The 113,452-nt window shown below is 42.8% G+C and overlaps 4 protein-coding genes and 1 long non-coding RNA gene across 16 annotated transcripts in view; 2 read left to right on the forward strand and 3 right to left on the reverse strand.

Moving 5' to 3' along the window:
- HNRNPD (heterogeneous nuclear ribonucleoprotein D) overlaps positions 1-24,201 on the reverse strand; it is a 27,831-nt gene extending 3,630 nt beyond the window's left edge. For 2 of the 3 annotated variants that reach the window (XR_005292503.2, XM_038399042.2), the window contains exons 1-7: positions 23,835-24,201; positions 21,435-21,491; positions 7,799-7,967; positions 5,888-6,049; positions 4,262-4,393; positions 2,690-2,789; positions 2,451-2,597 (exon numbers count right to left, since the gene is read on the reverse strand). Coding sequence is in view for 2 of the 3 variants with exons in the window: in XM_038399042.2 (XP_038254970.1) it covers positions 2,451-2,597; positions 2,690-2,789; positions 4,262-4,393; positions 5,888-6,049; positions 7,799-7,967; positions 21,435-21,491; positions 23,835-24,046 (979 nt within the window). In the remaining variant the exon portion in view is untranslated. The remainder of the gene's footprint in view (positions 1-2,450; positions 2,598-2,689; positions 2,790-4,261; positions 4,394-5,887; positions 6,050-7,798; positions 7,968-21,434; positions 21,492-23,834) is intronic. The other variant, XM_038399043.2, reaches the window with a different exon arrangement.
- Positions 24,202-24,362: 161 nt separating this feature from the next.
- Positions 24,363-29,125, forward strand: LOC122459988. The gene is made up of 2 exons (XR_006280992.1): positions 24,363-25,014; positions 27,883-29,125. It is a non-coding gene; the product is annotated as an uncharacterized LOC122459988 (long non-coding RNA).
- On the reverse strand, positions 29,022-34,283 carry HNRNPDL (heterogeneous nuclear ribonucleoprotein D like). Of its 4 annotated transcripts, XR_005292380.2 has the most exons (9): positions 34,067-34,267; positions 33,097-33,265; positions 32,838-32,999; positions 32,241-32,372; positions 31,949-32,066; positions 30,814-30,981; positions 30,458-30,557; positions 29,970-30,074; positions 29,022-29,289 (listed from the first exon to the last, which is right to left on the reverse strand). XR_005292380.2 is itself a non-coding variant. In XM_038398082.2 (8 exons), the coding sequence occupies exons 1-7, from the start codon at positions 34,153-34,155 to the stop codon at positions 30,487-30,489; spliced, it is 909 nt and encodes a 302-aa protein (XP_038254010.1). In that variant the 5' UTR covers positions 34,156-34,283; the 3' UTR covers positions 29,022-29,289; positions 30,458-30,486. The 4 variants fall into 4 exon arrangements, 2 of the variants coding, with proteins under 2 accessions (XP_038254010.1, XP_038254011.1); XR_006280991.1 differs by having other exon boundaries at positions 29,970-30,557; positions 34,067-34,265; XM_038398082.2 differs by lacking the exon at positions 29,970-30,074 and having other exon boundaries at positions 34,067-34,283.
- A 1,331-nt stretch (positions 34,284-35,614) lies between these two features.
- On the forward strand, positions 35,615-57,758 carry ENOPH1 (enolase-phosphatase 1). 2 transcript variants are annotated; one of them, XM_038398080.2, is made up of 6 exons: positions 35,615-35,828; positions 47,101-47,202; positions 49,159-49,361; positions 53,772-53,904; positions 54,632-54,755; positions 56,717-57,758. In XM_038398080.2, exons 1-6 carry the CDS (start codon positions 35,745-35,747, stop codon positions 56,854-56,856), a joined length of 786 nt encoding a protein of 261 aa, XP_038254008.1. In that variant the 5' UTR covers positions 35,615-35,744; the 3' UTR covers positions 56,857-57,758. The 2 variants fall into 2 exon arrangements, with proteins under 2 accessions (XP_038254008.1, XP_043369562.1); XM_043513627.1 differs by lacking the exon at positions 54,632-54,755 and having other exon boundaries at positions 35,656-35,828; positions 53,772-53,890.
- Positions 57,759-60,846: 3,088 nt separating this feature from the next.
- On the reverse strand, positions 60,847-96,008 carry TMEM150C (transmembrane protein 150C). Of its 6 annotated transcripts, none has more exons than XM_038398087.2 (10): positions 95,601-96,007; positions 94,174-94,272; positions 86,074-86,162; positions 80,228-80,312; positions 78,454-78,507; positions 78,312-78,344; positions 78,120-78,187; positions 71,305-71,432; positions 65,586-65,763; positions 60,847-62,363 (listed from the first exon to the last, which is right to left on the reverse strand). In XM_038398087.2, exons 4-10 carry the CDS (start codon positions 80,305-80,307, stop codon positions 62,155-62,157), a joined length of 750 nt encoding a protein of 249 aa, XP_038254015.1. In that variant the 5' UTR covers positions 80,308-80,312; positions 86,074-86,162; positions 94,174-94,272; positions 95,601-96,007; the 3' UTR covers positions 60,847-62,154. The 6 variants fall into 6 exon arrangements, with proteins under 6 accessions (XP_038254015.1, XP_043369564.1, XP_043369563.1 ...); XM_043513629.1 differs by lacking the exon at positions 86,074-86,162 and adding an exon at positions 92,709-92,918 and having other exon boundaries at positions 80,228-80,309; XM_043513628.1 differs by lacking the exon at positions 86,074-86,162 and adding an exon at positions 92,709-92,918 and having other exon boundaries at positions 95,601-96,006.
- Positions 96,009-113,452: the final 17,444 nt, after the last annotated feature.

Genomic DNA, 113,452 nt, shown 5'->3' on the forward strand with positions numbered 1-113,452 from the left:
CAGGTAAAAACAGAGCGCACACTCTGCATCTAGGGCATGGCCCCCCCCGGGATGGAAATGTCACAACAAGACCAGCAAGAGGGATATGCATTGAGAGAGATGGAAATCAGAGACCCAAGGCATGAAGCTGGGATGGGGCCTAGCTGAACACAGTACAAGATGGAGAAGCCACCAAAACACTAAGCAGACATTTTTGCTATCGAGAAAGTAGTTTAGATCGATAGATGCTTGAGCAAAAGGAAGGCCCAATAGCTTCATTAGGAAAAGATTTAAGTTCCATGAGGGCAGAGACTTCCTAATGGGGGAGGGAAGAAAGGGTGACATTTACCATTTCCTTAAAGAACCTGGAGATTGTAGGGTTTGTCCTTAATACAAAAGAGGCAGATGACAAAAGCCCACAGGATACGGAAAATTACAATAGGGTCATAGGAACAACAAGAGGGAAATCAGTGAGAGAATCTTCTCATCGTATTAGATATCTATACACAAATGTAAAAAATCAATAAGAAGTATTAGTACATAAGCTAAATTATTCAACTGGCATCAGAGGCTTGGGGGATAAATCTCATGACAGGAATACTGCTATTGTGGGGTATAGCTTGTTCAAGAAGAACAAACAGGGGAAAAGGGAGGCAGTATTGCATTATACATCAGAACATATACACCTGTTCTGAGATGCAAGAGGTTAGAGGCAGACCAGTTGAAAGTCTCTGGGGGAAAAGAAAGGGGGTGGGGAAAGGAAATAGGAATCAACTGAAGACCATCTAATTAGGAAGGGGAGGTGGATTAGGCATTTCAAGAACAGAAATACCCAAAACACGCCTGCTAGTAATGGGGGACTAACTACTCAGACATTTATTGAAAAAATAATACAGCAAAACACAAAATTTCCAGTAAGTTTTTGCAATCTATTGGGGAAAATGTTTTTGTTTCAGAAAGTAGAAGCAGTAACCAGTGAAAGACATTTTAGACTTGATTGTGACCTACAAGGACGAATTGATTGCAAATCTGAAGGTGGAAGGCAACCTGGGTGAAAGTGATGATGAAATGACAAATTTCACGATTCTAAGAAATGGAAGAAATGAATACAGCAGAATAAGGACAACGGAGTCAAAAAGCAGGCTAAAAATTCTGAATTCTGATGAACTCTTCTGATTGGAAACCTTTGTCTAATTACAAGCCTAAACTTATTGATGGCCAGTTTATATCCAGTTGTTCTTTTGTGGGAAAGCAAGCATTAGGGTGGCAAGTAGTGTCAACAAGTGGACCCCACTCCAACAAAGATGGAAGCAATGGGGACTTAAACTGCAAGGAGTCCAAGTTAATTGATGCTGGAGCATCCAGCTCCAGACGAGTGTGCAGAAGAGGTGACAGTGGTGTTCAACAATCTTCAAGCGACTCATGGGTCAGAGTACCAAAGAGAGAGAGAAACTATCTTGGCAATGGTGCCAAGCATGGAACAGGCACGGAGGTTGGCACCTCCTGAGTCAGTGACAATGCTACTGAGGTCTTGGTAGGAGGCACTGATCTTGTCTTCAGTGCCACTTTGAATGTATTCAATGCCAAATGAGGCATTTGCTCCCAGTAGAGCACAGAGGAGAGTACAACCTTGAATCTATGGTAGAAGGTGGCATTAAGGCTGGAGTGGCACAGTGCATCTTGGCTCCAATGTCAGAGGGTCTCAGCACAGAGGCTGGTCTTGGTATCTTTCATTGGCCCATCAAGATAGACTAAATACTTAACAGACCATACTCTGGCTTTACCAAATGAGTTTCACCCATGCACAGGAGGCACCAAAAGTGGTACAAATCTTAAAGCCCCTGTTGGAATTAGGGCCCAACACTGTGGCAATACAGGGTAAGGAAAGGGTCATCTACACTGAACTAACCTATACCACACTTAAAGCTAGTAAAGACAGATTGAGGGTAGGCTAAGTGAAGATTTAGTGTGAGGACACAAAAGCAAGTTCCATTTGCTCTCTGTAATGAGGGATAATTGGGAGGCAATTGGGAGGTTGCACTCCCCATAAAATAGGGCGAGTTCTCTTGTGAATCTTCCAGTGGGCACAGCTTTTCAAGGCAGTTTCACAGCTCAACACCAGAGCTGGCATATACCAGAAGAGGGAATGTACAGAAGCTGTCAAAAAGAAGGGATAATCACTGAAAAAACCTGCAGATCCCATGTGCATACCAGCAACACATATGGTCAACTGCTGCCATGAGCACTAAATGTCCGTAACTCAAGATCAAGCCAAAAAACAGATTTCTATGAGATCAGGGGAGTGAGCACAGGTATGGATACATTTTTGATTCCGGCTTTCAAGAGATTAAACACTAAACATGATTTAAAATACCCCTGTAGGGTACTTTAAGTCATCTGACATCCCTTCTCATTGTACAAGTTTAAAACAGAAGTCAAACAACACTTTATATAGAAAACTCAGTACTTACTGCTATAGTCACCATATCCATAGTAGTTGTTGTAACCAGTGTAGTCATATCCTCCATAGCCACCATATCCTGGGCTGTTGTAGCCATAGTTGCCATATCCCTGATTCCAGTAGTTGCTATATCCCTGGTTCCAGTTTTGACTGGGGCCTAAAGCACAGTAGTAAATTGCCAAAAAATTAGAATACTGAAAGAATATAGCCACCTTTCTAAAATTAGTAAAAAGTTAAGCACAAACTTACCACCACCTCTTCCACGGGCTCTTCCAACAAATCCTCCTCTACTTCCCCATTGCTGTTGCTGCTGATACTGTTCCTTTGACATGGCTACTTTTATTTCACACTAGAAGACCAAAAGTTAAAATCAAACCTAATTGGAAAAAAAGCAGTCTTTAAAGTAATTTATAAGCCAACTGATTGTAAGTTAGTACTTTAGTTAAGAGATGAACGCAGGATAAATAATAGTCACACTGGAGTCTTATGAAAAAGAACAAAACTTCAATCTAAAAACAGTTACCTACTCTATTTCATAACATGTGAAAATTCAGTGACAAACTGTTTCCATCACATCTGGTATAGACACTAATTCTTAAAGGAATTGTTTAGATTAAATTTTATTTCCATACTTCAGTTTTTCATCTGGTTTACAAATTTTATAGCCTTAGAAAGTTTGGACCAGATTGAATTATAAAAGCATCACTAGTTTTACTCAGTTACGTTCTGAAAGCTCAATTCAGCTGTCAGTATGTAAACAGTCACGTAAAACTTAAGCTTTCATTTTTACATTATTTTTGCTATTGGCCATACTTACACAAGTGAGGCGATTTCTGAACTATACAGTCCAGGATCTGATTGCAAGCATGTTTCCATTTTGGTTTAGTACCAGTTTAAGACAATTTTCACTGGTTTATACTCCACTTAAGTATTTTACTAACAAGAAAGCATTTCCAAGCAGTTGAACAGTTAAACCAGGATGCAAGTATGATACTGATTCAAAGAAACAATCCATTTCAAAACTATAGATAAAGTATATGTGGTAGAAGAAGGCAGAGAAGGCTGTGGAGGGGAGAGATTCCAAGGTTCTTAAAGGAGGCTGTAGTGGGCCCAGAAGGAGATGAGAGGTAAGTCTCACCCAGGGGGTGGGAAGGTTGGTGCATTGAGCCCTGCCAGTAGGAATAAGCGAGTGTGCTGTTGCCAGACCGCTGAATGAAAAGGATGATAAATTGTCTACGCCCTGGTCTACACTAGGGACGGGGGTCGACCTTAGATACGCAACTGCAGCTATGCAAATAGCATAACTGAAGGCAGCATATCTTAGGCCGACTTACGTTGCTGCAAGGACGGTGGTGAGTCCACCGCTGCTGCTCCCCCGTCGACTCTGCCTCAGCCTCTCGTGAGCTGGAGTTCCGGAGTCAACGGGGAGCGTGTTGGGGGATCGATTTATTGCATCTAGATGAGACGCGATAAATCGATCCCCGATATATCGATCACTACCCGCTGATCCAGCGGGAAGTGAAGACCTGCCCTTAGGCCACACACTTGTTGGTAGCAAGAGTGGCATAAGGCCCAGAGTCTCTGTTCCAGAGGAAGACACGAACAAGGATTCCCAATATGCATCAAAAAACAAGGCACACACTTGGTGCTTATATAATACAAACACTGATGAGCTAAAATACTTTGTTATAGCTATGCCATACATTTCTAGGATACTACCACAAATAAAATGGAAGCAGCTCAACTTTCCGTGTGTGGAATAGGTTATTTGCTCTGTTACTACAAGCAATTTAAAATTCCTCTAATAAGACTTTAACATACTTTACTAAGACCGACGTTGTGGTATTTTTTTTCCATTATTTTCTTCACTGGTTCCTCATCCTTGAAAGTAATAAAGCAGAATCCACGCCTTTTGTTGGTTTTGTTGTCCATGGGGAGTTCTATAGATTCCACCTGGTGAAAACAAGTTAACATATTTCAATGTCATTCTTACCAAAAACAACCCTCCATACTTTACTATGTTTAAAATCAGATAATCACACAAAGTTACATCTGCATAGCTCATATTAGTTAACTGAACTTATTTAACAGATACATGCAGGTAACAAGCTTCCATGCAGAGGCATTTTGCTCTCACCATACATGGAAACTGAAAGTAATATATACCTATATATTTCATGTTCACATTCAAATTTAAGTTACATGATAAAAAAGTCTTCAATAATTACACCAGCATGATTTGCTTCACAGTATGATGGGATAATGGGATTTTGGTAAGTAATTGATCTTTAAATATTCAGGGTAAATAGGCCAAATCCCCTAAGATGGGATATTAGCTGGATGGGATCTGAGTTACTATAGAAAATTCTTTCCTGGGTATCTGGCTGGTGAATCTTGCCCATATGCTCAGGGTTTAGCTGATTGCCATATTTGGGGTCGGGAAGGAATTTTCCTCCAGGGCAGATTGGAGAGGCCCTGGAGGTTTTTCGCCTTCCTCTGTAGTATGGGGCATGGTTGACTTGAGGGAGGCTTCTCTGCTCCTTGAAGTCTTTGAACCATGATTTAAGGACTTCAATAGCTCAGACATGGGTGAGGTTTTTCATAGGAGTGGGTGGGTGAGATTCTGTGGCCTGCGCTGTGCAGGAGGTCGGACTAGATGATCAGAATGGTCCCTTCTGACCTTAGTATCTATGAATCTATTTTTCAGTCAAGTATTTCTAATTTCCAGGAGATGTAGTTCCAGTGTCATGGCACCTGTATTACCCATCCTGGCACTAAAACCATGTTACAAGAACAATTTTACATCTGGAGTTTAAGAACTTGACTGCAAATATACCAATGTAAATAAGGGAATGTCCAACAAATCTCCTTACCCAAGTTATAAAGTAGATTCCAATTTAACATAGGCCAGTTAAGGTCCACAGTACATTACAAAATGGAACTTCATTTGTAATCAGGGTAGAGCACAACCAGTTGGTGACCAGGTTTCTTGACTGTTGTGTTGACGTGGGCTGAAAGGTTCATGTTAGTAGGATTCGCCAGGTCAGTGGGGAATAGGCAGCCAATTAAGCCAGCTTTATAGAATTTATGGAGATTCACCAGCACAAGCACAAAAGATACTTTTTCCCACATTTACCATTAAGATAATGTTAGAAAATAAAGCAGAAGTATTTTACTCTCCTTTCAAAAAAATGTGTCAGCCCACTGGATGAAGAGAATTTTCAAGGCAAATCTGAACTGCTTTAGAAAGCAAGATTAGATTCCCACTTAGTCTAAAAAATTTCGAACACTCTAGTTAAGTCTAGAGTATACACTGGCCAGGCAAATAATGTTAAGCCTCAACATTTTAAAAACATGCGTTATAGCAGCACCACTGTCAAAATTAGAATGTTTCCATGTCAGAAGGTACTCAAAATAGAAGTGGATTAAACAGCTTTTGTCACATACCTCACCAAAACCTCCAAAATACTCCCTTATTTTCTCTTCAGGTGTATCTGGAGATAGTCCACCAACAAAAATCTTTTTAACAGGTTCTTTTGTTTTCATGGCTTTAGCTCTTTTTGGATCAATCACTTTTCCATTCAGTTTATGTTCTTTTTGGTCCATGACCTATAAAATTTGAAGTTAACAACATTTTGACTTTTCAAACTAACTAAATACTTTACTGCAGTTTTTGGCAAAGTGTAATGCCAAAGATACAGGATTAACTAAAGATGGGCATAAACTGAGCACTTTTACAAGTGCATAACCAAGTAATAGGTCTGCAATATGGGCCAATATACACTGACTATACGTTTCCTCCCTAAACTCTTAATCTAAGCACTTATCACTTTGGAGCCGAGTGCCATAAAAGGAAGTTAAGGACACAGTATTCAAAGAAGGTACTCTAAAAGAAAATTTGAAAAAGATCAAACCACTTTCTTCTCCCTTTACAGTTTGTGAACTACCATCTGTTTAGACCACATAAGGTCCAATATTTTTGCTGAGCAGATGGTTCCACACTACTGGATATCCAAAGCCCTTTGTTTTTTATATTGTTTAAAATTTCCAAGAACTTGATCAGTTTTATTATAAAAATTTAAAAACGGGTGAAAATTGGTGCAAAAAGTTTATTTCCACTTTCTAGGTAAATACGAGGGTAAACATTGTGGGACCAGGCAGGCAACAAATAGAAAAAGATAAGAATATTGAAAGAGTGCAAACACAGTACAATCCTGTGGTTTACTTCAGGAACTGTGCATTAACAGTACATACGCATGTGCGTATATTTGCCACTACATTAAATTACATTGCTTTAACAGAGCCTCGCATTTAGACTTAGACTCATTTATTACCATTTGCAGTGTTGTTGTAGCCATGTTAGTCCCAGGATATTAGAGCGAAGTGCTAATATACAGAGAAGCTCAAAAGCATGTCTTACACCAACAGAAGTTGGCCAAATAGAAGATGTTAACTCACTCACCTTGTCTTTTTAATTTATTAAACACCAAACATCTATCTAACAATGTATTGGATTTTCTTAACAGTCATTTTCAGGTACTTGAATGGTCTAATATTCAAGTGAAAACTGGTATAAACCAAATAGCTTTTGTAAAACCCAGGAATTTTTTGGTAAAAATCAGAAATGAAGGGTGTTACAGATAGCTAAGGTTTTTTTCGACAGCATTTAATACTGTAGTGTCTGAGGTCTTGTCTACACTACGAAATTATGTTAACCTAACTTACATTGGCATACAGCCACCACAGTTATTAAATCGCTTGTGAGCACACACACTCAGCTCCTTGTATCAGCAGTGTTCCCCCTCACCAGGAGCGCTTATAACAATTCTATTGTCAGTGTGGGGCATTGTGGGACAGCTCCTGAAAGCCAGTAACTGTTGAGGTAAGCAATGCAGTGTCTACATTGACACTGCATCAACTTAATTACAATCAACTGACTACACTGGTTGGGGAGGTGGTGTTATTAAATTAGCATAGAGAGGCACTTATGGCGGCGAGCATCAAATGTAAGTAAAGAGACTTCCATAGCTAGGTCGATGTAAAGCAGATTACATCAACCTACCACTGTAGTGTAGACAAGGACTAAGGGCTGACATGCCAAGAGAGATTTCCTTGCAGTGAAGGACATGAGACCTTGCTTCAAGAAATGCTGTTCATTGCCAAGGAGTTGGACAGGTCAGACAGATGGTTGAAGTAAAAGCATTTTAAAAAGCAGCCTCTGGAAAAATATTACTTCTCAAAAGCTGTATCTTTTTAATAGACTATGTAAACAAGATGCACACAAGAGCCTTATTACTGAATTTCTGTACCGTTCATTTAAAGGGTAAATGAATTAATTAGATTAGAGAATAACACTACCTTATCTACACTCTCAGACTCTTTAAAAAGTACAAAGCCAAAACCCCTTGATCTCCCTGTGATAGGATCTAACTTCAGAGTGCAGTCTACGACTTCACCAAATTTGGAGAAGTAGTCCTTCAGATCTTTCTTTGTAGTGTCCCAGCTAAGGCCTCCAATGAACATTTTCCTGTAAAGACAAGATTATTAATTTGTTAATATCTGTGCTAAAATATGATAAACAGGATATATTTTATTTTTTCATAAGAGCTCATTTTTTCAATTAGGGAACTTTGGTAGGATACTATCAGCAATACCCCATTATACATCTGATCATCCCTCTACATTTCAGAAAGTGGTCCTGGTCAAATTTGCCACAACTGAAAAATCTACGTAAAAGTGACATTTTGAGTTCCATATTTGTGTCCGTCATTTATGTAGTTTACAAATAAGACTTATTAAGCTGCCAGCCCTACAAACTCAATGTGGGGGCTGAGAAGACAAGGGGGATTCTTCCTACTTCACACCACCACCACTGAAGATCCTTCCAACCACATTCTGTTCTCAGTTGCACTCACTCAGCCCCACAGGGGATCAAATGTTGATTAAGTTGTCATTATTCCATAGTTACTTTTCAAAATAAATCACAAAGTAAGTGCAGATTACCCATTGAGCTGTATATGCCAGTCTGAGCTGGACAGGCACAAATATGTCTGGTTTGCCACTACTTAAGTTCCTAGACAAAAACTCTACCAAGTTGGGGACAAATTACTCTACTTACATGGAAGAGGATTATGCAGTAATGGAGCATGACTCTAAAGTTATATGCTCAGACCAAGACCAATACTAAATTTATAAAATTATATACTGATGAGGCCATGTGTTTTTTCCAAAATGAGTGCCCAAACAAGTTGTAAATCCATTGTCTTCCCAATCACACTGGCTATGCGACTTAATGTGGGTAGGCTCATCTAAGTTTGATTTTCATTTTAATTGTAAATATGGTGGTACACTAGATAGTTTGGAATCAAGTCACTCTCCCAATGCAAAGAGTTGGGAAATAAGGAGTGAAAAGGCTAAACATCTTACCTCCTCAGAAGGGAGCATTTTATGATTTGTGTCAACTTAAATTAATCAAGTGAAAGTGTGAATGGAATCTTTCCTAAAACTATTAGACAAACGTTATTTGTACCCATTCCAGTGAAGAATCATTTTAAAGTAATTTTGCTTTACACTGGCTCCAAAAATCACAAAAGAAAACAAGATCCAGCCAGATCTGCAAAGAAAATTCCGACAAGACCTAGTTCTCTTTATTGCCCCAACTAAAACTTATTTCTACAAGTTTGTATTCATTCTAGAAATCACTAGAATGTTCCTCTGCACACAACAGAAATCCAAACTCCTCTATGTTAAACATGTGCAGAAAGTTACTTTACAAAATATATACCAGCACATAGCATGAGTTATGTCACATCACTATATGCCGGATGACCTCTTTAAATCGAAGCTGCATATACAGATTGGACTATCAAGGCCACTCACTTCCAGATCTTGCTACGTTAGTCATGGCCTTAGGAATGCATAGTCTTTTGACAGATTTATCTAATCCTTATGCAACTGCAGTGGACAGAGAGAGAGAGAGGCTCCAGCCTACAGATGTTACATGTTTAATACCAGTGACTACAACTTATTCCCCCCCCCCCCCAAAAAACATACATACATTCTGAATTAATCCCCAGCAGACCCACTCCTCTCCATCCCTTCATATATTATTCCAATTGCCTTTGCTCTTTACCAGAGTACTAGAAGCCCTTCCCAGGATTAATGCTTTCAAGACAAGTATGGAGGGGTTAGTTGGGCAACTGAGTGTTGCACCATCACATTAGTGGTGCCAGACACTCAGAAGTGCTCTACGCTCCGGAGATGCTTTAACACACCGATATTCAGACTTCGGTGGTTCAGTAGTCAATTAGCAACCAACATTACCTAAAACAGCCCCAATAGCATGAAAACTGTTTCATTTTCTATTTTTTTTATATTATTATATATATGTATTATTACTCTCACTGCAAAATGACTGACCAAATATAATTTTATCAACTACAACTGGTTAATAACATAGTAGAAGCATCCTTATTGGTTAATAATGAAGTCACACAGTGTTTTAATATCACGTGCTGCAAAGAGCCTCAGGAGACACATTAAAGTGCCACTTGTGGCTCGTGAGCCTCAGTCCGAGTATCACTGATTTAGGAGGATACATTTATGGGAGAATTTCTTCAAGTTTTCAAGGTTTTTATAACAAAAGAAAAGGCTTAGTGTTATATCTATGGCATGTTGGGGAATAAGATTTCCCAACAAACTATTTGGGGAAACTATTTTTTCTGAGTGAAGCAAGAAAAGAAAAAGATGACATGCTTACAGAAGGGCTCAATAAATGAGCAAATTATAGCAATGCAAACTTACCAAAACCTTCCCTCATATCATTATGCCCTTGAAAAGGTTAAACAACAGGGAAGCTTACAGTACAAAAACATTTTTTGTCTACTTCCATAAAATAAGCATAGCAATACTGTTTAGATTAAGATAGGCCATTAGCATGGCCAGCCTTTTTGGCTCTTGCAGATGTTGAAGTACTCCAAAATACTGTAATATCTTTAAACTAGGGCTGTCAAGCGGTTAACCAAATTAATCGCGCGGTTAAACAACAGAATGCCATTTATTTTAAATATTTTTGGATGTTTACTAAATTTTCAAAAATATTAATTTCAATTACAACACAGAATACAAAGTGTACAGTGCTCACTTTATATTTATTACAAATATTTGCACTCTAAAAACAAAATATTGTATTTTTCAATTCACCTCATTCAAGTACTGTAGTGTAATCTCTCTGTCATGAAAGTTGAATTTATAAATGTAGAATTATGTACCAAAAACCTGCATTCAAAAATAAAACAAATGTAAAACTTTAGAGCCTAAAAGTCCACTCAGTCCTCCTCCTTGGTCAGCCAATCACTCAGACAAACAAGGCCACCTACAATTTGCAGGAGATAATGCTGCCTGCTTCTTGTTTACTATGTCACCTGAAAGTGAGAACAGGCATTGATATGGTACTGTTGTAGTTGGCGTTGCAAGATATTTATGTGCCAGATGCGCTAAAGATTCACATGTCCCTTCATGCTTCAACCACCATTCCAGAGGACATGCTTCCATGCAGATGACGGGTTCTCCTGGCTAGTGATCCAAAGCAGTGCAGATTGATGCATGTTCATTTTCATCACCTGAGTCAGATGCCACCAGCAGAAGCTTGATTTTCTTTTTTGGTGGTTTGGGTTCTGTAGTTTGCGCATCAGAGTGTTCATAGAATAGCAGGGTTGGAAGGCACCTCAGGAGGTCATCTAGTCTAACCCCCTCTGCTCAAAGCAGGGTCAATCCCTAATTTTTTCTCCACATCCCTAAATAGCCCCCTCAAGGATTGAACTCACAACCCTGGGTTTAGCAGGCCAATGCTCAAACCACTGAGCTATCCCTCCCCACTCTTAAGATTTCTAAAAGCATGTTCCACACCTCGTCCCTCTCAGATTTTGGAAGACACTTCCAATTCTTAAACCTTGGGTCCAGTGCTGTAGCTATTTTTAGAAATGTCACATCAGTACCTTCTTTGCATTTTGTCAAATCTGCAGTGAAAGTGTTCTTAAAACAAACATGTGCTGGGTCATCATCCGAGACTGCTATAACATGAAATATACGCAGAATGCGGGTAAAACAGAGCAGGGGACATACAGTTCTCCTCCCAAGGAGTATAGTTACAAATTTAATTGATGCATTTTTTTTAATGAGCATCATCAGCATGAAAGCATGTCCTCTGGAATGGTAGCTGAAGCATGAAGGTGCAAACAAATATTTAGCATATCTGGCATGTAAATACCTTGCAACGCCAGCTACAAAAGTGCCCTGCAAACACCTGTTCTCACTTTCAGGTGACATTGTAAATAAGAAGCAGGCAGCAGTATCTCCCATCAATGTAAACCAACTTGTTTGTCTTAGCAATTGGCAGAATAAGGAGTAGGACTGAGTGGATTTGTAGGCTCTCAAGTTTTATACTGTTTTATTTTTGAGTGCAGTTATGTAACCAAAAATAATCTGCATTTGGAAGTTGCACTTTCATGATAAAGAGATTGAACTTCAGTACTTGTATGAGGTGAAATGAAAAATACTATTTGTTTAATCATTTTTACAGTACATATATTTGTAATCAAAAATAGTAATATAAAGTGAGCACAGTGCACTTTGTATTCTGTGTTCCAACTGAAGTCAATATTGAAAATATAGAAAAACATCCACAAATATTTAATAAATTTCAATTAGTATTCTATTGTTATAAGAGCAATTGCAATTTTTTATCACGATTTATTTTTTTGAGTTAATAGCTTTAGTTAACTACGATTAATGACAGCTCTACTTTAAACATTAAAAAGTTGTAAGAAAGGATTGTCTATTTGACAAAATGCATTGTATGACTATTGAAGACTGAAGTTTAACATGGTATTTACTCTTTTATGAAAGAGTAGCAACATGGGTTTTAATTTCCCACTTTCAAAGGAGCGTTTTACTTTTGGATTCCCTAGAATCTGGGCTTTAATATTTAAACACTGAGATAAATACAATGTTTGATGAGCAGAGCGAAAATACCCAGATCTACCTTATTTTTACCATGTGAGGATTCCCTTTGGCTACATGGGATACTAGATGAACACTACACTTTTGTCCCCTTCCTGCTATTTTAATTTTAAAATTAATTTGAAGTTAGATGTTTGAATTTAGAAGATTTTAACTGTGTACACCTCATTTAAAAGTGAATTTCACTTGCGATCCATCTTAAGGACTCCTAACAGTTTACGTTGGTTATTAAAATGATTTTCAAAGTGTTTGAATGGATAATTATGCTGTGCAATACATGTTACTTTTGTAATGAAAAGTTATTGAATTATTGATGTAGAAATACTGTATGAAATGCTTGATTTAAAATAGGTTAAATATGGGAAGCAAGTCCACTAATGACATGAGCTTGATACTGCTAGTACAACCCAGCCTAGTCACTAACGTTACTTGGGTCAGCAAGAGCTCATGTCAATCTACCCAGCAAAATCAACTAACTTCCAACTCAAGTGCTAATAGCCATCTATTGTAGGATTTTATACTGCTGCGTATCACCATAGTATTTAAGAATCTTCCACTTAAAATCAACAGTCACAATAAATCCCCTAGTGGACTTTTGGGGGGGCTACACTCCTTTCCCTTGGTGTAAAAACTCTGTCTGCATTAAGTTTTGGATTATTTTGTTTTTATTTGTAAATATTATTAATTTTCTTTTTAAAATAGGAATTTAGTGGTAGTGCCAGAAGTCTGTGTTGTGTCATAATACTCATGCCCAGACCCAAGTGCCCCATCAAGTTCCTTCTCTTCAAAAGTATGAGGAAACAGAGAGACTTTACAGTGTGCCTCGAAAGCCAGGCTAGCTCTATCGGCCAAACTGGAAGATGAGGAGTACCACAACCAACTTGAGCAACTGAACTGATCTTAACTGTGGTGATTCACAGGTAGCATCTGATAGGAATACAACTTGAACAGTTCACAGGATTTATCTAAAAAAAAAAAAAAAGACAGTACAGGTGAGTCGCATCATACACGCATTTAACTTACGTGAATTCAACTATACGCGCTCGGCAAAAAAAAAAAAAAAAGAAAAAGAAAAAGAAAAAACAAGATACCTGTAAATAGCGTGGGCGATTCTGCCCATCATTCCACTCAATGAGCATATGTCCCGGAGTGAGCGTGAGATGGGAGATGTGAATCTGCTGTTCCCTCAGTCGGTCTCAGTTCCCGCATGCCTCTCATAGCGTGATAGCCGCGCTGAGCGTGATTCTAATGTTTAAAGATACTGTACGTATTTTTTGTACAACATGGCTCAAACACAAGCCAACTACTTAATCTGGTGCTCAACTGAAGAAACAGTGATCTGTTCTAATGATGGAGGAAAAACTGGTTGTTTTGGACTTATTGAGAGACGGCATGTCCGACTCCAACGTGGCGCGTAAATATGGCCGCAACAAATCTAGCATCCGTGCCATCAAGATTCAAGAGAGACAAATTCGTCAAGCCGTGGCATCAAGTGCTCCAATAATGAGCCAGGTGCGTGATAAGACTTTAGTGAAGATTGAAAAGGCATTCAACTTATGGCTGGAAGACATGAACCGTAAATGTGTGCCTATCGATGGCAAAACCTTGTGAGAAAAGGCTCTTAGCTTCTACACGCTTTCAAACCTCTCGCCAAAGAGGGACAACCTTCTGACGAGAAGGAATTCAAAGCCAGCCAAGGTTGGCTTAACAGTTTTAGGAACCACTTCAACCTCAAAAACATGCAGACTACTGATGATGCTGCACCTGCTGATGAAGAGGCAGCAAAAACCTACCCCGAACAATTAAAGAAAAATCAAAGAAGAAATGGGCTATCTTCTGGAACAAGTTTTTAATGCTGACGAGACTGGGCTCTTCTGGAAAAAAATGCCCAACCGCACTTACACTTTGAAATCAGAAAGACAAGCCCCTGACTTCAAAGCAGCTAAAGACCATGTGACTGTTATTTTATGGCAATGCGGCTGTGCATTTAATAAAGCCGGGCTTGCTCTACAGGGCTGCAAATCCCCATGCCCTAAAAGGCAAGAACAAAAATCTCCTGCCTGTGTTCTAGCAATCAAATAAAAAGGCTTGGGTGATGGCAGCATTATTTCTGGATTGGTTCCACAAGAGTTTCATTCCGGAGGTCAAGCGGTACCTTGAAGAGAAAAGACTTGACTTTAAAGCGTTGCTGATCGTAGACAATGCTCCTGGCCACCCTGCAGCACTCCACTTTGTGCATAACGACGTTGAAGTCGTCTACCCCCCCCCCCCCAAATACCACTTCCATCTTCCAACCTCTCGACCATGGCGTGATTCACTGTTTCAAGGCCACGTGCACGAGGCGTATGTTCTCACAGATACGTAGCGCTTTGGATGCTGATCCCAATCTTAATGTGATGGAGTGCTGGAAGTCCTTCAACATTGCCTATTGTATCACTTGTATTAAACAGGCAATGGATGAAATCAAGCCTGAAACAGTCAATGCATGTTGGCGAAACCTATGGAAAGAATGTGTGAATGATTTTAAGGGTTTCCCGACCATTGACAAAGAAGGGAAACACATTGTTCAGGTGGCCAGCTAAATGGGTGGTGATGGCTGTGTCAGCATCCTTGAGGAAGAAATTGAAGAATTAATTGAGAGCCATAGAGAAACAATGACTAACCAAGAGTTACAGGAACTGATAAAATTGTCTACAGAAGACGAAGATGACGACGACTAACAGGAAGAGCCAGCAAGTTAGAATCCTCATAAATTTGCTGAAGTGTTCCAAGAAGCAAAACACCTGAATGATTTAATTTCTGAATACGATCCCTCTATGGAACGAAGCCTCAAAATCACACGTAGTATTATGGACAATTTGAGACCGTAACAAAAAAATGTTTGAGCAGCTCAAGAGACAACAGTGACAGTTGCCAATCACCGTGTTTTTCAAGAAAAAACAACCAGCAGCAGATGAGCCTACGCAATCAACTTCTCGAGCTGAACCAGAGCCAACCCCAGTCTACGACTCGCTCTCCGTCACCTCCATCTCCTAGATCAACATCAAGCCCTGACGACCCCCTGTAATTATCCCCAGTAATTAAAAATACAGTAATGTAAATTTTCCATATGTACTCTATTATATACTGTATACATTATACATATTACTGTACCAGGTTGTATACACAAAACCATGCACAGTATATGTACGTTATGGGCGATTTTCAAGGGTAATTCTGACTGTAAGCAATTTTCGCCTTAAGCGCTGACTTTAGAACCTAACCCCCGCGTAAGATGCAACTCCACTGTACATTATTCCCACCAGCCAAAGTCCAGGAAATTTTGTATTTGTAAAAATTATCCCAGTTATACAACATTGGATTTTAAAAGTGGCAACTTGCATGTTGACCTTTCAGAGAATACGAACAGATTTAAAAAACAAAACAAAACAAAACAAAAACAAAAAACATGCCAAGTACCCACACTACCAACTGAAGTCAATGGGAGCTAAAGGTGTTTAGCATCTCCAGGGGGGAAAATGAGGCCTTTATAAACCTAGCAGTTAAAGTTGAGTGAAATTAGACAGTACCGCAGTTTAAAAGACCTTATGCTAGCTATGGAATGGACTCCTTTATATAACCACCCTGATGTATGGTGGGTATATATAGGTGCCAGTAACGTACATAGTAGCCTGTGATGCAGTAATGTAAGAATGGAACAATTTCATAAAACTAATAAGACAGAAAAGGTCACTGCCAACGAAAGAGCCGCAGGAATAGATTTTATAGGTACAATAAATAAGGCTAAGATTTTGTTATAGTTATTTTTAGTAAAAGCCACGGACATGTCACGGAAACCGTGACCTGTCTGTAACTTTTGCTGCTGTGGCTTCATGGTTTCCCCCACCACTGTGGTGGCTAGGATCTGTGGGGTTCCCCCTCTAGCCACGGCAGCTGGAAGCTGCAAGGGGGCCCTCCTCCATCCACGGCAGCTGGAAGCTGCACGGTGACCATATTTCCCAAAGAGAAAATGGAACACCCACAGCCACTCGCCGGAGGCATCCCCCCTTGTGCGCACATGAAGCTGTTGCCTGTCACTGGAACACTGCAGGGGGCCCCCTGTTGCTGGAACCCTGCCAGGGTCCCGCTGCCTGCCCGCTCCAGAGTCCAATAACCGCTGGGGCTGAAGCAGAGAATGTCATGGTGGTTTCTGGAAATCATGGATTCCCTGACTTCCATGACCTCCGTGATATAAACGTAGCCTCAACAATGAACAATGTTAGCAATATGGCCTCTGGAAAAGTGGAATCTCTTCAGAAGAGTATTGCCTAAGCAAATTACTAGAGAAAAATGCAGTCTCAAACCAACTCACTAATGTACACAACACAAATTCTCTGGATATGCAGAATAAAGCCAAACTGACAATGTCTGACCAATGAACAAGGAAGAATCAAACTCCCTAAAAAAAATCACTTCAAAATACCTTTAGGAAGAATGACCGTATCAACAGTTTCCTCAGTCCAGACGATTTCGTACGTAATCAGTATGGCCCTACCAAATGCACAGTTCATTTCGGTCAATGTCACAGTCATAAGATATTAAAAAATAATAAATGTCATGATTTCAGCTATTTAAATCTGAATTTTCAGTGTTGTAATTGTAGGGGTCTGGAGCCAAAAAGGAGTTGTGGGGTGGTCACAACATTGTTGTGGTGAAGAGTGGTGGCTCCTGGCCGAGAGCCCAGCTCTGAAGGCAGTGCCAACACCAGCAATAGCACAGAAATAAGGGTGGCAATACCATACCATATCTCCCTTACTTCTGCATTGCTGCCTACAGAACTGGGCCCTCAGTCAGCAGCCGCCACTATCAGGCCACCCAGCTCTGAAGGCAGCAGTGCAGGTGGCATGGTATGGTATTGCCACCCTTATTTCTGTGGTGCTGCTGGCAGGGCGCTGCCTTCAGAACTGGGCAGCTAGCCAACAGCCACCGCTTTACAGCCACCCAGCTCTGAAGGCAGCGCAGAAGTAAGGGTAGAAATACAACGACCCGCCTAAAATAACCTTGCAACTCCCTTTTGGGTCAGGACCCCCAATCTGAGAAACGCTGGTCTCCCCCATGAATAGCATAGTATAGGGTAAAAGCACACAAAAGAGCAGATATCATGTGGGAAGACCAGATTTCAGGGGCCATGACGTGTTTTTCATGGTCGTGAATTTGGTAGGGCCCTAGTAATCAGCTTGTGGTTTGGTGTTACCAATCCTCTGTAGAAATCTGGACCATCACCTCTTCCTACATAGTCACTAATTCCCAAGTAATGCACCCTCACAGTGGTGGTTTAGTGGATAACATGAGGCATACTCCTAGACCTTGACTACAAATCAAGACTATACTCTGAATTAAGACTTCAGGAGCTTACTTTCAGTATAAATTGAAATGAGAAATCTATAACAAAGATTTTTGGGCCAGCCAATTCACATGGGTGAGAACCAATGCAGCCAGTCACTGTGGAATGTAAACGCATCCCATAAACTTTCAGATTGCAGAAGCAGCATTTACAGGGCAGAGAGGAAGCCATGTCTCTCCAGCTCTCAGAAGAAGGGTTACAATGTCATGAAACCTTTAAAGAGAAGAAATCCTGGGAACATCCCAGAAAACATAAGAATTAGAGACTCAAAGCTGTACAGAAGTGAAAAAAAGGCAGAAAATATGGAGCAAGTAACTGAAAAAAAGTGGTGGGAGGAAGACGAGACAAAGCTAAGAAGGTGACGAGTCTACCTTTAAAGGCTGAGTTTATGACTTTGTCAATCAGTAGCCAAATAATTCAGAACATACTCAAACTCCAAAACTCCAGGGTAAGAAAAGCATAGTCATTGAGACACTAAGTTTACAAACCAAGCTTTCTAACATATACAGGCAAATAGGTAAGAAGATGGTAAGTTTTCAGGATTGCACTACACAACAAAGTGTAAGCAAGCCTTAATCAAAATATTTCAATATACATAGCAGCCATTGAAAACTGATGTGTACGCTATATTTTTGCCAGGGACTGTTCCTGACCTCTTCTTGAAAGGTGGGTTTTTCTTTTTTAAAGATTAATCACTTCTGACTAGTGGAGACTTATAAATTTAAAGATGCTGGAAGGGAAATCAGTTTTTGATCTCTACTCCCACCTCAACAAGAGGTGTACCTGTACATGGCAGGTTCGGTATCTGCTAATCTAACTTCGCCAACCCCAGCTTTTCCCCTTGGATCATTCTCCCACATGAATATATCCACAATGCTTGCCTCTGCTGTTGCCCCGATCTTGCCCAAGCAGTAATGTGAAGATGACATGCTACTTGAAAGTTTCAGTGCTGTATACAGGGTTTTGAGTATCAGCAGAACTGACTATTCTTGTTAAAGGAACTGTCATCTTGGGGGGAAAAAAAATAGTCTCAAGAAGTCTTTAAACCTACTACAGTTATTTGGAATGCCTAATTGACATTAAAAAGTTAGAGAACACACATTTTCAGGGAGTTTTCATTAAACAACTTGGTGCATCTGACAGTAGTTGTTTATGGACAATTTCTCCTCCACGTGCTCCCTGCTGAAAAAAAAAGTAGCTGTGTAAATGGGGGAGCAGAGGAGCCCTTCTGAAGTTTTATTTTTACTTAAAGAAAGTTCTATCAGGCAGTGAAATTCTGGGAATGTAGTGAATTTCAAAATTTGAAGTTTACAAGCTCCCTTTAATTGTGCCTACAGACTTTGTAAAACAATACTTCATCAGTTTACAACCAGATGACATTTGGAAGGTTACTGTCACAACTGTAAGAACTTAAAACTAATGCCAAATCTATCCTACAAACTTTTCCCAGAACAGCTATGGTGGGTAAGAGATTTGATTTGAGAGTGACACACACAGCTATACTGACAAAAACCCTTAATATACACACAGTTACGCTGGCAAAACTGCACTTTTGGACCTATAACTAATTTTGTTCAGGGGAAGTACGGGATTGGAATAAGTTTACCAGCAAAGCCTTCCATGTGTAGAACTGACTTAGAAGAAAGTTTAAATTCTGCAGAAACTGTTGGTACTTGGGTCCTCCTCCAATAGGCCTGTCAGGAAATTTCCTACTAGACAATGACACGTGGATTTTTTTTTTTCCAAGTCTAGCATTCAAGTTCTGGGAGACTAGATCAACAACATCCTGAGGCTCTTTAGCGGAGGAAATTAATGCAATGTTACAGTGCAAGCATTACCTGGTACGTTCCGACACCATTCAGCAAAGTTACTCTTACAGTCTAGGCTGACAATCACGACCCTCCACAAAACCTCCTCCACAATCTAGTCCCAACCCTCTACTGAGCGTGCATTAAACAGCAAGGACATGGCAGAAACAACAGTTGTGAACTTGTAAGTTATAAAAGGTCAAAGGAAAACAGGAAGATACTGTATGTAAATATTTACCAATGTCAAACAGAGCGTCAGATGCTTTTGTTTTTAAAGAAAAAAATTCTGATTTTTCTCCCTGCTCTCAGTCAAGCCATTGTGTAAGCAGGGAGGGAAATAAGAGGCTTCCAAGCATGTTTGCAGAGGGCAGGAGACAGATCTGCCATACAGAAGTTATCCTCATTCAATGAACCTGTCTTCTACTCTACCATTCAACTGGTGTGTCACCTCCAGGAGGGGAGGAAGCCATTTCAAATTAGAAAACTGAGTTAATTGAAGCCTCTCTGAACTATGCTTTGGTGGTACTTGAGAAAAGTATGTTGCTGCAGAGAGTCTCACTGTACTGGAGATCACAAACATATTTAGGACTACACTTCAATGAATCCTGGTCTATTCTGTTGTGTACAGCAGTGGTTCTCAAACTAGGGCTGCCGCTTGTTCAGGGAAAGCCCCTGGCGGGCCGGGCTGGTTTGTTAACCTGCACGTACGTAGGTTTGGCCGATCGCTGCTCCCACTGGCCGCACTCCAGGCCAATGGGGGCTGCGAGAAGCAGCGCGGGCCCAGGGATGTGCAGCCCCCATTGGCCTGGAACAGCAAACCGCAGCCAGTGGGAGCCGCTATCTGCCAAACCTGCGGACGCGGAAGGTAAACAAACCGGCCAAACGGTGGCCCTAGTTTGAGAACCACTGGTGTACGGAAACAGAAAGAAGACTGACAACTGTAATACTCAGATGAGTACTCAGTGCCTAATCTAAAAAGATCAGCATATTTAACATTTCTGGAAGGTATACTTAAACTGTTTACTTTAAAGGTACTTTGGATGCATTTAATTTCAATTACTAGCTAAAGGTAAACATTAATGAAATACTTAGCATACCTTATATTATGCTAATTACTACTAATTCAAGGCAAGCTTTAAAATGAAATGTTAGTTATAAATTGGCAAATTTGCTCATCTCACACCAAGCATTAGCAGTCGTCTTCAGAAGTTTAAGGGCTGACTTTACTAAGAACTTTTTCACATAAGCAATCTAAGATAACCTTTGGTTACAGCAAATTCAGTAAGATTTTTGCTTCTTCCAAGAGGATGGCTCTTATAATGCAACACTTTTTACTATTTAAAACAAAAGATTTACTTTCAGTAAACCTCACTTCATTTTACTTGGAAATGAAAGAAAGGTAAATGCATTAGGATGAAAATCAGAGGGACATTATATCCATTTAACAACACTCAGTCAATATTTAGATTTTTCTCCATTAATATAAAGGAACACTAATACAATGCATCTTGTTTGACCAAATGGTAGTTACATAATCATAGAATATAAGCCATTTAAGTAACAATTTTTTTAAGCCTATACATTCAACCCTGCACATACAAAATTGTATAGTTTCGCAGATCATATATCCTATTAGATATTTAAGCAATAACCACCGGGAATTTGTCCTGGGGATTAAAAGTTGCCAGTTAGTGGCACAAGCCAGACAGGTGCCCCCCAAAATGCTTTTCAATTTATTGCTATCAGAGCCCTTGAGCATTTAGAAATAAATGTAAAGTTTTACCATTCTTCCCGCTGTGGCGCTGCCGCTTCAGAAAGCCATGGGGAGGAGTTTGAATTGCTAGAGAACAACCAACCAATACAGTAACTGATCAAAATTCAATTTTCAGCATTTGTTAGGATTACAGTTTTAACTTATTTATACTTTTTATAAGATTTAGTGTAATCACTGTAGCTAGCTATCAAGCAGAGATGTTTAAGTGTCTAAACAACTTGAAGATGAGCAAGAGCCCACAGCAGCCATTAAAATGATACCAGCAAAGGGGCCAAAAACATTACAGGGAAAAACAAGCTAAAACAGCAATTAGCACAGTAGCATATCAATAGACTATAGATGGATGTTCACAGCTCAAGACTACATCTCAGTAATAAATTATGCGCATGCCATAGTATTGCATATAGTAATACAACTAAAAATCTTGCACTTCTGTTATGGTTTAGTTTCTTGATGTTTATATCACCTTCCCAAAGACAATTTTTTTGTTCACCAACTAGAATCATTGGCTAAATTTTTCCAACATCAATGCCTACAGTTAGGTACCTAAACAGAAGTGGCCTGATTTTCCAGAGGTACTGAGTAGATGCTCTTCAACAGGAGCAGCAATGGGCTCCCCATTCTGAAAGATAGGCCACTGATTTACAAGCCTAAATATGGATTTAAAGATTTGTCTTGATTAGGAAAAGTTATGGTTACTTAATAAGTGTTACCTAACCCCAACCAAATCTCAAACACTCAATCCACACAGACCCTAAATCTAGATTTAACTATAGCTTTGAACACTCTTTTAACATAAGTGTTCTGAAAAGTACAAATTTTGGAGTGCAATTCTATTCTGAAAAAGTAGCTCATGGAATTGTAAGGTTCCATATTACAAGCCCTGTAAAATCAATTTAAAAAAAACACACTTAGTTCTTTTTGGCTTATGTACCATCACCAACAATAAAGATGGTACAATTAGAATTTAGCAAATACTCCTGTCGAGACACAAGGAGAAATATAATCCATATAACTTTTGCTGGGTTGCCTCTGTATGGCTTACAAGTGAAAAAAGCAGTGAATGCTTATTTCAGGCAGCAATGAAAAGCAGATATGACTGAATGATAGACAACAGATTGGCCGAGTTAAGATGCCATTTCTGTTTCCTAAAAAATGATAATAAAAGCCTAAAAAAAAAAAAAAAAAAAAGATACTCCAGGCAGAGTTTTTATCCTGAGAAGAGTCAGAATCCATGAAGTCCACTAAAGACTTTGCTGTTGCTATTAACTTTTCATAGAAGGCACTACAATGATGAGCAGAGCATAAAACCCTAAAATAGGGATTCAATGTATACTTCACACAAGATACTATAATTATCTCCTTTAAAGCTAAAGGCAGCAATAAATAAGTGTGAAAATACCACATTTTGAGCTGGGCGAGATCACGGAAGGGGTTTTCAGAAAAAGGAGATTGGGAGCTGCTGATGGCTCAAGGTAGTTTATTTACCTGGCAGAGTACAAACTAACACAAAGGTGCGGGGAAGGGGGATTAGAGGAATACCAACAGTTCACAACACTAGCTGAGAGAGCACATTAAGTAGGAACTCCCGGATTCCATTCTGCCAGTAGCTAGCTGACTGTGGGACCCTGAGCAGTCACTTAAACGCTGTCAACCTGAGATTAGTTAGTCTCATTACAGTGCCATCCACAATTGCAACAAGACTCAGGTACAGCGGCACTGCATTATCTAACCCAGCTCACAGCAGTGCTAGTCGGTAACTGATGCAGCCAATGCACGAAGTAAACTGAAAACCGAAAGTATTCTTGATAGCTTTTCAGTTATAGCAATCTTAGGCGTGATCTGCCAGAGTAAAAAATCCTCAGACAGAAGTGTGTCTAAGTGCCTTTAGCTGTTGCAGGACGGATAAAGCCTGCTGTGCCTGCGGGGTTGAGGATTAGGGACTCGATCCTGCAGCCAGTGGAAGTGAAGTTATGGGGAGCACTCGCCTAAGGGCAACACCGGAGTGAGCTGGAGCTGTTGAACTTTCCTAGGGCGGCCCACAGCGTCCCAGCCGGCCTCGTCTCCCACTTGCAAGACACATTCAGCCGCTGTCTCCCTGCCCCGCTCCGCGAGGGAACCGGCCGAGCAGGGGCGGCGATAATCGCGCGGCATCTCCCGACGCGGCCCGAGGCGCGTTACTGCCGCCGAGCCGGGGCGGGGGCAGGCAGCCCCGCCACAGGCACATAGGGATCCTGGGCTCCCGCGCAAACTGGCCCCAGGCACGGCGTTGGTGGCGGCTGCTGCCGGGGCTGTCACTGCGGGCCCCAGGCCGCTGAGACGTAAACAGCGGGAAACCCCACCGCGCGGCCGGGGGGAGAGGGGGACAGGCCGGGAGCCGCCTCCCCGCCCAGAGCGGCCGTTACTCACCCTTCATCCTCCTCGTTCTTGCTCGCGTCTATCTTGGCTCCCTCCGACTCGGCGCCGCCGCCTCCTCCTCCGCCGCCGCCGCCTCCTCCTCCGCCGCCGCCGCCCCCTTCCGCGCCGCCCGCCCCAGCCATCCCCTCCTGCTGCTCCGCCTGCTCCGCCGAGCCGCCTCCGGCTACGGCCGCCGAGTCCCCCCCGAACTGCTGCTCCGACATGACACTGCCGCGCCCTAGGAGCCGCGGCGAGCTCGAGACAGGCGCGCGCGGACGCCCGCTTCCGCCTGCCGGCTAAGACCGCGAGGGCTCGTACTCCGGCCGGCGGACCTAGCGGCTGTGCCTCCTTCTCCCGCTTTAATGGCGCCGCCGCCGCCGCCGCGAACCCAACGTAAAATGGCGGGCGGAAAGAACGCAGGAAGATCACGTGACCCCGGTCCCTTCTCCAGCCTGCCTTCCTCCCATTGTGTACACACTCTGCCCTTCTCTGAACCGCCGAGGGAGAGGAAGTGAGGGGGTAGAGCGGCTCAAGAGCCATAGAGACGACAAAGAGAGCGTAGTCAAAAGGCTACTGTACCGCCCGTCGGACAGCCTAGCGCGAGGGGGACGAGGTCCCGCGAGGCAGAGGCTCTACCCCGCCCCTGCGACCGGGGGCAGCGGAGCTCCAGGGCAGCAAGTGCCCTGGCTAGGGCAGATTGGGCGGCAAGGCGCAGAGTTGCAGGGGGAAGGTTGTTACTGCCCTGCCCTGAGCTTTCTGGCAGGGATGCGCCCAGTGCAGGGCTGCCCCATCTTCGCGCTGGGCGGAGTCCGGCGGACCCCCACCAGGCCGGGGCCCCAGCCGTTGTACAGCTCCGCTGGGCGTCAGCCCTGGCCTCCTTTACACACACAATGAATGGGGCGTCAGCCCTGTCTTAAGAGGCAGGCAAAGGAGGTGTCCCCCCGCCCCCCAGCTCAGCCTTGGAGGTGGATTGTGCCCAACCCTTTAGGACAGGAAGCGAAGAATAGGAGCCCTGAGCACCTTTGTACTCAATGTACTTACCCGTCCAGCCAGTCCTCCTCCTGGGGCTAGTGAGGAGGAGGAAGGATTTCTACAGTGCCCTAGAGAGGAAGAAAAATTCCTAACCCCTCCGCAAGGGAACGTTAGTCCTGGACAGAGGAAGAGGTCTTTGGGAAAGCTGGTGGGAAGAAGGGTAAGTAAGATTTGAAAACCCGGGTTCAGAGTAGCAGCCGTGTGAGTCTGGATTCGCAAAAAGAAAAAAGGAGTACGAGTGGCCCCTTAGAGATTAACATTTATTTGAGCATAAGCATACATTTATTTGGTGCATCTGCTGAAGTGATCTGTAACTCATGAAAGCTTATGCTGAAATAAATGTGTTTCTAAGGTGACACTCGTACTTTTCTTTTTGGAAAACTGTTACATTTCATGACATTCTTCAGTTAGCTCAAACTGACCACTCACAGCTTAAAACTTGTTTCCCCCATTCTCTACTTTTATTTTGAAAAGGGGTGTGTCTTAATTTCAAAGTTGTTAATCTTTCATTGAGAGCATCACAAACCAATTCATTGTTAAAAATCTCCCTTATTTAAAAAAAGTCATCTGTATTTCATTGATTGGAGAAAGCAGCACTCCAAAAAAGGGCAAGTGTTAGGCTATAAGAGGTCCTTTCTTTGAACCAAAAAATGTCAGCTGGGGTTACAGGTTAGAGACTGAAATCTTGAATCTACAAACAGTTTAGCTCCTATGACGAATTTCCTACTATGTGTAATGGAAATTGAACATAGCATTTCATCCTCTATCAAATGTGGACTACTGCTACTAGGTGTAGCATCTGCAAGAAACCACGGGGGTGTTGCAAATAACTCCACCACAGCAGGTGTGGATTATCTTTTCTGAAGCCTGGACCTTAGGCTGAAAGTCCTTGTTTACCTCAATTTATGGCTCCTGTAACCCTTCAGTAGTTACTGACAAAAAACAGAGCTAAAAGGTTGCCTACTCTAGGTCCTCCTTATGAATGGCCATATCCATTTTAAAAATTCATTTACTGTCATTTTTTTAAATGTCTGACTCATTTCCCTCCCTCTCCATTGTGCACCTAAACTGGTTCATTTTTGTATAGGATGATATACTAGCACAGAATCAGAAGAGCCTAGAAAAATTGTGATCTGAGAAAAATGTCTACATAAGATTAGATGGAAATTTTAAAATCCAATTTTGTTCTACTAACCTCTGGTATTTCCCTTTAGTTACAGTGTAAATACTTAGCAGAGATGCTGACTGCAATCCTAAAAGATACCTAGGAACAGTTAGTTGCCTTGATTTTTCAAGCATTTGTCAATAACTTTAGCCATCAGTATAGTTCAAGTGATTCAAGGTCATTTTTGAAAACTACATTTAGGTGGCTTACCATGTGCTGCAGCACAAACACCACATCTGAGTAGATAAGTCAAAACCTACATTTAGTACAACTTAAACGCAGAAAGCAATCAAGACAGATGCAACCAAAGAAACCTTAAAACTATTAAGTGAAAAGACCAACTTGAAGGGCAAGGAACTGCAAACTAAAGGGAAAAAAAGGCATAAAACCAGAAGTAAAATGTTAACACCTCAAATAAAATTTTGAATGGGATTGTGGGGGGAGGGGGAGAAGAGAGAGGAACATCACACTACAGTATACTAAAGGAAAGCTAGTTGAACCTTGCAAAAAGAGAAACAGCTGAACAGAAGACTACCTGGCTGATGAAGTTTATACTTTTTCCAAAGTGAGGACACCATTCTTCAGACACAGAGGCTGACTGATTTTTCCAGATTGTTTTGTTTCCCCGGCCTCCAAATGTCCATTAACATTGGTAGAAGTTAACTTGTAAATAACCCTGGGCCAGAGACAATCCTTTTACAGTATTTGGATTATGCATGAACATATAATCAATGCTTAAAAATAGAGGGAAAAATAGGCCCCCCTTTTCACAATGGCTAGCCTCTTTTTTACACGAGCAAAACATCCAACCCAAATAGATAAAAGGAACTGCCAATTAAGTCATCTGTAAACCTTGTAATAAGCTATAGATTGTAGAAGTACGATTTCCACCGATATAGCAAGAATTAAAACACACAGGTTTCCAAGATCTGGCTCTTAAGTAACCCTTATACAGGACTACAGACTTCAAGCAGACTACTAATGTGAGTAAAAGTTTACAGGACCAGTCCCCAAGAGAGAAAATACTCAGCATTTCATATTTGTGTCAAGTACTTGGCTCTATCAATACATTCTATAGCACCTTTCAACCAAGGTGTTAATAGCCCTTTATACAACAATTAAGCCTTTTAAAATCTATTAGATAGGCCAAAACAATTCTCAGAGAGCAAACTGAGGCAAAGAGGATGAGTAACTTGCTGAAGGTCATACAAGAAAGGTATAGCCAGTAAGCTACACAACATTGAGTATCTTGGATAACAGAGCAAGTTAAAGAAAATGTTTAGATTGTAGACCATTTGGACTGTAGAATGACAAAGTTACAGAGCACTGTTTTGAAAAATATGTACACTTAAAAATCTAGTGAGGTACAATAGGGAGTAAACAGCTACCTCTACCAGCAATCAGGCATTAATTCAATTGCCAGCTCCATCAAGGTATGGTTCAGCTGGGCCTTATCTACAACGAGACTGGCTTCTCACACTACTGGTTTACCAAAGCACCACGAACAATTCTCTTAGTGACAGTATACAGCAGCTGCAATTACTTTATCACCATGTGCAGCATTAGATATTATCTAGTGTAGATCACCTACAGGCATCTTTGCTACCATTCCCCCAACATTGCCAGCTCCGCTGGAGTTGCACCAGTGCTTGACCAACCCAAGGAGAATATCTAAGTGACTCATTTTAGCATGGTATATCCGCAGGAGAGAGGCAGATAAGACTGACAAGTGCAATGAGCAAATGCATGGAAAACAAATGAGATCCACAAAAGGACATAGGGATAGAAGAACAGTACAGAAGTGGAAAGATTCATACTGCTATGGATAAAGTGCTCTCAGCTTCTAAACAAGGCTTATTTTAGATCCATGATTGGACATATGAATGCATGTGTGCATGGCCATGTTGAAAGAATGAACAATGGAGAACTGCAAAGCCAAACCACACCGGAGGCTAAGGTGACTGTGCTCAAGGATTCAGAACATGGACTCAGGCCTGTTCTACACTAATAAATTGACCTGTTGCTAAAAAATGGTTGTTGGGAGGAAATCCCCTTGAACTGATGCTTTCCATACTGGGGCTGGAGTTTATAATGCTAGCCATTAAACCATTTTCAGCACTGGGTTAGAGGAACCTGTTACTAAAAGTGATCTTTAGCAATGGATAAAATTCCAATCTAGAGGTAAAACTCACTGAAGACCAAGGAAGAGTTAACGGTTTGGCATTCCCATTCAGTAATTTTACATTTAACCAAGTTATCATGATCAATACATTACAGATGTAATGCATTATACATTTTGGGAACACAAACCATAACTGAATATGACGCAGTTTGATTTTTAAACAAACATTTCTCCCAACTGTTTCAGACACTATGGTAAGGTGAATTTTTAGAAGTATTTGTTAACTGCTACATATATTAAAAAGAAGGGATTTTGACTTTTTGCTTTGTGCTGTCAGAATTCACTAGTTCCACTCTTGTCAAGTTATTCAGAGTAAGCAATTTAATATAAAATCCTCAGGCTCTCTATACACATAGTAAACCCCCACCAGCATCCCAACGGCTCAAAGTAATACATAGTAACCCCACCAGGCCCCCAAAAAGGTACAAACTGGGAAGTCTATAAACAATAAAATACAACAGCAAAAAATACATGAAATGCTAACACAAGAAAGGTATTTGCAAAAAAAAAAAAAAAATACTGGGAGGGACGGGGGGGAAGATGGCAGGAAGAGGTAGCAAAGGATGATTTCTAAACACATCTAAGGCAATCTTTGTATTTATCTCTTTCTGCAACTAGGAGCCATCATTTAACAGCAGATTTTTACACTTCAATAACCTCAAGCTCAGGGCATATCTAAGAAGTTAGTGACCAGAGGGCATTCAAGGCCCTATTCCAATACAGGCTATCTTTCCTCCCAATAGGAAAGATTGCTATCCTTGTTATTGCTCAATTACAAATTAAGCTTACAAAATTAAGCAGCAGACACAGGAAGACAGACTCACATAAGTAAGCATTTATTCAAGAATCACTTAACATGAAAGTATACAAATAAAATTTGTATAAACACAAATCCACATTGTGTCGTAACACAGATGGCAAAAAGGACAAAGTAAAAACCATAAAGAAAACTAATCAGCTGCTATATACAGTTGGACACTGTTGTGTCATACTCTAAAAAGTCTTTTGTAAAAGTCATCTCATGTCACGAAGACCACCTCCATTCAATCCTGATGTTCTGCAAGATGACTTCGCTGTTGTATCTCCACCTAAAAACAAGGCAAAACAACAATCAGATCTGTGCAACTTCTGTAAGAATCGTTAAAAGGTCCATTTTCATGAACTGCTTTAAGTCCTCTATTTATTCCTTTCTTCACTGTTAAAGATCATATGCATGTTTAACAAATTGTTACTAACAAAATCTTTCATCTCCCCAAATATAGCAGTTTAGCCCATTCAGGAAGCTGTTTCAGAACGATTCTCCAAATTAGGCAAGAAGTTGCAATGTGTTTCTCAAACTGGTTTGTGGAAAAAGTTTCCACTAGAAATGCTGTTAAGTAAGAAAACAATTTGTCTGCAACTTATTTCTTGTGAATGAATATTGCCAAAAACATGATTAGTCTGTTGTAGTTTGTGTGCATATGATCTTTAATTTTTTCCAGATTTAAAAGTTCGTTTTTGTTTGCAGATTTCACTATTAGCTATAAAAAGAAAAAGCAAGCATTAAATCTTAACGAATGCACACTTAAAATGAGGCTCCACAATTGAAATACAACACTAAACAGAAGACCAAAATGATTAAGCTGTAAAGGCATTTATGTACTTTAACTCCTGTAAAAAACCATTTAAGTTAAGACACTTAATCTCCAAAAAGATTAAAAAGAAGCCAAAGTCTGAAGTTTTCCACTTTAATCTTTACGCTGGTACATGAAGTTGGAAGAGACCATACCACAGGACAGCGTTTTCTGGTGTATGCCTTGCGCTCTGCCTGCAACGTGCGACCCCCAGAGATAGACGTGGTCAGGGTGACACACGGCCTGCAATGAAGTTCCCGCTGGCGGGTACAAACAAGGTATAATGTCAGAGTTAGAAGACAACATTCTTGTTTTCCTTAAGTTGTACCCATTTCAGTACTTTACCTGTTAATACTTCTAATAAGTTTAATTATTCCTCTAGACCACCTGGTACACAACGCAAACAGAAAAACTCTTAAGTTTTTCTGAAGTACTAAAGAAGATGAAATCACATTTTACGAAGTTAAAGATCTATAGACACTTTAGGCAAAGCATGTTTTAAAAAAAATCTTTTAACTTAACAAAGTTCAGTTAAAAAAGTTCAGACTACACAAGAAAAATGTTTTTACTCATTTTAATTTGTCTATTGATCTTTAAATTAGATTAGACATACTGAAAGTGGTCCTTGCACTCATATACACACCTGCTGCCCCCCAAGTACTATGTACTGCTTTAATATGGCTGGTAGTTGTTTTGGTGATTGCCGCCACCTCGGGATGCTTTTCCATATGTGCTTTGTTGACCTGTTGAGAGAATGGAAAATTAGTTTTCACAGTACATTCTGATGCAGACAAGCCTCCCATGAAAGGCTAGTCCGTCCGTCGTCCCCCCCCCCCCCGGCATAGTAGTTTACAGCTTTATGCAATACTTTAACATATATCACACTTGCTTGTGGGATGCAACAATGAAATTTACTATACACTAGAATATTAAAGTCAGATATTATTTTTAGTGTTATACATCAATATACTTATGTGGAGTTAAGTCAAACATTCTTACCACTGTAGTCTGCATATCCCTGTCCATATCCATAGCTTGGATAATTGTAGCCAGAATAATCATATCCACCATAACCACTGTAGCTTGGATCACTGTAAGTGCTGTTGTAATTTCCATATCCTTGATCATAATAATTATTAAATCCTTGGTTCCAGTTTTGTCCCTGACCTGAAATAAAGTATAGCAATTAAGTTCCAACCCTCTTAAAAATATATATATATATATATATATATATATATATATATATATATATATATATATATATATATAGATAGAGGTCAATTGTATGAAATGTGATCTGTACTGTAATGGCTACCGGTAAGAGTCCCATCTCTCTGCAAGTATACAACAGTTCTAAAACACAACTCCAAGACATCTAATTTCAAATCACATGGGATGCAAATCTTGGGATCTCTTTTCTTAATTTACTGTAACAAACATGTTACATAAAAAAATGAAAGATGACACTGTCCTATTAATAAAGTGCAGGCGAACCACACAAAGGGCAACTTGCCTTTTGTCTAAAGAAACTCTTCCTTTAGAGCTCTTAATATGAATCTTAGCATCCTACATTATCTTAACATTACAATATGAAGACGAGTTTTGTTCTGTTCCATTAACAGTGACTATATTTCAGAACTTATGGTTGCCAAGAAGCAAACTATGTATTAGTGATGTTGGCAACCCTGCTATCTCCCAGTCCTTTACTTACATAGGATTACTTATAATGTAGGATTGAAGTTATCTGGCTTTCCTCTATTTGACAAAATATTTAAGAACTGTCAAAAAGTCAACATTGATCCCTTCCTGTTTCAACAGAATGAATACATGCAACTTTCAAATAAGTCTCAGACACGTGAATTGTGCCTTTTAAGGAATAGCTCCTGGTACGTGCAATCTGTTGGCATTTTTAAACACAAGTAAAAGTTTCACTTTATCAGTGCACTTGACAAGATAATTTTAAAATGAGTTTTGGTTAAGTCAGTACAGACCAACCCATCTTATGTTCTGCTCATTGGTTGGCCATGTTCATGTTTATTTAAAAAAAAAGTTCCAAAACATAGAAACTAAAACTTTAGAAATAAATACTCATCCATATACATACAGATTTTTAAAAGTGCTACAAAAAACTCACCCCTACCACGTCCCCTGCCACCACCTCGGCCACCAGAAGAAGCACCTCTTCCACCTTTCTGTTGTTGCTGCTGCTGCTGCCTATACACTTCTTTGGGCTGCGCTACTTTGATCTCACACTGTAAAAAGGAAGACATTGTTTCAACTGTATGCAAGGACTGACCAGCACCATCAAAACAAACATTCTCAGGAATCCATTTAAAAAACAAAAAACAAACAAAAAAAAAAACCACACATGTAAGAACCACCAACATTAGAACTTTCTAAAGAGAAGCCAAAACATCCATCCATACCTTGCCAGAACCAATTTGATGGTATCTGCTTTCTAATAATTTTTTTACTGGCTCTTCATCTGTATATGTGATGAAACAAAAACCCCTCCTTTCATTTGTCTTTGTGTCCATGGGAAGTTCAATATTTTCAATCTGTAAACAAAGTTAAATATAAACCATATTTACATTACATATCTCACAAACACAGCAGTGGAAGTCAATGGTCAAAAGTTCATGCCAACAGCAGAAATGTAATGGGCTCTTTTAAAAATAAACCATCCCACCTCCATTTATAAACTATCGAAATATTACAGAGCTATTTATATGTTAACAGGGAACAGTTTGAACAGAACTCTGTTAGGCTAAGATGGCCTCCAGGGTCCCAAGTTGATCCTAACTATTTATTCTACTGCAATATAATTTCTGCATCTTGTCCCAACAAAGCAGCATTACAACTTGCAATTAACAAGGAAGCAGCCTTCTCGCAACAACCGTCTTTTCACATCTCAAATCAGAGACTGCCCTTTCTTCATCCAACCTTACTACCCTGCCACAGCAAGACTGAACTTTAATGCCCAATATGGATATGACAGTATTACAAACACAGTTATACCATACCTCTCCAAAAGCACCAAAATATTCTTTAATTTGTTCTTCAGATGTATCTGGACTCAGTCCACCAACAAACACTTTTTTTGGTGGCTCTTTTCCCTTCAGTGCTTTTGCCCTTTTAGGATCAATTAACTTGCCATCCAGTTTGTGTTCCTTCAGCTCCAAGACCTAGAAAACCCACAGGACAGAGTTTCAAAAAGCCATGGGGGAAAAAAAAAAAAAAAAACGAATGCATACAAGAGCCAACTACACAGACCCTACATACCTTGTCAACACTGGCAGCATCTTTGAAGAGCACAAAGCCAAATCCCCGGGACCGCCCAGTCACTGGATCTGTTTTAATTGTGCAGTCCACAACTTCTCCAAACCGAGATAAATATTCTGTCAAGTCTTTCTTGCTTGTGTCCCAGCTGAGGCCTCCTATGAACATTTTACTAGAACAGGAAAAAGCATATAGTTATTTAAGAGCGGAATATTTTACTAATCACTTCAAGTTTCAAAGGAACTGTAATACACAAGTGGTAATTTTTCCAGCAAGATCAGCCTCATGAATTGAAAAGACACCACTCTCAGTTCACTACACTGATTTCCAGGGCCTCAAAGCTGACCTTTAAGTAATTATACGCATGTTATAAAGTTCTCAGACCCCGATCATGCAAAACACTTACGCGTGCGCTTAACTTTCATCCCATGAATCAAGCACACGGTAGTGAAATGGATCGTACCCATAAGCGTTTGCAGGGTGAGAGCTGGTAACGAAGTGACCCTTTGCTCGAATACCATCCAGGCATAAGGTTTTGGGCTGCAACCTACCCGACTCGGCCCATCGCTAACGCACTCGGAGGCAATAGCTCAGCTCCTTCTGGCCCTAAACCCCGCAGGGCGCCCTACAAGCTACCGCCCCGCTCCCCCCCAGACATTGTCAGCCCGTGAGTCGGGAACGGGAGCAGCGTGGCAAGGGCGCGCGCGCGCAGCTTGCCCCCAGCCAGCCCCGGGCAGCCTGCTCGCGCGCTGCCCCGCCTCCGATTGGCTCCCGGCTACGTCATGGCCCGGTGATTGACACCATCCCGCCCTTCGGAAAGCAAGTCGACGGGGAGACACAAAGAGAGCGCGAAACGTGCCCAAACGGGACCTCCGCACACCCGGCCGCAGGGAGGGGGCGGGAAGAGCGCAAGCGCTCCCCGGGCAGGGGCTACAGGGAAGGGACGCCTCCCTCCCCACCGCCCGGCCCTTACCCATCGTCCTGCTGGTTCTTGCTGGCGTTAATCTTGGAGCCCTCGGCGAACTCCTCCAGACCGCCGCTGTACTCGGTCATGTCCTCCATGGCGGGGGTAGGGCGGCTCGGGCAAGCTACGAGGGCTGGAGACTCGATAGAAAGCTGCGACCAGAAAGCGGGACAATAAAATGGCGGCGGAAGAGATCCGGGCACCGCCTGTGCCGCCTTTATATACCCTGTCCGGCAGCCAATCAGCGCAGCCGGGCAGCGCAGGCGCGGTAGCGACTCGCGGAGGCCCAGGCGGCGGGGGGGTGCATTACCCCGTCTGATTTAGTAAGGCATGGGAAGAGCGTAGGCAATGGCGGCTGCACGTGGGCTTAGGTAACCCAGGAGGGGAATGGGTGACTCCCGGCCTCCCCGCTAGGCAGGGCGTATGAGCACCCCTCTCCCCGGGGATCCCCTCGGCATTACACTCATCATCTCCCTAGCAGGCTGCAGTGCCTGCCTGGGTGTTGCCTGCCCTCTCATGGCCACCCTAATCCCTACACCCCCTTCGCCAGCTGCTGAGACTATTGCAAGGGGCTTCTAGGGCATAACGAGATTCCTGTGTGTACTTCAAAGATACACAAAGCTCCCCTCCCCCAAAAAGAGAGCAGTGTGACATAGACCAACCCGCAAAGTCCGTAGAGAGATTCAGTATTCCTTCTCCCCTGTATACAGAGAGGGCAGGTGATAGATGAAGACAGGCAGCAAATTCCCCCAGGCGACTAGCCCTGCAGTTTAAATAGCCAAGCAATCTAGGCAACCTCTCCCCGCCCGTCTTCATTATTGCGGTATCGGTCAGTTGGAGAAGGAAGCAGCTGTCTGCAGCTATGGCTTCCTGACGTTGCAGAATCAGCTGCTTCAGATCCTACTTTCTGAAAAGGTGGAAGTACAAGTCATTATGCAACCCTCGCTGTATCTCGACACAGCTGTGCAACTGGGACCATGCAACCTAGAAATCCATTTAATGCACCAACCACACCACTTCTGCCTAAGAGAAACGAAATCCACTAGGGAGGGATCTCCATAGGTCAGGAGAAATTCAGGACCAAGTTTAGACCTCGCATTTCCGTGAAGTGCCGCTTGCATCTGCAAAGCCATTTTGAACAAGAGCCTGCCCGTAGGTTGACAGGATGGGCTCCTTTTAATAATGCTTACAGGGTGTAGAGCAGGAGAAGAAATATGGAGGAGCGGCTCGGCTTTATACGATTGCGAGGCAGCCTTGAGCCATATATACTACCTTACCCACATGCATTTTATGCAACTCACCTTATATTCTGCACCATGCACCCTATAGCTTGTGCCATGCACTTTATTTGCGCCCTAAGTACCATGCACCCGACACACTACCCCTTTCTCGAAGCAATGAGCCGGTCCCGCCCCCTGTTTACTGCACTCTTCCGCTCATGTCTAGGACAGGCGGTAGGCAGCTTCCCCCACTGCAACCCACACCCTCGCCCGGCAAGCGCATTATGACGGCCAAGCCCCGCCCTTCTTTTTCACCCGCCAATCAGACGGCCGTCAGCCCCTGGATTGGCGCAGCGGCGCCCCCTTCCACCCACGTGGTGCGCGTCCCTTCGCCCCTGCCCTGCCGCGCCGCGGGCTGGCCGGCCGGGGGCGTGCGGCGCGGGCGGTGGCGTTGCGCGCGGGCGGCCATGGTGGTGTTCGCGGTGCCTGCAGAAGTCGCTGTGATCCTGCTGGATATCGAAGGCACCACCACGCCGATTACCTACGTCGAGGTGAGCGCTCGCTGCGCGGGGAGACGGTGCCTGGCTGCAACCGGGGAGGGCGGCAGGCAGCAAAGCGCCGGCGGCCAAACGAGTCCTGAGGCCAGGCGGGTTCTTACAGGGTGGTGCTGGCTGGCGGCTGGCATCAGAGAGGTGGGGTCGGCTTGCTGCGTGGGAGAGGTGAGCCCCTCCCAAAGCTGGAAAGCCCTTCGTGGCTATCTCGCTGTTCATGGTAAATCTTGCGAGGAGTGTGACACGGAAGCAGCTTTCCCAGCCTTTGCCTATTAGAGCAGTGCTCTGGGGGTGGTTTTTTTATTTTGCCTTGCCTGTGTGGGGTCTGTCTAAAGTGTTCATGTATTTTGCAACTCCACTGATCGGTGCACTGAAACCCTTCTATATCCCTGCCCTATCTGCCCACGTTCAATTTAAATACAGGTTTCAGAGTAGCAGCCGTGTTAGTCTATTCGCAAAAAGAAAAGGAGGACTTGTGGCACCTTAGAGACTAACAAATTTATTAGAGCATAAGCTTTCGTGAGCTACAGCTCACTTCATCGGATGCATTTAAATTTAAATGCAGAAACACTGAGAGACCACTACCTCTAGTCCATCCATTGAGAGTCCACTACCTCTAGTCCATCCTTTGCTTCTCACGGAACACCTACAGTTTAGGAATAACATCTTAATAAACTTTTATTATCCAGCCGCTGTTCTGCACCCTGCTCCATAAATGCAATTTGTCAAATGTGAGTAGATCACTTTTACTAGAGTGCTAGCCTGCCACATCATCAGGTATTCAAGAAACCAGGTCATTTGTACATGCCTCACGCCCACTCTCGTTTGCAAAGCTCTACTGTGGCTTAGCGCACAGAACAAGAATAGGTTTCAGAGTAGCAGCCGTGTTAGTCTGTATTCGCAAAAAGAAAAGGAGTACCGGTGGCACCTTAGAGACTAACAAATTTATTAGAGCATAAGCTTTCGTGAGCTACAGCTCACTTCATCGGATGCATTTAAATTTAAATGCAGAAACACTGAGAGACCACTACCTCTAGTCCATCCATTGAGAGTCCACTACCTCTAGTCCATCCTTTGCTTCTCACGGAACACCTACAGTTTAGGAATAACATCTTAATAAACTTTTATTATCCAGCCGCTGTTCTGCACCCTGCTCCATAAATGCAATTTGTCAAATGTGAGTAGATCACTTTTACTAGAGTGCTAGCCTGCCACATCATCAGGTATTCAAGAAACCAGGTCATTTGTACATGCCTCACGCCCACTCTCGTTTGCAAAGCTCTACTGTGGCTTAGCGCACAGAACAAGAATAGGTTTCAGAGTAGCAGCCGTGTTAGTCTGTATTCGCAAAAAGAAAGGAGTACTTGTGGCACCTTAGAGACTAACAAATTTATTTGAGCATAAGCTTTCGTGAGCTACAGCTCACTTCATCGGATGCATTTGGTGGAAAATACAGTGGGGAGATTTATGTACACACACAGAGAACATGAAACAGTGGGTTTTATCATACACACTGTAAGGAGAGTGCATCCGATGAAGTGAGCTGTAGCTCACAAAAGCTTATGCTCTAATAAGTTTGTTAGTCTCTAAGGTGCCACAAGTACTCCTTTTCTTTTTGCGAATACAGACTAACAGGGCTGCTACTCTGAATACTGTAAGGAGAGTGATCACTTAAGATGAGCCATCACCAGCGGGGAGGGGGAGAGGAGGAAAACCTTTCATGGTGACAAGCAAGGTAGGCTAGTTCCAGCAGTTAACAAGAACAGCTGAGGAACAGTGGGGTGGGAGAAATAACATGGGGAAATAGTTTTAATTTGTGTAATGATTCATCCATTCCCAGTCTCTCTATTCAAGCCAAATTAATTGTATCCAGTTTGCAAATTAATTCCAATTCAGAATGTTGTCACTTTGTATCACAGTTCTTGTTCAAGGTTACTATGCCTGCTGCTCTGTCAAACTCTCATCAGGCTAGTGCTCAGAACATAGATGTCTGCAAAGAAATTAATTAAAAATGAAACAACCCTACTGAATATACAAACCAAGATTTTTTCCTTGTTTGTTTGACTGCTGCTGGCGTGCATTGACAACACCACCATGATCAAAATTCTGATTTTAGAGCGTAACTTGCCAGCAAATCAGGACCTCATCAATGACATGAAGGCAAAACAGTTGAGTTTTTCATTACGGTACCAAAACAGCTAAATAAAACACACACTATTCCAAATGCAAAACAATTTCAGACAAGTTAAAAATCCACCTTCTTATTCAGCAAAGAAAGGGCAGCCCTTGCTTATTAGGGTTTTTAATATACCTTTATGCTGGTTTCAGCCAATCAACATATTGAGTGGTTCCTTTTTTTGTCCCAGGGCTGCTCATTGCTGCTGTTTGTGAAGCTGGCCCTTCATTACCAATCATAACTTAATTTTTTTTTTTAAATAAAATCAAGTTTCACTAGTCTTCTGACTGATTACCCCATCACCACCACAACCTTTCACCCACTGGCTTTCATGTAGGTCACTCTACTAAGATAATATAGGTTTACATGTTGGTATTTTTGTTTTTACCATATACAACATTTTTCTTCTCTGTAATTATGATTTTGGTAGATCACTAATATACGAGGTCAAAACCTTGGGTCTTTAAAAGGAAACTAATTTTCTAAATCTTGCTTGTGGGGACTGTAGATAGCAGCCTAGTCTTTATTAGGCCTGGTCTACACTTCCAAATTATGTTGGTTCTGGTTATGGATATAGGTGTTCCTTACAACATAGGTGAGCTGTCAAAAGTAACTGAAGATGCAGTTACTGAAGATGCAGTTACACTGGCAAAAAGCCTTTTTGGCTGGCATAACTACATCGGCACAAGGGTGGTTTTGCTGGTATAGTTTAGTTTTCAAACGCTATTTTAACCACATTATATTTTCTATGCATCAAGGCAAGAGTGTTCCAAGAGAAACATTTTAAAATGTATTTCCAAGCATGTTGGCGTGTGGTGGTTTGTTTTTCTCTCTGCTTGTGGTGGTGTAGAAGAGGGTTTGAATTGCACAGACCATGCCCTTCCTCACAAGAAGGTGCAAAAGACTAACCACAGGCTGGACTTCAAGTAGTTCTCAAGTCTCAGCTTTCATTAAAAAACAAACAAACAGCCTCAGATGCTATTCAAATGTGATGTCCATGTGAATTTGTAGAGAGCCAGTAGCTGAGATGTGAACTGCCCATTCATTTCAGTGTGTGCCAATTCAGATGTCAACAGTATAATTATGGGGTGGCATAGGAAGCTGAAGATATATAAATTAAGATGCATAGGCATTTAACAGCACATGGGAGGCCCCAAATTACTACTTTTCCTTGAGGCTCAGCTTTCAAAAATTTGGTAAATTATAATAGAATATGAGATCTCCCATGTTTAGTTTCCAGTTTTAAATCCCATCCAGGCTAGCAGGAACCTGAAAATGACTTTTAAGGTGACTTTTTTATATGAACTGAGTTAGTGGTCTGTCTCCACTTTTTACCAGACAAGTAATAATTGGGAAAAGCCCTCTCTTTTGTTTAAACAAACATTGTTATTTTAAGGCCGCTCATGAATAGGGCCTGTGGGAAATAATTGCAGATTTAAAGATTTGAGATACTGTTTTGGTTATCTGCTTTCATTTAGCAGATTTACATTCACACTCTAATATAAACAGTTTAACTATTCAAATATCTTAGTCACTTCTTAACATGTTAATCAATTGTTAGAAATTATCAGAGTTTAACAGGTGAGAAGGTTGCTTAAGTTATCACCATCTAGAATGCATTTTGGTGATGTGTTAGTTACCATCAATAGTATATGGAATTCAAGTCTCGTGACATGCATGTAACATCTACTGCCTTATTAATTAACCATTTATAAATAAAACCTCAATATACAGTGGGACCAGATTTTCTATAGTTTTCAGTAAAAACTCAGCATGCTGGAAAGTTTCCAGATATTTTAAACAATTTATTTTATTCCACCTTTCACTTGATTTGTTATTTTTTAGTATCTCTTCAGTAGGTCCCATATTGCACCTAACTGTTTTTCCCCAAGATTGGCTGTATTTTATTACAATTTGAGCTGCACAAAAGTTACCCAGACTTTACTCTTTTCAACTCCTCTCACCGGTCAGCAACTCTTAACGCGGCATATATAACTTGTTTGTTTGGGCCTTCATCCTCCAGCTCTCTGGCACCAGCATGGGGCAATGCAGAGTCTTCGTAAACATCCTATGGAAATATTATTCCCTGCAAGTGGGATAGCAGCCCAGATTTTCCAAGAACGCACCAATGCGAACATACTTGTGCATCTCCATACCCACTAAATGGCCCATTTGGTCAACAATCAGGGCCGGTGCAACCACTAGGCAAACTAGGCGGTCACCTAGGGCGCCAAGTGGTTGGGGGCGGCCAAAAGCACGCACTGGGGAGGCGGAGGAGGGGAGGTGAGCTGGGGCAAGGGGGTGCAGGGAGGGCTGCCTGCAGCAAGTAACGGGGGGGGGGGGGGCAGGCAGCGCACAGGAGAACAGCTCCCTGCCCCAGCTCACCTCTGCTCCGCCTCCTCCCCTGAGCACGCCACCCAGCTCTGCTTCTCTCCCTCCAAGGCTTGTGTGCCAACAGCCGATTGGTGCTGCAAGCCTGGTAGGCAGGAGAAGCGGGGAGGAGGCAGAGCAGAGGTGAGCTGGGGTGGGGAGCTGCCACACGCAGCTCCCCGGGCCGAGAGAGAGGACAGCGGGGAGCTGCTACATGCAGCACCCCGGGCTGAGGGAGGGGGTGCCTCAGGGTGGGATCGGGGGGTGTGGAGCTGCCGCAGGGCTGGGGGGCGGGGCACAAGGTGGAAGTTTTGCCTAGGACGCAAAACATCCTTGCACTGGCCCTGTCAACAATGGGTCATGCTCTCTGGCTTCCACTTGGTTTTTATAGACAGGTCAGATAAGTTATACAAATTATCACAAATTAGTTATACAAATACAGCTGTAGTCTGCATGGGCTCTTAAATTGCTTAAGAACTGTAGGCCTGAGCCCTTATGATAGGAATTACTATTGAGTTTTGCTTGGGAAGGAGAACAAAATTTGCCCCTCGGTGTTGTATGTCTCACAAACACTGGACAAGAGGCATTACTTTAGGGCCCACTGACGCTACAAATACAACCATGTTAGTTTTATAACTGTTTGACACTCATCTGACCTGGTTACAAACTACAAATGTACTCTTTTTTTCTTAACACAACCATTTTAGTGCATCCACACCATAGGTGCTGGAACTGGGGATGCAGAAGCACCCCCGCCTTGAAATGGATTCCATTATATACAGGTTTCAGACTAACATGTAACAGACTAGTCTGTATCCGCAAAAAGAAAAGGAGTACTTGTGGCACCTTAAAGACTAACAAATTTATTTGAGCATAAGCTTTCGTGAGCGACATCTCATTTCATTGTGAGCTGTAGCTCACGAAAGCTTATGCTCAAATAAATTTGTTAGTCTCTAAGGTGCCACAAGTACTCCTTTTCTTTTTATTATATACAGGTTTCACAGTTTGGCTCAACAGCTCTCAGAACCACCACTATAAAAATTGTTTCAGCACTCCTGGTCCACACCCACCATGATGCATCGTTGTGTTCATATCAGTGCATTTTTGGAAAATGCACTATCCCAGAATACCTCAGCAGGGGTAGAGTGCCCAAAAAATATGTACACACAGCAGCACCATCCTGACATTGATCAATGCACTCTGGGAGCCCTACTGCACAGAGAGCTGGGAAGAAAGAGGGACAGACAAATATGTTATATGGATACAGTTAGGGTTCCCTGCCAGCTAAGCAAAAACTATTTATGAACTGGTTCCAGGAAGACAGTTTGTTCCAGCTTAGGCCATTGACAAGGGTAAAACATGGTTAGCTGCCACTGTTACTTGAGCCTGGTCTACACTTAAAAGTTTTGCCTGCGCAGCTACGTCAGAGGGTGGGAAGTCACACTTAACTGACATAGCTGTGCCGACAAAAGCCCCAGTGCAGACTCACGGCATGAATACACTATAGACTTAAGTCATTATGTTAGGTCCACGTACAGCCACCTCAGTAATTACTGATGTCCACGCTACCTCTCGTCAGTGGTGCACGTCCTCACCAGGAGCGCTTCCACTGACTGAAGAGAGACAGTGTGTGGGGGCCGAGAGCCAGGGCTCTCAGCTTCATGCAGCTCCCCACCGAGGCAACCGCCCAGGCTTTTCACCTCCGGTGGGGAGATCCATGCCCAGAGTCCAGTCAAGCTGCCGTGCTCTAAACAGACATTGTGTTGCCCAAACTACACCAGCTTAAGCTCTACACCTCTTGTGGAGGCGGAGTTCTTATGTTGGCATAGCAGGGCACTTACATCTGCGGGAGCAAGGCTGTCGTGTAGATACGGACATAGTTCTCTTGCCAGTATAAGCTGCATCTCTGTTAGGACGGTTTGCTGGTATAGTTATATGGGTAAACCCTTTGGAGTGTAGACAAGGCTATAGTACTAGCTACGTGAAGTGTGGGCCCAACCTGTATCTACAGTTAATCGGGTTACAAACCCAGCTACGATCTGTTGCACAGGCAGGATGAAGGTAATAGTTCATACCGATTTCCTGAAGAATAGAATAGTGGACTCTTTTACAGAAATCCCTTCCTGAGAGGTAATTTTCATTGAATGAAACAAGAATTGCCCCCAACAAAGTTGCAGCCTTCTAGATTAAAGAAATGATATAGTGGGATCACTCTCAAGAAGTATAAACCCATTTCTTCCTCATTCTGCCACTCATTCTTCTAGTTCTCCAGTTTTCCAAATGCATGTATCATATCTTGGGTCTTAGACCATCAAATTTGCCGGTACTACTTTAAAATGGTTTTATTTTCTTGGCTACTGCTTGTATTTTTAAAATTGAATATGCCATATGAAGTACACTTTGGCTCTAATAAAGCTTCCTTTTATGGCTTTATTATGTTAATTATTGCAATATGGTACACAATACTTATTTTCCTCAAAGAAACTTCTAAGCTGCATCTCTTTGCAACTTTTAAGAATGGTTGCCACTACTCACTTACTCAGTTCCCTTCCTTTCCACTTAGCTGATTAATTTATAGCTGGCCACTATAAACAGTTGCAAGAAGATTTTTTTCTGGCTTCAATTGGGTCCTCCAAAGAGGATTTTATTAGAGAGTATAAATGGCTTTCTCTTAGATATGTCCCATCATAGACTTCCCATCTCCTTAGAGAATATATAGATTCCTCTTGTGCTGTAATTTCAGCAGATGATATAATTAATCTGGTTCCACTTCCATCACTTAATTCACCAAACTCTATTAATCTACAGAGAGTTTTCTAATCTTCTCTCATATTAGAATCCCATTAGTAAGGAGCTGAGCATTTCAGCATGCCTTAGGGATTTAGGATTTTTGTATGTCCCAGGGCAGGGTTGTCAGACTCATCCTCTGCAGAGGTCTGACTTCAAATTTCAAATTATGGTTCATGGGGCATGGTATGAATTTGGGATTGTGCGCTATCCTCCACCCACAGCAGAACTTTCATGGATGTTATAGGAGGTTTGCATAAAGATCAAGGATAGAATTTGCTCTTTATGTAATAACTAAGCCTCTGATTTTAGCATTTTGTTTCTACTTTTGTTGTCCCATTCAATAGGAAGATATTCTCAATTTTAGGATCACTGCTAGTTTTGAGTTCTTTTTCTCTCCCCTCCAAGTCTATTCTGTCACTCTCTTTATATGTTGTCTTCATTCCCTTCCCTGCAACTAACCTGAGTTCCCAACCCCTTGAGCATACTCCCATCCCCTAGAATGATCAGCAATGAAATAATCAATGCTAGCATTGATATGTTGCAGTGGGCTTAAGGTAGCTCCCCAATTAGATGAATGGGGTGTGGGGGATCTCGTCTATCATTTTTTCAGGCAGGCTGCAGAGTCAGGAAGACAAAACTGCAATGGTCGATTTCTATTTATATTTGGAAACCTTTCTTTGCAATCATGAGGGCTAGACACTTTTTTTTAAAATGAGAGTTAAGATTTTGCATAATACAAAGATTGTCATGGGGGATGCATAAATACATCAAGCCAGCTGCATTTTTGACACATCTGTCACAATGGATACATTTTATCCTGTTTTCCCTGTTGAATTTAAGTGGACATCAATTTGAAATCTAGTCACTTTCTAAAAATCAGATAAGTAGCTTCAGATATTACCCCTCACCAGATTCCCTTGCAAATTTTTGTTTATAATATTTTTCTCTCCCCCTTGCTGCATGGAAAAAAACACAACAGGGGAAATTGACTAGACAAAAGTTCTGTCCATTACAAAGTACTTACAAGGGCACAGAGTAATCAAACTGAAGTTTTTTTCTTTAATCTTTTTAGTTGTAGTAATCTTATAACAATAGTAGATAAAACAAATAAGACAAGCATTTTTTTTAATTGATCTTAATTAAAACTTGAAAAGCTTCTTACTTACCTGGCTGTAAAGAGAATCTTCAGAGTATAATCCAGTCCAATGTAGTCTCTAGATCATTGGCTCTCAACCTTTTCAGACTACTGTACCCCTTTCAAGATTCTGATTTGTCTTGTGCACCCCAGGTTTCACCTCACTTAAAAACTTACAAAATCAACATAAAATACAGATGTGTCACAGCACACTATGACTGAAATTGCTTACTTTCTCAATTTTACCATGTAATTATAAAATAAATGAATTGGAATACAAATATTGTACTTATATTTCAGCGTATAGTATACAGAAAAGTATAAACAAGTCATTGTCTGTATGCAATTTTAATTTGTACTGACTTTGCGAGTGCTTTTTATGTAGCCTGTTGTAAAACTAGGCAAATATCTAGATGAGTTCATGTACGAAGACCTCGGAGTACCCCCAAGGGTACACGTACCCCTGGTTGACAACCACTGGTCTAGATACTGTCTGACAAACAGTTGCACCAAGATGTTAAGTCAACACTGAAGACTAGTAATAATTGTTTGAACAACCTTGAAGGGGACATGCAAAGGAGGAAAAATGATGGATTTGGGCCCTCTTGTGCAGCTTTGATACATAAAGACCTGAAAAGTTTAGTATTTAACATTTTAAAAATACTATTTAAAAAGTTCATTTCATTACAACCACAAAAGACTCTCAATAGTGTTTGGAGAATTACGGACATAACTTGAGCCTAAAAGCAGAGCAGTGGATTTGGGAAGTTGTTTTTAGTCACGCTAAAAATGCTTCAGTGCTGTTATAATTTTAATGACTACAAAGCACTTTAGAGAAAGTTACTTTAAAGATCCAGCACCCTCCCCATTCACAACAAACATCTCTGGCATACTCCTCTCTCCTCGTGTCATCACCCTGAGGTCTTCCAGCAAAATCAGGGCAGACCAGACTAGACTCAACATTCAACAGGCTGGAGCAGAGAGCTGGGCCAGCCCCACAGGACAGGAGCTGCTGCAGGGTGAGTGCAGAGCAGGCTTGCATTCCAAACCCAGGGCAGAGAAAGTGTGGGGGGACCCAATTGCCACTGCACAGGATCCCAAAATTCTTTAATCCATCATGGTACCCGGGGTGTCTCAGAGCTACAGGTTGTTTGTTTGACTCAAACATCACATAACTGAGATGTCACTTTCACCAGAACAAAATACAGTAATCTGTCCAGCTGTTAGACGTGTGTTTAGATTATAATCTGACAGGGCGGGCACTTTTTTTGTTGTATGATTATGCAGTGCCTAGCACAATGGGAGTGAGACCTCTAGGTGCAACGCTACGGCAATACAAATAATAGTCTTTATGGTTTATTTGAGGTGTAATTGATAGGATGACATAGAAAGAAAAATGGTGGCAGTCAGTAAGGTTTTCTTTAACAGTTAATGTTTGTAACAGGAAGGTCAAATAACTTAAACAGGGATCAACTTCCCAGCTTCATCCAAAGGCATGCTCTGCTCATCCCTGTAGTCCTGACTGGGGTCTGTTGGTGTTACTGTAGTACACATGATTAGTGATAAGAAGGCTCACTTGTGTTTCTGTTCTCCCTTAAGAGTCCATATCATGGCTACAGTTCTCCTCTCACATTTTTTCTAAGCTTGCTTTATTTCACTTAGAATTAGAAATACTGTCCAGCAGAGCTCAGTTGAAAGCCTAAATATATGGTGATGTAAGACTTCCTTAAAAGACCTGTTTAAAAATACGTATAATTCTCTAGCTCAAATCACAAGTCAAATTTCATTTCTAGAATGGCCTAAGAAGAGGGGCCCCCTTTAAAACAGAAAAATAAATTCATATAACTTGTTAGTTCTGAGCGTACAAGCAGTCAGCTTTGAACTCCTGTGCTTAGAAGTTGAAAGTCATGTCATTTTATTTGAAAGATCTTCTCTGGGTGTGCATTAAAATGTCAAATGAGACATCTTTTCATTTTCAGAATAGCTTGCCCATTATTAGTATAGCTGTACTTTAACTGGTCCCTCTGCTAATGTTAAGTGATTGCAGCTACATAAGCACTTGTTTGGTAAATCTGTATTCACTAGCTTGCTTAAGGGAGCACCATCAATTTGAAAAGAATCACATTTCTGCCAGAAAGCTTTGTACCCACTAGTACTAGTGTTACACGTAACGCCTAAGATCACTACAAGAGAAGATGGTCCGTGAGGAAAAAAAAAATTATGCATGTTTTCAGTTCATTTTCCTTTGTGCCTTTGACAGAACAGCTTGATTCTCTTTTCCCTTCTACAGTCAGCCACCCCATGGTGAAAAGACCCTTCTAAATATCAGCAAGAGATCAGAAAAAAATTATGCTTTTTTACACTTTTTTTTTTAATTTGATGACATACTATTGGAAAGCAGCTCTATCAGAAATTGGATTTTTCAAAAAATTGACCAACTTCTCTTTTTGAAGTCTTTTCATTGTTAATAATACAAGAATATCCATGTACATAATGCTTTCACTTGGTTTTCAATGACCTATCTACTTCTAAGCACTTACTCAGATCACCTTGAGCCACATAGCACGTTGTGGTTCTGTTGAGTTCCTCTATGCCATCAGGGTTGGTGTTTGTTTTTGGTCATTGTTAACGATAGTTACTGAGCATTTCTATCTATTTCATAGAGTTTTGACTCTTCAGTAATGTCTACGGTACACACAGTAACTAATTTTTTTAATCATATGTGCAGTATCCCTGTAAGGGAAACTTGCATGAGTGTAAGTGCGCAAGTTTAAATGAGTCCTGTGTGTTTGTGTTACCAGGACACACTATTTCCGTATATCAGAGATAATGTTAAAGAGTACCTGCGTATGCACTGGGAAGAGGAGGAGTGCCAGCAGGACATCAGCCTTTTGAGGAAACAGGTGAGTGATTGGAATCATGTTACATCTTGCCAGAGTTTACTTCCTGTGAAGGACTTTAGGTCACTCAGAGCTGTGGCTGTTTTTACTAATCATATCATATATTTGTGAAGTAGTAGTAGGAGTTATCACTTGACTTTGAGGAGCACTTCCCTTCTTTCTGAGCTTATTTGTTTTTGAACGTACAGAGTGCATCTGACCCTCCGATATTCCATGGATGTATTTACTTAACGTACACATCTGCTGACCGACGCCAGCCATAAATAGATTCAAATCCCCGCTTTCAGGATACAGTAATGTGAACACAAACTAAATACACGTTTTCCATCCCCATTCCTTAAAATGTCACACTAGCTCTGTTGGGCCAACACAGGAGTAAGATCCAGAGCCTAGAGTCATCCACTGAGAGTCTGGGATGTTCAGATAGTACTGCGATGGGTACAGTATAAAAACCTACATAGGTAGAATCCCCTGCCTCGGGTTCCAAGATGTTTAAATTCAAGGGCTGTTAGCTGATCTGTCACAAAAGTTCAGTGGTGGAGCTTCAGTCTTCACCTCTGAAATTCAACTATACTGGAGAACAGGAAGCCCAGCATAATTCTAATCAGAGGCCGGGTGCTGTGAATCTGTTCTTCCTGAGAGCATTCTTTCTGAAAGCTCTTTGTGGCAATCTGGCTATCTGTTTAGCAGCTGATCTAAGCAGATAAATGAAAGGTCGTATTTATCACGCTGGCTCTGATCCAGTAAAGTTTAAGCACAATAGTCGTCACATGATGGGACTTCCCATGTGCTAAAAGTTAAGCATGTGTTTAAGAGCTTTGCTGAACTGGGACCAGCGTGCTCAGCACTTAGTTCTGCTAGGACTCGATCCTGCGACCTTCCATTTGCAGCTGGTTATGATGCTCAAGTCAGAAAACCTACCTCTTTATCTAAGCTCACAGGGGAAATCAGTAACCGAGCTGAGATCTGACCCCAGGAGTTCCTGGCTCCTGGTCCTGTGCTTTGACCGCTAGACAAGACTTCTCTCTCAAATATGATACAGGGAGCACATAAATAGAATGATATTAACATCTGTTTTTTCAGGGCCAACTTCTTAGTTTTTTTTGTTTTGTTTTGTTTTTTAAAGGGTAGTGGTTAAATGTAGAATCTGAATATATTCCCCACTATCCTGTACCTATTTAAAATCTAGTTTGAGGCTTTATCTATGAAACTTCTATTTAACTATACAGAGTCTTTATGTCACATTTAATGCATTCCCTTATTTTATTAAATGAATCTTGAAGAGACCTATATACTTGCCAAAAATCATTGTGGTAATACTCATTTATATTTAGGATTAAAACAGTGTTGAAAGTGTTTAATGTGCTGTTCGAATGGTAAGTATAAAAACATGGGTTCTCAAAAAAACAATAGATTCAGGAAATCTGACTTTGCATAGCTGGTTAATGTAGGATTTAGGTGAAGCCATTTTATTCTAGCTCTTTGTAGGTGTACATTGAAATTTGTCCAGGTGGGACAATATCTTATAGATGAAAAAAGGCTCCATATTTAAATGCAAGACCAAGATGTTTAACTAATGTGCAAAATGGTTTTGGTCAGTCAGTTATAAATACTTGGGGCCTTTATTTCACATTTAAAAAAAAATGAAGAATGTAAGATTAAATTTAAGTGTTTGAACTTAACTTATGTTCAACCCTATGTAGTAAGGTAACCAGTGTTCAAATTAGGTTAGTGCAATTTACAATTAAAGTGCCTGCTTCTAGACCCCAATTCTGGTAAAATTCCCTATTCAGGAAAGCTATTAAGCACCTGTGTAAGCCCGATTGACTTCATGTGTGTAAAATTAAGGATGTGTTCAAGTGCTGTCCTGAATAGGGATGAATTTATGTTCAACTGGTTTCCTGAATCGGGGCCCTATTTAGCAGTCTTGGGTCACCTTTTTTTGTTTTTAATTTCAAGGCTGAAGAGGATTCCAACTTAGATGGCGTTGTGCCTATTCCTTTAGAAACTGGAAATGGAGAAGATGAAGTGGAACAGGTCATCCAAGCTGTAGTAGACAATGTGCACTGGCAGATGTCCCTGGACAGAAAGACCACAGCACTAAAACAGCTGCAGGGTCACATGTGGAGGGCAGCCTATGCAACTGGACACATGAAGGGAGAGTAAGTAACTCCAGTTCCTGAAAGTTTCCTTGAAGTAGATCTTTTATATTTTGCTGAGCTAAGTTTCTTGGGCATACGTTGGAGTCAAGTAGTTACGTAGTGGCTGGAAGGTGACTGGTCGTAACAGTGTAGTGCTGTATAAAAATGTAATCCGATTACTTCTTAGCTGAACTTCTTAGCTGAGCCTGAGCACTATCATGGAACCAAGACCAAGTTCAGCCAGTCTCACCTTTCACCTTGAATGCACAATGCAAAACTAATCCATGATTTGTGGTTGATTTTACTCGTGGGATCTAGGGAGCAATATTGTAAAGTGACTTTGGGAAATTGTAAGACCCTGGGATTCAGTTTAGTTTACAGTAGTCGTCCCAATGAGTCATGGGAAAACTTGAGAGGCAAGGGAGTGTGATTTCCTCCCCCCCCCCCCCCCCCGCCTGTATAAAATGATCACTATATTCAGCAGGTGTGTGCTTGTACATTTGAGCACTTTGCTGCTATCGTCACCAGTAAACTGACACCAAGGCAAGATGGCAAACAATGACTCACAGGCTCTATGTGAAAAGACAGAACTTGAGAAGTAGGAACTTTAGAGAATACACATTGTGAGCAAACTGGAGTGAGCAGTTCTGCTCTAGTGATTAAGAGGGCTGTCTCGTTATGTTAGCAAAATATATATATCCTATTATTCAGCTGGTAAAACTGACACATTCATTTAGCAAGGGAGATCGAAATTACAAATTTGTAATTCTCAGAGTTTAGAGAACAGCCCTCCTTATTTCAAGCCATTTATCCAACAGTTACAATTAATTCTGGGACAAGGTGGATAGACAAACCTAAACAAGAAATTGGGGAGGAGTTGAGGGAGAGCATGAAAAGTGAGATGAACTCCCCTCTGTCTTTGGGACAGGTACTTTCATTCCTAGGCATCTCACAGTTGCTGAGAGTGGAATGGCAAGTCAAGCTCTCCACAAATACCTGGGGGGTTTTTCAGCAAACAGTGAGATTGCTAAAATACTTGTGAAGTTCTGTGGAGAATCAGGATAACCATTCAGTTGAAGTCCAGTATAGATATTTGACTATGCTTAGTAGTTCAATTCCATGGCTGAGTGAGAATGACCAGTCTCCAGTTTTGGGTATTCCTTGCAAAGAGAAGAGAGAAGGGAAATAGAGAGCTTGAGGACAGGTAGAAATCTAGAAGACAAAGGAAAAGTACTGTAGTAAAAAGGAGGATGGGAAGCGGGAAGAGACTGAGCAAGTCTGTAAAGATGTTGGGATGGTTTACAAAGGGAGAAAACCCATTCAGCTGTTTATGCGCTCTACAGCATATCAGACTTTGTTTTGGTACAGTCAGCTAATAAATACTTTCATTCAGGATCATGCTGAAAACTAGCTTTTGTCTGCCAAGGTAAAGACTAGGAACAACAATCCACAAAGGAGCCATTGGGGAGCAGACACTCACACCTTGCACACAGCCACCTCGTCCCCCATCATGTTAGCAGCTGAAGTGAAGTGCCAGTATTGGCAGGTAGCACACATACAAAACTTGTCAATGTGCAATTGAATGCTTAAGAGAATTGTCACAGGAGTGCTGAAGTAAACACCCACAGTCTGGCTCCAGTCCTTACACCTCTCTTATCACCATCCCTCCAAAGAAAAGCAGCAATAATAAGAGAATATGACCATGTGATAATCAACCCAGACTTGCCCATCTGCTCTCAAAACCTTGAAACTGTCACCCAACAACAAGCAATGGAGGCTGTGGGAAAGCAGTGTGAGTAGGGAAACAAGCCCTAATCACAGATCTACAGACCAACCACCTGGGTTCACCATGCCACATAAGATACGGGTCACAGCGAACCACATCAAAACCTTACACGGGCAATGCAATTACCTACTTCACAAATGGAAAATGGACAGCATGATACCCAAATGTGGAGAAAACACCCAAACCATGAAACATTTAGTGAACTGCTGCCCTCTAAGAGCCTTTTCTACAGGGACAGCTTGATTCATTCCATGGCACCAGAAGCTAATAGAGTGGATGACAAATTTGGACATCGACCTTTAATGTTGCTTTTCAGGTGGCCATATGAAAGAAGAGGACTTATTGTTGGAATCTTAAAATTTGAGTTTTGTCTCTACTTGGAAGCTAGGGCCTTGGGTCAGTTCCACAGAATTTCCCTTCTTCCTCTAACCAGAGCTGACACATCACAGCCGAGACACAGGAATTAAGCTTGGCAAACAAAAGCACGAGAGGGGCAATATGCTCTGTTTGAATTTTTTTGGTTAACTGCTACCAAAGCTGAAGTTGCTGTACTTAAATGTCTTCAAAATAACCAGCAAACGTTGTGTATAAACCCTCAAGTCGTGTGGCATATTGAGCGTATGGTAGCAAAGAACTGGGGAAGAAGAGGGCACTACACTACTGTTCATGTACTATAAACAAAATGTTCAGAAGCAAAGCGCATTCCTTTGTCAGCTCAGAGTCCCTCATTTCTTCAGATACCCAGCTCCCATTCCTGGGCCTGGTATTGCACTGTCTCGCATGCTGGGCAGCTGTTTACACCTGTCCAGTGTGGCTGGCACATGCAGCCATTCTGACTCAGTGGCATTTTACACCCCTCTGCACAGGTATAGAACCACTCCAAAGGCGGCTGCAAAGATCACTTTCCTCGCTCGTTGTTTCCACTAAATCATGCTGTTCTGTGTCCCCCTCCCCGGCTTGCCTCCTTCACCCCAAACAAACACACACATGCTACTTGTCTTCATTTTTAAGGGCCTTCCTGGCCCACCCCTGCTCTCTCTATCATCTCCCATATGCTATCAAGCTGCTGACCCCACTCTGCCAGTAATACCAGTCATCTTCATCCACTAAGTTTTTCCAACAAGCACCTTTATGCTCTCTCACTGGCCACCTTCCACAAGGAACGAGCGCCTCATCCACATCTGCAAAGACACCTCATTATCCTCCTTCAAAGTCACTTCTACTGCAATGCCTACAAAATAAAACTCTGCAGTTATTGTGCAGCTACTGGGCAGAGACCCCTGCTTATGCTGACCAGTGAAGTCTGCTAACTTTTGCTCCCCTAGTTGGTTTGTTGCATCCATCTGTTTTATACTCTGAATGCAAGCTTTCTGGGGCAGGGGCCATCTTTTTGTTCTGTGTTTGTACAGCACCTAGCATGATGAGGCCCAAACCAGTACCTTGCCATAAATTGTAATGGTGTAAGGCCGTGGAGAAAGAGGCTATTGTCAAAGCCGTAGCTGCATCATTAGTGTTTTTTTTCTGTCAAACTCATTATTCCTTTAACAACCTAAAAATCCAGTCGCACAATGCTGAAAGCTAACTCGGTTACCCCCTTTAACAAAACCTGCACTGATTTCTCTATTTTCTTTTACCAAACTGATACAAAGCACCTTCCGATCATCAGTCTAGGGAACTGATTGTAAAACAGAGCTTGGAGCTCTGCTGTGTTTTGCTCTTTGGATAAGAGTGGATGTCGAATGAACGCTGTTACAAAGGTGTGATACAGGAATACTGAGTCACCTACTGGTTGGTCAGATGGGCTCTACTCTCCTGTTGCCATTCGTTGGTGTGGCTGTGATGATGGAAACACCATTGTGACATTTTTCAACAGTCCGCAAAGCTGGAGTTTTGGGGGGTTTTTGATGCTTAACTATCAATAGATCTTCTGTCATTTCATCCCTAATGTAAACTTTTGTCTTCAGTGGAGTTAAGCCATGGATGAAATTAATCCATGATTATTACTGTAAAACTTAAAGAATAAGTCCCCATAAATGGAGAAGGTCTGATCTGCTCTTCTTAAAGAAACATTTTTTCCCCCCGATTTGTTCTTTAACCCTGAACATTTCATAGGAGCTGCATCAATAGATCCTAGGGCTGCATTCTCATTTCATTCCACTCTTGGCCCCCAACCTTGCCTGCTGCAAGTGTTCAGAACTAGGAAACTAAGCTAATCTTTAATGGGTGGGAATGAGAGGGGGTTGCTCCTACTAATTACTAGTAGAATGGGAATGAAAACTATTTTATGGGACAATCAGGCTTCAGAATGTAAGAGGTCTGTTAACTTTTTTAATCCCTCCAAACGTCAGGCTGGTGGGTGCAGAACTTCTCTTTCCTTGAACATTTAATGAGCTGGAGAGGCCTCAGCCAAGTGTCTGAGATACAGATATTTGTAGCTACTTGCTGTTCAGTGATCAGAATAGATAAGAGTGTAGTATTTGTTATGGAAATAAATTCCCCAGGGGAGAAGTGCTGAGCAGCTTTTAAAACAACCACCAAAAAATCCATCTGGTAATAGAAACGAAGCAGTTTGCATGGGGCAATACTATGTTTGTTTCGTGCAGCTGTCCGCAAGTTGTTAATACTGCAATTATCCTTCATTGCAGATTCTTCCAGGATGTGGTTCCAGCCATCAGGAAGTGGAGGGAAGCAGGAATGAAAGTGTATATCTATTCTTCAGGGAGCGTGGAGGCCCAGAAGCTTCTATTTGGATACTCAACAGAAGGTGATATTCTAGAGGTAGATAAGATTATAGCCTTCTTTACAGCTTCTCCATCTGCAAAATGGGGATGGTAGCTACCTTCCCGGAGCTGGGGTGAGGATACACTGGTTCATGCTGGCGACACGCTAGCCATTAATAATCTTTGATGCTCTAATAAGTTACAGAAAAATTATTAGTGTAGGATGGACGAAGAGAAAGGGGCTTGAGCTGCAGTTGTCAAGTCTGCTACAATTTCAGAGACTGCATTGCCATATTTGCTTTTCCAGTTGATACTGTGCACTGATATCGGCAAGAGTCTTTCCAGTCTGACAGTGTCAACACAACAGATCTCTTTCCTCTGCCACCCTCTTAAAAAGAAATAGAATCCCCCTCAATTAAGCCACCTCTCCAGAAGAGCCTGGATACACAGACAAACTCACTGCAAGCAAACCCCTAGGCATTGTGCAAAGTCTATCTCCACATCAACACAGCTTGTAAATGGATGTCTTTAGCCATTTTTAAAGAAAGGTGCTGAGAAAACTACACAACTAATGGGGCCGCCCCGCTCTGGAAGCTCTTTCTATTTGTTGTATCATTGAAAATGGCATGTATTCTCTGGCTGTCCCATGATCAGAGCCTTATTTGTTAAATTCCCCTCACTGCATTGGTAGGAACAGGGGATACTGATTAGGGTTCTGTAGCTCATTACCTGGGTTCTAGAATTAGTATCCTCCTAAAAAAGCCATGCTCTCTTCCATCTTTCAGCTCTTCGATGGCCACTTCGATACCAAAATAGGTCATAAGGTAGAGAGTGAGAGTTACAGAAGGATTGCGTCAAGCATCGGGTGTTCAACTAACAACGTTCTCTTCCTGACAGATGTCACTCGAGGTAGGTGGTCTGGCTGGCTTTACTGCTTTTCCCCTGAGGTGGAATGTGCTCTCTAACTGTACAATGTTAAGCACTTACCACTGCCAGGGTTGGAATGTCCGTCGCACTGCTCCTTTCTTAAACTTTCATCCCATCAGGTAGCCTCACTTGGTGTGTAGACTTGGACAAGCATTTAACCTGGGGCTTGTCTACATGGACGTTTGGTTTGTGGCAAGTTGGGGCGTAAAGGGAGTAGATCAAAGCAGGCTAGGGAACTTTTGGTGCGCAGCAGCAGGGTCCACATGGACACTTACTGGGGAGTAGATTTACACCTCAGCTTGCCACAAACTAGGTGTTCGCATAGACAAACCCAGTCTATCACCTGGAGCCTAGCACAGGCCACTAAAACTGGGTGCAAAGTAGTAAATCTGTGTCTGTGCAATTGGCGAGTGTCAACAGATGCACCGGCTCAGCCTAAAACTAAGAATGAGGTTTACTGTATTTTATGCTGCTGTTACAAGCACTCTCTTTAGAGGACCTGATTCTCTGCTCTGCCCCAAAGGCAGTCATTTACATCTGTGCAAAGTGGGTAAGACCTCACCAATCGTGAGATAGTAGAAAGTCAGGTCCAGAGAGCTTTTTTCCTTACATAAATATAGTTTCTAATGTTATACCAGCATAACCCCCAAGTAACTTGGTTCAGAACATACCGCTCAGTGTGCTTCAAAGGTAGCCCCAAATTAGGCCTCTAAGCAATGTATTCATTGTGGAACAAATGAGTAAATTTGTCAGTATATCCACATTCCTTAATAAAAAAAATGGAAATTTTATACTGGAAAACAAGCGGTGGAGGATAAGACAGAAATCCTAAAGGGAAACTTAACCCTCACATTAAGTATTCTGATTTTGCACTCCCCGTTTCCCTGGCATTCGAGTTTGAGTAATCAATAAACTGAACTCCCACCTCATTTTTCTACCAAACTGCCACAGGTGAGAATATTATGGAGGAGTCTGGCATTAGGATGCTCTCCAGCTCCCCTTGGAGGAATTTACTTTTCTGTTGCTCTGGCTGAAGCCAAACTGGCCTGTGTTCTGGGCTAGTTTTTCCTTTAGAAACTTCCCCCCACGTGAGACCACCGCTGCATTCAAATATATTGATGAGACAATGTTCCCTTGCCTCCTACTATACCCTAGTGTTCTGCTCTTTTCACAGTAAGGCAACAGAGAACTATTAAAAAGAGAAAATCCTGGTTACACGGGAGGTATTTGTCTCACTCGACTCACCACTGGTGAGGCTCAGATGGAGTAATGTTTCCAAATCTGGGTGTCACACTCTAGGAAAGATGTGGATAAATTGAAGCGAATCAGAGAAGAGCAACAAAAATGATAAAAGGCATAGAAAACCTGACTTGTGAGGAAAGGTTAAGAAAACTGGGCACAATTTAGTTTTGAGAAAAGTAGACTGAGAGGGGATCTGATAAGTCCTCAGATGTATTTAGGACTGTTACAAAGAGGACTACGATTCCTTGTTTTCCCTGTCCAGCAAAGGTAAGACAAAAAGTAATGGGTTTAATCTGCAGCAAGGGGTGTTTAGGGGAGATATTAGGAAAACTAACTATTAGGGTAGTTAGTTAAGCTCTGGGATAGGCTTCCAAAGGAGGTTGTGGAATCCCCATCATTGGAGGTTTTTTGGAACAGGTAGAACAAACCTATCAGAAAGGGTCTAGGTTTACTTGGTCCTGCCTCAGCAGAGGGGGCTAGATTTGATGACTTTGAGGTTCCTGCCAGCGCTACACTTCTATAAAATGTATGGAGACCCAGTTTGATTCCCAACCTCCAGTCCCCTCCTGCATTCTCAGATACCTTCCAAAACTGGGGAGGCAGAGGGGTTAGAGGCGGCACATGTTGACTTGCCCACCAATGTGAAACACAAAACTAACTGCGTTGGCCTTCTTGTTTCCTGAACTCTGGTCTTTCCACAGAGGCAAATGCTGCAGAAGAAGCAGACATGCATGTGGCTGTGGTCGTGAGGCCAGGCAATGCAGGGCTAACAGACGATGAGAAGTCATATTACAGTCTCATCACATCTTTCAATGAACTGTTCCTGTCTTCCTCCACTTAGGAGAACTTGTGCACATGCACAAAAGACCAAACTACACCCGCTGGAATTGTCCTTGTGTAATCTTTAATTATGTTGGTAATGAGAATTTTAAAAGATATGTACAGGATCCATGACTGTCTGCAGAAATAGATTTAAGTATTTTGGAGGGGATTTTTAATGGAGTGAAATTGAGTCCTATCAAAGTCTGTTGGAGTCGCGAGTGGTGTGAGAAGCAGCATCCATGAAGCCTGTGTTTGATTAGCTTTCCTATCAGGGAATTTATTACTACAGGTTGACTGTTCTGCCAGCCAACCACCGGGTAATCTAGTTATGAAAGTCCATGTGACAACATTTGTCACTTAAAAACAAACTATTCTGTGAACAAAGAATTTCTCACACTTCCACAGACTTGACTCTTACAAGGAAATATGAACATCCCCCTTCCAATAAGATCTGTAGCTCTCACGCTGAAAGTTAAATTAAGCAAAATTAATTTCTTAAGAGGTTAATCTCTGTATGTTAGGATAGCCAAAGGTAAATGTCAAATGTGGACCATCAAGTTTGGATGCTGCAGTTAGATCTGCCACAGAGGAGGTTTAAATGTAAACCCGCTTGTGATATTGGGCTAGGTGCTGCAGGACCTGCTGCATGCTAGAGCCAGATTTCCATTTATTTCAGAAACGTAGCTCTCTTAGCAATAATCCTGAAACTTTCCTTAAGCAGCCAAGAAATGGTTTCACTAACTCGTAACTCAGCTCAGCTCTAAGTAGACATTATAAAAGATAGTTCATGGCTTTGGCACTACCTGCTGCATTTGATATCAATGAATGATTACAAAAATACAAATCATGTAACAGCACCACTTAATCTGTGCCACTTTATACTATGTGGTAAATAAAAGTACAATTGTCGTCTGCCTAAAATTCCAGTATTTGCATTATCCCACCAGTGGCCAGTCTCTAGCATTGGTGGAAGGGTTTTCTTACCTGTAACCTGCTAGCTTTCCTTCAGTATGCCATGCCCTTCCCCCATTGTTTCCTGCAGGCTGTGTGAGCCTCCTCTTAGAGAGGAATTGGGGTGACACTCAAAACCTTCCTTTGCTTTCAGTGGGAGTTCTACACATGGTAGGAGAGCAGGAGCAGCAAGTTGGCTACCTGTTGTTAACAGCAGTCAACACAGGTGCAGCACGGTGCCTAAGGGTCTAATTCATCACTACCTTGCACTTGTTGTAGATCCCTTGCACCTGTGGGCATAAAGCACTATCCAATCAGAATGGTAGTGTCTACAGCTGTGAAGAATGGGTGTAAAATAGCTTAGAGTGTGAGGCAGTGGAGAATGGCCTACAGGGAATCCTTTTAACTCCAGGAACATCAAGCATTCCCAGTAAAATGTACACAAACCCCAGCCTCTTGCTTGTGCAGAAAAGGAAGAGATGGATGCTACTGCATATTTGGACATGTGCTTGTCTTTGTCCCTCACCGTGCATGTTTTACCAACACAAGCGGACTGCTTAAGTTTTTTTAGCTAATGATCTGAAACGTCAAGTTTTACAGCTTCATCTGCTTAAACACGGTATGACGAAAGGACCCAGAAATCCTTACTTCTGCCCAGGTCGTCCTACCAGCCCATGCACCCAAATTCATGAGCGGAACAGGAAGGAAGGAAGGAATTTTTTTCATAGCGAATCTGTATAACTCACGGATTCCACATTGTCCAGGCTCCTTTCTGCCTGACTGGAATCAAAGAATGTGTCTCCACCTAGCCTGTGTGTGGTCTGCTCCCTGCAGGGGAGAGAGAGAGACAGACAATTCTAATACCATGAGCCATGGCAGTGGAGGTTTAGATTCTTCCTGGGGCGGGGGCATTTGATTCTACCAGGATGCGCCCCCTACAGGGAAGGGAAAAGGTGCCATGTTCTGCCATCAGAGAAGTACAGAAAGCAGCTATTCACTCTCTACTGCCTCTCATGGGGACCTACTGAGCAAAAGCAGCTCCTGGAAAGAATAGGTTAGGTACCTGGAGTGGAACAGACTTGCTCTTTCCCCAGAATGTACCAGATAGGGATCAGTTCCTGGAGTTTTCTAAGCATTCATGGGTGTGTAGAAGACAGCCTTCCTTCCCTGTGAGACACATTCATCAGCAAAGAAACCAAGGGGAAGTTGTGTAGGGTCAGGTTATGATTGGAGGGGAGAGGTGCGAACATATCGCCCTGATGGGACCGTTACTACGGCCACTGAAGCCAGGAGGGGGAGGGAAAGTGAAGATCCTAGGGTGGCATGTTGGGATGAGAAGGTGCATTTCACCAGCTTTTGTACCAGTATTTCCCATGTGTAACTCTAGGAAGCATTTGTGTGCAGGTTACGATGCCCCTTCTAATCCAACCCCCAATTATTTTTAAGTTAATCATGATTTTTGAATGTGTGGGTTTGGCAATACCATGCCTGAGAACTAGAAAGTAAAACAGGCTCATCTGTTCTACTGCCCAAATGTGGACCCTGAGCCTACATTCAGTTGGGCACGGAGGGCCCATTATGTCCAGCTAAGAGCATTTCCACAGGCTCTGCACTAACAGAGTCAATAGCGGGACTGGGCCTTAAACAGAATGCCAAGATTAAGTCAACATTATAAACGCCCAAGTACATTTGTAAAGTGCTGTGGCATGTCAGTGGTGCTAGTAACACAGAGATGGTCTCTGCAAAAAAATAAAATGCATCTTGACAGCACATCCCTTTAAAGGGAGATGGCAGGTCCTTAGGGAAATAGCTGTCCAGTCTTGAGAGAGAGACCCAGCTAATCTGAATACAGCTGTGGCCCACTACTTAGAGTGATCTTCACCCTAAACCGAGCACACTGCAGAAACATACCAGATTCACAATCCTTACTGCTATAGTCATATCTGCATGACTGACTGGGCACTGGATTTAGGTAAAGTTGATGTGTACCATTGTATCAAGATGCAAAGTGAGTATTTGCTCACATCTTGTTCCATTTGTCATAATTAAACTGGGTATATGGGGGGAGGGAATAAAACTCACTCTTTCCATAAAAGAAGTTTATTTAGTGGTCATGTTTCAGTGTACATTAGTTATTGATCAGCTGTACTGAAATGTGCCATTAGAAATACTTTAAGAAATGTACAGTACATCACCAAAAGCTTGAAATTCAGCTTGGATTGCATATTGTTAGTGGAAAAAATTCACAAACTTCATTTTTTTTTCTTTGATAAAATTTCAAAATATAAAATGATAAAACAAAAGCATTATTTGATTTTTAAAAAGTCAGTGGACTATTTACAGTAAACACTTTTTAAACAAAAGCTTACTACTCTCTGCTCAATATGCACATGTGTGAGATTCTCCATTTATGTGTATTCCTAACAGTCTCACCCTCCCCTGGCAGTGAAGAAAAGAAAAAGATATGTGGATTGGCCTTGTTATTTTGAGTCTTCTGCTAATGGGTGATAAACCCACCACTACTTCATTTTAATGACAAACATCCACACATTCCCTTCCCTGAAAGTGTCCTGCTAACTTTTTCTTATTCTTAGATGTATTACTAAAGGCCCAAATTCTGCTGCCAGATGTAAACTCTCCATTCAGTGGAGTTACTCTGGAATTACACCAGGGTAACCAAGTGTAGAATCTGCCTCAAAATAACCAATTTCATAGGGCTGGTTGAAAATTTTCCATCAAAACTGTTTTTCAGTGGAAAATTGGGTTTTTGTCAAAATGAAATTGTTCACCAAGCGTGTCCTTTCTGCAGAAAATCTAGACTTCCCTCAAAAAAACTAAACTCTTCAAAACCAAACCATTTTAATTTGAAAATGTTGGATTTTCAACCTGCTCCATAAAATTTGAGCTGTATTTGTTTTACATTATGAAAAGTCTCCAAGTTTCGGCCAGTGTACCAAGATCATTGGTAGTTTAGCTCCGTCCCCTTTAGGAATGGAATGAAAGCTCATCCAAGTTCTGTTAGGGTTTTTGTCCAGGCAGCTCTGCCTGTAGCGGTTTCTTTACTATCCTGAACTTTTAAGGTGAATTCAGCCCCATGCAGAGGGCCAGAGCTAGGCCAGTCCACCATTTAAGTCACACTTAAGCCCAAGGACCCTGATCCTTTAACAAAGTCTGTACAGGTGGATTCCAGCTGCCATTAGCTTCAATGGGGCTCGGCAGGGGTCCAACCAATCAGAGTCTGTTGCTGAATTAGGCACATAGGTAGGTAAGTTGAGGCAAAGTCCTCTGCAAAGGGTGAATTTCACCATTAGTGCATAAGAGTAAAATAAAACTACATCCAGTAAAATCTGCCTGAATTTATGATGTTCTGAACATACATGAGCCGGAATCTTCACTCAGACTAAGTTCAGACAAGGTTCCCCTTGTCCATGAGAAATAGTGAGAAAAGCCGCTTTCTAAATATTATACACAGGATTTTATGGAAGCACTACAAATAAAAAAAAAACACCCTTTTGGTCCCCGCTGGGCAGAAGAAACATTCACATTTTAGCCTTGCGCTGTCTGTTCACGTGGGGCACAGCTGCTCAGACCATACCACATTGAGATGTAGCCCAGCCCCACCCACGCTGCATTGGGATGCGTTTTCTAATTTCGCTTTGGTGCAGGTGGGCTGCCTCAGTCCCACATCCACTGCCGACCACTGTCTCCTTCACTGTCTTTTTAGTTGTCTAGTTTTTCCCAAACCAGGCCTCACCTTTATCTGCTTTCCAAATGGGAAGAAGTGCCTATCCTTAATCAAGAGCCAGTATGTTTGTGCTCTCTTCTTCCACTGATTGATTCCAAGTCCAGATGCCATAAAACCAGCTGGTAATTCTTCCTCACTTCACAATCAAGTTACCCTTGTCCAACAACAAGGCAATAAAAACCAGTTGAAACCTGAGACAAGTGCAGTCTAGTGGTCTGATTGCAGGAGTAGGAGCCAGTAACGCCTGAGTACTAACCCTGACTGACCTGTCACGCTGGAGAAGTCATCTCCCCAGCTGTATAATGGGGATAATACAACCTACCTGACAGTGGCCTTGTGAGGATTAGGATATTTCTAAGATGAATGGGACAGGGGTTGAGGAGAGAGACCTCTAGCACAAACTTAGTAATCGGCCTTTCTTTACAAATACATTGGTGTTTTCAGATTTGGTCAGATAGATCCTTGCGTTTTTGCTCTGCTCTTAAACAGCTGCCCTCAGAGCCCTTTGGCAATACGTCTGTGACTGTACATGGAAAATGAACTTGTCAAAAAAAATGTAATGAGGTCATGGGTTAAATCTCCTGACCATGCGAGCCCACCTGCCATGTAACGAGGGCAGGCCTATACCTGATCTGTTTGATACTCAGAGGCTTCAGACGGGCTTTCGGAAAAGCTCAAGAAGTTTTCCTGGTACTCAGAACAAATTATCTCAAATCTGTAGTGTCTGAACTCCACAGCGAAGGTACCAAAGTAGCAGAGGAAGCACATCACCAAGCCCCACTGGATCCTGGCTGCATGCATATGGATCCCCTGTGCCATCAGGATAAAGTCTGGAGAAGAGCTGTCAAGGAGAACGTCTGAGCAGCCTAAGTCCTGGATGAGAGCAGATAGAGCCGCTGTGGGTTGTTTTTCAAATGCGTGAGGTGATAACTTCTTGCCTTCTTTTTACACTTAAATATAATCCACTGGACCGTGGCAGCCAACATGCAATTAAAAATGGTATTAAATAGAAAATCAGGGACAGGGTGAATGTCAACAATCTAATTCAGCAGGAAACTGGACAAACCGGGAACATTTGCAAGCCTGTTACATGTGGCAACACTTTCATGTGGCTAATGAACGTGCTTCTATTTCCATAAAATTGTGCTTAGCTCTTGCATCACACTGTTCACCTGTACATCCCAAAGCATTTGACAAAGAAGGGGAAATATCTTTCCCATGATGAAAAAGGCACAGAGAGGTGAAGTAACTTGCTCAAGGCCAAACAGCCACTCAGTGGCAAACCTGAGAACAGAACCCAGTTTTGTGTCCTAGTTCAGTGCTGTAACCACAGACCATGCTGTGTCTCAGTGAGAACAGGCTCAGTCCCATTCTGGGCTAAGGTTAAACCCACTTATTACTTATTAAAGCCAACCTTTTTTGGGAAGCCCGGAAACACTGACCTCCACCAGTAAAAATACCATCACTCGCCCAATATACTAAAGAACACACACCACAGTTTGAGATCAAACCTTCCTCCGAGTCTCCTAAGGCTTTTTCCATTCTCTGCTTATTTGGTCTCAACTCCTTAGGACAGGGACTGTGTCTTTGTATCTCATGCTGTGCTGAGCACGCGGCTGGCATTTAACAAACACTGACCTCACGCTCCACTGTTACTCTTTTGTCTTATCTACAGTATTAAAACGACCATGCTGGGGACCAGGTTCCAACACAAACTTCCCTAACATGGTTAAAACACTTAGACTTTGCGGGGCTGGACATGGTTAAAACAAGACTCAGCTCCTTCCTGCAGTCCAAGACCTGACCAAGCTGGGGAACCTCCACACTGTAACTGGGTCCCTCAACAGTGTAGATGTGACCTTTGACTGTTATAGGACCTGCTTATCTGCCTACCTTTTCTAGAAGATTGTTGTTTAACCTGCACCCTGAGAAGAAAGGGTCACACACATTTACAGCTAAAAAAATGAACAGCCTCCCACATAGCTTCATGCTCAGGGTTGGATTTATCACAAAACAGGCCATTAGAATTTGCTCCTTTGGTCCATATTCAGCCATAGCATAAGCAGTCCCAGTCCCCATTGCAATAAATGGGTGTTGTGACCTTATGGCTGAATTTGGCTCTAACGGTCTCCAATTTCCTCCACATTTTCAGGGTTGTTCTCAGGTTGTGCCCAAGGGTGAAATTCACCCCATGCAAAGGGCCAGCTCAAGGCTTCTACCCCACGTAAGGGCTATTTGGAGAATTTATATAGGATTTCAGTGTTAGATAGGCCTGGTGTTGTGGCCCTCTGCACAGGGTGAATATCACCTGTGGTGAAGTAACCAGACACCAGGGCACTGAGATGATAGGATTTTGCTGGTAACATTCAGCACGTTAGTTTGTGAGCTTCTTTAGAGGTAAAGAGAAGGACTGAACACTGGCTCGCTGGATTTCCAGCTACAGCAACCTTTCCTAAACCTCTCAAGATGATGTACTTTTTCCAGACCCAACTTGCTGCAGCTCTTTGTGCAGAATCTTACACCAACCTTTCTGGAACGAAAGTTGCTGGCAGAAAAGCATACAAGGGTACAGACCTGGCAAATGATTTGTGATACATAAAGCAAAATCATGAGATAAACCTCTCTGGAAACAATAAACTTTTGTAGCTGGAAACGGGGGAGGCCTCTATATGTTTACATCAGACTGGTGTATTTCCTGACATCGGGTGAAATTTTCAAAAGTGCCTAAGTCACTTAGGAACGTAAATCCCATTCTAAAAATGGGAATTAGGTGCTTTTTGAAAATTTTATCCAAATAAACCTTCAAACCACTTCTGATCTTAAGAAGCTTGGCTCCTTTTGTTTTCCCAAGATTTTCTCCTAGAACATTTCATGGCTCTATACAGGTGTTGCTAATATGCCCAATGGTGTAACAGCAATTTAGTCATATTGCTTTATTAATTGGGATTCAGGGATTGTTCTATGGTATAACCACCTCTGAAATGATATAGAAGGAGTTTTAAACCCACTGCTGACAACAACAGTGAATGATGAGAATTTAAACGTTTGTGTAAAGAAACCTCATGGAAACTTTCAGAAGTGATAGCTTTTCTTGGCCTTGCTTCTTGACAGGAATGTGATGATGACAAAAGGCAATTCTCTCCTGTTACATCCACTACTATAGTGAGAGATAAATCATGGTTCTATAAAGTGCCCATCACAATGCATCTGATGCTGAACTAAGTTAAAATAGAGCTGGGCCCCATGTCCATTAACAACAACACTACTTAGCATTTCTACAGCATTTTCCAGCTAGGGGTCTCAATGGGGGGTAAGCATTGTTCTCCTCCTTTGAACAGATGGGAAGTCTGAGACACAGACTAATTCACAGGTCACACAGTAGGTCAGGTGCAGACCCAGAAATAGCCCTCAGGTGTCCCGTGGGCCTGATTTTCAAAAAGCCTGCACAAACACCTGCATATGTGCTCCCAGCACTATCACTCGCACATGCAAATGGCAGAGTCTAACAGGTGCATGTGCAGGTAACAGAATTAAACCCACTCGGGAGGTTTAAATTCTATCACAATGGACACAGGTGTCAGAATTTGCCAACTGCACAGTCCCGACTAGAGGGCAAGCAAGGCACAGTGGGAGAACTGAAGACCAGGCCCAAAGGGGTAACTTCTTCACTCCTTGATTAGTCAAATCCAAGTGATCAGGGAGGACAGGTTTGTGGTATGGATACAGGACAGGGACACAGGTGATGGGGGTTCTGTTCCTTGGCCTGCCGCATAGTGCTCCTGCGCAAATTAGCTAGGACAGGTCACGATCTCTCTGTGTCTCAGTACCCTCGCCTGTAAAACAGGGATAACAATATTAACCTACCCCAGGGGGTAAACGTGAGACTAAATTTGTTAGTGGCCATAAATGTTTTGAGCTCCCAGGACAGATAGTGCTATAAAGGGGGAAAACAGTTTTATACCGTACATTACTTTTTAAATCCCCTCCTTTCATGATAAGCAGGCATGTTATTCTAGCTGCCTGCAGGTCCAACAAGCAAGGCAAAAGGATACAAAGGACTACACACAGGGTTATAGTGGCTGACAAGACAACTCGTGGAATCCCAGCTTTTCTTCCTTCATTCTTTAGGTTTATTTTGAGTGTCAAGGCAGCCTGAATCCAGCAGGCCAGGGTGCCAAAACCGAACGTCAGGGAGGTGCCGACATTATGGATTTCTTCGTCGCTGGAGAGCTACAAAGAAAAAGGAACTTGCGATTTCTTTGATACACCCCAAAGAAAAAAACATCTATACAATTCCTCAGGGTGATCCTACTTTCGGGAAGGGGGAAGGAAGGGTGTAATATTAAAGAAGAATCATTTGGTTGCAAAATACACAGCCATTGCTGCCTTCCTACTCGGTTGCAACATAGGTGTCTGTGAGGTCCAGCTGTTTACAGCCTAGCTGCTGCTGTAAGCAGAATTTCCTCCCAAACCAAAGAGCAGTGGACAAAGTGATGTCCTGAAGTCATCCCCGCCAGCTCTTTGGCAAGGCCGCCGGAAAAACCAAACAAGAGATGTTTCCTGCAGAAATCCTTTGCTGGTTCTCCACCGTGGCCAGTGCATGCTGGGACAATTCTTTGCGCCTTGGTCAGTGCTGTTCTGTGGACATGAACACTGACGCTCACAGGCCCAGTCCTGCAACAAATGAGCTCTGTGCAGGTGGAGCCCCACTGACTTCAAAAGGGTTCCATTAGGACACAGGCATCCTCTTGCCTGAGCTTGCAGGACTGGGACCGTAGATACAAATTAGCTATCCAGTCACAGTGACTTAATTTAGGGGAGGCCAAGTCACCTGGGAAGTAACAAGCAAGACAAAGGCATCACAAGCCTGGCTTGGACTCTGACAAAGTGAAGCTTTTTGGATGAGATTCTCAAAACCACCTAGGGGATTTGGACGCACAATTCCCATCCCAATCAAAAGGAGAGATGTGTCCAATTTGTCTGAGAAGCTGTGAAAATCTCAGATTTGATCTATAAATAAGAATTCACTTAGTAAAAAACAACCCTGTTGGGAGGGTCTGCTGCTACTTTACCATGATCAGAGCAAGTCAAATCCACCCTTTGTCAGTGAAGTCAATGGAGGCTCACCAGGAATGATTTGGGACCATGACCCTGTCTGATTCAGACTCTGAAGGCAAAATGATACATACAGAATTGTGGCTTTTGTTCAAAAAGGCAGGGGCAAACCCTTTGTTTAAGCACCTTGCACACTTTGGAAGCCAGAATAAATAACAGATTCACTTGGTCTTGTCTTTCAGTTTTCCAGTTTGTCCTTGACACAGCTAGTGAAATTCACTCCACCCACAGAATGCCTGAGTGTTACAGGGAGTAACACTGAGTGGAGTGCAGGGAGCTGAAAGCCATCCATCCACCCCAGCCCAGGGCAGGGAGTGGGGCTGCCACTCAGCCAGCAATGAGTTTAGACTTGAAATTAGGCAAAGGAGTGAAGTTCTGGAACCGCCTTCCAAGGGGAGCAGAGGGGCAAAAAACCTAACTGGTTTCAAGACTGAGCTTGCTAAGCGTGTAGAGGGGATGGTATGATGAGACTGCCTATAAAGGCATCTGCTAGTAACAAATATTTCCAATGGCCGGAGATGGGACGCTTGATGGGGAGGGCTCTGAGTTATTACAGAGAATTCTTTCCTAGGTGTCTAGCTGGTGGGTCTCGCCCACATGCTCAGGGTCTAACTGATCAGCATATTTGGGGTCGGGAAGAAATTTCCCTCCAGGTAAGATTGGCAGAGATGCTGGGGGGGTTTCACCTTCCTCTGCAGCATGGGGCACGGCAGGCAGGGGCAGTGGTTTGTAGAAATTTTGGTGGTGCCCAGAATGCCCAGAGCCCACCCCTCGAAACCTGCCTAAGGCTCTGGGAGGGAGTTTGGGTGAGGGGAGGAGGTCTGGGGTGCAGGCCCTGTGCTGGGGCAGGGGATTGGGGTGCAGGAGGGGTGCAGGCTCTGGGAGGGAGTTTGGGTGCTGGGTGCAGGCTCCAGGCTGGGGCAGGGAGTGCAGGAGGGGGTGAGGGGTGCAGGCTCTGGCCCAGAGTTTGGGTGCAGGCTCTGGGCTGGGATGCAGGCTCTGGGAGGGAGTTTGAGGATGGGAGCGGGTGCAGGCTCTGGGAGGGGGTGAGGGGGTGCGGCGCAGCACTTACCTGAGGCTCCTAGGCAGGGTGGGCCAGAGGGCCTCCCTGCACTGCTACTCCCAGGTACTGCCCTCGCAGCTTCCTATTGACCGCAGGGGCGCTTGGAGCAGAAGCAGCGCGCATAGACACATACCCGACCCACCCTGCCCAGGAGCCGCAGGGAGGGGCCGGCAGCCTTGTGGAGTGAGCAGGCAGGAAGCTGCTCAGCTCCGCTGCACTGCTGGTGGTGGGTGGGGGCCTGTTTTAAATCACCTGGGGATGTGCGGGGGGGGAGGGGGGAAAGAGCGCTAGGGGGCAGAAGGCAGGGCCAAGGGAGAGACCCGGCCTCAAACATTGCTGGAGCCGGGCCCGGAATATTCCTGGTGCCCAGGCCCCACGGCCCATAGAACTCGCCGCCTATGCTTGCAGGTTTAAACTAGTGTAAATGGTGGAGTCTCTGTAACTTGAAGTCTTTAAACCATGATGTGAGGACGTCAGTAACTCAGCCAGAGGTTGGGGTCTATTTCACGAGTGGGAGGGTGAGGTTCAGTGACCTGCAATGTGCAGGAGGCCTGACTACATGATCATGATGGTCCCTTCTGGCCTCAAAGTCTGTGTCGTTACTCCAGCCTATGAACTGGAATAGCAGCAACAGCCCTTCTGTGCTGGTTGCATGGGGTACAAGATCCATGTGCAATGGGGAATTTGTGGTCAGACCTCAGACCTCAGCGCTGCCTTCAACATTAGCCTATCTGGGACCATTTCCACAGCACACACTTTCCTTTGCATGGCTGCACAGCCTCCCCCCTCTCCCTCCCTCCCTCTATCTATATTCAGTCTCAGCTGACACAACCCCACTATTACTAAAATGTCAGAAAAATCAACAAGAAATTAGCTCTTGGATGAAGACGGGCTGTCTCAAGCTGAAGTGATAGTGGTTTGAAAGGGGAAATGCTTAGAAGAGCTGGCCCAGACATTGTCCTGGTTGACTCCTCCCTAAGCCTGGATTACCAGGTAACATGAGTTTCTAAAAACACCTTTTTTCACCTCCAGTTTGAAAGGAAACCTCATCCCTTCCTGCCAGATAGAGATCTGACCACAGGGATCCATGCATTTTTCTCTCCAGGTGGATCACTAACTTCCAGATGGATCACTAACTCACTGTACCTGGAGCTGCATGGAAAGACAGTGCACAGGCTCCAGTATGTAACTGCCCGACTTCTCCATAGCTCAGGCTACCGTGAGCGCATCAGCCCTCTGCTCAAGTCCCTCCACTGGCTCCCAGTCAGCTTCTCATGCCAGTTTAAGGCTTTGGTCCTAATTTCCAAAGCAATTCATGGATCAAGCCCCAGAGTTACATTACAGATTGAATTTCCATCTGTGAACCATCATATCTGCGCTCCTCTGGGACAACCCAGATCATAAAGCCCAGAACAAAGCATATGAGAGCTGGTGACAAGTCACTCTCTGTCAAATGGATCTGGCTATGGAACAATCCTCCAGAGGAGGCCAGGCAATTCCTGACTGACCATCTCTAGGAAAAGCTGTGAAACCTTCCTATTTGAGAAATCTTTTCCACCATAATAATGTCAATCATAACACTGACCCCTCTTTTTCCCAATATACCCTAAGCAACCAAACAAACAAAAGGGAGGGGGGAATTAATAAAATCTAAAATAATAAAAAGCCTGCCCCCAGAAAAGTGTTTACCCCTAAAAAGTGAGAAGAGCCAGAGACTCTGTAGTCCACTAAGGATCTGGCTACTGATTTCATGTGGAAGGCATACAGATACTATGGTGATGGGTGGAAATACAAAAAGATCGATGGTTTGAGCCAGCAAGGGACAATGTTACTTTTGTTCTGGTAGCTTTTAGTGTGTTAAGCTCTCTCTCTCTCTCTGTCAACATCCCCCAGAGAACAGATCTTGTCCAGAGACACTATTGCAAGCCCTCTATTATATTTTGTGGTGTTGCCAGTAAGCAATAAGGAAGCAAGGGCATCTACTATGGGCTAACATTGACACGCCTTGGTTGTGGTTTGGCACAAGACCAAAGAAGGGTGCTGTTCACCAGCAAGGTGTGGCTTTATTAAATCAGAATATATAACCTAGAGTAATTTATTGTAACAGCTTCTAAAGAACCAGACCTTCGCTAGAAAGGAAAATACTGGAAAGGAAGGAAGGAGAACTTTGAGATTCGGTTTCCTAAAGCCGGCCCCACCTCTCACAGCTTCCCCTTCACACAGCTCGATAAGCATTGTGCTAGCTCTTACAACTTGGGGGTCCACAGGCAAAACCAAGGCCACAAGCTGCTAGACAGGGGAGATGGGCAGAGATGTCAATGAAGCTACATTGAATTGGTGTATACCAGCTGAGGATCTGGCCTAAAGTATCTGATTGGCTCATCCTTAATAAAAAGTCAGAGTGGAACATATTACAAGCAGACACATGATTACCGCCAACAGGTCACACACTGAGCTGGTTTCAATTTCTCTCTCTCTCTCTCTTTTTAAAAAAGAAAACTGACATATTCTTCCAATTCAATAAAACTAATGTGCCAAATTCTCTGCTGTCATAATACCACTGACTTCTATAGAGCTATGCCTGCAGAGAATTTGGCCCAGCGTAATTTCTCATGTTCGCGCAGCAGTTACCAGTCAGAGCTGCATTGCTAGCAGTACCACAGGGGGAGATTTTCAAAGACACATAGGGGATTTAGGAACACCACCTCCATTGACTTTAAATACTTTTGAAAACCTCCCCCTAAGATTTCACATTCACCTAAGAGACAAGCAGACACATTAGTACAGTGGACACATTCCCACTCTAGAGCAAGCTTGTGGTGTCTCAAAATGACTGCTGACAGCTTGTTTGTAATAATAATACTCACAGAACAGACCGAGAATTGAAAGAACTACAGCCAGGGCAATGACTCAGAGCAGGAAATACCTTCCGTGTTTACATATAAAGTCCCTCTTGTAACCAGTCTAAGGATAGGCAGGAGGTAAAACACCAACATACATTCTAATAATAGGAAGCAACTATCTTCATGGCAGCTCTGTGCTGGCAGCCTGGCCTGCTGCTAGCATAGACGTGTGTGCAAGCTCCCAGGGCTGGCCACTCTCCAGTGCAGTCCCCATGCCTAGGCACTTGTCCATCAAGCCCAGTGCCTGCCCAAGGGTAAGGCAGGCTCCCAGCTGCTGTTGGGTGCCAGGATATGGAACATCAGGTGTCACAGTTTCAAACTCTGCTTGGAAGTGGGGGGTTATTTCTCTTGGGTTTTAAATAAATTTTAAAGTTTATTAGGAATAATCAATCATCAGTGCTACTAATGGCAGTTGCCGAGTTCCCTTTGCCACCAGGGAAGCAATTTAAGAGGCAGTGGCAGGCCTAGGTAGTGGGCAGGAGGGTATGAGGAGGCAGAGAGCATGGACAGCCATTCTAGCAGCCGTACTCCTGCCATGGGCAGCTCCAGAAGCACAGAGATCTGTGCTCACAGCAAGTAGGGCTGCTAGATAATGAATGCAGCCCTCATGACATGCCCATGGAAACCCAGAAAAGAATGACATGTTAATTACCAATTAGCTGGAGGGAGGAGGAAGTGGGAATGGGGTACCTGAAAGTTGCCAAGTAAGGTCATTCCAAACGAGGCCAAGCATAACGCAATCAGTCCGCAGACGTTCAGCCAGGGGTTTAGCATCTTTGGCTTCAGCTGTATAAAGCGGAGAACAGCAACAACAAGTGCTGAAAAAGGAAACAAAATGCCAGACGCAGTTATAAACCCACACAGCACAAACCTGGTGGGTAGGATTTCCAAAAGCGCGCAACCCCGCTCCTGGTAAAACTCACATGAGCTGCCATGGGAGCAGAGGTAGGCCAGTGCTTTTGAACATTCCACCTTGCATTTAATTGCAGAAGATGCAATAGCACAGTAAGTAACTTGGGTAATTCCTTCTCTTCCTTCCCTGCCCCATTATTTATTGCTGACACTTTTGTCGCATCTTGTCTAAAACCAAGACAGAAACTGTACTGGACAAGGACTGTGTCTTTATTATTGGTCTGGAAAGCATTTGGCACAGTTTGGACATTATGTACATAACTGATAATAATAGGATTTGCATGAAGTTTTATTCCATTAGCTACATTTGTGATGAGTTCGATTTGATGATTAACCTCCTCCAGAAGCACACAGCAGGGACCCAATCAAAAGCTTGGATCAGGCCCTCTCCCTTCACATTGTTTTATAAAACAAACATTTCAAAAGCATCCTTGCAAATGTGCACACAACAGGGACAGCACAGAAAGCTTCTTCTCACTTCCCTGCCAACATATCACAATTCTGACCTAGAGGGATCAGCCTCTAGAGGTGAGAGTACAGGTCACTTTCTTGACTATTCCATCCTTGGCCCATCTATAAAAGACTGCCAGCAAGGGGGAAAACAAGGACAAGTAGGTGGGAATCTGTCCGCTGGGAACTGGACTAAGTCTTTCATGCTCCTTGCCCATAGCACAAAGCATTTTAGGTAGCTAATACTGCATTTCATACAGGGCTCAATACAATCAATGTCATTCTCAGCATACTTCTAACCAGATCAGTACCAGTCAGACCAAGGCATGGAACTGCCACTTGTAAGCGAGAAGTCAGTTTCCTAATGGGAAAGGAGCTAAGGGAGACATGATTGCTTTAAGAAGTCACAGAAACTTCTTCCTGGAGTAGGAATGGTGACTGGCAGCAAGGCATGGGGAAGAAAAATTAACACATCTAGACAAACCCAAATAGGAATTATGGGAGTCTAAGGGACTGAGGTGCCTAAATTCAAATGAAATCCACTGGGAGTTGGACACATTTCCCTTATGTTACTTTTGAAAATCCATCTTAATGTCCTTGTATCCTTCAGCCTCCTGCACATACAATTCTGTTGTATAACGACTGTATGGTTTGACTAGATCTTCTCTTTTAGCAGATATTCATCAGGAATGAAATTCATCCTAGAACAAAGGACCCAGGATCTGCCTTACAGTCCCTCTTAAGCCCTATTTTAAGGTTTTTTAAGACCTTATTCATGCTCTCTGTGCTAAGGTGAATTTCCCTCTTAAGTAGGTTCCATTGCTTTAGTTTGGTGCATTCAAATATATTCTTTCAGCATTGGTTGTTTTTTTTTAAATAATAGGTCAAATTTTTTGATACAAGACAGATGACAGGAGATAGAGCCCTGCACCTCTAGGTCACAGGTTGAAAACCAAACCACATTAGTAGGGACACAAAATAATAACCACTTGGTGAAGAATCATGTAAAAATGAACTGCTGATCTCAGTCCAGCTCTCCTGGAACACTGTCCATTTCACAGGTGGAATTTTGCTAGCAGCGTCTGCAGAGAGACCAAGAATCGAGTAGACATCCAGAATGAGAACTGGGGTACTGAATCTATTAATGAATGCAGGCCAAGCTGGCAAATAGTTCCAGCCACACACACACACACACACACAAAGAAGAAGAATTGCAGTGGGGGGTTAAAAAAGGTTGATTTGATTGACCCTAAAACATTTTTTTTTCATTTTGGTGAGAAAAACTAAAAACATTAAGTTAAGGTTCAAAATGAACCAATTTTTCAGGTCAGCCACCGAACCGAAAAATGAATGATTTGTTCACCTCTATTCAGCACAAGTTCCACTCTCACCCTACATAGTCCTTACAGATCATGCCTGAGACATAGTGGTAGGGCAGGTTTCAGAGTAGCAGCTGTGTTAGTCTGTATTCGCAAAAAGAAAAGGAGTACTTGGGGCACCTTAGAGACTAACAAATTTATTTGAGCATAAGCTTTCGTGAGCTACAGCTCACTTCATCGGATGCATTCTGTGGAAAATACCAAATGGTAGGGCAGTATTGGGATGATGGCATTGCTGATGTTCATACTGGACCTGCTCGGGGCATACAGGATTTGGTCCCAAGCCATTGAAGTAAATGAAAGTTTTGCCATGGACTTCAGTGGGATCAGGATCAGGCATAAAAAAAAAGAACAGTTTCCAGGGATTTCAGTTCAGCATGTTGCCCAAGCATTACAGTACCAGGTATTATCCTGAAAGGGTTTCATTGTATCTGTTTGACTTGATGCAGAGAAAATGTATTCTTTAAAGTGGGCTCTAATGAGTTTCATCCTGGACAAAATACCAACATCAGCATCCCCCCAGTCAATGCATGGGCATGACCTTTTCATCTTAATTATTTACTTTCTGTTTTGTAAGTCCAATATAACGTGAATCAGTCAGTCTATTTTGGAGGGCTGCATCAGCCACTATATAGATGCTTAAATTACACAACCTTCATCTTTACAATGCACCCCAAGGCAACAATATGGTGAAATGAACCGTCTTTCTGTGCTGTTGTTTCATTATTGTCGGAGTATATGGGAGATGGCGAATCCTAACCCATTCACAAGTCACATGACCATTAATGTTCAATTATGTTTTGAATCAATCTTAAAATGTTAATTTCAATACACACATATTGATCCTGTCCTTAGGATTTTGCCACTGATTTCAATGGAAGACAAATTGGGCACTATCCAACTATGTGGTACAAACTAACAAGATCTGGTGGGCCGACATTTTCAAAAGTGACTTGTGATTTTGGGTCCCTCAGTTTTTGGATGACCGTTGAGACATCTTAAAGGTGCGAGATTTTCAAAGATGGGCACTCAGTACTTTCTGAAAATTAGGACCTTGTAAACATGTCTCAAATTATACACCCAAAAATTTGTGTACTCCCAAAATCACTAGACAATTTTGAAAATTTTGGCAATTGATGTTTCTATCAGTGATGGAGTATTCAAAAACAGGGCAACAAGGGAACGAGAGAGAAACAGCAATATTCTCAACAAAAAGTGTTCCTTCTCCATATCAAAACGGAGAGATGCAATATTGATGGTATCCTTTGCCGAGCACTGATGTTAATTATTTTTGCATATACCAGATGGTCCTACCCCAGATGAAAGATCATAAAGCAGCACTGAACCTTGTAGCGTCTCTGAGCTAAAACTAGTAAATCTCAATCTCATTAATTATTTCTTAGAATCATGGGAGAGAGTGTTTGTGTGCGGGAGGGGAGATATAGCTGATAAAGGATTAGCTGAAACAGCTAGATGTGATCTTAAATGGGGGAAATATTTTGGTAATTAACTGTAAACTTCAAAACTAAGTAGAGCTGGTCAGCAATTTTCTTCATCTTTTTTCAATAGAAAACGCTGATTCATCCAAACCAAAACGGTTTGCAGGAAAGGCTTGGTTTTGATGATTTTTCAACAAAAAAATCAAACTGAAAAAAGTTTTCAAATTATTGAAATATTTTGTTTGCAACATTTTAAATTAGAAATTCCAGTTTTGTTTTGACTTTTCACTTTGAAATGTAAGATAATTACATTTGTTGTAAAAATTTAAGAATAGTTGAAATCACAATGAAATTATGGAAACAAAACGGTTTCAATTGACCCAAATCTTTTTTTTTTTTTTTCTTTCAGGTCACAACAAAATTCAAGATTTTGATTTTTCATCTCAATTCAGGGCAGAATTTTTTCCAATACCTCAAAAGTGCTTATAGCATGAGAAAATCATTTCCTGCCCACCTCTAGAACCAAACAGCTGCATAGCTGTCACGTGGAATGCTCAGATAGGGCTATAAAGCAGGTTGGAAAACATAACTTATTTTGTTGATCAAAATGCTGAGCACCCACCTCTGAAAATCAGGCCCCTTTGAGATATCTCAAATAGAACACCCAAAAAGTCGCCCACAGTTACTAGTCAGTTTAGAAAATATACGCCCTATATGTACATATTCCAGCTAATTCTGTCAATCTGTCACATTACTATAGATAGTGCTGAATTTGTCCCTCACTGAAGTCAACGGCAAAATTCCCAGGACTCGACTCCATGAATATACTGATATGAGTCTCCCAAGATCCTTCATGTTTTGCTTGGGCAGATTAAAAAAAATTGAACATTACATTACATTAATTTCCCCTCAAGAATGAATGAAGGGCCCTCCTACCTAAAATTCTGGCAAAAATGGAGTAATAGGACATGAAAGGAAGTGTATTTTATGGAGAATATTACTGCATGGCCGGGGTGTGTTGTAGGAATAAGGCTGAAGGCTAGGTAATCTGAGCACCTGAACAGTGGCTGAAGTGGACATCTGACATAGACTGACAAAGGCAATATGTTTCAGGAGGAATATTCTGCTGCTTATGTTGTGTAGTTTTTTTTTCCCCTGCATCCATCTCCAAACTGATCAGCAATAGAGCTAGTCAGCATTTTTAACTGAAAAAACAGCCTTTTCAAAGAATGAAAATTTCCATGAAAAATTGCATGACATTTTAAAAATGGTAACTTTTTTTGAAATGCTTACCAAAATGTTTTACTTACTAAAACCAGTGTGTGTGTGGGGGGGGGAAGAGTTGTAAATGAAAAATTACAATAATTTATTTTGAAAATAAACAAACTGGGTCCATTTTGAACCTTTAAAATAAAAGCAATTTTTACCTAGATTGAGCAATCCCTTTTACGCATGTGGTACTCTTAATAATGCTAATGGGAGTTATGCAGAAAAACAAAAAGAGCACACTACTGTGCCTTCAAAAGGTCAACAACCTCAGCACCAAAGCAATATTTAAACACTGCACCTCCTTAAACTTTCACTATTATATACAATTTCCAGTATGTCCTCTGCTAGAGCAAGGTCTTCAGTGTAGTTAAGGTCAATAATGGTAGAAGCTGGAAGTAGCCCTCATAAGCATCCAATGTAGCAGACATTCAGCCTGCTCTAACGAGCACTGCTTTATCCCGATAGGGTAATGCCCATAGACATCATAATAAATGTTGTTGTTGGTTTCCAGCCTTGGGGTTCCATAGCTATAGTTTTCATTGTAATACTGAGTTAGGTTCAAAGAGAAAATGCTGACGACATGTAGCAGGTTTTAGCTTCAACACCTTGTTTGTTCGTTCGATCTTTCATCACAACTGCATAAGTAACGTTCACTCATTCTCATACACATAAGACCAGATCATGAAATCGGCTGCACACAGGCAGACTCCTGCACCCACACAGAAGCCCATGGACTTTAATGGGGCTTTGTGTGGGTGCAAAGTCTACAGATCTGATTGTAGGAGTGGGGAAGTATTTTAGTACCTCAACAGGGAGATGTGTACTCATGTCAAACACATTGGAATCTGACAAGAAGTTTCCTACAAACATATTGTTATATTTGGTTTTGAAGGCAGAAACTGCAATTGCAGGTATAGAATTGTATTTAGCTTTCTCTGTGTGTGTGTGTGTCAGGCACATACACATGTTATGACCAAGGACCACAGATAGTGTAAACTAATGCAGTTCCAACAAGTCAGTGGAAGCAGACTGATTTATACTATCTGAGATTCTGGTCCAATATATATCCATAAATATCAGTGTGTATAGATATTCCCCTTTCAAAAATCTACTCTCAACTTTCACTCCATCTTTAAACCTATTTTTAAAATCATTAGATTCCCTCTACCACCACCTTTACAATGTCACTCCAGGGCAGAGTTAAGGCTGTTTGGATGCCCTAACTATACCTTTCCATCCTTAACATGTTTGGATTTCATTTCAGTGTCACCTGAACTCTGAATTTCCTGGGTTTGGAGGAAGATATGCTGTACTTTTTATATTTAAGAAAATGGTTGAATCCCTGGCTTTAAGTGCAAAACTCAGCTTAGCCTTGACTATGGAACTCTGAGTGGTGCTTCCATAATATACACAGCCACATTGGCAAAGATGGACTCAGTAACAACAATGGAGCATTAATTCAGCATTATCATTTTGATTCATTTGTCTAGGTAGCTTCAGGAGAAAATACTTACGGTATCTCATGCATAACAAAAAGTTTTATTGACAAAAACAATGAAACATTTTTTCAAGCATTATAACCATCAAGTGTTTCTCCCAGCTATGTTACTTAGAAGCTTCACCCTTATCAGAAGCAACCTGTGAACTTCCATACTTTTACTAATGGAATTTGAAAAAAAACCCAACAACTCAGAAATAACATTTTGTCAAATGCAATGACCAATTACACAATGTTTCCATGCAAGATTTTATAGTAGCAATAAACAAAAAATATCATTCCATGCACCGAAAACACAGTCATACAGACTCAAGGCTAAGGTGTGATGATAAAAGAAGAGAATAAAATGGAAAGCATAAAGATCAGACATATCCAGCTTTGTTCTGTCTTTTTACAAATACTTACAAAATAATACTAGCTTCATACTAACAGCATCTCTTTAAAAGGTTTCAAATAATCAGCTTTGACAGCAACATCTACTGGATTTTATTCATGTTCCAATGACTCATTAAAGTGAATTAAGAGAGACAAAAAAAAAATTCCCCACGCGGTTCCTACCTAGAAATGCTGCCATGTTCATGACTTGGCTAAATACACAGCTTGCAGGGGGTGCATCACCTGCAATACTTCAAAAATATAAAGTGTATCATTGTAACTCTACTAAGACAGCTAAAGAGAGAAAAAGAAATAACATCCATTGATCAGAATGATATGTGGGGAATGGGACGGGGGAGGAGGAGATCCAGTTACCTTATGTAAGGGGGACTTTTGGAACCAGGTTTCCTAAGTGACACAAAAAAACCACAAGAGCCAGAATTAAAGATTTTGCTGTTTTGTGTCTCTAAAAATATTTGTTACAAGTTACCGATTTAAAAACAAAAACAACTCTTACCGATCTGGCACATCTAATGGAATAATTTTGTTATCTTCCACAGCTATAAAATATCTGTCAAAAGAGGAAACAGGCAGTTTAGAAAACACAAACAATGCAAATATAAGACCAAGAAAACCATGTTTCTTAATTTATAAATTTATTTGGGACCCAATTCAGGAAAGTACTTTTAAATGTCTAATATCCATTCATATTCAAGAAAGCATTCAAACATGGGCTTAATTTTAAATATGTGCTAAAATCACATTGAAATCAGTCAGACTTACTTAGCTTTAAGCATGTGCTGAAGTGCTTCCATAGATTTGGGCCTTTATTAGTAATGTTAATCAAAGCCCCTTGTTTTCCTGAAAGCAATTCTTTTCTACCACAGACCACAACACTGTTTGCTACCAGCTGATACTACTGATATCAATGCTCAAGCTATTGTATAAAGGAAAATATGGCTGTTCAGTCTTTGTCTTCTGCAGCAGAGAGCCATTAATGGGAGGAAGCATGGAAGCAGTCTAGACTCAAAGGACACCTTTGGGGATAAGTTTTGTACCTTTTGGTCACACAGATCACATGATGTAATTGAAATGCAAACAGGCAGTGCCATTGTGGGTACTGTGACCAGATAACTAAGGTTCCCGTCCATCTAATTATAGGACAATTGCAATTTAGCCTTATTTTATTTCTACAGTGTTGATGGCTTGTAATTTAAAGATCACCTTAAGGCAAGAGTACTCATAATGACCACCTGCCCCACTGAATGATATCCCCTCAATGTATACTGTACAAGCCACTTTCCACCTTTAAAATTAGATCTTCTCTCTTTTTCCATCCAGAGTGAAATCCTGGCCCCACTGAAGTTAGTGGGAGTTGTCAATTACTTCAATGGAGAGAGAATTCTACTTCAGATGTTTACCAATGTGTATCGGCACATGCTGCAGTAATACAAGTGCGAGATGTGGGAGAGCTGCTAAGAGACAAGCCCTTATTTTCTGACTCATCTGACATGGGGCAGCGTCACATGATAGAGGTCAGGATCCAGTGGTTACTGTTACAACTGCGACCACAACCTACACACTCATCAGTCAGGATATCATTAACGCATGGTTCCGGAACCGTGGCCAACAGTGAATTCCTGCAGGTCTGTGAAGAGCTGGTCGCTTCTCCTCATTTCCAGGTGCTAAATCCCTTTTTTTTTTTTTTTTTTTTTAATAAAAGAAGTTAAGGTACATAATGACTCTCTTAATATTATTTCATTATTATGCGTGAGCTGACCCACACACCTGCACCCGAGTTTGGAGCCATAAAATGCCCCTTTACTCCTTTGGGTACATCCCCTGCATTGCAGGCCACACTGTGTGAGGGGAGAGAAGCCTTTCTGGACTGCTGCTCCTAGTCCCACACAATGAGTGAGGAGTGGATGGGCCAGGGTCAGGGGTGAGTGGCAACCTGGGCTCCGCCCCCTGCAACTTACCAACACAGAGGAAGAAGGAAGATGTGCCGGGAAAATGGCTGGTGCACCTTGCTCCTCTGTGGAGCAAGGGGGAAGCAAGGACGAAAAAGTGTCTCTGCTAATCATGAGTTGGCCACTGCTCTGCTCCTGGGCATCGCAGCTACATGCTGCCCCTTGCTGAAGGCAGATCACCAGCTGCCAATCCATCCCAATGAAAGCAGTGCAACTCTCTCTATTCAGATGTGGTCCATTCTATGGTAACATTTGGGAATACCTGATTTATCTCAGTCCTCACACACACACACCCCAAAACCCAAGCGGAAGGTCACTTACACTATCCATAGCCCAGCTGAAGTGAACAGGGTGAACACAAGAGGTAAAAACATCCACACACTGCATTTCTTCCCATCCATGCCTGCTAGAAACAAAAAGACAATAAAGTGTAATGCAAAACAAAGAAAAAAGAGGTAAGAGCTACTGGAGACAGCACGTCCTTCCCCCTCTCGAACGTGCAAAACAAGTCTGACTAGGGTATGTGAAACTTAGGACATGGTAATGCAGAATGATCACTATTGCTCCTGGCTCATGCAGAGTGGTCCTGGTACTCCAGGAGAAACTCCCCTGCAATTCAGGGAGAGCACTTGTACATTAAGATACTATTCAATGTGTGGAAGGGTCACAGAATACAGCCCTGATGACCATCAGCCCAGGAACTAAAAGCAGTCTATAATCCTTGTTAAAATATTAGTTACATTTCCCCAGGCCCCCACAGGGTAAGTATTATTTTCATTTTGCAAAAAGGGGAAACTGAGGCACAGAAAAATCACTTTGGGGGTGATTTTCAAATAGGAATTTAGTAGCAGGCTTTTTTTAAAGCCTCTCCCTGGGTGCTTAGCCCAAGAACACACAGCTGGGAATAGAGCCCAACAGCCCTAGCTCCCAGTTCTCTGCTCTAACCAGCAGGCAACACTCTCCCTTAAAAATGGTAACTTAGCTTCGCATCAAAACATGCTTGTTACTAAAACCCACATGTGCTTTCTTAGTGATGCCCACAGCTCAAATAAAGATTTGCAAGCCAGAAAACTTCCCCCAAATAATTCCTGATGGGTAGATGCTCTCTTTCTCCCCACGCCCCTCGTTCTCATCCTCAGCTCACACGCTGTGCACAGCCACCAACTAATCTGAGCACTCGGCTGAATTCAAAGGTTCTGCGTTCAAGTGCTGACATCCTGAGTGTCATTGAGACTACGAGTTGTTAAGAAACTGAATTCTTGACATTTAGGTTTAAAGTAGCTCTATGTGGGTACGCAGATTCTTGATAAATTAAAACAGGCAGAAGAGCTCCGTTCCACAGGGAAACACTCTCCAGAAGAAAACATGCAAGGTGAAGACTTGACATACCAGGACAGGAATGGGGGCTTGCTATTGCTACAGAGAGAGAGAGAGAGAGAGAGAGAGAGAGAGTGTGTGTGTGTGTGTGTGTGTGTGTGACATGCACATTTCCTTCAAGCTTGAATAAAGACTAAGAGATGCACATTGGAAAAAACAAGGCTAAATCATCAACTTTCCTTTCAATAGGATACCAGCACCTCTTTCACTCCCTCCCTCCCTGTAGCCACGCTGCCCCAGAACTAGCCTCAGGAGACATTACTATGATTCCTTCCTGGGCTCCCTTTGCTCCAGAGAGGACATAACCCTAGCAAGTTACTTCCTCCTCAGCTGTCTCATGTGGGAGGCTGCTCTCCCAGTTGCACTGTGACCTGCAATACAGGTAGCCTACAAAGGCGGTAAGGGGACTGCTTGCATCCCAGGACCCCCGTCACAGTCCTGCCCATAGCTGATGACAGGCAGTAACAAAGTAAAGACAGCCCTGATGCTGATGCTGTGATCTAGCCTGGCTCCATTCTCTCTCTGCCCTCCGCAGCTGGCTCCTGTTCTATTGTGTGTGAGGCAGAGACTAGGAGAGTCAATGGGAAAGGAGGCACTGCACTGGAAGATGCGTGGCAGCTTCACACTCTCTGCTGAAGCTCAGCCCCCAATACTCAGCTCTGCCCTATGGGTATCCAGGCCTTGGATCCCATCTTTCACTCCCCAACTCAGCAGAAGCTGGGATCAATCAACCTCTGAGGAACAGGGTGAATGTTTCACATAACTCTACCCTTCTTCTCCCCAGCCCCAGCTGGTTAAGGAGCAGTGTGGACTGATGACTGGACAAAATATGACACTCCTCCATGGGCAAAAGGATAGGGATTGCATCATGACTCCTCAAGCCTGGAGGTGGATAGCAGGCAGTACCAGGCCTGACTAGGACACAGAGGACCCACAAAGGTAGAAAACAAGATGAGAACACCTGTAGATTCATTGGGCCCATCTGTGCCATGAAACTAACCACGTTTATGCATAGTTGGGGGATCAACATGTTATAACAGGGTTTGGTGCTGTCTGCATGGATGACGCCAAACTGCCCTGTAACAACAAAGTTAAAAATCAAACAAACCAGGCTTTAGCCCAGGGCTAGATACTCTTTCACACATTGTGACCACACAGTATTATAGCCATCCACACAGGCAGCACTGAACTCTGTTGCAACATGGTTAGTCTCCAAGGCCATTAAACATCAGTATTTAAAGGCAAGCAGTTTCACAACATACCCAAGCCCATTGCACACCAAGCAGAGAGAGGTGTTATTCAGGACTATGCCGGAACTGGAAGTCATGTGATGTAGTTAAGAAAAGGAAACTTCTGTGTGACTTATCACAAAAATCTCACTGCTGGAGAGATCTACTAGGGAGTTAAGGAGAGTTGCTAAGGAAGCAGCGGAAACCCCAGTCTCAGGAAACACAAAACTATCTGGACAAAGCATTAGTAAGTGTATAGTAGGGAAACGTACATGAGGATGGACTAGACATAGGTCTTTTCCATCTGCAATTTCTATTGCTCCATTTCCACAAGCACCACATGAAGAATTACATAGTGCAATTCCAGCTCACAGCCTCTGCTGCAGATCTGTCTGGGACGCGTTCTCTCATTTTTCCCCCCTGCAGCCCACAAGAAAAAGGCGACATCCAGGAGTATCGTTAGTGGAAGCTGTCACTCCAGTATCTAGACACACTCACTCGTAGTGACAAGAGTCAGTCCCACTCTGCTGCTGGCTCACTTACAACAAAGCTCAGTCTATGCCAGCGTTTGATGTATCAATGTATACCAAAAGCTGGCTCAATGCTGCGAGACTATGGTAACGGATTTCCTCGTTCCCTTCCTCGCGTTAAGAGAGCAGGTGGGCACATGCCATGTCCTATCCACACACCCATCATTGCCAAGTCTCCTGTAATTACTGCTGACATTTCTTTAGTCTGTTGGTTCCAAGTGTTCCTTGTTACCAAGCCAGGAGAATACAACCCTTGTATGACAGAGGACGTCAGCGTTTTCTCATGTGTTTTCCTCCCTGAAACGATACTGCAAAGGATCGAGGCCTCACTGATACCATAAATTAATAATAAAAATACTGTTGATTACTAATGCCTTTTTTAGCCCCTGGCATTTCTACAGTTCTTTTCACACAAAGGAACTTTACAAGCTATTTTGGCTTCACACGTTCTACAGACAAGGAGACTAAGGAAAGAGAAGTTCGTGTGATTTCCCCAAAGTCAGGCAGCATCTCAGGAGCTGAAGTTATTCAGCCTCTATTCAACCCACTAGAGACCACAGAGAAGTGAAAAAAGATGTTCCCCCAAGAAGTTCTGCATCACTGCAGTTGGAAGGAACATTTGAAAAGGTGAACATGGCATCCTCTTAAATGGCCGCCTGCTGCGGATCTTTTCCTTTTTGGGGACAAATAAAAGCCTGGTCCTATGTCCACTAAAGTCACTTGACTTCAGTGGAAGAGGCCCTCAGTAAATAGTGCTCAATTTCAGATTCTCTATGCCGTACAGAGTTCAGCTTCTACTGATTGTTAATAGAAAATGACATTCAAAATCGTAACTGAACAGATCAGACTGAAAGGGAGGATCCCACGGGGAAGCCAGATTTTGAGAAATAAAATAATTTTTCAGTTTGTGAAAAGATCAGTAGAGCAAACAATGTCAGGATTCCTCTAACAACATCCTTTAGACTCGTATTGACAAAAACCAGCACTACTTGTGAATACAGCACAGTCACCTGAAGCCAGGCTTTCAAAGAGCTCAGTTCGTCAGGGGCTGGATTTATTTTTAAGACACAAAACCACACAGCCTGGCCACAAGCATCTCACTGGGAACAATTATTAGTGGCAGCACAACACTCAGTTCCTGTTTGTGGAGGGACCAGAGACTGCTAGGGAAGGATATGATTTGCTCCCGGCTGCTGAATTTCTAGAGCTTACCTTTAATACTAAACACCTAGTTTTGGGGGAATGAGTGGCTCAGGGGACTGATAATGGGTAAATATATATCTGACTTGGTAAAACCGGTGAGAGGTTCTAGGGGTAACGACAAGTGGCCTGAATTTCAGAGGAGCTGAGCACCTGCAGTTCTCACTCATATCAATAGAAAAAGAGGTCAGTCATCGCCTCTGAAAATCAGACCAGAGAACAACGGGAGGCTCAGGAACTGACAAAAGGGAAGCGCAGATACAATATGAACATGAAGCCACTTGAGAAATTAACGTATGTACTTTGAGGGCTACACAGTTTGGGCTTTTTTTCAGTTGTTGGGTTCAGTATGCAGTGCTGGGTGGTATTGGGGCCCATGCTATACCGGAGGTCAGACTACATGATCTGGTAGTTCTGCCTGGCCTTAAACTGTCTGACCCCTTGACTCTAATTCTACATACCCTTAAAATATTAGGTTATTCCTGCCTTGTCTTACAGCTTGATCCTACAAACACTTAGTACCAAATGTACTGCTTATTGCCAGAAGTAGCTCCTTGTCTTCAGTAGAATTATTCACACTATTAAGTACTACACCCAGTATCACGTTTTTGCAGGATCAAACCCTTAAAGGCACATCTACGAGCCTGCATACTTAATAAATAACAAACAGCAAGCCTTTATCGCCAGGTTGCTATGTCAGAAGTGTGCAACGGCTGTTGCCCTCAGATGGCTGGTCTGTGAAATCTCAATGGTATTAATCTAGTTCCCCCAAACAAACAGACACCAGTACCATATACTCCTGAGGGCATTCTGTGCAAAAAAAATTAAAATTCTGCACACAATATTTTAAAATTTTGCAAATTTTATTTGTCAAATAAACGTGGAGTCTCCAGCATGGTTTTGGGGAACACAAGCCACCGACTGCATCGAGGTGGGAGATGACTGTGCAGCCCCCCCCACCCCCCAGTCCCGGGACACAGATTCAGCAGTGAGGCTTGCACCCAACCCTAACAGTGCAAGGACTGGGCCTGTCTCAGAAATACCCCAGAATCCTGCCCCTCCATGCTAGGTGCACCAACTGTGGGCAGGCACGCTCAGCAAGGCAGGATCCAAGTGTGGAGGAGCTTAATGTGTGTGGGGGATCCAGATGTGGGCTGAGAGAGTTCTGTGTTGGGCAATCTGGATGCAGGTGACTCAGTAGAGGATCCGGGTGCGTGTGTGGGGGATCTGGATGCACAGGAGCTTGTTGCGGGGCTTCTGGGTGCAACGGTAATGGGACTCTGCAGGGGGGTCCAGATGAAGGTAGTTGGAGCTTGGGGGGGGCTGGGTGTGGGGGGATAGAGCTCGGCAGGGGGATCTGGGTGTGGGGAGCTCAGTGGGGGGTCCAGGTGCAGCCGGTTGGGGCTCAGTGGGGTGGGGATCTGGGTGCAGGTGGCTCATTGGGGTAGTCCAGGTGCAGGGAGAGTGGGGCTCATCAGAAGGGGCTCTGGGCTTGCGGGGGGTGTTGAGGTTTGGTGTGAGGGTCTAGTTGCAAGGAGGTCTGGATGCATGGGGGAGCAGCTCCTTGTGCAATGATCCCTTCCCCTGCAGCTGAGGAGTGATGGTGCAGGAAGCGCAGGGGTGAGGGTAATGGGGGAGGGGCATGTGCAGAGCTTCCTCCAGCCAGGGGGGAAATCTGGGAGTGGGTGTGATACGGCCCTGGATGTCGTGCAGAGGAAGAAGTAGTCCCGTCCTCCCCAGCCCAGCTGGGACTAGCAGCTGAGCTCGGCACAGGGTAGGAGCCACTAACTGGGTCTTCCCCAGTCCTACCCCCCGTCCCACAGTGATTTACCTCTCTGCCGGCTGCCCTGAGCACCCAAAACTGCTGTGGAGGGTCGCAAGACTTGTCTCTTGTTGCTTCCCCATCAGAAAGTCATTTTTCTGCAGAGAAGCAAAGAAATTGCGGAAGTGGTGGGGGGATAAATTCTACGCATGCGCAGTGGCGTAGAATTCCCCCAGCTGTGACCGTAACTGGCACCCCATCAGAAAAGTTAAAGGTTGAATACGGATGAAGACAGCCCCCTATCCTAACCAGAGAGACACTCCCTCTGACTCAGGATTGAGGCACATCTGCAGGGCAGCATGTGGAAGCCTGTACTGCTTCTATCTGCGTTGCTCCGATTCTGTGGATAGAGAGAGGACTGTGCTCTCTGGAGCTGTCCAGCAGCACCATAATCTGTCTGTTTCTCTCTCTCACACACAGGGTTAGTTTGCATCTGAAAAATAAATGGTGAAGTAGGTGAAAGAAACTTTTTCCTTCCCACCTCCACTATGACACCCAGAAAGATACTATGACTGATATTCAGGAAGGAGAGGGGAAAGTGTTTAAAATGTATTACATGCAGTCTGCTTATTTCCACCTCTTCTTTTGATGAGGTGCCCACATGCCACCATCTTCTAGCGGATTTCGGTCAGCACCTCCAACGTAGTCAGTCAATCACTGCCTCAGTCATTATAAAACGTTTGTATAATTTATGTGGAAAGTTATTTTTGTGCCTCCTCTCCTGTGGAGATATTTTTCCCTATTCTCCCTCGGCCACTCCAGACTAACAAAGACAGACAAAGGCCGAGAGGAGAGACAGGCACAGATAAGAGATGTGAACTACCCCAGGTCACACAGCAGAGCAGTGGGGAAATGAGAAACAGAACTTGGGTGACTCCTAATCTAGTGCCCTCTCCACAAGACCATACTGGAAATTCAGTTTCTCTTTTTAATCTTTCCTAGTTTAATAACCCTCCTCCTCCGTCTCCATCAGCTGGAACCTCTGGTCAAGAAGGAGCTCAGGCAAACGGTGAACTGAAGTAAATGCCAAAGCAGCTGTTAGATTATTAGCTTCAGCTGGGCTCAAATAAAAATCCCAGGTGTGACCATCCCAAACTTCAGGGGGGTTCAATGTCAGGATTCAGATCGAAAAGGCTCCCATCTAAAGCCCATTGAGATAAACAAAAAGACTTTCGCTGAGTTTATTGGGCTTTGGGTCAGGCGCTGTGCGCCATTGGGCCAGCTTCTCAACTAAGGAGGAAGCTTTGCCATTCTCTGCACTGACTCCCTCCTCAGCTTCAGACAATTTTTGTCAGGCAAAGAGGACGAAAGGTCATTGTCCTTATCTTACTTTACAGTATGTGTTATTAGTCATAAACGTAACCAAACCTTTAAAAAAAATCCAGCTACAATATTTGGCTCTTTTCCATTCAGGATTTTTCTTTTCAACCAAGTAGATCCAGTATGTAAAACTTAACTGCTTTCAAAACACTACTTTTCTCTCCCCACACTTTCTTTGCAGGGCAAGTTGAAAAATTGCTATCAAAACTGTTTTTCAATGGAAAAATTGAGGTATCGCAGAACAAAATTTTCACCAAGTAAGTGGCTGCTTTCCAGGGAATTTTTTTTATTTTTCATCAAAAATATGCCCAAAACATCTTAGCCAAAACCCAAGATATTTTGATTTGGAAAATGCTGCCGCAGCACCTCAGAGGAGCGGTAGTTCAATTCCACATTCTCCTCTACAGGCCATGCTTCATCTCCCTTCATACACCATGGCCAGGGGCTCCCATGATATGCCTCCTCCTCTCTCCCTCTCCGAGAGGGGAGACCGTGGTGTATGATGGAAGATGTAGTTCCACATAAGAATGGGCAGTGGCTCAGACCAATGATCCATCTTACCCAGTATCCTGTCTTCCAATAGCGGCCAGGACCAAAGGAGGCTTCAGAAGGAATGAACAGAACAGGGCAATTTTTCAGTGATCCATCCCCTATCATCCAGTCCCAAATTCTGGCAATCAGAGGCATGGAGGTGCATCCCTCACCATCCTGGCTACTAGTCACTGATGGATCAACCCTCCATGAACTTATCTAATTCTTTTTGGATCCAGAATCCCAGCCTATAGAGGTGAATGGGAACACAAAGGACCCAAACCACAATTCCCTTGAAGAACCATGGCAACATTTCCAGAGAAAAATATTTTGGTAATCAGCCAAAAATAACTGAAATTTTCCATGGAAAAACTTAGAAAAAAAATTTTTTTTGGTTTGTTTTTGGTGAAATTTGCCAACGGGGAAAAAAATCCCTTTTCTGACCAGCTCGGCTTCCTTTGCTCTGAATCACTATCTTGATTAGTGATATTGGACCAGAAGCATGGACTTTGATTCGTGAGAAAGACTACCCTATGTGCACACGTTTTTTACCAATATCCTAAACCAAGTATTCATGTTACATTTAGTATAGTTGTGGGTGTGTAAAAAGATATCTTTCATTTTTAATCTCTTCACCAGAAGTCCCACAGTGACACAAAGCTGGCTACAGCCTACTTGATACAATGGATTTTCTTTTAATTGTATTATATTTCTCGGTCTGTTTACAACACCATGTGAAATTTGTCCATTTTCCTGAAGGCAGCTGCTGTGCATCCAAGTGGATTAAAAAGAAAGTGTTCAATCTCACACTATAGAATCGTGAAAATCCAAGGAACCCTAGATTTCAGTAGCCCCCTGTGAAGTGAGTGGGAAATGCCGAGCCTGCCCCGCACCAGCTACCCGGAGGAGCTGCCGAGCCTGCCCCTGGCCAGCTATCCTGAGGAACCCATGAGGACACCATCCCTACCCAGGTACCTCAAGAGGGGGAGTTTAGAAGTAGCCCCGGGGCAGCTGACCCTAGTATGGCTGCAGCACTGCCAGAGCGCGTGTCAGTGTGTTGCGGCCAGGATCCCCACTGACTCAGCAGCGGGTCTTCTGCTGCTGCTAGAGCCCTGGGTTGGGACGCAGAGGAGTGGGAGGGCCTACTGTTTATATACTGTTACTGCTCAGCCCCTGCCTGAGCGCCTGACCCACCATTGCCGTGCCCTGATGTAGGGCCTGGGCTCACTGTGCTTGTTTCTGCCCTCACTAAGGCCGCCGAGGAAGACTCCCACGGCCAAACTAATTCCCCACAAGACATCTTCCCAAGTTTAGTGAGGCAGTGTGGTTCCCCACCGCCCTGAAGACAGACGAGCCCCGGCTAGCCTCTCTACAGGCATACACACCAGAAAGCCAAAGACAGACATAGGCATGGTCTCCCCAGAACAACCAGCTTAGCTGGTTGCTGAGTTAACCCAGGTAAACTCAGCACCTCCCTTCTGAAGCAACAGAGCTGAATTCCAGGTGAGGTGCGGGGTGGAAGAATCTTTCACATGTGACCTTAAAAACCCTGTCTGCTCTGGACATTAGGGGCGATATTTTCCAAAGCACTTTTAACTCTGCTCCCATTGACTTCAATGAGCACAGAGTTAGACCAGCACAAAGCACAGACATTTGATCTAAATTTTAATAAGGGGATTTTAATAAGAGCAAGCAATTTGCCCTAGTGTCCTTAGTAAATTTTTCCCTCCCTAGCAAGGTTGTATACTGGCTGGCCGAGGCACTATTTCAATGATGCTGCATGTGCATACATACAGTAATTGGTAAACGCATTCAGATGAAAGAGGCTGTATAACAGTATTATTTCATAACATCATCTGTACACTTACTGGTGATGACCATGAGGGGGCATCAAATACTCTTTGATGTATCTTTAATCTTTAAATATCCATTTAAAAGATGCAGCTGGTTCTAATGGGCTCTAATTGAGATCTGGGATCAGAGTCAAAACAGGCTTAAGAGAACTGACTGGAGTATCAGGATATTCACACAAGAGTTTGAAACCTGTGTTTCAGAAGGAGCCTCACTTTTATGTCACTACCACCACCCCACACTCTCTTTGGAGGGGAGTTCCACTTAACAGAGAAGCCAATTCATGTCTCCCCAATAACATTCCTATCTTTTGTTCTTTTAGGTACTAAAACGTGTGCCAACATCCTTTTCCAATCAATCAGAGACAGCCGGTGTGCAGATTAAACCAAATATGGCACAAAACAAATCTAACTAAAGAAAGAGTGTGACAGCGCTGGCCTAGCCATCACAAGTGTGTGCATTGGGGCCTCCTAGGGTTGTGCTCATATCAGATCTTGTGAGCTAAGCAAGGCTGGGGGCCTACTATGTATGTGGATGGGTGATACTCATGCAAAATTAAGGATGTTGTAAAGTGCTGGTGACTCAGCCCATGGAACTCAATTCCCTTGAGAGACAAGGTGGGTGAGGTATTGTCTTTCATTCGACCAATTTCTGTTGGTGAGGAACTTAGAAATTGGTCCAGTAAAGATTACCTCGCCTACCTTGTCTCTCTAAGATCCTGGGACCAACATGGCTACAAAAACATGACATACAATCTTTCCCCTTGTGTCAGGAAACTGGCTTGGTTGGAACTAAAAGTGTTTGAATGCACTGTACTGCAGAAGGGACATCTTTAAGATGGATCCTTAGCCATTTGCAGTCACTGCAAAACCCATGGAACTTTTTGTTTGAGAAGAAATGTTAGCTCTGGTCAAATTCCAGTTTACATAGCTTTATATTGCCTCTCTGAAATCCACTGGGAGTTTCAGCTGGATCTGATAATCTTCATTTCCTATCTTAGGCTGATATGAACCATTCAGTAGCTGCTCCACTCCACCTCCCAGGTGGCATTTAAGCAATTCTCGTACGAGCACATATATGTAGAACATTGTTAAATTTTAAAGTTCTTAGAGATGAAAGATGTTGTTTAAATACAGAGATATTAGCATGAAAGTCCCATATTTTCATCTAATTTGCCTTCATCCTATGCTAACCTGGTCACTGAAACAGTCCCATATAGAGTGGTGTTCTTTGATTTCTGCATTCAAATATTTAGTTTTCTGTCCCACAACCAGACCCGTAAACACCAACTGTGATTCCTATTACTTCTACAGACTGGGTGTGAATATTTTCCTGCCACAGAAAAGCCATTTGGGAAAGGTATTATACTTTCCCATTTCTAGTGAGGTTTTTCTTTTCTTTTCTTTTCTTTTCTTTTCTTCAAAACTAGCTCTCCCTGCTGCCTAGCCAAAACCCACGAGGCAGCACACAGTACACAAGTTAGCCCTTGCCCTGTTACTCTCTGCAGAGGCTGGAATTATTTTAATGTTTGTCACAAAAGCAATCATTATTTTGAAAATAAAACAGGATGGAAAGAATCTAAGTGCTTCTATACGATATCCTGCTCAAGTAAGGCCAATTCATAACAACCCAAAGTGACAGTATCACTTTGAAATGAGGAGTTCTGCACCTATGATTAACAGTCTTCACTACCAAGAAATATGTTCACCGCACTGGCCTGCAGTAGGGTAGAGGCAGTCGACAGCCTCTGGAGCCCACTGTATTGCTCTGCCAGCAATTCCTCTAGGCAGCATAGGAGCTGCAGCAAGGGGTTCTGAGGACTGACCCATTTATCACTTCTTTGCAGAAGGAATGTCACTATGGACCTTGAGAGAAGAGGGTTTTTTGGCTTCCCCCCTTAATGTGTATATAATTAGAGACGGCAGGAGAATGGGAATTTGTGTGTGCTTATAACATCCCTGATGATTCTGATCGTTATTCATGTATACAGCTCTATAAATAAGTACATGTAGCTTGATAAACATAGGTGGTTTATATACTGCTCATATCCCTGCCTAGAAGCATTAGCAATCTACAGACACAAGCAAAGACAAAACAGAATGTACAGAGAATGAGGTTAAGTAGTTGCCTGAATGCAGAGAGAAAGAGAATTTGTCAGATTAGCTGGAAAGCTATGGGAAACATTGGAAATGGCACCGAATAAGGAATTGGGGGGAACAAATGGGATGGTGAGTAGGGGAGTTTGGAAGGAGGTGAGCAAAGTGGGGTAGGTGAGGCGGAATTATGGAGAGCTTCAAAAGGCAAGAAGAACACGCATCAATGAACAGGGCTGTAACATCATCCCTGGCTAAAACAAGTCTTTTAGTTGTTCCCTTCCTGCTGGAACCACATTTTAGCATCAACCAATATGTGGCTTGAATACACAGAACAGTGCTGGTTTTCTTTTCCCTCAGGGCTTTGTTACCTTGCTTTCCTATCAGCTACCATGGGGCACATGGACCCTGTTGCATTCAGTGCAGAGGAGGAACTACCCTCCAAGAATGGTCCATCAGCAGCTCAGGAAATCTGGAGCACCACCCCCTCTCCACCAGTGTTGTTGCAAGGGCAGGAGTCTCCCATGCTTCTACTCCTTTCACAGCACCTCTCCTGCTACAGGCCAGGCCATCCGATTATTTCTGAGCAGTACCGGCCAAGGTGTGGGTCTGTCTCTATTTCTCCCATTGTAGTTGCATTGGGGAGGTATTACAGCCTTATCACTGGTGTAATGCTGTCCCCAGAATAGGGAGCAGTGCTGCCCAGGAGCCCATCCTCATTTACAAGCATTCCTGCTTCCCAAGCAACTTCACACCAACAGACAATACAGCTTACACACTGGATCAACCTGTCCGTGGAATGGGTCTGCGCCTCCACATTTTTAACAGGTTACTGCAGGGGTGACCAACCTGTGGCTCCAGAGCCACATGCGGCTCTTCAGAAGTGAATATGCGGCTCCTTGCATAGGCACCGACTCCGGGGCTGGAGCTACAGGTGCCAACTTTCCAATGTGCCAGGGAGTGCCCACTGCTCAACCCCTGGCTCTGCCACAGTTGTGTTTACACAGGTACACATTCCCATGCAGTTTTGGAAACAAAAACGTTGCAAGTCTAAAGGACCTTACAGTGAAACAAAACAAAGTGAAACTGATTTCATTGATTTTCACCGTCCCAACTGAGCAACACTAAAAATAAACACAGAATATAAACAAGAAACCTTTAAAAAATTCTTTTACTTCTAATAATCTAAGAGGTTAACAAGAACATAACTAATATTTGTTCACAAAATATAAGGCTTCATTATCTAATCCATTCCACCAGAATAAAAATAAGCTGCTATCGTCCCTTTAAATAAATTGTTACAGTCATTCTCATAAATATGCATTTTTAAGCTTCTTATATACATTTTCTCCAAAAACAAGCCATTATTACAAATTCCCTTTATACCTATGTATACAATATGTAACAATATGATGGCACAAATGCTAGTTAGATAATGTTTTTAAATCTCTTGCAATAGAACCTTTTGTTAAATCAAAATCAAAACCAAACAGAAGGAACCATAAGCATGGAAAAGCTTAACATTGATAACTTGAGGATTCTGAATACATGATGAGATGTCAATTCTGGACTATGAGCAAGAGCTAAAGCTTATGTCATACCTTTGGATGATAAGGTCATCCATATCAGCGACCTTTACTGAGGTAAAGTTATAAATTAGTCTGGCTCCTTTCTATAGTTTGAAGGCCAGATCCCACCCTGCCCTGAGAAACCAAAAGGAGTGGGTTCAAGAGATAATGGGATTGCTTGATGTGGTTCACCCAGAATTCTCTGAAAGCCATCCCCTCAAAGCTATGGGCATAGAGGAAGACAAATGATAGTTTGTAAGGGGAGAGGGTGAGTGTCAAGCATCCAAACCCCACATCCCTGTGGGAAAAGGACATTCCACCCCAAATCTAGAAGGAAGTGATAAAATCATCAGTGTATCTAGATACTTATTCACACCCAGATCTTGGGGGAAAAGGGGAAGGCAGTCCACTGGATACATTATCTCCAAGCACAGCTACTTCCGAGCTCCTAGCCCTGCCCCACCAAATCCTTCCCACCCCTTTCAAATTAAGCCTAGCAGAGAGGCTGCCACAAGGGAGCAAGTGTGGGGGCCTGGAGATTGCACTTCCACCTTTTTATGGAGAAGGACAATTCATTATATGGAGATAAACATCTAGATCCCTGGGGAAAACTGTGGGTCCACTTTTTACACTGAATGCCATATATCTTCTTTGTCAGATAGTTCCAACAGCACGATAGAACAGGATTAATCAAATTAGCATCTGTTTTAATGTAGAGTGCGCCAAGAAATGCAATGTCAACTCACCTTGATGCATACAAATATTGCAGCATATATGGTGCTATATATAGGATCACCTCTTGCTCTCAGCCTCCCTGATAGAGGACCATTTATCAGTTGCAACACCTAAGCACATCAGAGCAAATTAATGCAGAATGAGATACGGTAAGATAATGGCATAAGCAGGTGATTTCCTAGACCCTGATCCTGGAAGCTGTTCCCCACAGGCAGGTTTCGGCACCCACACAAAACCTCAATAAGATTTTGCACGAGTCTCTCATGGAACAATTTGCAGGATCGGGGCTTTAATGACTCATATCTCCCTCTTCTCCACTAATGTAACTAAAATTGCACACTGAAGCCTCAAAACTGTATGTTCTGCTACTAACACATGCAGCCTTGTGTGCCAAATCACCTGGCCTTCCCTACCCTGCCACCTCCCCTCTTGCACCTTATCCTTGTTTTCATTGTAAGCTTTCAGACTGTGTGCGTTTGCACAGCACAATGAAACAAAGAGTCTTCAGATGTTACTGTGATAAAAACCAACCACATTTCCATTGGAAATCTACATCCCAATGGCTTCCCCTCCCCATTTAATGCAGATCCCTGGGCTTAACCAGCCGGTGGGCAAAGAAGACTCTTTGATGCGTGTGGCAATATTTCCCATTTCACCTTTTACAAAGGTGTGGATGCATGGGATGAGGGTAGGCGATTACAACCGACCCCCAAGACCTATCACCGTAACCGCGTGGCACCAGAACAAGATACGTCCTCCACGCATTTGCCAACGTCCCGGTCAGTAACAATTTTACACAACCCACATTTTTAAAAGGTAAAACCCAGGAGCTAAACGATGGGAGGGAGAAAGCCCCTGGTTGAAATCCTTCGCAGCTTGTAGCGTTCCCATCCGTCTGCTCTGGCAGGCTGGTCTGCCAGAAGCAGGGGGTAAGGAAGATACCCCTCTTCCCACCCTAGACACCCAGCTCCTTCTCAGGCCGCCTTCCCCAGCCAGGAGACCCGCCCGCCACAGGCGGCGCCGAGGGGGAAGAGGGATCAGGGCAGCAGCCGCGGGAGTGGACATGGCTGAGGGCGGGCCAGGGGCTGCGGCAGCGCGCCCTGGGGCGGGGGGGGGGCTGCACAGGCGGGGGGGGGGGCACAGGTGGGGGGGGGCAGGCAGTCACGGGGGGGAGGGGGGCCACACACACCGAGATCCCAGCAGGGGCTGGCAGAGGGGAAGCGGCTCTGCCGCGCCCGCCCTTTTTGCGCGGCGTGCACGAGCCGATCGGGAGGGGGGAGGCTCCTGCCGAGCCCCGCACAGACCGAAGCGGCGCCGCCCGCGCGTGACAAGCCCCCGAGGGGCTGGGGCAGGGGCAGCCGGGCTCCGCTCCCGGGCACAGGCCGCCCGGCAGAGCCCGCGGCGGTGCAGCGAGGCCGGGGAGCAGCCAGTCACCTACCTGCTGCCAGGTCCGGAGCGCGGCGGGTTTCCCTCAGAAAGGGGCGGGCTTTGGGCCCGGCGGCCCCCGCAGCCAAAGCGAGCGGGCTCGTCCCTCAGCCCGAGCCGCCGCCGGGAGCCCGCCCTGAGACTGGCAAACGGGCCCGGGGCCCCTTCCTCGAACCCAGCTTAACACAGGGAGCCCGCGGCGGGTCTCCACGGGCGCCGAAGCAGGTGGGCTCGCAGCCCCGGGCGAGGCAGCCGAGGACACCGAGCCGCCCGGCCCGCCCCCAGCTTTCAGGTGCCCCACGCAGCCGTGCACGCCCAAGAGCGGCCCTGGGGGCCACAGAGGGCGAGGGGAGCCTTCACCCCCGCAGGCAGCCCGCCTGGGGGGGACCCGCTGTCCCGATTTTATAGGGGACGGCCCCCCCCCCCCCTTTTCGGATCTTTTTCTTTTATCGGCTCCTCTTACCTCCCACCCCCTGTCCCGAGTTTGCGCGCTTGCTGCCTGGTCACCCTAACCCCGCCTGGTGCCCCTCTGCGCCCTGCCCCAGTTTTCGAAGGCCTGGGGCGCCTTTGCAAGCAGCAGCAGTTTGGGCCTGCGTGGTCCTTTCCCCCAGAGAAGTTAGCGACGCAGAGCCACAGCCCTGTTAACGGCGCTCATTTACTGCCGTTATTTACAGAAGGCTTGTTTACCTGGCGCACAGATGGCAGAAAGAGCAAATCAGCCCCCAGGTAATTCCGCTGTACCTCCAAGAAGAGCATCGGGGCATCTGGCCCTGGCGTCAGAAAAACAGCTCCCTCTCCCCTGGTTGACCTTTTGGTCCTGCCTTCAGCCCACTACTGATCCCTCCGACTGAGGGCTGCGCTGGCTTGTGACGGCCCTTTAGGGGCCCTCATGTTGGTGCAGAACAGCCACAGTGCAGCGTATTCTGGCCCCTTCCTTCCAAAAAACAGTCCCTGACATTTTGAAATTGATCAAATGAGAAGTTTAAAAGTTAGTACCTTCTGTACAGACAAAGAGAAATGACACCAGGTTGAGAGAAGGGCCTCGTTTTTTTCTGCTAATGAAGAAAAAAACAAAACAAAACAAACAAACAAAAAAACACCAGGGACTTTTGTATGCAGAGGGAATTGCCCACACTATCTTGAGATAAAATTTCCCTCAATGCTGTTATGTCCTGTATGGTTCAGTTTTCTGTGTGCTGTGCTTTTAAAATGCTACAAGTCCCTGGTGTTTCATTGCCCTTTTACATTCAGGTCAGCTATTCCAGAGGAGGAAGAATGTTCTTTTCTGTCACTGCCGGAGACTTTGCTATTGCTCTGTGTGTTCCTTTAATCTAAAGAAAGTGCATTTCCAGTCTAAATGATTATGTCTATAGAAAGATATAGCATGCACTATAAAGTTACAACTACAGGGGATTTCCCCCTTCTACCTGAGCGTAGGCTGGATTTCACTCATAGGAGCGTTTTGGAATGGAAAGGTCCTACACTACACATTAAGGTGTAATTGTAGCATGGGTATGCCTACCTGTGCTAGCTTTAATTGGGCTAGCACAGGTAACAGTAACCGTGAAGACATGGCAACACAGGCATCAGTGTGAGCTAGCCAACTCAGTACAGCCCTCTGAGGAACCTCAGGGTATTTGCTCAGGTGTCTAGTCAGCACCAGGGTCCACGACACCACACCTTCACTGCTATCATTGCCCACAATCACTAGATTAAAGTTAGCACATGTAGCCATACCTGCGCAACAATTACACCTTAATCTGTGATGTAGACATACCCCTTGAAGAGGAAAGCCCTTTGGGCAGCGTTGATTATTCTGTGTGTAGGTTCTACCCTGTTTGTTCACCAGATTACTGTGATCCTGTGGCAGGCCAGCATGGCAACTTCCTGAACTTGGGGGAAACCTGCAGTTTAATCCCAACCTAAAATATGTTCACCCGGGTTCAAACAGAAACCCAGAAGCTTGCAGCCAATAGGATGTTTCTGGCAGCTCCTTTTAAGCAGCCTGACCTTGAGCTTTTAGTAGAAGCAACCAGCCCTCTCACTAATGGACCTGAAGCTTTACGTACACAGCTGCTGGTTGGCTGTTATCCAAGTTATGTCAGCAGGAGGTTCCTGAGATGCAGGGCTGTCCTAAGGCATACGTGTCTGCATAGGGCACCTGAAAATTTGGGGCACCACTGGGACAGAGATAAGAGCATGTCAGCTCCCTTACGCCCAGCATGTGCTGCAGTCTCCTTAGGCAGGGGCCATATTCACAGAGCTGAATGTGCCAGCTCGGTGCATTCTGTGTGAGGGAGAGGGTATGGGGGTCTCCGTGAGGAACTGTGACTCTCTGCTGCCATGAGGCGGGCTGGGCAGCTCAGTATCCTTTGCTGCCTCATCTCTCCCCCTCTTGGGCTATAAGCCCAGGCTGTCGCAGCATCTGCTGCATACAAAGCTCGGTGTGTGTCAGCAGTGGTGCCAGCTGGGAACTGCCTTCAGTGGAGCCCCCATCTTCCCCTCCCCCATCCCTCAATATCCCCCCCTCAGGTAACTTGGGGGTATACAAGACAAGTCAGACTCCTGAAAGGGGTTGACTAGTCTGGAAAGATTGAGAGCCCCCACTGTAAATAGATCAATGGCATTATCCAGTTTAATAAGCTGGGTTTCCACAGAGCAGAGAAGTAGAAATTGGTGAAGAAGGAAAAAAGTCTGTGAAAAAGGATGCTGATGTTGAAGTTTTGGAGACGTTGTGGGATCTCATGGACAGTTCATGCACAGCTCTAGAATAGAAGGAAAAAACCCCAACCCTACTTCTAGAAAGTCTTTCTTCACCACTGGACAGTCACTGTAATGGCTAGCCAAACCTGGCATTACAATAAGAATATCTGCAAAAATTATTGTAAGGGAAGCAGGTTAATCAGTTCATGTGCAGTCAAGATTGCAAGTGATCAGAAGTTATCATCTGATTATTCAGTTGTCTATGCAAAATGAACTGATGATGGAAGTCCAGCCCCATAACTTCAGCCGTGCAGAACACAGTACCATCCACAGCCTCAGAAACAACTGACATCATAATCAAAAAGGATGACAAAAGGAGGTGCTGTCATCATCATGAATAGGTTGACTATGAACAAGAGGCTGTTAGGAAGCTCTCCAACACCACATTCTACAAGCCATTACCCTCTGATCCCACTGTGGGTTACCAAAAGAAACTACACCATCTGCTCAAGAAACTCCCTGAAAAAGCACAAGAACAAATCCACACAGACATACCCCTAGAACCCTGACCAGGGGTATTCTATCTGCTACCCAAGATCCACAAACCTGGGAATCCTGGACACCCCATCATCTCAGGCATTGGCACCATGACAGCAGGATTGTCTGACTATGTAGACTCCCTCCTCAGGCCCTATGCTACCAGCACTCCTAGCTATCGTCGAGACACCACTGACTTCCCGAGGAAACTACAATCCATCGGTAATCTTCCTGAAAACACCATCCTAGCCACTATGGACGTAGAAGCCCTCTACGCCAACATTCCACACAAAGATGGACTACAAGCCGTCAGGAACAGTATCCCCGATAATGTCACAGCAAATCTGGTGGCTGAACTTTGTGACTTTGTCCTCACCCATAACTATTTCACATTTGGGGACAATGTATACCTTCAAATCAGCGGCACTGCGATGGGTACCCGCATGGCCCCACAGTATGCCAACATTTTTATGGCTGACTTAGAACAACGCTTCCTCAGCTCTCGTCCCCTAATGCCCCTACTCTACTTGCGCTACATTGATGACATCTTCATCATCTGGACCCATGGAAAAGAAGCCCTTGAGGAATTCCGCCTTGATTTCAACAATTTCCATCCCACCATCAACCTCAGCCTGGACCAGTCCACAAGAGTCCACTTCCTTGAAGCTACAGTGCTAATAAGCAATGGTGACAAACACCACCCTATACCGGAAACCTACTGACCGCTATACTTACCTACATCCCTCCAGCTTTCATCCAGACCACACCACACAATCCATTGTCTACAGCCAAGCTCTACAATACAACCGCATTTGCTCCAGCCCCTCAGACAGAGACAAACACCTACAAGATCTCTATCAAGCATTCTTAAACTACAGTAACCACCTGCTGAAGTGAAGAAACAGATTGAAAAAGCCAGAAGAGTACCCAGAAGTTACCTACTACAGAACAGGCCCAACAGAATGCTACTAGCCATCACCTTCAGCCCCCAACTAAAACCTCTCCAGCGCATCATCAAGGATCTACAACCTATCCTGAAGGACGACCCATCACTCTCACAGATCTTGAGAGACAGGCCAGTCCTCGCTTACAGACAGCCCCCCAACTTGAAGCAAATATTCACCAGCAACCACACACCAAAAACAGGTTTCAGAGTAGCAGCCGTGTTAGTCTGTATTCGCAAAAAGAAAAGGAGTACTTGTGGCACCTTAGAGACTAACAAATTTATTAGAGCATAAGCTTTTGTGAGCTACAGCTCACTTCATCGGATGCATGCAGTGGAAAATTCAGTGGGGAGATTTTATATACACAGAGAACATGAAATAAAGGGTGTTACTAGTGAGCTGTAGCTCATGAAAGCTTATGCTGTAATAAATTTGTTAGTCTCTAAGCTTTCATGAGCTGCAGCTCACTAGTGTGTAGGTAACACCCTTTATTTCATGTTCTCTGTGTATATAAAATCTCCCCACTGAATTTTCCACTGCATGCATCCGATGAAGTGAGCTGTAGCTCACGAAAGCTTATGCTCTAATAAATTTGTTAGTCTCTAAGGTGCCACAAGTACTCCTTTTCTCTTTACATCAAAAACACTAACCCAGGAACCTATCCTTGCAACAAAGCCCATTGCCAACTGTGTCCACATATCTATTCAGGGGACACTATCATAGGGCCTAATCACATCAGCCACACTATCAGAGGCTCGTTCACCTGCGCATCTACCAATGTGATATATGCCATCATGTGCCAGCAATGCCCCTCTGCCACGTAAAGTGGCCAAACCGGACAGTCTCTACATAAAAGAATAAATGGACACAAATCAGATGTCAAGAATTATAACGTTCAGTCGGAGAACACTTCAATCTCTCTGGTCACTCGATTACAGACCTAAAAGTGGCAATTCTTCAACAAAAAAAACTTCAAAAACAGATTCCAATGAGAGATTGCTGAATTGGAATTAATTTGCAAACTGGACACCATTAAATTAGGCTTGAATAAAGACTGGAAATGGATGTGTCATTACACAAAGTTAAGCTTTTTCCCATATTTATTTTTCCCCCCTACTGTTCCTCACACATTCTTGTCAACTGCTGGAAATGGCCCACCTTGATCATCAATACAAAAGCCCCCATCCCCTCCCGCTGGTAATAGCTCACCTTACCTGATCACTCTCAGTACACAGTGTGCAGGTAACACCCTTTATTTCATGTTCTCTGTGTATATAAAATCTCCCCACTGAATTTTCCACTGCATGCATCCGATGAAGTGAGCTATAGCTCACGAAAGCTTATGCTCAAATAAATTTGTTAGTCTCTAAGGTGCCACAAGTCCTCCTTTTCTTTTTGCGGATACAGATGAACACTGCTACTACTCTGAAACCTGTCATAATTGACATTGTTTATCAGAAAGGATGAGTGACAAAACCTGGAGAGGGCCCTTCTGTAAGAAGGGCACATTAGGTTGGAAAAAGAAATTAGCTTGTCTCGCCCATGTTGCGCTAATTTTAGTGGATAGGTTTTCTGTAACATTTCTGTCCTACCTTAATCCAGATGAGATGATTCTGTGCTGGCTTCATTATGGTCACTTTGTGCTTTACCTAGGAATAAAACTAGGGTCCTATTTTCCTGCTACTTGGAAACCCAGTTTATTAAACTGGATAATGCCATCAATCTATTTACAGTACAAGGTTGATATAGAGTTGTAACTAAACATTAAGACTGACGCCCACTACACATTTAAAACTAAAAAGTGACTTTGTAAAAATGACATAGGTTTCCAATTCTCTTGTGTCTCAGTCAGGATGAAGTGCCTTGTGAGGTGTCTCTACACTAGCTCAATGGTCACAGACTCGCAGCTATATTAGTTATTTTAAATATTTCTGATAACTATTTAAATTGTCAGATTTCTTTTAAAAAAAAAAAAACACCCCCTTTAAGTTATGTCATATCAAAAACAAGTTTCCGGGTCACAAAAAAGAAAACAAAAAGATGAAATAGAATTAGCTATAAAAGCACAGAAGGGTTCTATACTTAAGTTTGTACGTCATGAAAACAACAAAGTTGCTCAAGATCATCAAGTAACTGCCAAACAAAAATTTTATGCACATGAAGTTCAAGAAACTCAACAAAACATGGATCATTTGAAACAGATGCAGACACAAAACAAGAAATTACAACAGTTGAAACTGTACTAGCATGATGACATTGGCACATGGCCACAATCTTTGAACAACAAAATTACATGACATTATACTTGAGAAAGGATATTTGAGACCTTCTATTCTCACAAGGCCTAAAGACATTAGAGGTAGGAAATTCACAGAAAACAATTACTACACAAGACTTTCTAATGGTGAAAATTGTCAACAGACGGTGGCTTGTGTACTCTAAATGCAAGGATGCTGTATTTTGTTTCCCATGCAAGATTTTCAACAGTTGCAATTTTAACATAGCGACTGTGGGTATTAATGATTGGCAAAATCTTAGTCAAACATTACTGCAACATGAAAAGACACAATACCACATTAAGTGTATGCACAAACGGTGTAAACTGATTGCAAGATTTAAAAAAAAAAATTCTTGATGCCCAAAAATCAAAGACTGCTGGAGTCGGAGAAACAGCATTGGCGTCGTGTTCTTGAACATCTATTGTTGAATATCTATCAACAAACAAACAAACAAACCAATCTTGCTTTTTAAAGGAAGCAAATTATATAAATTTGACAAATTATACCAGCCCAAAAATGGCAAATTTTTTGGGCCTTGTACAATATCTCAGATAATTTGGAATCATTTATCGCATTTTTAGAAATAGAGGACACTACAGATTTTGGACTTCTTCAAGCTCTCCATGATGAACTAAAATGAATGGTATTGTCCGTAATGAAGATTAGAGGACAAGGCTACAATTGTGGCGCCAATATAAGAGGATGCATTTCTGGTGTGAGAGCTAGATAGCTGGTGGAAAATCCAGGAGCTTTTTTTGTTCCATGTGCATACCACAGCCTTAATTTGATTTTGTGTGATATGGCCAAGTCTTCTGTAGAAGCAATTTCTTTTTTTGGTTTGCTGCAACACATTTACCTGCTCTTTTCACCTTCCACTCAACTATGACAAATATTCAAAGCACATGTCAGCGGTATTACTGTTAAGCCCCTATCCGAGACATGCTGGGAAAGCAGAATAGAAAGTGTAATAACACTGAGATATCAATCTGAGGAAGTTTACGAAGCCAGAGATCCAAAAAGCGGAAAGTGAAGCACAGTCACTGGCCTCTGAAATATTCAGCTTCTAACATCTGTCATAATCTGGTATGACATTCTTGTTAAAATCTCAGATGTAAGCAAAATAATGTAGTCTAATGATGCAGCTTGATTCAACACTTACCTTACTAAACAACATACAAGACTTTAGTGAAATACAGAGAAACTGGATTCAAAGAAGCACAGGTTACAGCAAGAGAGTTTGCGGAGGCACCCTGCAACCAAAATTTCCATGTCCGAACGTGACAAGAGTGTTGAGGAAAAAATGGCAAGCGGAATATGAAGGAGCAGATGAGCCCATAGAAGATCCAGAAAAGAAATTTGAGGTTGAATTTTTTAATGTTGTGATGGATAAAGCAATATCCTCCGCTGATGAAAGATTTAGTACCTTACAAGCACACCATGAACAGTTTGAATTTTTGTATGACATAACCAAATTCAACAAAATAGGAAAACAAGAGCAGCTAGTGACAAAGTGCAAACCCTAGAGAGCCTCTTGAAGCCTGGTGGTTGTTTTGATTTAAATGGACTTGAACTGTATGAAGAATTGAGTACGTTGTTATCAATGTTGCCACATACAAAGTCGGCAGCGGACATTGTACAGTTTATTCATACCAGCAAACTTGTTGACATATATCCTAATGCGTACATTGCCACTCATATTCTACTGACAATTCCTGTAACAATAGCATCAGGAGAATGGAGTTTCTCAGAACTGAAGCTCATTAAAAACTATCTCCGCTCTACAAGGAGTCAGGAACGCTTGTCTGATCTTGTTCATTGCAAGAATAGCAAGACATCTCTTCGTATTTATCATACGATGACGTTATTGCTGATTTTGCAGCCAAAAAAAGCCACAAAGATTGCTTTTAATTAAAAACAAATCCTTGTTTCAATACCTCTTCATAGTAATTTCCAATAAATGTTGACAACTTAAAAAAAAAATTTGCATCATTCTGTCAATAAATCAGAATTTTTTTTCCTATAGCGCTACTTCTTTAGTGCAAATATAGTCCATCAGCATTATAGCATGCTTGATTAAAGACCATTTTAAAAAATTAAGTGTATGTGGCAAGTTTTCCAATACTGTAAGCTTACATTTGTGTTGCTAAGAGCAAGTCAGGCATAGGGGCACCAGTTTAATAATACTGCATAGGGCCCCATAAATCCTAAAGACAGCCCTGTAGAGGTGCCTACATTCCGGTAATTGTGGGACCAGCTGCCTGAGCTAGGGTTTTCTGTCAAGCTATGACTTATTTGGGTACACTAACATCACTGGCAGACGTGGCTTGATTTTTCTTATTTTTGGAAAGAGCTACTACACAGATCAAGCTCAGTTACAAGAAAATCAGTTCATTAGTGTAGAAGGTTCTCTAAAGTCAGCAAATGCAAGACCAGTGTCATCCCAGAAAAAAGGAAGTACATGAGGAATTCAGCGAAATAGTGACAAGGGGAAAAATGATTCACTTTTTCCACACAAAGAAATTGAAGTAGGTGGCAATTATTAGAATTATACAAATAATGGATATTTTGGTTTGCTGCAAGCTCAAAAAAAAAAAAAACCCAACAATTCTACATTGTTTCAGGTCCAACTGAAAACAATTTTTTAAAAATTTTTTAACAAATCGAAGAGTCCAGAAAAATTAGTTTTGGGTCAAACAAAATGTTTTGTTTCAACAAAACAAACATTTCATTTCACTTTCAACTATTTCAAAATGATTTTGATTTTTTTTAAATGAAATTGAGGAAATTTCAAAGTGAAAAATAATTTTGAACTTAAAAATCAAAATTTTGTTTCAGAAGTGTCCAAATGAAATGTTTTGATTTTCTCTGAACTTTTTATTTTTAAGTCTTCTTTTAAACCTCACAAAACCAAACACAAATTTGTGAAACATTATTGCAACTTGTTATATGGAAGGGTCAATGAGTTCTGTGTAGGTACAACTCAGAGCAGGATCAGGACCTCAGGCTGTATAAGAAATTTTATATTGTATGATTATAACTCAAAATATATCATTTCAAATTAACCATATTTTAAAAGCTTCAACATGGAAGCAGAGCTGAGCCTTAATTCTGCATATCCTTACTCATGAGTGCTTGATTTCTTAACCTTAAAAGCTAAAGAAACAGAAAATGAGGGGGGGGGGGTTGTGCTTCTTTGTGGTATATGTAAGAGGCCTAAAAGTCTACCCCACCTCCCCTGAAAAACAAACCCAAAGACTCTTTATTCTGCTTGTTTTTTTTACATTAGAAATTTAGATCTTGTCCACACTTTTTTTTCCTGGAAGACTATACAGATAGCTGGAGAATTAGTAGTAGGTTTATGATAAAATAGATACCATGGATGTGAAACCTGATTAATTGCAGGCAAATGATTTTTACCCAGGCTGTTCAAAATTGTGTTTGTTTTAATTAGCATTTATTTAATTCAAATGCCTAAGAACAGTTGGGAGAAAAGCTCTCTTGTTTAAAATTTAAACACATCAGCCCATTTAGTTAAGTACTGAGTGAGCACCATTCCATATATCTGGGTTCTCCGCTGAAGTCCTCCAGCTAGGCAGGGAGGGAAAGAGGACTGAGGGACTGATTAACCATTACCTTGCACATTGTGCACTTATTTTACAGCAGTGCAAAGTAGGTATAGAATGAAGTCATTCAGATTTGGTAGTGTTTTATGCTCACTTTGCACGGATATGAATGGCTGTATATGGTGCAGGCCAACAAAGGATCAGTCCCTTGATATTTCTATGGAAAGGGAAAGCAAAACAAAACAAGGAAACTTGAAGGCCTTCCGCATGGTAAAGCGGAAAGGGCACATGCCTATTTTATTTTAATCCTCTCCAGGTCATCTTTGCCATTGTGTCAGTTTTACTTTCATTCTTGTGGAATATATTTATTAAAAGATAGCTTTAACCTCCTGACTTTTGTCGGGCTCCCATCCTCTCCAAAAGTACAGCCAAGTCTGGGAAAAAATGGCCAGCCAGCAACTCCAAAATAATAAGGAGATAAACTGGCAACTGGAGATTGATTCGCAGAGTTGTGTAACCTGCATTTATGGAATAAGACTCTGTTAACCAATCCATGAACTAATATAGCAACCAAACTAACATTTCTCAAATTCAAGAATAGCCATACAGTTTATAAGCTAGATCACTCATTGCCATCTGCTCATCCATCTCATAGTTTTATAAAAATACTGAGATAATTAAAAATTGCCCTACCACCGACATGAGCATGGGTATTCGGACTTTACCACTCACATTTATTCCAATCTAGTCCCACTATAATAAGTAGTTCTCAACTCCCCATTGTATGATTTCCAACTGCAAAGCGTTCAACTGTTAATTGTCTTGATCAGCAAGTCAAAACATCCCTGTAAATTCCATTGCAAGAAAGTAAAAAAGTGTTTAAACTCTGGAAGTGAACTAGATGGCATCAAACTGCAGAACTATTAGCAATTTGACCATTGTATTATTTTTAGGTTGCAACTGTATAGTGTGACAGTGAGTATTCAATCTTCTTTTAAAATGGGACAATGTGACATCGAACAAAATGGATCAGTACACTGAGAATACAAAGTATCCCCCCCCCCCACACACACACACACACACACACACACCTTGCATTTGGATACATACAGGTGAACACTTGTACATGTGTAGAACTCCATTAAAGTTAATGGAGCTTTGCCTGCACAGATCTAATTGTGCGATCGGAGCCTATGGCTCTGAAGTTGTAGGTGTTTTGCCCTATACTACTATTTTAAACAAACAAGTGTACATTTATGAAACGTATGTGACACCTCCGTACTTTGCTAGACATTGGGTTATTCCTTCACTCCAATGAAAATAGTCTTATGAATAATAGCAGCACTCAGCTAATACATAGCGCTTTTCATTAGTAGATCTCAAAGCTCTGTACAAAGGAAGTCAATATCATTATCCACATTTTACAGATGGGGAAACTGAGGAACAGGGCAGTGAAGAGACTTCCCCAAAGGTCACACACGAGTTTAGTAACAGATCTGGGACTAGAACATCTAGACTAGACAGAGTTCTAGTCCCAGTCATTATGAATAAGAGTATTTCTGGAAGACTCTTTATTCAGTTCTGCAGAAGATGTACCAACAGAAGAGTGCTATGATTTCCTCACCCAATGAGAGAATGAAATGTTCTGAAATTCTTAAGTCCCAGTTCCTTGCATTTCCATCCTTTCCCTGGTTGTTCTTGCACCAATATCTTATGTTACCATCATGTTTCAGACAGGTTAATTCTCCCTGTTTAAGACATACACTGCAGCAACAGGCACCCTAGAAATAACTAAAATTGATTATTATTATTAGCCTTAAGCCACCGTTGCACCCCTTCAATTCTGGGTCAGTGGGGAAATGGAACAGCCCCTGCTGTAAATCAGGCAGCCTATGGCAGCTCTACAGCCTGGAGCAGCTCAGAATGGCTGTAGCAATGTGCACTATGGCCCCTTCCCCAGCACTGCCCCCTACTCTGGGACTTGTGAGGGGGCCTGTGCATGGCAGTCTATGGTTTCCACTGTTCAGTTGCTCTATAGCACTAATTCTCCCCTATGTGACTAGGCACTGCTCTGTACAGGAGCTGGAACAGAGAGGAGAACTCCTCACAGCATGCTTACGCTTTTTAAAAGCCACAGGTGCTAATTTAGCCACAGCCCTCCTCTTCCCGGCATGTGTTATATCCTCATATGGCTGCCAGTGAAGTCTATCATTTAGGGTCCAGACTAGTGCAACTCCAGCTGAAGTTTGCAGAAAGATTCCATTTGACTTCAGTGGATGTTGGATCAGGCCTTTAGATTGTATGCTATACAGGACAGGCCTTCTATGTATTGTGTGTGAAGAGCCTCACGCTATTGTGAGTGAGAAAATTGTATTTGATTTCTATTCTCCCCTTTTATTTATTGGCTTTTCTATGGCAGTTGGAACCATAGAGTCTGAGGTGCTCAGCCATTGATTTATCCTCATAACTCCCCCACAAAAAAGGGAAAATTATTCCCATTTTATAGACAGGCAAACTAAACTGCAGGGATATTAAGGTCTATCACAGTAGTGGGTGGGCAAGGTTCTGTGACCTGCAATTTGCAGGAGCTCAGACTATATGATCATGATGGTCCCTTCTGACCTTAAAGCCTGTGAGGCTATAAGATCTTTAAAGGTATTGGTGTGTCTAACTCCTACTGAATCCAATGGGAGTTAGGCACCTAAATGCCTTTGGAGATCTGGGTCTAAGGAACTCGCCGAAGGTCACAGAGGAAGTTTGTGGCAGAGCTGGGAACTGAGTCCAACTCTCCCGAGTCCTAATGCAGGGCTTTCATCACAAGACCATCCTTATTCTTTTACAGTTCTTTTCTAAGCTTGTAAGATTTTATTGTGCTATAATGTCTTTTCTGTAACCCTCCTCCCGTTTTCACATAGACTTTTTTCCTTCATATCTAAATCTTTCCCCAGAGATGCTCTCTCTGCAAATGAGGACAAAAGAGAACAGTTGCCAACCATCTCTCAGAGAGTTCAGTTGAATTTGGATGATGGCTCAACTTTTATATTGGTTTCCTGGTGCGTGTCCTATTTGCCATCATCTCTACCATAACACGTGTGCTATTATCAAAAACAGACTGTTGATCAAATACATTAAGACTGTTTACAGTTCAAAACACTTTTTTTAACCTGTCATAAATCTTAAATCTTGGTTTCTGTGGGACAGTTATATCTCAGAAATGAGCAAAACACATTACATTTTATCAGGTCATTTGGCATATGCTTTTCTAATCCTTCACTGATATAATTTTCTGGAAGGTAGGGCTTTGTTAAAGCAAAACAAACCCAACCCAATTACTATAAAATAGTCTTAGCTAGCTATTTTAATTGAACTAAGTCTCACACAAATTTTTCGTATAGCTAGAAGTATTAATCTCAGTGATCTTTTTAGGATTCCTCCTTTTGAGATCAGTTTCTATGGGAACAGTTGTCAAGGAAACCCACATCATGTGATTTTTCTAGTAACTAGTTCATTCTGTTAGTCCCCAATATAGACAGCACCACTTCTGTTTTTATTTTTGTAGCTTATTACAGGTTTTTTCCCTTTGTCTAATGTAGCAAGAGTATAGAGGCTACTTGGCAAAAAAGAAAAATCCCTGTTCTGATGGTGCTTTAAAAAAAAAAATACAATACATCTAGCTGTTATTTTTCTGTGACTGCATTTTAATAGATGCATCATCTAACCATTATTTTCATAATAGTTTCCCTGTTATAAAGCATACCGTTGTAAAATTGTGTTTCACTGTAATCATGAAATCCAAGACAAAACCATGAGAAATTAAACAGGATTGCAAATACTTAGCACTAATATAGGCCACCATTTTCAATAGTGGCCATTTGCTTTCACTGGTAGGTGGCTCAGAACTGGGGTACCCTGCCCAGTTAGAAACATGTTCGGCCTAATTGTCAGATCTGTGACCCCTGCAACCCAGCTCCCATTGGCTCCACTTAGCATTTGGGCTCTCCACATTTCTGAAAGTAAGCCCTAAGGCTAAGACCTCAAAAGGTATTTTGGTGCCGAAATCCCATTGAACTCCATGGAAGTTAGATGCCTTGTTAGTCTCTAAGGTGCCACAAGTATTCCTTTTCTTTTTGTAAATACCTTTGAGAATCTGGAAAAGTCTCCGAGTCTCAAAAAAAAAAAAAACAAAACCAGTGATTTCTTGAAGTCAATGACATTTTCAGTGCATTCAGCTCCTAAAGGCTGATCCTGCACCACTGAATTAATCGGGTGCAGATTTTAGCTCCAACTGAGAGTGCTGGGAGTTCAGGGCATTCAGCACTTTGGAGACCCAGACCTGCAGGATGCTGGACAGAGATCGGCACAGTTCCTAAGTGTGTTTATTCATGTGAACAACAACAATCCTGTCTATTGGGGGAGGGCCTCATTTGTAAGAACAGTGTGCCAAGGCGTCTTGTTTTATATTATTATTACAGCAGAACCAAGAGGACTCAACTGACAGAGGGGCTCCATTGTGTTCGGTGCTGTATAGACACAAACAGACCAGCCCAAATAATTTACTGTCTAAACAGACAAAAGGCTGGAGGGGATACAGTTACAGGTGAAGTGCCTTGTCCAAATCACACAGATGAGCAAAAGCAGAGCAGGATAACATAAGAACGGCCATACTGGGTCAGACCAATGGTCCATCTAGCAGTCTCCTGTTATGAAAGAATGTACCTGTGTTCATACCCTACACACTCTGGTACAAAGCACACCTTGTAAGGCATCATTTGAAAACACATTTTACCAGGACAATAACGACCAGTAAATTGAATGTGGCAATATTGTATGTTTAGTTATAAAATTCCACTGTATGGTGTTATTAACAAATGTTCCAAATCACACAGCTCTACCCAAACTGAGGTTTGCAAACAGGTGTGTCCTAAACAAAGGAATGTGTGCTCTGCTTAATTTGCATTTAAGCAGTAAACAGGGTCATTAAGCAGGGAGGGAAACAACAGAAGCTCAAACAGCCGAGAAAAAAGCAGCGGGGAACATCCTTCCACATAGATTCTGTCTCCTGATGCCCAGCTGGAAATATTTTTCAAAAGGAGGAACAAAAACACCTCAAGTGAACCCTATGTATAGTTGGGATTATTTTTTCCAACGTGCATTGCTTTGCATTTAACATTGAAATTCATCTGCCATTTTGTTGCCCAGTCATCCAGTTTTGCGAGATCTTTGTCGCTCTTCGCAGTCTGCCTGAGACTTAACTACATTAAGTAGTTTTGTATCATCCACAAATTTTGCCACCTCACTTTTCACCCCTTTTTCCAGATCATTCATTTATTAGAACCCAGATTTGGATTCCCAATCCTGTGCTTTATCCACTAAACCACACTGCCTCTCCTATTGGTATTTGCCAAATAGCCAGCCGTTACCCTTGATGCTCAGAGACTATTGAACAAGTACTTGATCCTACAACATGGACCCTATACCCACATGGAATTCCCTTGACTTTAATCCTTTTGCAGAGCTGGAGCCTATGGCCACAGAACAAGTTATGAAGAGCAGAAGAATTTGAGGAAGATAGAGAGACTGCTAAAACCAGGCATGGGTAGCATAAGAAGGGATCTCTGGCCATTGGAAAGGTAGGTAGCAGCATGGATCTAGTGTAGTGGGAGAAATTAAGTGCCCAATCTTGCCAACTTTTCTCTATGGTGTTATTTAAGAGAATAAAGGTTTGCAGGATCACACCCTGAGAAAGGCTGGTAGATGTGAACTGGGCTAGGGAGATCTGGTGAGGAGTTTCTCCTGGACTGGGTGGGGGATAATGCAAGGGGCTTCTGAGACTGGTAACACTGCATAATCTTGTGCTATTAACACTGTAGAGCACACCTGGCTTCTGACATACTGTACGGGGGTGTGTGTGTGCTATTTTAGCTAATTCATGTTTGTAACAGGCATTAATGCATTTGAATAGACAAACTAGCAAACGACCAGTATTTGTGGATGAAATAGATCTAATGCACAGTTCCCATGCTATTTTGATAAGGATAATATTGTTGCTGCTATCTGTCCATATTGCTTTATGTCCATGTCATAAGGCACACAATATTCTGTTACCTTTGTCTGGTGAGATCCAATAATATATTTGCAACTTCTCTGTGCACAGTTATGCTCTGGAGCAGCCCTTTTTCATTAGACAGGGTTTTGGTTTTTTTTACATAAATCTTACAATTTAAAATGCTGTAAGAAATGAGAACATGTAACCCCATTAGCTTGATACTAGGAAGTACTGAAATTAAAACGGAAATGAATCAGAAAGACTGGAGAAGCAGCAGCTTACAGTAATTACTAAAACATTTCCTAACTCCTTCCAGGATTCCTCTTGAGACCTGGGAAACCTTATTATGTACATACACATACTCCCTTCTAAACTCTCCGTTCCCTAGCTTTAAACTTTGAATTACCAGCCGTGGAATGGCTATTGAAGACCATTCCCTCTCTTTTATATATTTGTTTGCCATATCTTTTCTTAACTATACAATGAAGTGCTGTGCTCAGCTTTGAGAACTTGGAGAAATGCTACACCACATCCTATTTCTGGGAATTACATAAATAGTTCACTGTTTTCAAAAGGCAGTCAGTCATAGTTCCCCAAAAAATCATATCATAAAGTGAAAGTGTCAAACATAGCTGTTTAGACCCTTCTCTCTGCCCCAGCAGCTGGGAAGCTCCTGCAGTACCGTATGCTTCATATGGGTTTTCACACACACACCCCCCACCTACTTCTACAGCATTCAGGGAGATATCGACAGCGCTAATTTAGCCCCAAGTTTAGGCTTCAGGAAAACAAAATATTTTCATAACCAGTAAAAATGCTGTTTCAAGGTTTTAAAATTCCATGTGAAAGCTTTGTAAACGAATATACTTTCAGACCACCACTTTATAACCCAACATTGCAGGACCGAGAACCTGAATTTAAACCCCACTAAAATATGAAAATTACTTGATTGATTTTCTTCACACCAGCTAAACAAACATACTATCAACCTGAAACTTCCCACTGACTGACTGACATTTATCTTATTAGAGGCAACCAGGCAGTCTACTGGTATAAAGGTTGACAGGATCAAGCTCTTTGGTTACAAAATAGGAGTTAAAAGGGATGCTGTTCTCTTCAATAACTCTGAGAAGCGCTAGAAGTCAGAGTCTACATCTTTCATGCTGAAACCATGCCCTTTTTTTAATTAAAGGTTTTTCTAATTCATCTACTGCTGCCTCGGTCACATTTCCCTTCTATTGATGATATTTGATCCGTTATCCTAGGACTACTGTCCTCCCTTTCCAACTCACACTTCTCTGATTTTCTTTGTAGCCAGGGGATTGAGTATCAGGGTGGATTAGTTCAGCAGCTAGGAAGTGGATGACACTGTGCAAATGGCTTTCGGGGCAGGCAATTAAGATAACATTTTTAACAATGCACGGAAGAGCCAGTTAAGAGCCTCTAAAATCAGCAAGGCAAAGTTGGAATAGCAACCACAGAGGCCCTAACCCGATTTCCCATTCATAGGTGTTGGAACCAGGGGTGCTACCGCATCCCCTGGCTTGAAGTGATTTCCATTATATACAGGGTTTACAGTTTGGCTGAATGGCTCTCAGCACCCTCACTATAAAAATTGTTCCAGCACCCCTGTTCCCATGATTTGAGGAGGCTGAGACATTTTGTATTGCCAAGGCCACAACTCACAGTGCCATGTGCGCTGCACTTGCTGTTTTTCTTCTTGATAAAACCATGGAAACCCATGCCTTAGGGGTTTTTTAACAAACGAACCAACCCACCCTTACCAGAGGAGC

This window comes from Dermochelys coriacea, chromosome 4 (genome assembly GCF_009764565.3).
Source record: "Dermochelys coriacea isolate rDerCor1 chromosome 4, rDerCor1.pri.v4, whole genome shotgun sequence".
NCBI lineage: Eukaryota > Metazoa > Chordata > Testudines > Dermochelyidae > Dermochelys > Dermochelys coriacea.

Bases quoted from the DNA above. Each gene is read 5' to 3' on its own strand.
- HNRNPDL (XM_038398082.2), bottom strand. From the start codon at position 34,155: ATGGAGGACATGACCGAGTACAGCGGCGGTCTGGAGGAGTTCGCCGAG. The intron at 32,067-32,240 runs GTATGGATGGAT...TCCTTTTTACAG, and splicing joins ATCAAATTGGTTCTGGCAAG to TGTGAGATCAAAGTAGCGCA. The intron at 30,982-31,948 runs GTGAGTTTTTTG...ACTTTATTTCAG, and splicing joins TGGCAGGGGACGTGGTAGGG to GTCAGGGACAAAACTGGAAC.
- ENOPH1 (XM_038398080.2), top strand. From the start codon at position 35,745: ATGGTGGTGTTCGCGGTGCCTGCAGAAGTCGCTGTGATCCTGCTGGAT. The intron at 53,905-54,631 runs GTAGATAAGATT...TCCATCTTTCAG, and splicing joins CAGAAGGTGATATTCTAGAG to CTCTTCGATGGCCACTTCGA. The intron at 54,756-56,716 runs GTAGGTGGTCTG...GTCTTTCCACAG, and splicing joins CCTGACAGATGTCACTCGAG to AGGCAAATGCTGCAGAAGAA.
- TMEM150C (XM_038398084.2), bottom strand. The intron at 78,188-78,311 runs GTAACTGGATCT...ATATTTTTGAAG, and splicing joins AAAAGTCCCCCTTACATAAG to TATTGCAGGTGATGCACCCC. The intron at 71,433-78,119 runs GTAGGAACCGCG...TTCCTTTTTCAG, and splicing joins GAACATGGCAGCATTTCTAG to CACTTGTTGTTGCTGTTCTC.